Here is a 144179-nt window from a genome sequence, read left to right as displayed (position 1 = left end):
AGGAAACATGTGAGTGGTAGGGGTAGGCTTTTTAAATTGCAGGGAAGGCCCAGAGCAACTCTATACTGATTGAATTGTGATGTGTTCTAAGTCTGCAATACAAAATGTCGCAATGGTTAGGTATACTGTCGAGGATTCGTTTATTGATCTTTTTGTCTTGTTTTTGTTCAGTATCACTGCACTCTCTCTTTCTACCTTTCTTGAGGGGGTTATAGCTATATCATTTGAGCATTGGTAGCGCAAGAGGATGAACAGTAGCGAAAGGTCAAGGTGGAAGGGAGTCCTTCATACTGAATCGACTGGAGGTGTGACTTTGGGAAGGAAGCGAAGGGTTGCTCACCTGTAAGCACATGTCAGTTCACAGACAAGCCTTGCTCTCTGAGACAGTACATAACTGGGCCTGTGATGGCTTCTTTGAGGCTGAATACAAGGACTATGGACAAACACTAATCTAATGTCAATGATCTGGGAAGGATCAGAAAGCTGATTTGGGGGTGGTAGATACTCTTATGAATTGTTAATGAGCTTTGAATTGTAATGGTTTTTATGAATTTCAATACAAATTATAATGAGAAAAAAAGAATTAATGTATACCAATTATTGTCATTACCACACACTTTGAGGGTGCTGACTATACTGGAGCAGATAGGGGACCTACCAATGATGGTAGTTGGGTCCCCCCTGTGCCCTGGGCTTCCGTCGGCCACCAGTGCAACTCACAGTGCTTTGGTGGTATCAGCTTAAAGAAGCTGCCATGTTGAGTCCTACGCACATACATAGGGGACCTCTGGCTCGGTTCGCTGCATGCGTGCATCGCCATGCTCAAATTAAATGCCAAACTCCAGCAAAGTGCGTTGCAACCTTTTCAGCTGCATTAAGAAGAGGTGACGCTGTCCACCTTTCCTATTTCTCCTTCTTGCCTCTTTGCCCTCAGTTCTGCCTCACTCTGGCCTGTTATTCCATCCTGATCACATATTGCCACGGTCACCTTCCTTTCCTTTTGCCTTGCTCCCCTTTGGATATGGGACTCCTTGGCTTTTTCATCCTTGGTGCCTCTCTTATCAACAACAGCCAACCACGGTCAGTGCCTGCACTGTCCTTACACAATGTAAATCGCGGGTGGACTCTGTTCCGTGGTGTTGAGGGACACTATATCACCTGTGTGATGGGGGTTATCTACTATTCGCCGGTCCAGGGTAAAAGGGCCCTCCACGCTTCCTGCCTGCAATCCACTGGTGCTGTTGTTCTCCAGTGAAGACCCTGGACTGCACCCAAAACCACCTAGCAGGAGCGTGAAGCACAATTTGACAATTGTTGATCATACATGATCAAAGTAGGACCATTCATTGGGGAAACACCTTTTCCCTTATTGACAAGATCCCTCTACCTGAACCCACTTCTCCACCATTGGTTCAGTGTTGCAATGTTTTAAGAATTGTTTAGGAGCAAAGTTAAGGTGGTTCACTGCAGTTTGTTAATACAGTGTTTAGTGGGATTATCCAAGGGTGTACTCCAAGAAACATATCCAGAGGGGATCTTGAAATAGAAAAGGATACAATTATAGCAAGATTGTCCATTTCTTCTGACCAAAAAGGGCAAATCTCATCACGGTACTATGGCATATAAGTCACCAAACCCCTGTCCTTCTGAAATGGCCATCATATATCAGAATCCAGCATGCTAATGCCATTCATTCTGACTGAGGCCCAGTGGTGGTGGAAAATAGTACGCTGCTCTATGAATCCCAAGGCAATGACAGTTGTCATAACTACAGGATTAGAGCAGATTTGTTTGCCAGGTTGACTCACTTAGCACTATTTACAGCCCTCGCTGCCACCTTATTTGTATATGGCAAAAAGTAGCATAGAGGGGCGGCGGGCATGGTAATAAGCAATGAGAGGGGAAACAGGAAAGCTTTAGGATCTCGACAAAACTTCCAGTGCTAATGGATCATGTTGGCAAAACCCACAAACCCCTTTCATAATTTCAAAGATCTGCCAGGAGGTTGTATGTGAAACTGTTTCCTTTTACATTTTTATATGTCAATTCCAGATCGATACGAAGGAACCTAATTCCACACATCTTACAAAGTTCAAATCCCATGGGACCACCATCACGTCCAATTTAGAGTTATGTTATGTATCTGTAATGCCAGATTTTTCCAATGAGGTTCCTCTATATGGCGCCAATAGTTAATTGGAACACTGCAGACATGTGCAACACTGGCTATTTTCAAAGGGATTTTCTGGTACTTTGGAGTTTATAATCAGAGTTGAGAAAATATTCAAAGCTTGCAAAGGAGACGTATGACCCTCTAACCAGTTCAGAATCCGGGGAAGGGGCACTGAGTTGTGAAGGGCACTCAGAGTAAGCACTTGATGGTAAATGCTTCATGTTGGGCAGACAAAAACTACCCGACGCGCCTTTCTTTCTTCAAGATATGCAGTGGGATTTGTGGCAGTTTGGCTTGGGATCACAGGTAATGGAAGCCTTCTGGATAAGAGGGCTATCTTTACTCATGAACTGGAGTGACAGTACGTTAAAGATGCAAAGAAACATTTGCAGGATGACACTTTTTATCATACTTGATTGCATGCCTAAAGCGTGGCTCAGTTTAGCTCACCACCCAACATTTAATGTGCATTAGTTATCCATTTCTAATGTATGTTAGTTATCTGCTTCTTTATACTGTGTGCTAGTACATGATAAACATCCCTAATGATTTCTGGACCTAGATAGGTTGTTATGTTATGTTAAGTGGATTTATACCGCGCACTGCTACCATTTACCTGGTCTCCAGGCACTCACGTGGCTCTGTAAGCAAGTGGGTGGGATAGGTTAGTGAGGCAAAACCATGTTTGGCCAAGCCAACATGCCAATGGCTATGCGCTGCCTTTTTCCATGCCATGGATATGGAGGAGAAAATGATCTTAGAGAAACTAACCTCAAAATACAATCAATTAACACGTTCCACAAATAAGAAACATAAGTTGGGGACGTAGACTTAAAGTTTCACTGGTGGACCAATAGATTGCTGGCATTTAGAAGGACATTTTACTAATAAGGGCCCTGTATGTATACCATGAATACCCTCATGATCTCTTACTGCAGTTTCCAGGGGCTCAATCATACATACATTGAACAGGAAGAGGGCAAAGGGCAAACTTTTCCCTTACCTTTATACAAGGGAAATGTCCCCCAACTTAGACCATTACCCAGACAAATGTATTATCATATAATGCAATGATAAGCCTAAGAATGTTGGCCCCAAAATCAAACACCTAAAATGCTTAAGTCAGGCCATTCCAACTCATCCTGAAAAATGCTTTTATGGTTTAGACACTAATTGCGGCATTGTGCGCAGGGGAGTGGTTTAGTTAAAGAATCGCATTTAGGCGGTTACTCGAGGTATCAGACCCATTTCGACCCTTAGTAAAGACAACCTCATTTTGGTTAGCCACCAGGGGGTTATGCTTTGAAATTGAGTCACAAAACATTATAATTTCTAGGTTTTGTTATTAGAATAAGGATTATTGCATTCAGTGAGTTTAGTGCTGTTCTAGATAGGATTATACAATTGATAACTCCAGCTGCAATGTTATCAGTTGGAAACAAGCCATGATGTTGTAAATAAATCATAGCCACCACTCAGAAGCAGTGAATTATGGGATTTTTAGGATCGAAACAGGGGGATTTAAAATGTTTCAATTTAGTTGGTTTAGGTTAATCTTGCTTGTTTGTAGCAGAAGGAATAAACCAAAACACTGCACGAATGTTAGCTCAAAAAGAGAAGCTAGACAGAAAAGAGTTTTGCTTCGCTAACGCGCTTGCTCCAGAAATAGTGAGCAAATTAATATTCTAATCTCTGGTGACTCAAGCAAATAAATTCGAATGGTTAAGACTACAAATACAATAGTTTTATTCCCAGAAGACTGATTTAAATCCTCATTCAAACTGAAGGTTGCAGCTGATTTCAAAGTAGTCTTGAAATGACTACAGACTTCAAAATTGTCTTGAAATTAAGCATTGCAGCAAACACATGTTTTGACACTAGGTCTTTCTCAAGGCATTGACCAATCAGATTATATCCTGGATAATTGATTCAAATTTTAAATTGCATGCGGGTGATTTGGCACCCCAAAATAGATACCTGATGGCTCCTGATTGGAATGATGCATTCACTGCAAATTAGAGATAGGATATATGCTCCATATACAGCATTCAGTGTTCTGGTCTGACCAGGGCAGTTGCCGAACAGGACACCCACAGATCTTATGCTAATCACCCGCATGCGATTTACAATTTGACTCAAATATCCAGGATTTAATCCAATTAGTTGATGCCTTGGGAAAGATCCTGCATCGCCTCTAGGCTGTAAAATATCTTCACCCGGCCCCTTTTCCACATCCTAGATTCTCTCGGCATAGCATACACTAACTATGCCGATGACGCTCAAATCTTGATCCCACTCTCAGGCAACTACCTAGAAGATTCCAACAACTTGAACTCAATCTACTCCACAATTCAGACTTGGATGGCTGCCAATCACCTCTGTCTCAACAGCGACAAAACAGAAATCCTGATTGTTGGCCCACCAAGTGCCCTACAGAACCTCAGCAATTAATATTTTGCCTTCATGTTCAAAGTCCAAGTCTAAGAATGTGGCATCCTTGTCTTGGGCTCATGGTAATGCAAGAATAAACCCAATGGCACGAAAAAAGGAAGATGTTTCTTAAGGGCGAGATGCATATTTAACTGTGCAGAGGAGGAAGAGGAGAGAGCATCCTGATGCGAAGGTGAAGCCCCCTGACATCATTACACTTGCAGGTGGCGGAGTGCAAGCTAGTCGCTGAGCCTGTGACTTTAGGAGAGCGAGAGGTCGCGAAGACGAGATGTGGGAAACTGCCGTGTGCAGATGCAGGAAGAGTCTTGGGTTGACTGAGAGAGAAGCATGTAACCTGGTGGTGGCGTGACCACCAGCTGGACCAGGTGGGCAGGAAGCCCCAAGAACAACGCTGATACCGCCTGTGAAGAAAGTGAGGCTTGCTTCCAACCAGCAGCACCAGTGCGGAGCAGGAGTCCAGCGTAGACACAAGAACATGAAGGTGAGAAGCTGACAGAGAGCGAGAACACCCCGAGTGAGAGCCAAGCCCAAACACCGGTTTCTAAAAAGTTAGAGGAAACTGGGAGAAGTGGGAGGGCCGCAGGATATCGCTGTCACTCTGAGAAAACTCATTCCAGTCACCCGAACGAGAAAGCAGGGCTAAAGTTATGCGACGGGAGTTAGAGACAAATAACCAGTGACTTAGACAGGCAAGAGACTTATTATATGAAGCTGTTGCCTCATCCCAAGACAAAGGATGAGTTATAAAATACAGAAAAAAGCCAAGTAAGACGTGAAAAGCCTAGAAGAGAATGGCTGAGTGTTGAATGACCAATAAGCAATGAGATATTCAACCCAGAGGTGAAAAGCCTAGAAGAGAGGCACTTAACCAACACGGCAGGGATATAACCAGTCAGATCGGAGACATTATAAAACTGAGGATTGATGAGAACAGAAGCTTAGAAAGGGACAGAGGAAAACCCAGATTAAGTACTCCCAGATGGAAGGTCTGGGAATAAACTACAAATAATACGCTGAGTATCAAGAAAGGTTATCTTGTAGGACATTCTAAAAAAGGAGACCACAGAAAGCATGACAAAGAAAAGTGTTCTTGAGGAGCTACAAGAGTTGATCGTAGAGACTACCTGTTCTACAAAGATGGCGTATAATTCAAGACAACATTGAATGAACTGGAGGAGAGACCAGGGAAAGGCAAATCATTCCTTTGGTCAATTTAAGTTAGTAAACATTAGTGGCAGGGCCGGATAGGATAAATAGGCTGCAGGACATATTTTCTTTTGGACTTTATGACAAATGACGAGCACCTTTAGTTTCTCTAGCTAGGTAGATCACCCTTTAGTGATAAGGAAAGTTAAGCCTTCTACTTATAATTTTCATCAAACGAGATTGAAATATGTCTTCTGAGTGTTCGACTTCATCTTCTGACCCGCCACAATGCACAGAATCTTAGTTTTACAGACTTCTCACGGTATTCTTGTGATTCCAGTGGAATTAGTACATGGTGGAGAACTGCAATCATTGTTTTATGCTCAAAAGATCCAGGTATGATATGGAAAATAAAAACATCCAAGTCTGGATAGAGATCCCACATACACGCAGCAGCAGCACTTCATCCTGCCTAGAATAGGCGGTTGAAGGCTTTTTCTAGTCAAAGATGTTTGATTTAAACCTCGCTGTGACTGCCAGCCACATAAAGGTGCATTTCGGTTCTTACAAAATGTGGTCTGATCTACTAGATATCTTGGGTGGTCACTTTCAGGTCAGATCTTATTCAGCGGGAGTGGGTGGTATCGGCTTAGGGCAGGCAGCTCCATACCAAATCCAGCTGATTCATTCCAACACAAATACTTAAGAAAATTCCCTTTGGAATTGTGGACAACGTTTTCTACCAGGTGATCAACAAGAAGAACTAAAGATGCAATGCTTATGCAAATTACTACACAAAAACCATCATGGAAGCATCAACAAGAGAAGGGCGCTCTTCGAAAGCCCTGAAGCACTGCAGTAACCCGCTGCCAGATCATGCAATTCCACAATCCACTGACAAATGCAATGCCCTCAACAGCATCAGACAAGATAAGTCTACACATTGACAGCTCCAAACACCCCACTTACATCCCAACCCACAAAATATCAAGTTTCAGGATGATTACTCCACAAGAGCTGAACAACATGCTTGCAGCACTCAAACCAATCAATTACAAAGAAAACGTGGTTGCCTCCATCATTGTGAAGGTCATCAAGGGCTAATCACCCACATTATGAATGCATCCCGCACACAAGGCCCCTTCCCACATGCATTGAAAATGAGACAGATCCTCCCACGGTTGAAGAAACCCACAATTAACCCAGATGATTTGGCCAACTATCGGCTTATTACGGATCAACCGTTTCTTGGCAAAGTGATTGGGAATATGGTCGTCATTCAGTTTCACAAAAGGGACACTCAGCACAATCTCCTGCATTATTACTAATTTGATTTCTGACTATGGTGCAACTCAGAGACTACTACCATCTAAGTTATCAGTGACTCGCTACACTTCCTGGACAAAGGGGACCCCAGTACTCATCCTCCTCAACCTCTCTGCTGCCTCCAATACAGTTCACCATGAAGCCCACCACATGCATTGCCCTTCAAAGGAACAGTCCTTCAGTGGTTCACCTTGTACCTTTCCAACATGGACCCAATCAACCAGATAGTATCAAACAAATCCAAATGCCACCCAGTAACATACTGAGTTCCACAAGGCTCTTTCCTAGCCTGTGTCATCGTCAGCCTCTTCATAGAACCTCTTGTGGAACTCCTCGCCAACGTTGACACCAGGATACACCACTAAGCAGATGGCACACAGCTCTACCTAAAGATAAATTGCATCAACTAGATCCATTGAGTCAAGCACTGTCTGTCCTACATCCAAGCCTGGATGTCAACTGCTTTACTGAAGCTCAGCACTACAAAGACCTTAATCATTCTCTTAGAAACCTCCGCCAAACCTGTCCAAATTCGTAATATGCTGACTGGCATGAAGCTCTGCACTTTCATGCCTCAACTCTCACTCAGTGCAGAATCTCTTGGCTTTACTATCGACTGTGACCTGTCATTCACAACACACATCACCAAGAAGACACAAGGACCATGGTACCAGCTTGCAGTCAACAACAAATCAAACCTTTCTTCCCTGCCCCAAGTTTCAGACCAGTTGTTGAAGCTCTGGTCATCTGCCACCTGGATGTTAGCTATGCCCTATGCCATACTAGGCAGGAGTCCAATTTGCCACCTTAACCCATCTAAAAGGCACCCAGCATGCTGCAGTAGGCCTCATCAAAGCACTAAGAAGATTTAACCAAACCAACCCAGCCTCCAAGAAGTGGCACTGCCCCCTCTCAAACATCTTTCATGTTCAAGATTTACTGCATCACCCAGAAAGCAGTCAGAACCAAACCACCACTATACTTGGCCGAGAAACTCAGCTTCAAGTGATTTCAATCGGTACACACCCAAGTCAAAGCCCAGCATGTAGTGCACAACTGAAACCCTTATTTATTTTTGTCTATAAGTTCAATATTCTGAATGATATACCACTCATATCACACCCTTCTGCTGGACCCCTCCCCACCCCGTCACACTGAACCAGGAATCAGGCTAGTTTGCAAAGGTAAATATTTATTTATGTATTTAAAATGTAATCACAATATGTTTAATTGATAAACAACAATCACCAGTGGGGTGACAGAACACAGAATATCTTTAATACACGAGGAGTAAGTAAGGAGCAAAACAAATACAGCACAGAAATAATACTTTTGTGTTGATTCAGATCAGATAGCACTATGGTTAGAGGTTCCCTGTGCAATACCTCCCAACCCCCAATGGGCAATGTAAAGAGATAGGAGGAGAGAGCAGGTATTCAGGAATAGCACAAATCAAACCGAATATCAGTCCCACCTTCCCCCCATAAACCACAAGAGAAAAATGGAATTTACTTTTCAGCTGTCAGGATGGCTTTAAAATTGTCTTTAGAAATGACTGAGCAAAAACACCAAAATGGTCAAAAAAACTCAAATTGTTCTAAATTCTTATGGGAGCCGCTTTGAACAGTTGCACACAATCACAAGCAATGACTTAGTCCAAAGAAAACATTTGAAATCTTAAAATCTAATTTGGAAGCAGTTTAGGGCTATTTCACACGTGTAAATCTTTCAGATTTTTAAAATCGTGGCAAACTTTTCATTGCACGATATTCGCGATAACGGGAGAATCGCAACTGGACTTGAGGGGTCAGCCTGGGGGTATTGGCGGAGATGAAGGGGGCTAATGAGTGGTGTCTGGACTTGAGGGGGCTGCCTGGGGGTATTGGCAGAGGTGGTGGGGGCTGGTGGGTGGTATCCTGGCTTGAGGGGGCTGCCTGGGGTGGTGTCATAGGTGAGGGGGGCGGGTGGGTGTTGATTTGATTTTGTGTTCTATGGATAGCTACAGATGTTAGGTACAAGTAGGAGTTGAAATTTCTATCACAAAAACTGAGGGAGTTATCGAGGTTTTAGTAAAGGTCATTTTTGTAAAATAGGCGCGAGGATGGAAAACAGAAATGCACTTTTTAAAATGACAAATGGGTTTGCTTACACTAGAGGATGACTATGAAAAAGCGAATACCACACAGGGATCTTACAGTCACTTGATCAGGGTGACCCGCCTGCTAAGGAAACTCGACTTCTTCAGATGAGAAAAGGGTCAGTGCACAGATAGTTCTAACAATACTGGTTCTGAAGGAAAAGATAGGATGGGTTTGAGATAGGGATAAGACAATGCAAAGATATTCCTAACAATACTGGTTCTGAATGAAAGATAGGATGGGTTTGAGATAGGGATAAGGCACAGTAAATATACTATGGACCACCGTTCTTCCTATTAATACTCACAGGATATGTTTTTTAATGGGACCGTCAGCTCTGGTCATAGGATTGGGTCTGGTCTAGGAAAGACAGCACATCAGGCACGGTACTGGATCAGCTATGCCGGTCACCGGATTTGCACCGGATCTGCCCTCCTAGTCTCTGGGTATTTGAAGCATCTGGATGGCGAGTTCCTCAGGCAAGCCTAGTGGTGGCAAGCCAGAGAATTTCAGGATACTGGTTCAAAAGGCCTTCTCACACCACCCGGCGCTTTACTGGGTAGAGAGAATAAAGTTGAGGATTTGGGCCTTGCTGGAAATCAATGGTTCTCTATTGCTGGCAAGAGTTTTGGCATCTGGATCTGGAAGAATATTAAAGCTGGATGTAGAATGCTGGATCAGAGTGCTTCGCCGGAATCAGGAAAGTGAGTGGATCTGTGAGTCCCTATGTGTTGTCAGCTGTCTCTATTTATGCTATAGATGACATCACAAAGGGGGTGTGTGGGCTGGCTTAGCTAGGCTTGCTCCTGTGGCTGGAATAGGACCACACTTCGTCTCCGCCTTGCAATTTGAGTGATTGGATCAAGGCCGGATGATGTCACATTTTATGATTTGCTTTACAGTCCTCAGAGACCTCCGTTTAGCCACTGGTCTCAAAATCAGATTTGATAGTACATGTACATTTCTACATTGGTCACCTTTATGCAAATCACACACAAAGATGCAATATTTTACGTAGCAGCTATTCCTCAAAACCCTGCAGCGGTGGGATCTTGTCTCAACTTTCTACAGAATTTTGCCCTTTTCGCTATGAACCCAATTTCCAAATTTTATACAAATTTCCACAAATGTGCGTGTTTAACATAGGGAAATGCGTGTAACTTTTCACAATCCTAATAGTAATACATTTTGCATAAAACCACATATATTGCCATTCCTGTCCAGAACATGTCACACAGTTCTACTGCCTCTTCACACGTGCAGCCAGCAATTAAATTAACAACTCTGTCCTTTTTATATTTTTCAACAAACAAACCCAAAAGGTGGGAACTTCATCAAACACTGGCACCTTGAGGTAAGGCAATATAATGAAACAAAAGTGGTACCAGGGTTGCGAGAGAGACTGGTGAGAACAAGGCAGAAGTAAGTATTAAATCATTCTTTTTATTTTATTCTGATTTAAGTATAAAAATATATCAAAATCACTAAACATTTTTAATTAATTCTTTTTAAAAAACACATCTTAACGTCATGCATTCATACATTCATTCAGGCTAATTTAATTCCTAAAACATTTAATAATTTTAAGATTTTTGGAAAAAATTCCAATTAATTTCCACTGTGTTTATAACAGTTGTTCACTCCAAACAAAGTATCGACTATCGGTGCCCAAGCATATAGATCTTCTTTAGAAAAAGGGGCTCCCAGTTGGCAAATAGTTTCGACTTGACAGATTGTGTGTGTCTTCATCAGGATAGGTGAACGTTAACAAAGTTATGCAAACCCAAATCGGTTCGCCGTATGACTTTTGATCCAGTAGTCGCTGGTATTGATCTGTAGTAATAGTTGCCCAGGCTAAGGCTTCAATCTGAAGGCTTTCAATTCCATGTAGGAAATACGTGAACTGTATTTCCAAAGTGTTTATGGCAATACTTCTCTAGCTTAATCACCTCTTCACTATAGCAACCACCTCCTATTCGCTGTAGTATAGAGAGGAAGCAAAAGTGTTTTCTCTTCCAAGGCCATAGCGAAAGCTCGCTTTGAATCTCAGATGGAGCTAGGATCCCGAACGGAACACGGGACGAATTGGCATCCTGAAAAATGTTTAGTGATTTATATATATTTTTATACTTAAATCAGAATAAAATAAAAATAATCTTTTTATATTTTCACCATTTTGAATAACAAGTTATGAGTCTTTTAAACATTTGTTCTTTGTGCATGTTTAGCAACAGATGGTCCACCCCTTTTTGCCTCCCTGCAGTCCAGGGCATCCCCCTCCTTGCTTGTTCCTTTCAGAGGACATTTACGACCCCCTTCACACTTCCAGTTTCCTGGATTTCCTGCGCTGAAGCTTTGTCATTGTTCCTTTGCTTTCTGTAGACAAGATTCTGTTCTAACCCACAATTAACACCTCCCAGTGAGTTTCTGCTGAGAGGAAGGCCCTCCTTCTGGGAGAAAACCTTGCTCTTCCAGTTCTTGCAGCTTCAGCCAGGCTAATTAACTTCTTAAATCCAGCAAAACCCAAATTTGTTACATCAAACATAAATACATTTCTTTCTTGGCCTTAAAATCTTTGGGAAAAAACACAACTAAAATCTGTATTCCTTTTTGGCAACAATCCTGTTTATGTTTGCTAATCCAGCAGACTTTTTAGTTTTAGGTCACTTTTAAAGTATCATCAGTACTCATCTGACAGCTGTCATTCAGGTATCCCTGGGTACTGCACCCAGATTTTGGCATAGGCTGTCAGTTCACAGACTTTGTATGTTTCACAATGCTTCATTTGATACATGCATTTTAGCACCAGGCAATATTGTGAATGTTGAAAAGTGTTGTGTTATGGGCATTTTGGAGTGCTGCTTTTCTCTCTGCACTCTGCTGGTCATGCAGTCCACTGGCATATTTCTTCAGGGTGTGCTCTATTCTACCGCACATGTACCATGGGTGGCAGGTTGTGCATCCCTCTTTTTGTGTGCTGAAGCACACAGTTTTTGTTGGTTTTTGTAGGTTTTTGGCACGTACAAGGGTTTTGACGCCTTTGTTGCTGTTTCTTTCCCTATAACTGGCAGGGTGATGCCGCATAGTATAGCGGAGTGGGTGAATACATCCCACACACCGCCTTGGAATAAAAGCTCACCACTGGAAGCCACAACATTGCGAGGCTAGAAACAAAGAACTGCCAGAAGAACAAATAGAAACAGACCATTTCATGCTCTGCACACTGTCTCTAACAAGTTACTGACGCAGATAAAACTGGCCTACTGCACCCTCAACTTCAGGAAGGACCTGAAGACCCTACTCTAAAAAGAACATCTCGTAATCACTGATTCCTCCACTCAACCCTATTGTCCTCTTGTGGGGTTCCCCGCACCCCCTTCTCCTCCACCCTATCTCCTCTGCTACTCTTGCTCCCTACTTATAAACCTGGGATACCCATTGGCGCAGTGTTACATGTCTTCCCAGCTAGATTTGCGCTTAATAAATCTCAAACATACAACCCATGCGGCAGTGTATTGAGACTGAGCCATGCCTTGATCATCTTCTTTTAGGATGTAGCTCCAAATATACTAGTGAGAACATTGGCTGAAAAAGTCCTCTGTTCAGAATGTAGAGGTGGCAAATATAAGGTACGAGGGTCTGGGCAGCTTAGACAGTACCCGGGGTGGCGGGGGCTAGATGTTGCATTTCTCTTAGTGACAAATTCTACTTTAATGATTCCATGTAGTAATGGTTCTGCAGTATTGCTCCAACCGCAGTGTGCAGTTTGATTCTTATGAAATGTTTATATGTACAAACCCTCCTTTACAGGTCTTCCAGGAACCCAGCTTGATAAGAATGTCACAAAGCCAAGTGGTCTGCAGAAAGGTCACAACACAAACGTGTAGTTTAAAAGGATTTATTAGGTATTTTCACAAAACTGAGTCTAATTGAAAAGGTCAAGCTAACTTAAAACAATGGACGGGATGTCTTTTGATTCAGGTTTCAACAAAGCAAAATCTCTCCAAGCAAGTCTCTTCGGAAACTTGTGATCACACTCTAAATCACAGTCTCCTCAATGCTCGATGTTCAGCATAACCTTCCTGCTTTTGTTGATGGGTTTTGGGCAGTTTCAGTAGGGAGCAGGAGATTGGCTACTCTTCTAGAATCTGGAAGGGTAAATGCCTAGTGCAATTATAAAGGATGTTGGCCTTTATCCGGTCTTTCACAAATGGCCACAATTTCAAGCAAGCATGGGGTTATCTCTGGCTTTCACTGGCTTCCTCCTAGGGCTCTTGCCACCTCCCTGCTTCAGGGTCCTTGCACTGTTACCCACCAGCTCACTTTCTCTCTCATCAATGTTTCGCAACCTGCTTGTTCTGAAGGGAGCCTCTCATATTCCATCTGCTTCTACGTGTCCTACTCCTGCACCTCCTTGATGCTTCACCACCTCCTTGTTCAACCCTTACGTCCGGGTTCATCACTTCTGTATTCCGGGCTGCCTCTTTCTGTACCTTAACCTTCTGAGGTCTGGACACAACCCTCTGTCCAACCTCCTCTCTCTTCTTGGCATCTCCTCCTTCCACCTTTCTGATAATTCTCCACTCCTCATCGCACCGACAACCTCCCTCATATCAGCAATAGATGTTCCTCTCCTCTCATCCTTGCATCCTCTCTGTTATTTCCTCCTTCTAAATACAGCTGTTCTTCTTATTCTCCTCTCTGCTCTTACAATTTCGCTCCTTTCTAAGAATATTCTTCCCATATTCGCTGCTTACATCCCCCTTTCTCCTCAATTATATATAAATCCCTATTTTTGGAGTCATAGGACTCCTTTGGGGATGTAGGAAGAATTTCAGTAACTCTGCAGATTTGTGGTGTTAAAGTGGAGGCTACATATCTCATCATCAATAACTTTATTCGGCCATAAGGCCATCAAAGTGCATCCTAACAAATACATTTACTAAGCATACAAATTCAAATTTCAGCAAAACATCAAACGGAGAGAAATCAAATCGAAAGAAGCCAGCCCAAAACAAAATTGCACTGGAACAAAAGGTTCAATGTCAATTAATCCCAGTTCTCTTTAACCCAAAGGGATTAGATTTGCACCAGTTAGAGGGGTATTAACTGTAGCATACCCCAAACGGCCATCAGTAATTTGTAGGGGACAGTAGCTGGATGTGATCCCACCTTGTTTCACCCACCATCCCATCTAGTTCTTTCCAAGATCCCTTTGGCCACTCTGCCATGCCAGAGGACCAACTTCACAGTATCTTGGGAGTTCAAGCCTTTGCCTCGGATTCTAAAGCATTCCACCATCGAATATGTGAACACAAACGTGCAGCCTCTCATAGACCGCAACCAATCCAGGCACTTATCCAATAAAGCGTCTCTAGGTTCAGGCTTAGACTCTAACAGTTTTGGTACCCTGTGCAGGTAGAGAGTGACATGTCCGGCCCCGCCCTTGGCAAGTAGCCCTGATGTGTTCCCTTTGTGGTGCCAAATGTGTGGTCCGGGAGCATTTGTACTTTGGCCTGATGGGGGTCGTCGTGGGACTTGCTTCACAGCTGAAGAAGGCAATGGCTTGGTGGTAGATGCGGTAATACAGTTCTGGGGCTTGTTTCTGGTATCCACAGTAGCTGGGGTAGAGGGAAATCTGTTGGTAGCCCTACGTGAGGGGCAGTATGAGCATTTGTAGATGCTGGATTCGAGGGGACCTGAGCGTTGAGAAACTCCGGGAGTGGGTTTGTCGGACCCTTCGCCATTTGGGGAGTAGTGACAGAGTCCTCCTGTGCCCTTTTGCCTCCATTCCCCTGGTTGTTTGCTAAAACCAGGAGTAAATTATTAATGGCTGTCAGCTCGGCCAACACCTCAGTGAGCACCAGATTGCACTTACACCTCCCGATTTAGCAGGCGTCATCAGTTGACCGGTCGGGACTATGATCTGCCGCCTGGCATATAAGGTTATGTGCTCTGAGTGAAGATAGACAAAGAAAAGAGTTTCCACCGGGGTCTAATAGAGGGGAATTGCTGCCTCCAAACACAGCTTGATGAGCCTGGTGCCCTCTAAGAGCTGGGAGCAGAATTAGCAACACCAGGTGGCACAAATCTCTAAGTCCATACAGGTTGAGGCTTCAGTACACATAGGGTGGTCGGCCAGTGTGCCAGTGGGAGGTCAGGGACCGTGGTATGGGGCTCTGAGGTGGGATCAGGTAGTTGGGTGCGCCCCACAAGGCTCTCCAGAGGCAAATTCCCCAACACTGAGGCTAGCGATTTTGCAAGTCCAAGGCAAACAGAGTCAAGGGGCAAGTTCAATGTGGGCACAACCAGAGGAATGAATTTACAATAGAATCTAGTTTTGCCTCCTTCAATAGTCCGGCCTGGAGGCATTGCCTCTTCTTGCGCTGAGATTTTGGAACAGAGGGGGACTGTGCATCCAGGAGGGCAGGGCAAAACAGGAGTGGGGTTTCACCGCTGCAGTGTGGGGGCCAGTGCTATTAGTCCCAAGGGGGGGCGTGACCAGAAGAGCAGCAAGTGTGGAAATACCCAGGAGGGGTCTGAATGCCGGAAACACTGCGCCCTTGCCCCGCCATAGGCTTCACAGGCTGGGGGCCTGTGTATTAGTCCCAGGGGGGCGTGGCCAGAAGAGCAGCAAGTGTGGAAACTCTGAGGTGGGGTCTGAACGCTGGAAAACTCTGCGCCCTTGCCCTGCCGCAGGCTTCAGTGCTGCGGGGTGGGGGCCGGTGCTATTAGTCCCAGGGGGGCGTGGCCAGAAGAACAGCAAGTGTGGAAAGACCCAGGAGGGGTCTGAAGGCTGGCAAACACCACGCCCTTGCCCCGCCGCATGATGCCAAACTCAGGATTTGATGAAGGGTTAGAAAAGGATGGTAATTCTGTTACCACCTAAAAAAGTGGCAGTAACAGAATTACCACCACTTTTTTAATACTGTGTCAAACTCAGAATGAGTCCCTATATTGATTCTAGAAGGACTATAAATGATGTCAATGTTTCCTGTCCCCTGCATACTTCCAGCGGATGCCCCAGGCCCCCTACTTCCGACTCACCTCCCCTCTCCTGAGGTGGGTACAAGGGGTCAGGGACGTCATTTCACCAAAATGCCTGAGGTAGCGGAAGTGACATCACACAACCTTTGGCCTCTGATGACATAACAGGAAGTAATGTCATTTGAACCTCCGCCCGGAGTGACATCACAGGAAACAGTGAAACACGACCTTTTACCCTTTGACAAAACAGGAAGTGGCATCACATAGCATTGTTCGTAAGTACACTACGAAAAATATGGTTAAGATCTCACTATAGTGTGATATACATGTCATCCAACAATGGATCACCATATGTATCATTAATATAAGTGTGCATAGGACCACATTACCAAATTACTGTGAATGCAAGCAGACGTTCAAAGCCAAATAATGATGTGTTATTACATAGCACTTACGCTTAAGTGCTTTATATAGAAAAAGAAATACATACAATATCACCCAATCTGTGTTGATACTCATTTATCGACCTCAGAAGGATGAAAGGCTGAGTTGAGGTGTAAATCAGTGACTCAACCCCTGAAGTGTGCATCAAATAAACCTTTAATGAGTCTAGCAATTATTGTATAGATTGCCAGAAAGACACATTATTTGTTATTCTTTTTCTTTCTTATCTAAGGTCACTGCTCAAAGTTTTGTACTTGCGGAACCCCGTTTTTTTAAGAGGCCTGAACAAGAAAGCCAGCCACTCCAGAAACAAAGAGCCACATGGCACTGGCCACAGCACAGGAGCTTCCATCTTTTTAGAGGTAGCAAGGGAGACCTCAGGGGCCGCAACTGCAACCCCTGGTGACCCCCAAATGAACATCCCTGCAAGGGGTGTATTTGTGTGGCCTAAGCAGGGCTAGGACTGCTGCTTAGGATGACTCCAATAAAGTGATCATGTTTTTCCAATCAAAAGTTGTGTATCTCAAAGTTATTATTTCAAGGGCCAATTTGCGATAAGATGTGACGTATTCCAATGTTTTGGGGAGCTTCAGTAGGGGTTAGCCCCATTATGTGCTTACGGTTGTCTGGTGCTCGCCACGGCAAGGCACATCTGCCCCTCCTCGCAGCCCGGCCTGCTCGTAAATACCGATAAGAGCTAGCAGCGGTGACGGGTCTCTCTGCCCCCACGACTCGTAAACTGCTCACAGCCCCAGTGAGAGCTCATAAAGCAGGCCTGTTAGGATAATAAAGTGATCCAGTAATTAAAACAAGACCATAACTGCTCAGCCAGATTGGATGGGCCAAGAGGATGGAGAGTGATGCTGATGGATGGAAGGGAGGTCGTGGGAAGGGGTGGGGAGAGAGAGAGCAGGCACGGCTGTGCTGATGGGGCGTGGATTACTGCAATAGAAAAATAGAGACTGGATGAGATATCTCCAGAGAGAGGCCAGGGATTGAATGGGGGAGGACGTATTGAAAACCAGAGCAGAATTTACAGTAATGGGTCAGGCAGTGCATGGGTGCAGCAGCACACAGCACTAGCGCAGGGTTGCAACACATGCATGCAGATGAGTTGGGCTATAACTCCGATCAGCCGCAGGCAGCACGGTGAACGAGGAGGCCTCACGGGAGCCATAGTCCAAACACATCTGTGGAGCCGGAGTTTGCAGACTACTGCACTAGAGTGAGGCCAAAGAAGGGATGGTCAGGGAAAGTCAAAGAAGCCACGAGGCACACAAATGGGCAAGCCCTTCCATGAGCCCATCACATGGTGGGCTGTTGGGTTATGCTTCCCCGATGCCAGCCATTCCCATAATGGCATCCAGTATTAAGGCCGGTGATCTCTCGACCCCTGTGCCAATTCCCGAGATCTAGAGTTGATAATGTCAGAGCCCATATTCTGGGGCAAAGCTCCTAGCCCAATGAAGTCTCAGAGAAATAGGTCTTACTCCTCGTTTAATTCCCCGTGACCATCATTGGACGTATCCATTACTTGAGGTGAATGACTTTGTTTACCTTCTCCAATCCCTTGAGAGCCTGCAGCACTGCTGGTTAAAATGCTCTGCCCCCTGGGCTAGTCACTCCAGCCCTTCCTTCCCTCGAGGGGGGGGGCCTTTGCATCCCTGTGACAGTACCTCAGACCACCCAGCAATAGGAGTTGATAAGCTCTTTACCTCAGTGCTGTTTCCAAGCATCTTAGCTGGTGTTCTGCCACTAGATTCAAAATAGTGATAATAGAATATTTTTATATAACGCCTCATGCCGGTTGTGTCTCGCTTGTAAGCGCTGTGATAACAGGTGTTCTTATTACCTAATTTAATGGTACTTAATTTATAGAGCATGGCTGGATTAGGGCAAATACAAATGCTTGATGTGAGCGCACGACTCCCCAAGCTATCTTCCCTGCTTAATGACCAGAACCTAACCAATCTGCATGTAACAGGTTCTGTTTCTCTGACTGACCCCTCAGAATACATATTTTCTGCCGCCAGATTCCTCTGCATCTGCAGACACGCCTCCGGCCCATCCTTTTTGCAGATGGCAGGTTCTCTATACTTTTGTGAACCCCCCATTCTTAGAAGCAGCCTCTGCGGCCGTGTGAAGCCACAGCACTCACCTTTGCTACAGTTGATCTGATGTGTACCCCCAGGAGGGTCAGGGCTCCCCTGGCTCATTCAGTGAAGTAAAGTCTTGAGCTTGACCTGTGATATCTAGATGCTTTGAGGAGGCTCTGGGCCTGCCCCTGTTCACACGAGACTGCATAGGTTGGTGGGGGAGCTCCCCTGCAGGCAATAGGTCTGCACTCTCCAAGCTTGCCCCTCGCAGGCTCTCGAATGAGCCCAACCTGCCCACAGGTGGCCAGTGTCTCTGCCTACGGTCAATCCCAAAAACCTATTCTTTCCACAAGTGGCCAGTTGGTTGTTGTGGGGCCATCAACAGAACCAATCCTTCCCCCAAGTGTCAGATGTGCACCCTCTTGGATCATTTCCAGAACCCGTCTGCACTTACCCTTGCACTTGCCACCAGCTGGCCGCACTTTACAAATTGCTTTTATTTATTCTATTTATTTTTACTGTCGATCCCATGTACTGCACTGCCCCCTACCCATTTCCCCCGCACTTTTCCCCTTCCCCTGCACTTGCGCGATCTCAATGTCACCTGGCCTAGTAAGATCCCTGCCTCCGTCTTCCCTCGGTTCCCCCTCCTTGCCTCTCTGAGCCTTCAAACACTTATTTATAGGCGCATTATAAATGCCATATCATATCATTTCATAACCCGTCATTCTTAACAATAACGTAACGCGTTTGTATAGTGCGTATAGGCACAGTTTTGCATTTTCATGACAGGTTCCCATCCTTATGCTGATCCCCAGAACACATCCTTACTTCAGGAAGTAGGTTATTTGCTCCTGGGTGAAGCCCCCTAAAACCACCCCAAGACACTGCCCAGAGCCTTGCAGGTGAAATGTGGTGTTTTGTCCCAGGGACAATGGGCAGAATCCATCCACCCTATTGATGAGCAGATATCTAGGCCATATCCTTAATACACGTGGCAGATTCTCTGTCTCGTGGGTCAATCACTTGCGCCTAGAAGTCTTTCAAGTGATAGTGCCTCGGAAAGGAAAATTATTCGAAAAGCGAATGCTTCCTTTCAGTGAATAGTAGTTGTTTTCCCCCAACCCTCTGAATCTGTCCTTCAGTTCTGACAGGTGCTTTTTTCCCCCTACAGGTGGAACCCCGTTTCTGAATCTTGGCCTGTAGCCATGTCCCCCTCCCATATCCGCATTGTACGTGCCTGGAACAGCCTCCTCAGAGACGCGGAACACGCAGTGCCAGTAATTTGCCGTCGCTGATAATGACATATGCAAATATGGCTTCCAGCCCTCCCCAGGGGAGGCCGTGCGTCAGGCTCGCGCGTGCCGGCGCAACTCGGGCGTAATTGTTCGGGAAAGGAGGGGCGGCCGGGGGGTGGGAGTAGGGAGGTCAGCGAGCGCGGGCCTCCCGCCTGATGAAATATTCACAGGAGGAGGCAGGGGAAGCGCCAATTCCCCGCCAGCTGCTGACCCGGCGAATTATCTCCACCCGGCATGCAGGCAAACGCCGCCCAGTGCAGACCACGCTCGCGTGGGCTTTGGGTTCCGCCAGGCCCGGCAGCTGGAAGCTTTAATGCACGGCGCTGCGCGGAGGAACACACGGAATTTCTGGTTGCATCTACTCACTGATAAAAATCCACCTCAGTGTTCCCCCACCCGCCCTCAAAATGCTAGGGTTTCGTTGCCTGCCTTCTAAAACGCCGCGTTCGGTGAGGGTCGACCCTAAGATTTGCTGGCCCCCTCTGCAGCAAAATATGACAGGGAGCCCTAGTTTGTAGTGTTTGTGGACATCACACAAAACGACTTTACATAATAAGTCCTGAATACTGGAGGAGGCAATGGGAAGTTACATCAAAGACGATGATGCTCAAAATAGGAGTTGCAAAAGTCATCCCCCTCTTAACAAAAGGTCTTCCACTTACAATTGTCATATCTTACCTCTGTGTGAAATATCAGTTGTGCAACATATTGTTGTCCAGGTCCTCCTCGTGAATTTCTGAAAAAGAAACCCTTTAGTTAACGTGTAATGTTTTTGTATTCTGCTGGTATAGAAGTGAAGCTCTGCTCTCCAACCCATCACATGCAAAATGTAACCTGTTTCTATTTAACTGGAGAGTAAAGGCCTTCCTGAGACTAAATACAGTGATTTAAAGGTAAATGGTGGGCAGGTCAATATGAAAACATTTGGAGCAGTAAAGGTGTCGCCCTCCTGTCCTGCACCACAATAGAAACGCACAGTGAAATGTAATACAAGCACATGTATGACAAATGCATGTGTTAGTTCTCGCAGAGGGGCGCCTATGACCACATTTTGATTATTTCAAGGGCCTTAGGTCTAGTCACCCTAGGTTTCCCAGGGTCATGCAGACGTGCACCCCTTGCTCACTGTGCTCAGAGGGACACAGCTCCACTTCACTGGTGATGCCAAACAAGGCTGAAACACGTGCATGGCGTTTCTGTTGGTACACTTGTTCAGAAGGCAATTGCCATAGCATTTCTGTGCTGAACTGTCCATGTGGGCGGGACAAAGACTGATATGCAAATGGTATTTCCCATCTGTGAAAGGTACAGTGAGCTAAAGTGTGGCTTGGACTCTCGAGTGGGTACCTTCCCCAAGAACAGGTCAATGGGCCGTGTTTGTTCTCGCAGAGGGGCGCCTATGACCACATTTTGATTATTTCAAGGGCCTTAGGTCTAGTCACCTTAAGTTTCCCAGGGTCATGCAGACGTGCACCCCTTGCTCACTGTGCTCAGAGAGGCACAGCTCCACCTCACTGATGATGCCCAACAAGGCTGAAACATGTGCATGGCGTTGCTGTTGGTATTCTTGTTCAGAAGGGAATTACCATAGCATTTCGGTGATGGACTGGCAATGTGGGCGGGACAAAGACTCAATATGCAAATGAATATTTCCCTTCTGTGAAAGGTACTGTGAGCTAAATTGTGGCTGCAGACTCTCAAGTGGGTACCTTCCCAAAGAACATGTCAATGGGCTGTGTTCGTTCTCACAGAGGGGCGCCTATGACCACATTTTGATTTTAATATGCACTGTGGGTTGGCTAATTCTTTTAGGTCCATAGGTCCATACCATATATTTTTGAGCGCAGTGCTGGAAATGGGAAAAAAATACCGGGGGAGCCGTCTCCTCCTGGTGGGTGGGGTGGAGGGGCAGGATTGTGGAGTCAAAGGGGCAGAAATGTGTCCCCAGGCCTGGTCACACAACACAGTGGACCTCATTATAAGTTTCGCGGAACGGGTTAACGGGCTCTGCTAATGGAAGCGGACCCGTTAAACCCGTCCCGTGAAATTACGAGGTCCCCTCGCGGGACCCGGTAAGGACGCCTGGTAAAACCAGGCATCGTTACTGGGTCCCGCGAGGAGAAGAGGGAACTAATAACGGGCCGGTCGTAATCGGCCCATTGTTATCTCCCTCTTCCATTCCCATTGAGCCCTATGGGGGCTTAGATGGGAATGGGGAAGGTCCGGGCCCGGGTTCCCAGTGGGAGGAATTACAGGGCCCTCCGAACTCGGAATGGGTCAGTAATTCCCCATTCTGGGAACCCGGGAAAGGAGCCCGGTTTGGCGGCAGCCGCCGAAATCGTAATGATGCCCAGTATCTCTTCATAGAACCCAAGCCCGACCATTAGCATGAAAGCAAAAAGCATTATGGGAAAATAAGAATGCCAGAATTTTAAATTTGAAACATGTTTGATAGTGATTCAGCAAGAAATGCTTTTGAGCGAGTAATGGAAGTTGCACTTTGCTCTTTTCATTAGTTTTAATACTCACCCGAGCATATCTGCAAATAGCAAGGCATATTTACCAGTGTGAATAGCTGATAAGCAGTATGCGGGGCTGTGGCTGTTTCTGCATTCAATGTCCAGCACCAATTTCCTGAAGCGAGAGCTTGTCCCTGGACCTTAGGATGCTCCTGTAAGACAAACTTTGCCGGCCCATTTGCTACATTGTTTGTGCTGGAACATGTTTGAGTGGCTTGAGAGAGTTTTTGTTTCTGTGTCTATGCATATAATTGTCTTTGCGTGACTGTTAAATTCCTATCTTATCAGTACAGGTCACATCTCCACTTTACCACAAGCTAACCCTAACCTTTTCAGTGATTACCAATTTATTTTTTCTATTTGCCAGAACCATAAAACGTTGTTATTAATATCCAAGCAGAAGAACGATGGGTCATTAAAAAATACATCTGTCTAATGCTCAAATGTTTTCACTATCTCAGAAAAGATTGGCCTCCTTCCTGCCTCTGGGAGAGTCTGTGACTGCATCCAGCTGTGCACACACTCACCCCACCTCTGCCAGGACACTGACCGTAATAAGCATTTTAAGGAAAGTAAAGCAATGCCTGTTTTCCTACCCTTGGGAAAAAGAAAGCCGCATTTCTCAAAAGACGCCTGGCTTCACAGATGGAAAATTAACCTGTCCTTCTTTCCTTCCGCTTGCTCCAGAAAGTGGGGTGTTTGTGGAAGGTAGGGCATACCTTATATTGTACCCACCTCCTTACAATTGTGAGGGGAATTTACAACCTCTATCTGTCCATCCAGTTTCCTACGCCCACTCTGTGTGGTAGGGTGACCAGATTTTTAAAATGAAAAACTGGGACAGGCCACCGACATAGAAGTAGGACTACTAGACCAGGCTTGTCCAAACTTTTTGAATGTAGGGACGAAGCATTCACTTTTTGTCACCCGGTGGGCTGGCGAGCCAAAAGTCAACAGCCTCACACAAAGCAGTATATTAAAAAGCGATGGTGTGTGACCTTTGACACAATAGCATCCCAGACAGTGATAGCCATGCAGTCCCAAAGATAGCTTTTGGGCCAGGGGCAGCGATCAAAGGTTAGTTTCTTGTGATTTTTTCCAGTGTGTGTTGATATTTTCCTGAAATAGTGGGGGCGATCGAGCTTAGCTTTGAGGAGGGTTTGGGGGTATCCCCCCAAATATTTCTTTTCCAAATATGGGGCTGAAACAGTGTCTTTTACAACAGGAAAAGTGAGCAAAAAGCCATAAGGTTACAATCAGTTATAAAGGGGAACATGTACATTCCATGTCACCAACAGCAGACAAGAACATTGTTGAACACATTTTAATGATCACTGTGTCCACAGTGTAAGACAGCACTGACACTGATGTAACACATTGGCATGCTGGTTGTGCCCAAAATATGCCTCTGTAAAATGTCTATGCTGGCTGTTCCCAATTTAGGCCAGCATTGTCCTGTACAAAGCATGATAGATGCTGCCTGAGCATGTGCAGTGTGCCCAACACATATGCCAGCTTATCTATGTAATACACATTCATTACTTCTGTGTTAATGGGGTCGTCACTGCTGCCACAACCCGGTTAATGTATTTATTTCTGCAATGTTGGTTGGGTACCTGTATCCGGCCGACATTGCAGAAATAAATTAATCGGTTGGGCCTCCCCACAGGGACCTTGGCTGAACAGAATTGCTCAAGCCTGCCCTTCAAAGCACATTCGGCCTGTAGTGCTGGTGAAAGGGCGAAAAGGTCTGAAGGTAAAACCTGGCAGAGGCAACTGTGGATCCTCCACATTTCCCAACTCCAGAAGATGTGGCCAGCACCCGGTAATGCAAGACTCCACGTGGCCGGCCTACCGCCACATGCCCCGTAAGAGGTACGGGCAGCCTTTGCTTACCCGACAACATTTAGGGCCAGGGTCCAAATTGCCCAGCCTCATCGTGGCCAGGAAAGGACAAGGGTAAGTTTGCAGCAAACCGTGTTCACAGTGTTCCCTCTTGGGATCTTTACCTGTGGCCAGGCTTCCATTCGGCCAAACCACAACAGGCCATCTCCTTCCTCTACCCATGTAACGTGGAGTGGCAAACTGGGCATAGTGTGTGGGTCATGATGGCTCCTCTCAGCCGACACGTGGGAGTCAGGCACAAGACACGGGCCCGACAAACATTGTCCAAATAAATAAATAAACAGCCGGGGCTGAGGCCTGTAACTGCCTCTGGTGCCCCCTTCCAGGTTTACAAGAGGCAGTAACAGTTATCCGCCACGTCCCGTTCCTCTGCCACGACCCGGTTTATTTATTTCTGCAATGTTGGTTGGTCTAGGTCTAGGGTGACCAGACGTCCCAGTTTTCCCGGGACAGTTCGGGGACATCACCCTCCATCCTGGGGTCCCAGGAGTTTTTTGATTTGATAAACCCATCCTGGGTTTCCAAGGGTGGGTGGCTATGGTCCCGGTTTTTGCCAGGACCCAATTTCGAAATCCCGAAATCGGGTTCCGGCGCAACTCTTCCTGCGCGAATGCGGCGTGAAATGCTTTTCATGCAGCCATTGCTTCCCCCTTCCCCTTCCAGTGTGGGAGTGTGCATGTGAGGACAACCCCTCCCCACAGCCCTGCAACAGACCAGCGACATAGAAGTAGGACTAACGTTTTATTTGTATTTACTTTTGTTCTACCTCTATTTCTATGCCCTGTCCCAGTTTTTTTTTTTTTTTTTATCTGGTCACCCTACAGCTATCCCCAAATCCCAGTACGGGGTTTCAAAACTCCAAAAAGTCCTGGGACTCCGGGACCAAGGGCAAAATACCAGGAGGTTCCCGGCAAAACCGGGCCGTCTGACCACCCTAGTGTGTGGACAGTGGGCCACTAGGGAAGGAGTTGGTCCAGCTTCCACCTCATGTGTCTCCCCAAGGGTGGGTGGGAAAGGATCTCGCAGGCCGACTAATTCCGCACAGACACACCCAGAATCACTGGGTCAAAGACCATTTTGTGGGGAGCCCAGGAAAAATTGCATCTCCCAGAAAGCCTATGTGGAAAACACTTACACTTCAGGGAATGGATTGAGAACTGACTCGTAGATATCCGCACTCAACCCGTGGGGTTTGCAAAACTTAAATAGGGGCAGATAAGCTGTTACATGAGCGAGGATGATGCAGAGTGAGGACTGCATGTCATATCCAAATTAGCCCAATAGACCTACATTCTGTGAACTGGTACAGACCACACGTGAATCCATACCGGAAGCCCCTGCACATGCCCCTGACAAGGCCCCACTCAGCACCATGCCACAAGTAGGTTACTTGTCATAAGGATATACTGTTTCCTTGCCTACTAGCCAACCCACCGGGACGACATACTAGCAGAGTCTTGGTGGTGCACCGATAACACGGTTACATCAAGAGTACAGGCCATGCCAGACTGGTGTCTTGCAAAGGCGTTTGCTGACAGCAGAGCCGGCAGGGGGCTAATGGCGCCCCGGGCGGTTGCCCGGTCTGCCCTGCCCTAAGGCCGGCCCTGGCAGTCAGCATACAGTGACAAGTACAATGTCCATGGAGCACGTAAAGGCGTGCAGGGCATTCTTCAGCCATGGCTTAAGTGCCACAGCTTTGGGACGCGTTGCCAGTAAAGAGGGCAACACAGATGGCAACATCGAGGCACCTTTTCCAGCAGGCCAGCGGGAACGCTGATAGGTCAGGTCATGCTGTGCTCAAGTAAGTGTGTCCAGCCCTAGGATGCACATCGTGGGGCCTGACCTGTGCTGACTAATGCTAACGTTAATGATGTGCTTTCTCCAAAGCGCTTTACAGAGACCCTATCTACATACAAATGTACAACGATATCACCCAGCCTGAGCAAGGTGGCTACTCACAGAGAGAGGGGTGTGGCTGGCGAGGGCACCGGTGGCATTTGGGAGCAGTGAGTGCAGAACTCAGCCTGGTTTGCGCGGCATTGGGCCCTGGCAGTGGAAGGGGTCTGCAGCAAGAGACATTTGCAGAGCCTGCCTTCTGTAAAAGGGTTCCAGGCGACACAGTATGTGATGTGCGATTATGGTGTTACGCATTAACAGACAAACACAAAACCTACATACAAACACATAACTATCAAGCGACTGTCGTTTGGTGGGTCAAAGAAAAAAGAAGAAGTTTAAATAAAAGAAATCATGGAATTTTGGCTGGACTTGGGGCAAGGGGGCAAGATCAGGGGATTCAAAACAACGCAATGTCCTTTTGGTTGAACCATCCATTGTCAAAAACAGATCCTGTGTGACAGCTGCTCACTGGGAGGCAGGGCTATCTCTCAATGATGCTAAACATCACTGACATGTTCCCCGACGAGGAGTCATCGCAAGCGCAATACTTCCACTGATTAGGGGTTGTCGAAAGCACAATGTAACATTGAATTATCTGTATTCATTGCATACAGGGGGTGTCATTTCTAACAGAAATGGCGTAGATAGGTATCAAGAGAGATGACAGGGGCAGTGCCTGGGTGGGAGCAGAAGCGTAGCCAGGATTGTCTAACAAGTGGGGCCTGAAGGCAATGCAGTTGTGCCCACCGCAGTGACGTTAACATCCGTAAATGCCCACGCCGTGCTGCTGAATGGGTATTTGCAAATCTTGGGTGGGCCTTTTCCATTCAGACCCTACCTCTGGGTAGGATCCCTTTGTAATAGGGGTGGGTGATTGAATGTGCATGTAAAAGGACATACACATGAGACATAGACCAGAGCCAATGGCTGAGGAGCAGGCACACACAAGACGTGTCATAGGGTCCTAGTGCCATACTGTTAAGGAAAAATACATATTTGCATTTGTATATACATGTGAGATTTTACCAGGAGGGGTTGACTAGATTCAGCTGGAGCTTGGAGGTGGGAGGCACCCCTTCCCTGGCTTGTAGGTGGAGTGTATGGTTAGCCTTGAAAACATCGACTGATGGACTCGCTTAAGTGGCTGGGAGTAGGACATTCCAGTGGAGGGGGCAAGAAGGAGCAAAAGTGGGAGGAAACACAGGGCAGGAGGATGAAGAACAGAGAGGTTGAGGAGAGAGGGAAATTGATTCATTTGAGATGCAGAGTAGAGGCAGAGCAGTCAGCCAGGTAAAAGGGCGCAAGACGATGGGAAAATTGGTACAGAATGTAGAGCGATTTTGGAGAGCCACCCCGCATGATGTTGGTGAGTAGAGGTAGAGGGAGATCTGTTAAGGTTGTAGAGGCTGCGTGTCGTGAAGGTTAGACGAGAGGAGGACTATGGCGGGCCCAAGGGGTCTGCTGAAACTGTTGTCCAGTTTAGTGAGTGCAAAGGTAGAGGCAGGTTTTGGCTGAGTAGTGGGTTAGGTGGGGGCAGGTTTCCATTTTATTGAGCCAGTTAATCCTGACAGCAGTGGCAGTTGCTATGATGAACTGCTAGAGTCTTGTGGCCCTATCAAAGAGGAGGACCCCAAGCTTGTGAGCCTCGGAGGATGGAGTGTAGTTTCAGGATGGAAGCAGATGGGAGATGGACGAGCGGGGCTAGCATTAGAGGTAGGGAGAAAGATGACTACTATCTTATGGGAGGGTAGCATCAGACAGCGTAGAGCCTTCCAGTGGTGGATGGTCCAGGAGGCAGTTGGTGATGCATTCAGAGATAGCAGGAGTAAAGGAAGGAAAGGAGAAGAAGATGACATCAACATGGTGGTGATGGCCAAAGGGTTCAATGCATTTACCTAGCAAGGTGGTCGTACAGAGAAAAGAGCAGTGGGTCAAGGACTTAGCCATGGAGGACTCTGATGGGAAGGGGCATGGTGTAGGAGGTGTAAAGTTCCACTCGATAGAGAAGGAGCATTTGGACAGATACGCTGCCACCCAGTCATGCACAGTATCCATGAAGTCAAGGTAGGGGAGGATGGAGGGATGATCCGGAGCACCAAAGGCAGAAAAGAGATGAAGTAGAATGAGGATGGAGGGGAAGGGGCGTGGGGAGCAGCGGATTGAACATTGGAGACCTGGGTTAGAGCAGTTCCCATTAGGTTTTTTGCTCTGGAAGCCTGATTGGTGGGGATCAGAGTTATCCACAAGATACCCGAGGATGCTTTCAAAGACCACCTTCTTGAAGATGTCAAAGTGATAGGGGAGGAGTGCCTCAGATCAGCCGAAAGGGAGGGTGTTACGGTAAGCAGTGCTTTTTTATGAATGGCAATTTCTCTAGCTATTTTATAGCAGGTAGTGAAGATGCATATAGAGAAGAAGAAACTGCACAGGGAGGAGAGGTAAGAGGAGGCAACATATGTGAGTTCTAAACACACTCAGCCTGAGGTGCTATTGCAGATCTATGTGCAATTTACGAAGTTGTGTTTCACAAATTCAGTTTCATAAACTACTGTTTTCTTCCTGACTTTTAAAATAGGTTCTGCTCAACATCACCAGTTGTGTTCATTTACCTACACCCTGCCCCCAACACAACACAATTCCAACTCTCCCCTGTGGATCAATACATTTCCCTTTTGTTACCAAATTGCATTTTTCTGAACATTTGTTCTAAAAATGCAAATGTTTAATATAAAATTGTCAAACCTGGGAATGTCAATTTTGCATCCAGTCATGCCCCAGTCCTCATTTACTTCAATGGTATTTCTCTGGATCCCAGTAAGGCAACGTTTTCACCTTGAAAGCCACAGGTTCCAGTAGAGTAGGTCAGGGGGTTTATGAGCCACTCAGATTTGTGTGTGACCTCGAGGTCACAAGTTGCCCGAGGTCAGTTAAGCAAGCGAATTACTGATTCTGGCACTTGTAACTGGAGGACTAACAGAACATAGTATTTAGTGTGAGATGAGGAAGGGTGCCTGGCAGCTTTAGCAGACATAAAAAATATATAAATAAATACCTTGGTAAGTCTTCCTGCCAATGCCTCATTTAACGCCGAAGGAGAATGTAACAAAACAATGCTTTTACTAGCTATGTGTTCAGGGACGGGGTTGGATCAAACACCTCTAGTATCTAGAGATGCGCCTATACACAGTAAGGATATTCCTAAATCAAACGGCGTTAGGGATGGGTCAACTCAAAGCAGAGTTCTCTTGAGTTGTCAACACTGTGTGGGGGCAGTAAAGTGAGGTGAACAATTGCTTGCAGATTTCTCAAAATGTATCATTTTATTATAATATACATTTGAAAACAAAGCCTTACTAGCCCCATTCTATTGAGGGATTCCCTGCCTAGTCTATAATTAAGGAGACATTCTCTAACATGGGAACTGGTCCTCACACTGAACGACAAACAAAAAAAGAAACTATACAGCAACACAATATAATAAACAACAAACATGCTATCTGAATGTCATTCTCCTTGCCTGGGTAAGATCCCTACATCAGGGTGCAAAACTCTGAATGTTCATCAAAGGAAAAGAAAACTATTGAACCAGCTCTTAATCGTTCCAAGTCAAAGAAAAAGTTAATCAAACCAAAAACCCACTGGTAACACATCTTTGTTCCTGGATGAAAGGTGTCCTTCCAGCTTCTAGAAAAGCAATAGCAACAATGATAATCCTGGTTACGGTAGATTGTCACAGTTCAAAAGACAGTGTAATATGCTTCAATGTCAATAAAACGCAATTCATTGGGACATCTTTAGTTACAACTTTACATTAGTATATTTGTCGAGATTTTGTTTTGTGGTGCTGCTCCTATTTTCAACAACCACAAGTTTACTGTTGGTACTATGAGAACAGCCACCTTGTCTCACAGTACGTTACTGCTTCCAACCACTTCAAAGTGACATCTGCTGACAACTTAGTAAACCACCATGGTTGAAGTACTACAACCACTGTCCATACTTTAAATTGTTATATAGGCTTCCACAAGATACACCTTAACCTCTTCAGGTAGGCAAGGCACTATTCGTTTTAATGACTTGCTCAAAAGGGACAGCCTCTTTGTCTATCCTGTTGTCCACCACAAGAACAACTTGCTTGTGCCCATAAGACTCCCTTCTTTCTAGCTTCAGCAGTCTTTAGCACCACAGGTTGTATTTTGCTTCAGAATATTCTTCACAAGCCATTGGTTCCCCTTCCCCATCTTCACTCACACCCTTCTGCCAGTTATCAGCCCAAAGATATTCCAGTATTGCGGGGACCCACACCCTTCTCCAGAATGGGTGTCTTCGGTCTGGCCACTTGATTTGGGAGTTCCCTTTTCTCCCAAGCCCCTCGACTTGCCTTCTGCCTCTGACCTTAGTCTCCTGCACATTTACATATCTGCAATCATGGCAACCAAGCTCACATGGGGAAAACTCAGCCTTTTGCACATCTTCCGCTGCGCAGGCTATGCACTTCAGGGTTTGGGAAGACAGGACTCTCTCAGAACTTGCAGGTGAAATCTGCTGTCTCCACGTTCCGGTGTCCCTTTGTGCTCCCACTTCCTCGTGGCTTGCCAGCCTTGTGCTTCTCTACTTCTCCTGCTACAGTCAACCTTCCAGCTCCTTCTACTCCTCCTTTCCTGATGGGCCCTTGTATGGCTCACAGGTTCAATTATTGTCTTCAGTTGTGGGTTATTAGCCTTAATTGCCTGACTAGTGCAATGGCTACTAGACTCAATTGCCTGACATATGCATGCCTCTTCAGCCCTCTTCCTCGTCTCAGTACCTCGAGGATTCTGGGACTTGTAGTTTCTTCCAACAAAGTTAGGGTTTTCAACTTCTGTATTATTTGTAAGGGTAGATTTAATATCCATAAGGTTTTTAACAGAGGGACTGTGAGCATTAGTTATTTCAGAGGAAGATGGTTTAGAGAAGACAACATTTCCATACTCCCTTGGGATTGAGGAAGATATTTAGTTTGTGAAACCCAAAAGGATCTTTCTTTTGGTGCAGTTTGCTTTAGATCTTACATAAGGTTTAGAGACAATAAAATGGCAGCAGGCCATGACCTCTTTAGGTACATTGGGAAGAATCTTCTTATCAGAGGAAAAATACCATGTCTCATCCCACGGAATCTCCACAACACACTGGGCCCTGTCTCCTCCCAGGTGATCCTCCCACAGTACACTACCCCCAGCGCTGGGATTAGGATGCGTCTGCCTTCCCCTGGCTACCTGAGAGGAGACTTTAGGTAGGGGGTTAGTGAGGGATTTGCAGGATTCTTCCTAACACCTTTAAAGATGATTGTCTAAATCATAAAGTTTATTAACCTATTTTTAAGAGTTTTTTCTCCCCCCCGGAACATCCTCTATGAAATAATGATGCCAAAACGTGTGGCCTAGGCAGCATTCAATATCCTAGTTTTAACAAGCCTTTTAGCTCACTGGCTACCCTAAACTTTCAACACAAATGCTCTAAAGTTTGGCAAAGAATAGTTCACTAATCCTAATCTCACGATGTCCAGCCATAATCTGGCAAAACAAACAGTTTCTCCAGGAAATGCTCCCCTATTGTTTACTGACAGTCTGGATCCATCTCCAATCTTCCTGCTTCCACTGTGTCTCTCGCCTTTCCCGTTTATCAGGTTTCTCTGCTTCCTTTTCTCAGACTCTACTTTTTTCATTGTGTTATGGTTAAAAATATAAACCTTTCACAACAATTAGTCAATAGTTACATTTTAACATTCATTATATAAAACATATTTTCTAAAACATCAAGAAAGCAACATTGCTATTGATATTGATATTTTGTTTCTATCGCGCTCGTACACAAGTGTTTCAGAGCATGACAAGGCAAGGGAGGCTACAGGGGAGAACAAAACAACGATCTTACTAGGCCCAGTGACATTGAGAACGCGCAAGTGCATGGGTGAGGGGGAGGGGAAAAGTGCATGGAAGGGGGGAGAAGTGGAAAGTGTGCAGCAAAGGAGAAACAGATAAATAATAATAAATAAATACATAATAAAGGCAACAACAAGTGGTAGTGCAGCCAACAAGTGGCAAGTGCTGGGTTTAAGGCAGTAGACAGGGTAGATCTGATAAGTGCAGGAAGAAAAAGGGGAGGGACTGTATGAGTACAGATACATACCCCAGTGCAAGAGGTGGCCCAGAGGCTGTACAGGAGGGTGGCAGGGTGGGCAGGTAACAGTGCCAAGAGAGAACAGATCAGCAGGGGAAGGGGGGGGGCGAAGACAGAAGCAAAGAGGAAGGGCTTGAGGTGCTTCCGGAAACGGAGATGGTTCTCCTCAAGTTTTAGAGTGACAGGGAGGCTGTTCCAGAGGGAGGCACCAGCCGAAGACAAAGATCTACCCTAGCTTGTTTCTTTGAAAAATGACTGACCCTGGGGGAGTTAGAGGTAGAGGAGCAAAGAGCTCGAGAGGGGAGGCATTTGCGTAGGGATAGCTGAAGGTATTTTGGACCCATGCCCCAGAAAGCCGTGTGGACAATGCAGAGGGTTTTGAATTTAATCCTTGCATCCACTGGGAGCCAATGGAGAGAATTCAGAGCTGGAGAGATATAATCCCAGGGCTTGAGGCCCAGGACAAGTCTTGCAGCCCTGTTCTGGATTGGTTGCAGAGGGCGGAGAGTAGAGGCAGATAGATTTAAAAAGAGGCTGTTACAATAGTCCAACCTACAGAGAACCAGAGCTTGGGAGACAGTGAGCTTCTGGGGGGGAAGGAGAGGAAAGGCAGAGTATCTCTGAGGAGGTGCAGTAGGAAGTTTGACTTTTTAGAGGCATCAGAGATGTGGACGGAGAAGGAAAATGTGGAGTCAAAGATGACCCTGAGGTTCTTAGCCTCGCAGGTGGGGTTAGGAGGAGGGGCAGGGAGGCTGGACAGAGAGTGAGGGGAAAGAATGATGAAGGTGTGCCGATGAGGAGGATCTCCGTCTTGCTGGCATTCAGACAAAGATCATTGGCTGCACACCAATCTTGAATGGCAGTTAGGCAATCAGAGATGAGAGAGGGAGAGGAGATGGCAGAGGGCAGCCTGAAAATTAGTTGAGTGTTGTCAGCGTAGCACTTGAAATTTGAGCAGGAAATGGCAATGCAGTGGGCGAGAGTTGCGAGGTATTGGTTGAAAAGCCAAGGCGAGAGATTAGACCCCCGTAGAAAATGCTCCATAAACTGTGTTCATGTCATCATCAGGTAATGTAGAGACAAGAAAATAGTCAGTTCATAAAAGCAACTTCCATTCCTGTAAAACTTCTGCATGCACCTTAACCTTCCATCTGTTGAGGCCAGAATTAAGAACTATTACTAAATTCATCAAAGCAGCATTTAGTAAATAATTTATCTTGGTTAACCAAACCAAGAGTTCATAAATCACATTTCATTGAGAAATATTGCACACAATTATAATGATAAAAATAGCATACATTTCAAGGACAATCTCACGTTACTCCTTTCTAAATTAAAATAACTTGTTTATTGCATCTTAGAATGTACTCCTAATTCATGGTTATCTCCAGTATCTATTTAGAGACAGCCGATTTATATAATTGGATCAGATTGAACTGATTCAGGAACCTTAGGGAGGCCAATATAATGGCGATAGATGACCCCAAATGGATCATACGCCGTATTCACTCCCCATCGAGTATTCAAGGGTCCCTCAGAGCCTTTCCAAAAAACTGCTGCCTCATGGTCTTTAACTCGACACAATCACATAAGCTATGACCTAATTTTTCCACCGAGCCAGCCAATTTGATAAATCTACACTCTGCTGTGGGATGCTCGTTCTTCTTGATCTTCTCCATTCCTTCAACTTGAGACGAAGAAATTCTTGATGCCAGTACATGTTAGGGAATGTCTTTAAATATGGCAGGAGGGAACCCCATTTCCTATGCTCTAAAAGCAGATCCTTATACAGCCTATACGTTTCGATTTTATGACGCGTCAAAATCCTGTCGAGCTCCCATAACTTCGTTTTTTCCAAGTGCTGGAACGTGTGGGAACAGCCCAGGGCCCGAGCTAAAGGCCCGAGCGAAGCAAGGGTTTTTACCGAGGACTTGGGATGCCCGTGGAACAGGTGGTTACAGCTATTAGCACCCGTCCCATGGGCTGGGACGGGGCTAATTCAAAGTATTTTCTTTTCATGAATGGGCCACCTCGCGGCGTACCCTTCACAGAAATAAAAGACTGTTTCAAGATGGGCACCATGGAATGGGAAGGCGGGGCCCCATACAGAACCCCTCTTCCCTTTCCATGGCCGCAATCTGGGGCAGAGCGGAAAGAGCGGCAGCAGCTGCAGCAGCAACACTCACGCAATCAGATAAGTGGGGAGGGGGGTTGTTAAAGAAAAAGGGAATTATGGGTGGAGGGAAGATGGCAAGTGGGTGAACCGGCCATCAGGCGGCTTAGAACGTGGGCTGAGATCACCATTTTCCCCCTGCGTTCCTGTCCTCCTGATTGCCTGGCTCGCAACCACAGGGTGCTATTTTTGTCATTATTATGGTCATAGGTCTTTGAAATTCATTTCACCTCGTACAGCACAAATGAAAGTAATTGTCCTTTTTGCTTAGGTAAAACGCGTTCAACTTTGGAAATAAGGAATCACAAGGGGTGATAACCTTTTTCTAAAATGAAGCAAGGTGCACCAGAGTAATCATGCATTTAGTGAGATCAGTCCCAACTCAGATCTAATGACTGCCCTTGGAACACTATGGGGCAAATGTAGGACATCTCCCCATAGCGAGGCCTCAAAACCAGGAGACCTTCCAATCCAGCCATAGGACTGTTTCAAGGCCATAGATAAATGTGGGTATTATTTTCGCAGTATAATATTTTATGATAGGGTCTACAGAGAACCGACCAGACTTGTAGAACATTTTTCACATTTTGGGGCGCATTACTTCAATCTTGGTTTTGCAGTGGGTATACAGGGCCTTCTTGTTTGGAAAAGTAAAACTAGGAATTCCCAAGTATGAGAAATGATCAACAGTGTCCAGCTTTATATTCTCAAGCTAGGTACCACGTACATTTTAAGGGTTTTAGAAAATGGGAACAATTTAGAATGTTTTGTTTCTTTTTAAGGTCGTTTCGCGTGGCATACCTCTCAAGGCCTTTCAGAAGCCATTGAACGCCCACTTGGTGAAGTCCATCAGAAGGACTACATCCACATAAGCGAGCCACTTTAAGAGTTGCTCACTCAAATTAGGGGATGCTACAAAGCAGATCTGAATACTCTCCCCAATGTCTGATATATATGTTAAACAGACAGACGCCAATATGCATCCTTGCTGAAGGCCCCTAGAAGTATGAATTGCTTTACAAATGCCCCATTAAGATCTGGACAAACCCTCAGTTTTGTGTTTTAGAGTTGGAATGCAGATTCACCAAGATCCTCAAAAGACCCCCGGGGAGATTCCACTTCTCTAAACTTAGCCTCAATTTGTAGCAATAGATTTCCAGAAGCCTGACTAAAACTTGTTCGTGTGACCAGTCTCAATAGCCATTTTTTCAAGATCCCTTGATATTAAGGTATAGAAAATGTTATCCTCCAGCATGGGGTCTGGCATGGATTCCCATGCTCATGAATATTCCCCGTCGTCAGGCCGGGAATCCTCGGTAAAGAAAAAATCAGTGTCAGTTTCGTTTCTGATCTGTCTTTCTTAGTAGTAACCAATCACTGGTCTCTGGGTCATACTGCCCCCAGCCAATGATTGCCCTCTCCCTAAGCCCCGTCTCTGGCAGCCATCCTCAGATTTTTACCGCACGCTCAAGTGTTGGGAGTCCTCGTGTTTAGCTCTCGAGCTTTTGCTGCGTTTTCCTGCTTTTTCAAACAGATTTTCTCATTTTTCGGTCAAATAGAGCCTCAAGCTCCACCGTGTCTACATCCGATCAACGGGGACCTGTTTCAGATTTTCTAAGCCCCTCAAGGGTGACGTTTTCGTCGAGTTACACTTCTTGGAGTCCAGAGGTTTCTGCGGCCTACCCGGACATGGCCCAGGAGAAAGGAAGCTCGAGGCCCGGAAAGCTGTTGAGGGTTTGCCCTCCATGCCAGCTGCAGAATGTGTTCAAGGAGGACGAGCACTCGAAATGTCTCTACTGCCTTCATGAGGACAAAACGCAGGTGGAGATGGACTGTGCGTTTTGCGGGAACATGTCGGAACGACCATCAGGGACCGACACCTTCGTCTCTCCAGCTGGCTGGAAGGAAAGAGCCTGTCAGGTGAGAAGAAGAAGAATTCCGAGTGGTCTTCTAAGTCCTGTGAGGACGCCCCGGCGACGGGGGCCCAACAGAAGGAAAAGCACTGCGAGACCGCGGGCACCGGGAGTGCCGAATGGTCAGGCTCCTCGGGTGCCAGGCAGGGGGCATCCTCTCCAGCGCCATCAACCACGAGCCAACACTCTGGTTCAGGGAAGAGGAAGGCCGAGAACCCGGCGAAGCTTCTGGAGAGGCGGAAACCCTCCCCCCAAGGTGAAGGCCACAGGCCCGCAGAAGGTGGCGAAGGCCTTCATTCACCCAGCCAAGGCCTCTATCGAGGAAATTGCGGCGTCCCGGGCGCAGCCTGAGGAGGTTACACCAGTGGAGACGACCTCGGGGCCCAGAGTTTCCCTGCCACCGCGAAGGGAAGCCTCTTTCAGGCCCATTGAGAAGACCCCCGTGAAGACCCCGGCGGAAAAAAGGGGGGGAGCCGGTGGCCATTGTGGACACGGACGCAACCTCCGAGGAGGATCTGGTTGATGTCTTGGAGGGCCTCGAAGAGGGTGTCGAAGAGGCCCGGTCCCACGGGAGGGATCCCGATGAAGGGGAAGATGAGAGCGATGTCGGCGTCGGCGAGGTTCCTAGTCAACCGTCGCGCTTGTCGCTTCCGGAGCCGCAGGACAACTCGGCGGCCATTTTGTTGGCAATACAATCCTTATGTTCGGAGATAAGTACGAGATTGCCCCTACCACCGATGGAGGAGGCGGAACCAGGCCCGACGGAGGAGCCAGAGCCAGGCCCGTCGGGAAGTCCCCCAAACAAGAGAATACAGACCCATCCAGCCCCGCCTCTGCCCACATCCCCCGTACCTGGGGATGACACGGGAACGGACCCGGCCACGACAGGTACGGATGACGACGGTGGCGACGAAGGGACGGAGCTCCCATCGCCTCCAACCCCGGCTTCCCTTCCCGATGAGATTGGGTCTTTCCACGCTATGATCGCCAGGGCATCTGAGCTTTTTCAGCTCTGCCCCGAAGAGAAGAAGAAGGAAGGTTTCCTTTACCAAAGGCGCGAGGCCAAGAGGAAGACAGTCCTCGCCATGCCTCTGCTGGATGACATCTGGGACGAGCGTCTCACCCTTCTCAAGAACCCGTCTACCACGCCTGCCAAGAGGGATCGGTATGAGAAGAAGTACCAGGTCCCCGATGCGGCACTTTTGTGCCTTAGGGCGCAACTGACCCCTGACTCGGTTGTCTCAGTGGCGGCCAAGAAGAAAGCGCGGGGGGGGCATCGGCCTCAACGTCAACTTCCCTGCCGGACAGCGAAGGAAAGAAGCTGGATGCAATGGGACGACGATTTATCTCATCGGCGGCAACAACGATTAAGGCGGCCAACGCCCTCGCGATCGTGGCCCACTACGACAGGGAGTTATGGTACAAGATCGCCCCCCTGTTGGACTTCCCACCGGACGACAAGAGGGCTGAGGCCCTGGAGATCCTGCAAGAAGGTGAGGTGGCGTCGGACCATGCCATTACAGTGGCAACGGACATTGCCGACACCGGTTTCCACCAGCTAGGCAACAGCGTTTGCCTCAGACGACGAGGGTGGCTCAAGGCGACGGATTTCCGCCAGGACGTACAAGCCAAGGTTTTGGACATGCCGTTCGACGGGAACAACCTGTTTGGGAAAACAGTGGATGAGTCCCTCCAAGCCATCAAGGCTGACACAGAGACAGCTAAGGCCCTGGGAGTTCTCCAGCAACGAAGGCCGTCCTTTCGGAGCTCCGAGGGCAAGCAGGGTGCCTCCAAGGGATTTGGCGGTGGCTCCTCTACGTACTACCAAGCGGCCCGCTCCTCATCGCAGGAAGCCTATAGAGGACGAGGCAAGTCGGGTGGATCCCGCCGTCGTCGCCAGGGAGGCCAAGGCGGCAAGGCGTCCTCCAAGCAAGATTGAACCGACCATGGCGTCGGGCCCCCACCGAAGCACCCCAGTGGGAGGCCAGCTAGCGAAGTTCGTCAGCGTGTGGGAGTCCATCTCCACCGACCGCTGGGTGCTGGACGCCCTGGCCCAGGGGCACGCCCTCGAATTTCTAAAAAAGTGCCCCCGCATTCCTCCTGTGGCCAGGAAAGAAAACCCTGTCCCTCAACTGCTGTTGGAGGTAAGGGCAATGCTCAAGAAAGGTGCCATCGAGCTTGTCCCAAAGAGGCTCCGGGGCTCCGGAGTAAACTCAAGGTACTTCCTTGTGAAAAAGAAGACAGGAGGGTGGCGACCAATCCTAGACCTGCGACGACTGAACAAGTACATCAAGACACAGAAGTTCTGGATGGTCACCCTCCAGCATGTGCTGGGACAGCTGGAGGAGGGCGATTTCCTGTCGTTGGATTTGGAGGATGCATACTTTCACATTCCCATTCTAAAAGGACACCGGAAGTTGCTCAGGTTCGTGTTCCTAGGGCGACACTACCAGTTCAAGGCCCTCCCGTTCGGATTGAAGTCGGCACCAAGGGTTTTCACCAAGTGCCTCGCTCCAGTGGTGGCACGGCTGCGCCTGCAGGGGATCCACATCTACCCCTACCTGGACGATTGGCTCATCCGCGCAAGGACAAGGGAGCTCGCCGTAGAACACGCGGCGAAGACCGGCGAGCTGCTCACGGACCTGGGGTTCTCCATCAACTTCCCCAAGTCCCACCTGGTCACCTCTCAAGTCGCACTGTTTCTGGGAGCCAAGCTCGACACAGTGGAGCGTCTGGCCTCACCGTCGGAGGAAAGAACAAACGCCATCTTAGGCAAGGTGCAGCATTTGCTGGCCACTGACGTGGCCAGAGTGAGGTCCATCAAGTCCCTCCTCGGGAAGATGTCCTCTTGAATTTATCTCATGCGCCTGTGCAGACTTCGGATGCACCCTCCACAGGAGTTCCTCGATGACCGCTGGATTCAAGCGACGGGCAGCTTCGAGGACAGGATCCCTCTCAACGAGACCTTCCGATGAGCGATCCGGGGGTGGGGCACCTGCGCTCATCTAGCGGCGGGGACAGACTTTCAGACCCCGGCCCACCAGGCGACGGTGACGACGGATGCCTCACGGGAGGGGTGGGGAGCCCACACCGGAGATCTTCACGCAAGAGGCCTTTGGCTCCCGGAGGAGAAGCAACTCCACATCAACATCCTGGAGCTTCGGGCAGTGTTCTGGGCCCTCAGGTCCTTTCTCCCGTCTCTCAAGGGCAAGGTGGTGAGGATCTTCACCGACAACACCACCACAATGTTCTACATCCAGAAGCAGGGCGAACCAGATCCCCGGCCCTATCCAAGGAAGCCAAGGATCTGTGGCATTGGGCTGTTGCTCAAGGGATGTTTCTGGTGCTGTTTCATCTGGCAGGGATAAAAAACACCATCGCCGACTCACTCAGCAGAGAGCTGCGCTTGTGCCACGAGTGGGAACTACACCAGGATCAAGTGGACCGACTCTTTCAGCGATGGGGCAAACCCCAGATCGACCTGTTTGCCACGGCGACAAACTCCAAGTGCCAGAGGTTCGCCAGCAGGTTTCCCCAACAGAGGAGCATGGGCGATGCTTTCTCGTTCCCCTGGGACGGCTGTTTGCTATATGCATTTCCTCCGTTGCCGTTGCTGCTCTGACTCATCAACCAGCTCAAGAGGTCCCGGTTCAGAATGATCCTCGTCGCACCGGCGTGGCCGAGACAGATCAGCGTCCCCACCAGTCAAGCTGTCGACAGACGCAGATCTTCTCTCCAGAGAAGGAGGCGCGATTCTTTATCACGACCCGGAGTCGCTGAATTTGCAGGCCTGGCTCCTGCAGCACTAGAGTTCGGAGGATACCATATCCCGGCCGACTGCAGAGAGGTTCTTGCGAAGGCCAGGGCGTCCTCAACTCTCAAGTGCTACGGACATAAGTGGAAGAGGTTCTCGATCTGGTGCCGTGCACAGAAGATTAACCCTCTGCGGATTAGGGCCCCTCAAGTATTGCCGTACCTTCTTTTGCTAGCCAAAACTGGATTATCTCATGCTTCAATCAAGATACACCTGACAGCGATTTCCCGATACACCAGGACTACAGGGCGGTCATCCCTGTTGTCTCATCGCCTGATTAAGGAATTTATGAAGGGACTGTTTCGATCATTCGTGTCGGTGAAGGCGCCATCCCCGGCGTGGGAGCTCAAGGTGGTGCTGACCGGGCTCATGGGTCTGCCATTCCAGCCATTGCATTCGGCCCGTTGAAGATTCTGTCATGGAAATCAGCATTCCTGGTGGCCATCACCTCCGTACGACGCGTGGGAGAGATCCAGGCACTATCCTGCAAGCCTCAATACCTGACTTTTCACGATACAAGGGTAGTGCTGAGGACGCACCCCTCCTTCATGCACAAGGTGCCATCGGACCTCCATCTCAATGAGCCCTTGGTGTTACCAGTCTTTTTCCCGTCGCCTTTATCGTCGGCCTAGAGGACTTTGCACTCGCTGGATGTAGATAGAGCACTGAAGTTCTACATGGACCGAACGAAGAGTTTTCGGAGGACATCACAGCTGTTTGTGAACTTTGGGCCTGTGAACCAAGGGAAGGCTCTCTCGAAGGCTTCCATTTCCAGATGGCTCTCCGGCTGCATCATGCATTGTCATCGGTTGGCGAACCGACCGTTGCCTGGCCGTCCGAGAGCCCTTTCGACCAGAGCGGTTGCTGCTACCACGGCGTTCTTGTCTGGTGTGCCCCTGCTGGACATCTGCAGGGCTGCTACCTGGAGGTCGACGCATACCTTCACGAGATTCTACTGCGTCGACCGGGATTCCAGGGAGGAGTCCAGGGTTGGCCAAGCAGTGCTGCGCAACCTGTTCGCTGAAGGTGAGCCTGGTGAGGAGGTAAGAAATGCTTAATGTTGAGTTTTATGTAATGCTTAATGTTGAGCCTTGCCACCTCCCGTGGTTGTGCATATGTGTACTGCTATGTATTCTTATATTCATGAGCATGTGAATCCATGCCAGACCCCATGCTGGAGAAGGAACAAGTTACCCCAGCATGGGTCTGGCATGGATTCACATGCGAACCCTCCCTCATACCCCTCTGCGGCTCTTCACTTGGTCATACTGCCACTTTACATGCTACCAAATCTGAGGATGGCTGCCAGAGGCGGGGCTTAGGGAGAGGGCAGTCATTGGCTGGGGGCAGTATGACCCATAGACCAGTGATTGGTTACTACTAAGAAAGACAGATCAGAAACGAAACTGATACATATTTTTTCTTTACCGACGGGGAATATTCATGAGCATGTAAATCCATGCCAGACACATGCTTGAGTACAACAGTTACAGGTAAGTAACGTGTTCCTTGTCTACATCCAAGAGGATGATTGGCCTTTAATTCATCGGTTCCTTTCTGTTGCCTTTTTTGAATTTTGTTAGTATGTATGAGAGGCACCAGGTCAGAGGAGTTTTTCTTTATTGGATGATATTTGTGAAGAGGGCAGAAAGGAACTTTCCCCATAGTTCCTGATCCCTTTTAAGAATGGCATTCAAGAGGCCATTTAGACCCATTCCATGGGAGTTGCTTGCCTTTTTAATTGCCCCCAGCCCATCAACTTAATCGAAATGAAGGACCCATCGTGTGCCGTCCTCCATGTAGGCCTTTCCATCTGCTGTCCCCTTGTCATCATAAAGGGTTCACCCCCGAGCTGAAAATACTCTGCACTAGTAAACCCGCAGCTGAGACCACCTGGAAAAATTCCCCTTCCGCATCCAACAAAGCTCTACTCACCTCCCTAGCCAAGACCTACAAACAATCTGCACTTTTAGCAAAAAGTTCTACATATAACGTTAGAAATGCCAAATCTAACTCAAGTGCGAAGGAGCTTTTTACCATTCTGCGGGAGCTTGAATCTCCTGTAATCTCTAAAACCAACTGCATCTAAGATAGAACCTGATGCTCTTCAAACTGCCATGCCCGATAAAATCACTCTGCTCCAGAACAAACAGTGCAGAAAAAGAAAAAGAACATCCTGCTCAGCAAAGCCCCTACGAACACTGCCCCGAAGACCCCAACTGCGCATCTGAAACCAACCGACATTCTTCTTTAAACCTGTCACTGAGGCAGAGGTTATGCCGATTATTAAAGGTCTTAAACCTTCTAGACGTCAAGGAGATGTCTGCCCGCACACAGTCATTAAGGACTGTGCTGAAGCTCTCACTTCCTTCATCGCCACCCTTTTTAACTTCTCTTTCACCTCAGGCCTAGTACCAACCAACCTAAAAGACGCTTAGATTCTAAGACTACTAAAAAACCTACTCTAGACCCAGCCATCCCCACTAATTACTCACCAGTCACTACTGTCTCATTCCTCCTAAAAATTAGACTGTACTGCCTACCTTCAAATCCAGGCACATCTCAAAGCTGATAACTTGCTCAGCCTCCGCCAATCAGGATTTCGACCTGACAATGGCACAGAAACGGCCCTCCTAGATCTAAAAAACAAATCAGCTGGACGACTTCAAAGAATCCGGCAAGATTGCCTTCCTACTCCTCCAGGACCTATCTGCGACCTTTGATCTTGTAGACCACCAAATCCTCTGCCAACACCTCCAATCTACTGCACACTTCTCCGCCGAAGCTAGTGCCTGGATTTTTCCTTCCTTTCGAACAGATTAATGAGAGTTTTCTCCGCCACTGCCTCTCCTGCTCCAGTCACATGCAGCGTCCGTCACTCTGCTCAGCTTGCCAGCCTCCTTTGGGTCGGTCCTCTTGTTTACATCTCTTTAGAGCAACTGCTGGAGGCTGGCCAACATGTATTCTACCTTGCCGCAGCTAGAAAGTCTCTCTTGCATCCTGGGTTGGAGTGGAAGCATAACGGCATCCTTCTAAGCTTCTGCCAAAGCTTATTCCACTTTTTCCACTTTCTTTCCACTTCTTAAATAGCTTTTTCAGTGTTTTATTTGGTCCCTGGCATTGACTCACTCCCGTTATGGGGTTGCTTTGAGATTGTAGGTTGGTTCTTTGTTGGTATTGTCTCAAAAGGATGGCCATTTCTCTTTACCTGGCCATCCGGAAATGAGGTGATTTCTCCCACTTGTACATTACGCATCTTTACATGCATTATGTTGTGTCACCACCATCTTGGAATTCTGCTGGTGCATGAACAGGCTCTGCAACATTCAGCAGTTGCTGATCTACAGTGTCTCATTGCCTTTCTGCCCAAACGTGAGGTCCGCGGCTATCAGAATCTTGTGTTCGCTAAGTTTGGAAAGTCTCTGCATCACATGTACTTTGCTCTCCGCTTTCCAAACTAAGTGCCGGCGGGCCTGGCTGTGCTCTCTCATTGCGAGTAAGGGGTTTAATGTGGGGAATGCACCATGAATTATGTTCCAGCTATGCTCCGGATATTAAAGGTGTATTGTGCAAGGTTATATAAGAGTCCTGTACTAGGCTTTGATTCAAAGCCTTGATATCATCTGCTTGGGTATTTTGGAAGCGAGCATCTGGGAGACCTCTGTGGGTGAAATGATGCGCCTTGGTTGGGGTGGCTAGCATGCAGGATCCCACTCCTTCCAACCTCTTGGAGGCACATTCAGTAGCGGATGGACCAATCCAGTCCCTATTGGCTCGTCCCCCTTCATGTAGCAAGATGGAGAGTTCTGTCTAGTCACCTCAAAACCTACACATGGCTCTCATGTGAACCTTTTTTGGAGGTTCTGACCACCATTTTACCCTCATTTTGAGTCTTAAAAATTACCAATTATCCACAACAACTCTTCAAGATAATCCTCTATCCAATGCCTTTCATGGGCTATCTAGAGTTAGAATCGCATGTTAGTGCCAGAAGACTCTAATTGCAAGTATGAAAGACTGAGGGGGTATGTGATGAAGTCTTTGGAGGATGTACTGCGATGAGCCTGGGGGCCAGAAAGAGCCCCCCGCTCCGAGATGCAGCTCTCCTTTCCCATCCCTAGCCTTCTCCGCAAGCCATGGTTTAGCCCCAAACATGCTAACGGTTCAGGAGGCGGTCATGAGATGGCATGGCTGCAAAGAGAGTTCATTGCAGAGCATGGCAACCGAATGGTAGGACTACACAGTATTGTGTGTGAAAATAGGAGGGGTGCCTGTTGGCTTTAGCAGACATACAAACATCAAAATAAATGCATGTAGATAGCTCCCATGTGACCATCATTTCGAGATTCAGGCCATCGTTGTATCTCTTTCTCTGTCTACAGATTAACAATCCAATGGCCTACAGTGACCAGTCAAGATAATACTCGCTCCCAATGACTTTCAGTTTACAGTTGAAGGTAGAACAGCATTTTAATGCCAGAGGACACTCAGTATAATTGAGAGCTAAGTATGACAAAGTAACCAGGTAGAGGTTATAGCAGGGATCTGCGCCATGTGCCTCTCCATATGTTTTGCACAACAATTCCCATGATCCCACACCGTTGCCTATACTAGCTCAGCCTGATGGGAGTTGTAGTCCAAAACACCTGGTGAGCCAACGGTTGCAGACCCCTGGGCTAGAGGAACCATGATGCGGGCTTTAGAGGCAGGTATACAGGTAATTCACCATGTTCCCCATCTCATGGCTAGCTTCTGCAAGCCATCTTATATCCAGAGTCTGACAGTAGGAGATGTTTAGGAGAACTGCTGGCAAAGCATGCCTCCTTCCCCATGCTCACCCATTCATTGGAAGCTAGAACCGTTACGGAGCAGTCGGAAGTTGTGCTTCACAGAGAAGGCACAATGACTTCCCAGGAGCCTTCATGGTCGTTTTCAGGAGTTTACATTGTGATGAGACTCATTTTGAAATGCCAGGAAGCAGAGCCGACAGTGTGGTTTGCTTCCCAATCGAAACCACCTGATGATGGGATAGTCCGCTCAGCCACAAACAGATCAAACACACCTGTATGCAATCATGCAGCCTGACCCGAGCTCAGCTGTCCTAGTTGAATGGTCAGGTAGACTTTGGGCGAGTGTTAGGAGCTCGAGTGTAAAGCTATTGCTGCGGAGGACAGCGCAGGAGGATAGAGCATGCCGGGTGGTAGGAAGGTGGATAGTAGAGCGAAAGGATGAGTAAATGAGTTGAAAGAGAAAAGGAGATCGTGGCTGAGTGGCTAGGAGTTGTAGGAGAAAGGGAAGAGAAGGGGAGATGAGATAAGGAAAAAGCATGCAGTGAGGAGGTGAACAGAAGAAAGTGGAGGGGGGATGGAAGGAAGGAGCACGAGGAAACGAGAGGAGAGGGGTTGAAAGAGCAGAGGATAGCAGGCAAAAGAGAGTGGAAGGGCAGAAAGTAAAAGAAGGGATGGTAGGATGAAGAGGTATACCAGAGGATGGGAAGAAAGGAGGAAAAGAAGAGAAGAGGTGAAGGGGAGGACGACAGAGGAATTTTCACAGTAAAGATCAGAGAGTGGTGAACACACCTAAGGTTACAGGCAACCCGCCTTGGGGGGAGGGACGGGGAGGGCAGGTTTATATGTAAAATACCACCAGCAGGAGAAGCTAGAGAAATCAAAGCAGGTATCCGTGGGCATTCAGCCACACAAACAAACCATTGGGAGGCCTAAGGGTATACGGGTGTGCTGTAGGTGTGCCCAATGGGACCACCAATGGCAGCCATAGCAAACACAACCAAATGTCAAGGAAGAAAGAGAAGGGCTCTATAAATCCCAGAGACAGTGAGTGGCTCCCGGTTTGCACAGCACATTGAACCCTGGAGGTTTCCGAGTCTCTGAGTGGGGTACGTTTCCCTACTGAGCTATCCTGGGGGCACTGTGTTTGATTTGTGCAGTAGGCAGTGCTGTGCCCTCAGGGTAAATACCCCTGATTTCTATAGACATAGAAGTGCATCTCCTGAGCAGAACCTGACGTCAGGGTTGGCAGCTAATCATGGCATTGAGGAGGGAGTTGGTGACATAGACAAAGATTACAAGAGGGTAGTTATGGTGTTGCTCATCAACCGTGTCACGGCTCATTTCCACGCCCAACAGTGCGTCCACTAGCACAAGATGTACGTAAAGTTACATTTATCCCAGAAGATAAGGAGATAAAGAGGCTGCGGCCTTTAGTGCCACCCGCCAACCTCTGTGCATTCTGATGAAGGTTCCCCCATTTCCCCGGACTCCAGTGGAGGAAGGGGCTACAAAAGCCAGGATTCTTTTTCATGGCAGGGCGATGACTCTTTCTTATACAGGGTTGAGAATAAAGTGAGGGATGATGAGACAACGGGTTACCAACTCTTGGCCCCCGCCCCTTTCTGACCGGCCATACCAAAGCTGGAAAGTTCCCAATTGTTTTTTTTTTGTGTGTCTCTAAATAGTGGGGTACAACAGGAGATTTTCCATGCGCACATTACTTAGCTTGGAAACTTAGCATTCTGGGACTTGGAAACTTAGCATTCTGGCACTTGGAAACTTAGCATTCTGGCACTTGGAAACATAGCATTCTGGCACTTGGAAACTTAGCATTCTGGCACTTGGAAACTATAGATACTATCTGTTGGCTCAACAAGTTTTTGTCAGATTGCTTTCCTCTGTGAGTTGTGTACTTAACAATTCATCTACATTAGACTTTTGCATAGTTCTTGAAAGCCATTTCTTATATGTTTGTTGCAGCTTGAGCTCAGATGGTATCTGGTCAAGTGCTTAAATTACATAGTGGGTTAAAATCCTGGCTTCCCTTCTTAACGAAATTGAGCAAACAATTTAAACTCACTCATAAGTATGGCGGTACAGTAACAACAGCGCTGATATTTCTACCGGCACCGTTGATACCGTACCGCCATATTATGAGCTGTGCTCGCGGGTGCCTGTCAGCCCGGGCAGAGCGGCACCCGCGAGCACAGCAAGTCGGATGCACCAGCACTGCTGTAAACGGTGCCGGTGCATCCGACGTCCCCGTTCCCCTTGAGCCCTATGGAGCTCAAATGGGAATGGCGATGTACCGGTTCCAGCGCCCGCGAAAGGGCAATTACAGGGTCCGGCAAGGCTACCTCCAGCCTACTAATGAGGCCCACGTGTCTTATGTGCAAGAATTGGGAGTCCCTAGAAGTGATTCGTTACACGTTATTCATAAAAGCCCCCCGTACAAAGAGGCAGGCTTGTGTATAGGGACAAAGACTGACAGTAGCAGAACCAGATCAATCTCAGGAAGGCGGTCCCAGCCAACATTGTGTAAGCCTGCCCCCCTTTGAGCGCAGCCTGATTTGAAATAAAAGAGAAGTGCTGGGTTGGCTGTTGGCATCACCGCCTGCATCTCTTTCCAGAAGCCTGCATAAATTACCCACAGCCTTGAAGCCCATGCTGGCAGCCCATGGCAAGGGCACCTTTCCCTTCTGCTCCTATACAAAAAGAATGGTTGTGGTGGCACCACCTGAAATGCCCAATGCCCCCCTCTATCAGCATACCATATTGCAGGACTTTCTTTTTTTTTTCAAACTTGGGGCAAAGCCGCCTTTGGCCTACATATTGACAGCGCCCTCTGCCCCTCTTTGCCACCTTGCCAATGTTCCCTTTACCAGTATGGGGGATGGATGGTACAATATATATGCATATACACACACACACACACACACAAACACACACACGTTCATGCCTAACACACAAAAAAGTATGGAGGAATCTGAAAAAATAAAGGTAGCGATTCTAGCTTAGTATAAACACTTTACATTGATTTTCTTCTGGGTAAACAAAGAAAAGGCGCAGTGAGATAAAATGATTTCCCCATCATCACACACTTGAGTTAAAGTGGTAAAGCTGGGATTTAAGATCAGTCTTCAAAATGAGCACCAGACCACATATCTTGGGTCTAGTTGGTAGAATGACGTCTTCATGTTTGGTTTTGAAGAGTGTTGTTTTCTGGATATGACTTGAAGTGCACAAATCATAATAATACCACTTGATAAATAAGTACTAGTCATTTCAGGAACAAAAATTCGAATTTCAGCCTTATTTTCCCCTCTTGAAAGGGAGACTACACATATCAGAATGCAAAAAAATGAGAGCCTGAAACATGCCCTGTGTTTTTTCCAAATATACTTTCTAGGGTTAGACACACACCAGAAGACACTGGGTGATAAGGTCTCTTGTGAATAGTCAATGTGCAACACACACAAACAAACACTTTTATTATATAGCCTGAAGACAAATTGAAGCACCAAAAAAAGCCAACCTATTTCTGTTTGTGTCAGATAAGCATAGTTTATGAAAATTATAGATAGTTTAAAACTTTTTTGTTTGACACGATTTGCTGTCTTCAAATAATGCACAGTTTCGGGTTAGTAACTACTTTACAGCTTTATGGCTTTCAGAATCAAATGCACCCATCACTTCTTCACTTCACTTCATTAACACCTGTAAATAGGGGCAGATAAAATTATTGCAGGCAAAACAAGATTATCGAAATTCACCTCCAATTTCCCTTCCCTGACGGAGATTTTTCCAATTTTGTTTTCCCCCAAAATCCTATTCTTTTAATTTTCTTTTAAATTAGGGGACTGACATTTTCTGCAGTCCTAAAAGGCTGAAATTTCAGGATAGAAAATGAAATTTCGCACAAATATTTCTTTGTTTGAAGAATTTGCCAATTTGTAGTTAGTAAAAGTGGCTGATAGACTCCTTATTTGCAGGGTTGCTTCTGCTTGCCTGCCACTCCACACGAGACAAAGTTCATAACTTAGCCACCTGCCCCCTGCACTATCTTCCCCGCTCTTCTCCCACTTTCTCCAGAATACTTCCTCCATGCCCACTGACTTTCCATGAAAAATGCTGCCTCTTTATACTTCTTGTGCTTGTTTGGAAATCCCTGCATATGGGCTTGCTCCCCCCCTACTTAGCGGGCTCTAGCTCCTGTTATTCTCAGACCACGTCCTCCGCTGTAGTATACTTCCCCATCTCTCCATTCCCCAAACACCGTGTGCTTTCATCTACCACCCGCTCATTGTCCCTCCTTGCCCTGCAGCATTGGAACCTATTCCCTCTTCGTGTCATAACACCACTACCGGCCACTTATTCAAATCTACACTGAAGCTTCACCTTGATGTGGAGGAAGCACCCCCCTCTTGCTCCGACATTGCCCCCACCTATATGTACCTGTTTGTCTCTCTTAACAAATGTCTGTCCTGTCACCAGTCTGTGTTCCGTGTATCCACCACCATGCTCCAGTCTGATCACTGCCTCTCCCACTTGCTTACGGTGCCTGACTCCGGATTGACCTGTTGCACATTGTCTTTTCTGTAAATGTTCTGCTTGATATATGCTATGCCCTCAATACATTTTGAAATTCCACACCTTGGGTAGTGCAGACTTATCTGGAAACAGCGAGTAGTTCAAGGAATGGGGAACCCACCTTTATCTTCGCTGCATCCTCTAATTCAGTGGCCTGCCAGGTGTTTCAGACCAACGCCCAACATCCCTGGCTGGCATGGTCAATGGTAGGATATCATGGAAGTTTTAGTCCAAAACACGTGGCGCGCCATGGGTTACAGATTCCTGTTCTAAGTGAATAGAAATGCGGACCAGTGTGAAGAACCATCTTGAGCCTCCACACTATAGCCAGCATGCCACGATATAGGCATTCCTCGCGTTGGAAAAACACTGCAAGGCCTTGCATGTTTTCTCAGAAGCAAAAGGGTCCAATCTTGGAGCGACAATGGTTTAACAAATAACCAGAAAGTGAGGAATCTTATCCTGAAGGCATGGAAGAAAATCGGTAAGACTTTTCTTTGGTCCTTTAAGCACTCTCCTTTCTAGAGAGTTTAGATGACCTGCAATCTCGCACCCTAAACCTTTGCGCCGTTAGAGGATGTATCAACAGTGTTAATCGAAGATTTAATCCATCCAACATCTCCCTTTTACACTCATGTGGTGGATCTAAACTGTTAAAGTTCAGATCCTCTTTCTAGGTTGGATCTGAATTGTTGTATATAAACTGTTCAGTCCTTGGATGGGGAACTTAATTGAAGTGTTCATCTCAGGATAGGAAGACGATATCCCAGTACTTAACCTACCCGTAGATTTTTTGCTACTGGAACCCTGAGCAGGGTAAACGTCCCCTTGTGTGAAAGATCATGAAGCTAAAGAGGAGGTAGTCATTCTCTTGTTACTGCTGTCCTAGCTCCTGCAAAGTTATGACTAACCAGGCATTGTGTGGATTGGCACCCATACACCTATTCATTTTTCAGTCCGTAGCAGGAATTGCCCACTGATCAGTGGATACGCCATCTATGAAAAGCTCTGCAGGACTAAATCTAACTATGCTTCAGTCTTTCTTCACCAGACACTCGTGAACTGCACGCCAGGGAATACAGCTGCGTCCCTACCAGGGGCTCGATACGCACAGCCACAAACATTCTGCAAAACACACTGTTTGATTACACGCACACTAAGCATACATCACCCAGGGCCCAAGTCGATCCTTCAATAGAATACAAGTGAGTCCCACGCAAAATTCGGTCCAGTCGTTCACATAGCCTGACTCTGACTCTTATGAACCCAATGACTCTTTGACAATTTGTCACAGCATCCGTCCTCTCACCTTATAATGATGGGCTGCTGTTAGGGACTAAGCCACACCCTACCTACCTTCGTTATAGCTATAAATGCACACAAACATTTTACAACTTCTTTTATCACTTCTCAATCCCCTGACTATGGTCTTCCAAAGGGCGTTCACCCTCACTGTGCTTCATACCAATGGCAGTAGGCGCTATACAAATATCAAATGACATAATATTGCAGAACATAAGATAACAAATAGCAGCATTTCAGAAAAAAACTACATTTTTGGTGGACAAATGTTTGAAATGGACAATTTCGCCCCACAAGCTAAATTGGCGAATCGGACAGCTTTTGCCAAGACTTCACCAATTTCTCTGCGGAGTGAATTGCGGCCATTTCGCCTACCCCTAGATGTAAGCACCTATAAACGCTTTCCGGATTAGGTGTGCAGCTCACTTTAGCCCCTCCCAAGAGCTGTAGGTCACTCCCTAATTTCTTGACTCCACCTTAATGCTGCACTTTTTCAAATACTTAAGAACTCAGGGCTAAAGGGGAGAATTCCATCGCTCTATGCAACATCTGCAAAATACCCTCCAACCAAACGCTGAAACATCTACTGATGGAGTGTGAGGGGACCTGGTCTGTGAGACTTTCCTTCTTTACAAGATTCAGAGTCGTCAGTGGGGATCACATTGCTGAATCGTTCGGGGATAGATTAATTTCTGGACACTCGAGTGTTTTGACAGGCAGTGGTAAAAGCCCTTGAGAAATATGATATCGTGATGAACAAGAAGAGGTCAAAGGTTCCCCCCTGCAAATTCCCTCTCCACGAAAATGACTGCCTCAGTGAAGATGGAAATGAGAAGGAACCTTACCTCCATGTGCTTGTCAGTTAATGTGATTTGCATAGGCCCTCTCTCTTCTTTTTTCCCTTTTGTCCTTTCTCTTCTCTCTTTTTTTCTTTTTTGTTTGGTTTGCTTTCTTTTCGTCTGGTTATTGTTTTAATGGACTATTTCGCCCCTGATTATGCTGTTGTTAGTGAATATAAATTTTAAAATTTAGATTCTTCTCTTCTCTTCTCTTGCTCCTTTTAGCTTGTTTAGTTATGCTGAGCGGACTAGAGAAGCAAGATTGTGTTTTGATAGTTCTTGTAATACTGTGAATGTAAATAGAAGATTTTGTAAAAGGTTTTTGCATAACCAAATATAAATAAATAAATAAATAAATAAACTTGAGAACTCTGTGGCTAATAAGGTCAGATATTCTGTTGCCCTCTTAGGCAGTAAAGGGTCTGAACAGGTTACATGTTCCACACGCTCAATAAGCTCTTATCTTCCCTGTTGACCTCATCTAAAACAAACTTTCGCCAGCAGTGTATACCTATGTATTACTCCTGTGACACCAGAGCACCGGCCCAACGATTACAAATAGCCTGACCTATAATGGAGACAAAATTAAAAAATATATATATTCTAGAACTGCAGGGACCGGCAGGACGGTGAAAAGAAAGCATGATAGGCGGGCAGACAGAAGGGCACCATCCAGTTTCATTTATATGACCTGTTTGAAGCCCTTCACAGTCCCCTCTGCTGCATTTCCTAAACATATGGACGCATCTCATGCGATCCATAGAAATTTCACTGCATCCATTCCCCACCTCAATGCAGCTGCTCAGAACAGCAAGAGCGTTTATGAGCTCACATGCATAAAATAAAAAAACGCTCCAGGTCTCCGGCTGCAGTCAGTCCACCATCTGCTGCGAGTCTGCTGGGAAAGGCTGAAAGTTTTCTTATTTTCCTGCTCCCGGAGTGACAGCTGGCAGGTCAACTTGTCACCAGAACTCTATCCTCTCCATGGGATCCTTTAAGCACACATCAGTGCACAAGTATATCGAGATGCATAAAGAGTGACAGAATTTATTCTAAATGAACTTAATATACCTTTTAATTTCTGCGTAAAATCATGTATTTTTTTATTTTTTCCTTTGTCTAAAGCCAATAGGTAATCTTATTGAATTCAAATGATCATTTTTAGGGTATTTTTTGAGCGTGGACGTTGCTTAGGGAAGCAAGGGAGTGCTTTACAAATCACGGGAAAGAACATGGTGAGGTAAGCAGAGATAAAAGGGAGTGGGGAGCTAACAGTAGGCAAGAGGGAGGGAAGGCAATTTGGCAGCCAGTGATCTACAAGCAGGGAATAGGGCAGAGCAGATCACCCAGTCTCAGGTTGGGTGGTGTGAGAAACCAAAAGGTGAATCTGTCATCCAAGTGACCAGGACACGGCCATCGCTTTTGTATCCAGTTCTTGGGGGTAGACCATTGCGGTAGGATCACCTGGGTGAGGGGTCTTCGGGGAGTGGGACACCGGATGGTGAGATGCGGTATGCCCTTCCTTGTAACACCTATACCCCATCCTACCAGGTAGGATATTTAGGAACTCTGAGCGAGGCAAAGCACACGAGGAAACAGCAGTTTCGAGACATCAGCTGAGCAAGAGAGGAAAGATAAGGGATAGCAAGGTGGGAAATTCCTTTGAACCTTTCGACAAGGAGCCATTACTTTCCGGAGACCACGAAGATAGAAAGTGTAAGAGCAGAAAACTAGGCTGAAGAATCCGGCATTGTGTGTCACAGATACCCTGGCTATCCCACGTTAACAGTCAAGGAGGGGAGACTCATCAGCTGCCATGGTACCGTCCTTGGCTCCAAGAACAAAGCAGCTTCAGTGAAATCAACACAGCCGGTGAGTTGGGCAGACCGATATAAGACCGGTCTGTGTTGAAGCGAAGGTTGCAAGCAACAACATTGTATGGCTAACGCTGGAACGAACATTATTTAAACACGTGTGATAAGAGACGCAGGTGAAGTTGAACTGCTGATGAGTGATTGAACTTTACGGTAAGCTACAATACCTTTGACAGGGTGGTCCAGCACCACATAGGTGCTCAACCAAAGGTCTCTGTGATGTATCAAGCTGAGAAGTGACAAAAGTAGATATATTTGGACCGTGCCCGAAAAATGGAGACCAATTGAAAAAGAACAAATACATATGAATCGTAGTGGTCCTCCAATAATGGGTCAAGCAAAATCCTGCACACAATCAAAAGTCTTCGATTTTGACGAAGTAGAGAAACTTTGGAAAAGTACATGAATTTGGTCCGAGCCCAGCAGAGGGAGACCAATTGAAGGTTTTGTGTTAAAGTGGGTCTGAACCTGGCGCAGAGGTACCCCAAATGAACAGTAAATCACCTGAGAAGTTGTATAAGTGAAAATCCTGAGAAGAAAGGAACTTTAATGTTTTGTCGTGTTGCATCAGGCCCTCTGAAATAAGAGACTTTGAATGGTAAAGAGACTTTGGCACAGAAGGCCCTGATGTTGAAGTCTTGAACGGCATCCTCATGCTAGAGAAGCCAGAGAGTGTGCTAAGCTCGAGTGTCCTGCCTTGTCTTGTGCTGAAAACGTAGGGCAGGGAAGCCAATGGCTCGAATATCCTGACATATCCGTTCGTGAACACTTTTCTTTTGTGCAACATTGTTTCCCACACTATTTGTATTTAGAAGTAAGGATTTGCAATATGTTTATTAGTATAGGCCCTTTTTATTTTGACAGACTCGACTAGGACTGCATTATTAATATTTGATGGTCGTAACTTGCTCCCATCTTTAGATTTCGGATTCGATAGATGTTTTTCAAACCCAATTGAAGTTCAATAAACACCCTTGAACTGCGATAACTTGTATCTGTTTTAATGTTTGATACCATGCCTTCGTTACAATTGGGAGTGGAGAGTGTGTGGGCCTAGGTGTTAGGGAGGAGCCATTCCTTGAACAGGAGAGTCTTGAGCACATTCCTGAAATGTAGAAGCGAGGGGGCAATCTGGTGTGGACTGGCAGGTGGTTCCAGAGTCTTGGTGCATAGACTGAGAAGGCCTGTCTTTTTGTTCTTTCCTTCCTGCACCGGCAGAGATCAAGCCTGCGCTATGGCGCAACAAACCACACACACTTCACTACACCAGAACGACGAACCAAACCACAAATAGCCTCACCCAACAGCACATGGTGGCTACCAACCGAAAAAACCACCTACGCACAGTAAACAGAATCAACCGAACTGAAGCTGTCAAAGGCACATCACAGCTTTCTTGCTCTTTTCTTTTGTTAAGTCCCACTAACTAACCCCTCCACCCCCTTGGTTTACAGATCCACTAGAGCATCAAGAAACCATGCAGGTGGCAACAGTGTGCGGTATAAGAACCTTTAACATAGCATAACATAATATTTCCTTCTGGTAGATTGTAGGCTTCAGAGATGCAGAGTTTCTCAATGAGATAGCTTTGGGACTTCAGGGCAACAGCCTTATAGGTGATGCAGCAGGATTTGAAGATGATAAGTGCTTGCAAAAGGAGCTAATGCAGTCCAGTGAGGGTTGGGGTAATGTTGTTTGCAGAGTACTTTGACGACTTGTACTGTATAATGAAGGATACATCTCAGGGGTTCCAGGGTAGTTGCTGGAAGTCCTTGCACAAGGGCATTACCACCATCCAGGTTGGGTAGGACCAAGGCTTGGACAGCAGATCTGAAGTTGTTTTTGGGATGAAGATCTTGATTATCCACAGAAGAGAAACTTTGTACTAAGCTGTTTGTGTTCTTCCTTTCTATGTGCTGTTTGAAGGAAAGGTGTTTGTTTATGTTGAACCAAAGTGACTTGGCGCAGGTGGTCAGCTGAGTTGTGAAGCTCTGGAGGTTCATAACAGAGGGCCAGGTCTGGAAGTCATTGTGTGCGGTGCTGTTGGTCAGCAGTAGAAAATCAGTCTTGGAAGGGTTGAGCGTCAGTCGAGCTGTGGACATCCATGTCTGGATTCATATAAGCAGACCATGAGCCTGTGGATGCCTTCGATGGAGGATATCTTGTGGCAGAGATGTGTGTCATCTGCGCATTTGTGGATGTGGATGTTGTGTGAAGCCAGGAGGGTTCTGAGCAGTTCCATGTAAAGATTGAAGTTCATGGCAGAGAGGTTGGATCCTTGAGGGACTTCACAGGTGACGAGTAGATTTGATGATCTCGATGAATCCATTTGGACAAACTGGTGGTGGTTAACAAGGTAGAATCTGAACCAGCTCAGGATGATCTCACTGATCTCCATGCTCTGATGTAGAATGTTTGTGAGTGTCTGGTGGTCTATTGTGTTGAATGCTGCTGAGAGGTCAATGAGAACCAGGATACAAGGATGGCCTTTATCGAGGATTTTAAGGGCACTTTTTGTGCTGCATCTGGGTCTGATGCCAGATTTGTTGGAATGAAGGAGGTTGTAGGATGTTCTTGCCGGTTCTTCGTGATTTCGCCGACCTATTTTTGGTCGTGGTACTTTTCATCGCCGGATTTTACATCGCCAGAAACCCTGTTTTAGTTTTTTTTTAGTTCAGGAGGGGGTACCCCCCCAGACACCCCTTATTATTATAATAATACCCCAACCCCAACAAAACACCACCCAAAATATTTTTTTTTTTTTTAAAAAAACGGGATTTCTGGCGATGTAAAATCCGGCGATGAAAAGTACCACGACCAAAAATAGGTCGGCGAAATGCGTGTATACCGTTCTTGCCTACTGCTTTCTCAGGGATCTTACCTAGAAATGAAAGATGGGTGATGGGGCGATAGTCGCTTAGGCTATCAGGGTCCAGTGTTGATTTCTTGAAAAGCAGGAGGATTTGTCCAATCTTGAGGGTCAAAGGGAATGTGCCTTGAATTAAGGTGCTGTTGATGATTCTCTGGTAAAGGAGGAGTGCTTCATTTTGAAGGTTTGTGAGTACAGATGCAGGGAATTTGCCGTATGTGTATGTTATAGCCTTGAGGGATGCTAGGGTGTCAGTGCGGTCTTCCGTAGTGAGTGTCTTGAAAGTTGTCCAGGTAGTTGTGGTTTTGCGAGATGGGGTGTGTTGTGTGCCGCTAGTTGTGGCATTGTTGTCTATATTTTGGCAGATCATATTGATCTTGTTGATGAAGAAAGACTTGATGGCAGTGTATTTCTAGATGAAGTGCAGTGCAGGGGAGTTGGCAGATGGTTGATGTAATGCTTGATGGTTTTGAAGTGGGCTCTGCTTTCATTGTTTGCCTTGGTTATGGTGATTTCATAGTAGTTGGCTTTGGCAGTGGTGATCAGTCATCTAAGTGAGCAAAGAGTTCCTTGAGCACTGTGAGGTTGGATGCTTTGCAGGATTTTCACCAAGTATTTTCTTGTTTTGTAATGTTTCACCTATTGAAGCTGAGTTCTAGATTTTACCACGGTGCAGACAGTTACAGCTTGAGAGTGTGTTGTTTCACTGGGGCATGGTGGTCGATGTTGGTTGTGCGGGTGGTTGTGAATTCTTGGAGAAGCGAGCTGCAGTGCTGGTTCATCTGAAGTCGATAGGTCTGTTTGCAGTGGAGGTTGGTGAGGTCTTCCATGAGAGCCTCTGCTGGGAAGTTCTTGAATGATCTGAAGCCCTGTTCACTGGATTTCTGCCGGGTGTGCTTCACTCAGGTGGTGTGACTAATGTCAAAGGAGACTGCCAGATGGTCCGACCAGTTGAGCAGGATTAGAGAGCTGTGATGGAGGGTGTGCAGAACAGTGATGATGAGGTCAAGGATGTTACCTTTCTTGTGAGTTGGGTCTTTCATGTGCTATGTGAGGTTCAGCCTGTCGATTAGGCAGTGGAGATCTTCCTTCATTCATTTGGTTGCTGGGTTGCCAGGGATGTTGAAGTTGAAGAGGAAGATGTTGTTGGCATGCCTGAGACATGGTGATTGTCAAGTCTGTTAGGTCTTTGATGATTGAAGTGTTTAACACTTTTAATTTTGTACATATTAAACAGCTACATATCTCCTCATACTTCTGTTTTATTACGTTGTCTGTTCACCACTTCTTGAAGAGACTGTTTATTAGTCTTCTTTCCTCCTAAGCATACCCCCAAAATCAAGTCACCCAAAATGTTCAATGTCACAAAATTTGGCATATCAACTATTTTACCTCATGGATTTTTGTTTGCACTTTCTCTTCAGAATCTAAGTCTTTAACTTGCATCAAAAGAGTCTTGATTCAATTTGTAAGGATGCATAAAGATTTTGAAAGGGAATCTGGCATTCATCATTTATCCCTAAAGGAATATGAAAGTAAATGGCATTGCTTTTGTCCTAAATTGATGAGCCCAAGCCCCCTGTCTGCCTCTGAAGACAACTTGTGCAGTTACTCAGGTGGCTGGGTCCCCAGGCCAGTGAATGATCAGTGCCGGAACAGGGTGGATCCACAAGACACTCTTCAAGGGTCTGCATCGCTTGGCAGGTGTCAGTCACAGTATCTCAGTTTAGGGGCCAGTCCTGGGACTCTGGACCCTCCCTGATACATAATTCCACCACAGCAGCTTAATTCTAAAAACCCATTCACCTGCCCAGATGCACAGGGAAACCATTCAGGGTAATTAGAAGGCACCAGGAGAAAAGGAAGTGCTGGTAGTGACAGCCATGGATAAAGGGGTGACAACTAAGGGGTGGTAAAGAAAGAGGTAGTGAAAGGATGGTTTGAAGAGGATGACAAGCACAATGACACCTCGAAGTGGTAGAGAAATGTTGCAGCAAGGAAGAACAGAGGAAGTTGGTACAGAGGAGGTTGTGGCAAGAAGAGCAGAGCTAGGTGCTAGAGACATGGTGGTGGTGAGAAGAGTAGTTCACGGCAGTGGAGAGGAAGTGGTAGAGAGAAGAACTGGCCAAAGTGCTAGCGAGGAGATGGTGAAGGGCGAAGAGGGAGGAGGAGATGATTTCAGACACATGGGAGGTTTGGAATAAAGCCTATCAGAGTGAGAACAAAGACTATTATAGTGAGGAAGATATGTCTTTCAGTGATGAGAGGTGGAGGAGGACAAAGTGAGCCTTTGATGTGAGAGACAGGATCTTTATCGAACAACTGCTCTTTGCAGCAAATACCTCAGAAGAGGATATTTATTTAAAGCAGGAAGGTCCCAGATGTCCAGGTCAGCCCGAGGCAGGCCAAGGGGGCGGGAGTAGGTTTCCTGCTGGGACGAGGGAGTTTACACATAGATCAGAGATGGACTAGGAAGGGACAAAAGGTTCCCCCCCGGGCGCAGTAGGGAATGACCCTTCTGCATCTGTCCTGGCACACCCATCTGCCATCTGACAGGAGACCTGGAACGGCATACAGAACATCAGAGACTTGGTTAGCCATGAGTAGAGGTTTTGGATACTTTTGAGCCCACAAAGCCCAAGAGTTGTAACGTAACCCTTCTGGAAACTGGACGTAAACATCTGCGGAATTGTAAAGACCAGAACTTTTGCTGTTGTTGCTTGAAGGCATAACTACTCACATTGAGACTGAGAAAGAGAGAGTGCAAGATATTTTGAGAAGGTCATCCTGGTTTTGTAATTTTCTTTATGAAAAATCTCAGAGCTTACCTTTACGTTGGCCCATCCCTTTACATAACCATAACTAAAACTATTGAACTTAGAAAGCTTGGTCTTGGCATACGTCTTGATCGCAGGTCTACGCCAGGTGGTACTTGACAAAATGAAATTCATCACAAGATAAAATTATATACATCAAGACTCAAAACTCAAAGCACATGTGAATCTGCAGACGGGTTACTCGGTAAACCATTGGAAAATAGAGATTGCATGTGATGTCAAAGTCCTCTTCCTAAGCCAGACAACAGAGACCAGTGTCTAACCAGATTGAGGAACTCAACTTCCCAACCCAGACCAGACAACAACACCTGAGAACCGTCTCCGGAGTGACTGAATATTATGAGTGAGTGATACTGGGGAGAGTCCTCGGAACCTGCAAGAATATTTAGTTTGGGAGCATTCTTCTCTTGTGAAGAACCTTCAGTGAAGAGACCGTGATCTAGCACTATTCTGTTCAGACATTCTATTGAGAACATTTCTTTTGGGAGGTCATCTGTTTGGTACATTTATTTTGAGAGACATGTTAGTTCAACACACACATGGCTGTTCTCGCCGACAAGAAAGGATAACTGAGCCAGAACCTTTAGAGCAAGTGGGGTGATTCTTGGTGAAGCAGAAAAGTTGCCTCTTTCTCTAGCCGAATACTGAGATTCAAAGTGTTCCCATTTGTAAGAGATAAAAATAAGAGTGCTTAACCAAATATTAGTGTCAAGCTAGTTTCTGATCCATAATGATAATGATGAGTTATTTATATAGCGCCTTAATCCAAAGCGCTATGCAGAGCACATATTTACATACAATATCACCGAACCGAAATTACCCAGCTTATGAAAAAACTCCTTGGAAGATGATGTTAATGAGGCTGACAGACAGCGTAAAAAGGGGTGGCATTGACGCAATGGACAGCAATGTTGCGCTGCACAGTCTAACACTATGTGGCGAGAGTCTGACCCGACAAAAGATACAGGCACTGCAATCATACATGCAATTTGTCTCAGAATTCTCTGATACAGCATGTGGGAGCCACAGGCGAGAGGCCATCGTTCCTCACTTCAGAGTTAGGTCCATTGTCAGTGTTGAGGCACATGAAAGACATTTATTTTCGAGCCACCCTTACAAAATGCAGAATGATCAAACCTAAATGATGGCCTCGAATGCATAATTTAGAGAGAGGAATAAGGGTGTGATGAATGTCACACAACAATAAGAGGTCGAGGCAGGCTTCACTACAGAGTGTAGAGACCCTTGGGGTGCAGTGTCTCAAAGCAAGGGTAGACTGCATAGGCACTCGTTATCAGATTGAACCGAATAGATGGTAAGTCAAAGTCATAGTAGATATTCTGCCCACGAGACAAGTATCCCTTTGTTCCAGCCATCAGAACCAAAACGGTGATTTGCATGATGAGAGAAATCTCCAGAAGAGCAGCCTTTTCCAAAAAGGTAATTACTATTAATAGTGTCCAGATGGTTTTGCACAAATTTGTGCTGGCCCTGGAAGAGCGCAATATCAGGCAAGTCAAGGCGTCCCTATATGTTAAAGCACACTGGAAGGTACCATTTTCCAACCTCACAACGTTGGAAGTGGTAGCTGTTCAAAGGCAGATGCTCAACACATTCACTGGAGTGCTGTTTTCTCAGTCACCTGCCTTCATGCTGCTACCCTCTCCTTTGCCCAGTTCTTCTCTCGGTCCGCAGCATTCTACACTCTATCAGCGCCATCCACACCAGTGTCGGCACCGTCCTTACATCATGTTCATTGCTGATGGTACCAGTTTTGTGGTGTGGGGAGACTGTTCCATTTTGGGTTTGGTCTTTATGCACCATCATTGGTGAAGTAGGCACCATGCATTGATGGTTCATCAACCAAGGACCATCAGTCGACCATAGTTCAGCCCTTGGAGCACCCAAGATCCCAGAGAACTGGTACACCACAGAGCATGTGCACCTGCACACTACATTGACCACAAGACAACGGGCAGTACGACAAGGTGCTCAATAACCCTGTGACAGCAGATATTTAGTTTCATCATTTTGTTTCTCAAAAATATAGCTGCACTGTAATTGGGGTTCTCAGTCTAGGGGTGTTCTCTGCACCCTCTTCTCAGCCTTACAGTGGGCTCCCACCTCCCTAGCCCAGGCTCGCTATTCTGTCACAGCGTTTCTGTAAGATTAGTTAACTATTGTCAGGGTGCCCCTACTATCTGGTTTTATCCCTCAGCCTGTGGTAGACAAAAGGTCCTAGCCTAGTGTGACAAACTCCCTCAGGGACATTGTAAGGGATCTAACTGAATAGCCTGCATGTTGTGTCGCTTTTCCTGATGGCCAACTACTCAACTTCTCACTCAACTGTCTCCTCTCTTCTCTCACCCACCCTCCTTGGCTCTCTCTCCACACTCTACCCGCTGGTCTTAATGTTCTTTCCTTTCTCTGTGCGTCATCTGTTTTCTCCCCTCTCCCGCTACTCTGCTTCTTGACCTTACCCTATATCTCTTATCTCTCTCCTCACTCCGTCCCACAGGCTCATCGCTCTCTGCTCTCCTATTTCCACCCTCCAACTCCCTTCTTATCGTCTGTTCCCTAAACCCCCCAGCATCTGTCCTCCTCTATCCACCCGCCTCTTGCAACCCTTTGTTTCACTCACTTACACAAGCACACACACTTACAGCCTTTTCTCACAACTACTCTCAAACGCCCCCATTTCTATTCTCAGCCTTCAAATCAATCTCTCATTCACTCACTCACTCACTCACTCACTCACTCACTCACTCACTCACTCAGAGCTGAATTGGTATCACCCCCACAACCCCAAAATCTTATCTTCACTCTTTCAATGCACTCGAATAGTCTCCTCAGACTATTTCCCCAACTGCCACACACTCCTTGTTGTTCTCTCTGATTCCTTTGGCTCCAGACCACGTTTTGGTTGGCTTCTGCCAGCCTCATTCTTGTAGTTCCCCGTGTCCTGGTATTTATCCCCATGACCTGTGATTCCTGTTGGGCTTCTGAGGACTCTGGTGCTTGCAGGATCTTCTTTGTTTTGTAAAAAAAAGAAGGAAAAGAGACCAAGCAGGACAGAGCTTGGCTGATAGGTATTGAGACATGGATATTGGTACTGATAGCCCTGCATATATTCACAAGTACATCATAGGGAACTCTGTATCATTCACAATGTAGGAGAGTAGTGCTCAATAGTCTCAGAGTCCAGGAACTGTACTTTCTTTTTTGTTAAGTACATATTGTCAGATATTAACTCTATACGAAATACACACAATAAAATATGCATAAAAGCAGAACGTACAGATAGCAACATATTGCCATTTCTAAGTAGTTAGATCATTTAGAATCTTCAATAAATAATCACAGAATTTAACACCGTAATGCATTAAATTAAAATCATGACCACTCATAAAACAATCCAATAATACTTGTGCAGATATTCCATTAACATAATTTCTATATTTATTTAGATATTGCCACTTAGTAGCCTTCAGACTAACACAATCAACAAATAAGTGCTTAATAGTTTCTGAAACACATTCTCCACATAATCTGCAAGGCTGCTCATTGTGTGGTACATCCATATGGGTCTCTACAATTTCATAAGATAGAACTGTGTTATATTTGACAATCATGTATTGTCTAACTATGTTCCAATCAGGGTAAGCATATATATACACCGAGGTTTGCTCTTGCGCTCTCTCGTATATTTAAAAAAATTACTACTGTTTACTTTAGTCGCCAAGTTAACCCATGCGTGTTCTTTATCAATAGATTTTTAAATTGTCTTCATAAACTTTTTTATACCTGATATTCGTAAATTGTGCATTATATAATCTCAGGAAAGGTCTCCAATGCTCATAATACATAAGTAATCATTGCATGCAGCCGTTTTTAATCTGAAAAATTAGTACATTTACCTCCATTTAATGAATCTTTCTATACAGCATTAACATCTTAGATGTAATGACAGTTTCAATGCCTATATATATATATATATATATATATATATATATATATATATATATATATATATATATATATATATATATATATATATATATATTCAGTAAAAAAAGGTTGTTAAAGGGACGTCATGGTTAAGTTACGCTACTAAAAACCTATGAAATCCAGTAAAAAATCTTTGTTAAAGCGACGTTATGGTTCCAAGTAAAACCGAAAACCCCCTGAAATTCGCCAGTTATGGTAAGCTAAGCAACCATAACTCGCACCACCACGGTGCACTGCTAAGACTAACACCCAGGACATCAAAGATGACATATTTATTCCAATGATCCTTGACACTACTTTTAACATTACAATAAGAATCCCATGTACAGACTTCATGAAATTTAAATGCACATGTGATGTCATCAGTGATGTCATCAATGACATTTGTGATGTCATCTTTGATATCCTGGGTGTTAGTCTTAGCAATGCACCGTGGTGGCGCGAGTTATGGTTGCTTAGCTTACCATAACTGGTGAATTTCAGAGGTTTTTCGGTTTTACTTGGAACCATAACGTCCCTTTAACAAAATTTTTTTACTGAATTTCATAGGTTTTTAGTAGCGCAACTTAACCATAACGTCCCTTTAACAAAGTGTTTTACTGAATTTCATAGGTTTTTAGTAGCAGAGCTTAACAATAATATCTCTGACTTTATGTCCATGTAACATGGAACATATTGAACCACTTCTACTGAATTTGATGTCCGCGAACTCTTCTAATGTCCGCGGACATGTGCGGACAACAGCAACACTATCCAAAAAGTCTGGGGGGTATGTTTAATTGTTATATCATAACATATGAACATTGCACAAATTCACAAACCAGCACACATACACATTATATGTAGTAATAAATAAAAAGTGTAACCCATATATATAACACATCAACCATTCATTTAAATACAATATGTTCAAAAATGGAATATACCAAAAGAAGAAACATAGGCTTCCAACACAATTACCTCACATAAACTCCACAACTAAGAGCAACAGCAGATCTACAGACCAGTAAGAACACACCTTACCAGAAGCTGCATTTTACTAATATATTTCTAAACTTTCTGTATTAGATACTAAAAAAGTGATATTATATTTTTTTTCTCACAGAAATGCCTAGTATTCTGGAGTGGCTAGAGGAGCATTTCCCACATGAGGAAATGTCTGAAGATAGTGAACCTAATGGTAGACACTTTTCTATATAAACCAATTAATAAATATTATTTTATATACATTTAACATATACATTTTCTTTTGTACAGACCATACACACATTGCAAATAGTAAACAAAAAGAAATTTTGGATAAGACTCTCCAGCACATGGAAGAAAAAATGGACCTACTCATGGAAAATTTCAACAATTTAGAAAACTTTGTGGAGGATCACTTGAAACAAAAAACTAGATACCATTGTCCCACGTGTACCTGTCCCCCCTCACCATATCCCAGTCAATTATCCCCAAACACTCTCTATGAACCAAAACGTTTTGTTGAGACTTCCATCCCTTCTTCACCTCACCTCATATGAATCCTCTTGAAAGCCCCAATTCTCCTGTGTTTGTCTCAGTTTCTGCTTCACCTTCTCTGTCATAAATTTAACATCCATATATAATAAAGTAAAATGATTATATTGTGTCCTAATTCATTTCGTTTTTTTTTTTTAAAAAAGCAGTTGAGATGTCAGCGGAAAGCGCGGGTATCTGGAATGTCCGTAAAGAAACGGAAATGGGGGCGTCCTAAGGAAACTATACTTGTTTGTACTGTTCGCATGCAAGTTGAAACTGTTCTAAGAAAACACCTGGTATTCGGGATGTCCGCCATTAATCAAAATGGAGGTGTTCTAAGGACACTTTACCTGTCCGTACTGTTGGCAGGCAAGTTGAAACTGTTCTAAGAACACATTCGGTGTCTGAGATGTCCGTAATCAAACTCACACACACGGTGTCCTGAAAAGTTTGTAAATAAACAAAATGGGGTTGTCCTGAGGACGCTAGACCTGTCCGTGCTGTTCATAGGCAGGTTGAAACTGTTCTAAGAACACATCAAGTGTTCCGGGATGTTCGTAAATAAACAAAAAGGTGGGTGTCCTCCGGACACTATGTCTGTCCGTATTGTTTGCAGGCGAGTTGAAACTGTTCTAAGAACACAGGCAATATCCTGAAATGTTCGTAAATAAACAAAATGGGGGTGTCCTGAGGACGCTGTCCGTATTGGTCGCAGGCGAGTTGAAACTGTTCTAAGAACACAGGCAATATCCTGAAATGTTTGTAAATAAACAAAATGGGGGTGTCCTGAGGACGCTGTCCGTATTGGTCGCAGGCGAGTTGAAACTGTTCTAAGAACACAAGCAATATCCAATGGGGGTGTCCTGAGGACGCTGTCCGTATTGGTCGCAGGCGAGTTGAAACTGTTCTAAGAACACAAGCAATATCCTGAAATGTTCGTAAATAAACAAAATGGGGGTGTCCTGAGGACGCTGTCCGTATTGTTCGCAGGCGAGTTGAAACTGTTCTAAGAACACAGGCAATATCCTGAAATGTTCGTAAATAAACAAAATGGGTGTGTCTTGAGGACGCTGCCCATATTGTTCGCAGGTGAGTTGAAACTGTTCTAAGAACAGAGTCAATATCCTGAAATGTTCGTAAATAATCAAAATGGGGGGGTCCTGAGGACGCTGTCCGTATTGTTCGCAAGCGAGTTGAAACTATTCTAAGAACACACGCGGTGTCCTGACATGTTCGTAAATAAACAAAATGGGGGTGTCCTCAGGACACTATGTCTGTCCGTATTGTTTGCAGGCGAGTTGAAACTGTTCTAAGAACACAGGCAATATCCTGAAATGTTCGTAAATAAACAAAATGGGGGTGTCCTGAGGACGCTGTCCGTATTGGTCGCAGGCGAGTTGAAACTGTTCTAAGAACACAGGCAATATCCTGAAATGTTTGTAAATAAACAAAATGGGGGTGTCCTGAGGACGCTGTCCGTATTGGTCGCAGGCGAGTTGAAACTGTTCTAAGAACACAAGCAATATCCAATGGGGGTGTCCTGAGGACGCTGTCCGTATTGGTCGCAGGCGAGTTGAAACTGTTCTAAGAACACAAGCAATATCCTGAAATGTTCGTAAATAAACAAAATGGGGGTGTCCTGAGGACGCTGTCCGTATTGTTCGCAGGCGAGTTGAAACTGTTTTAAGAACACAGGCAATATCCTGAAATGTTCGTAAATAAACAAAATGGGTGTGTCTTGAGGACGCTGCCCATATTGTTCGCAGGTGAGTTGAAACTGTTCTAAGAACAGAGTCAATATCCTGAAATGTTCGTAAATAATCAAAATGGGGGGGTCCTGAGGACGCTGTCCGTATTGTTCGCAAGCGAGTTGAAACTATTCTAAGAACACACGCGGTGTCCTGACATGTTCGTAAATAAACAAAATGGGGGTGTCCTGAGGACGCTATGCTTGTCCGTAATGTTCGCAAGCGGATTAAAACTGTTCTAAGATCAAACACCTCTTCGTAACTGTTCGTTTCGCTTGTGTCACACTTTTAATTAGTTTCAGGACCCGAACAGTGTCCGTAGAACACCAATGCGCAAGTGCAAAACAGTTCCTGTGCATTTGGTGTCCTGCGGACACCTGTTCCCTTCGCGGACATGTTCGTGAAGCTATCATGTGACCGTGCCCACGCTGAGCGTGTGTTCTGACTGCGGACACTGTTCGTGTCCCTGAACAATTTAAAATGACCTTTTCAGGCAATCCACAATATTTTTCAATAATAAATCACCACCGCACAAGTCCCAGACAGTATTCCTGACTTTCTACATACTTTTTGGGACTTATTGAACCTTTTTTTGGGGTTCGATCTGTCCGCGGACAGCGCAGGTGTCCGTGAACCGAGCACAAGCACCCCTGTAAAAGGCCACACCCCAGAGCTCATCCTAATTGTGTTTCTGGCTATCTTACAAAACACAGTGCCTTTCTGCTGCCAATTTTCCAGATTTATTTCTGAAAGCTGATGGCATCCATGGCTGCACTGCTGCCACCTCGTGCTACATCTGCCTCAGCACCACCCACACCCCCTCCACCACCACCACCTCCCCAAGGGCCTGAAGAGGGGAACAGGAGAGAGGATGCAAAGGAGGATGAAGAGGATGACGAGAATGAGGTAGTGGAAGTCCCTACTACCAGCACTCGACGTGAGTCTTGGGTGTGGCGGTTATTTACCATTCATGGTAATGGGCCTAAGGCGCGTGCGAACTAAGTCACCTGCAAAGAGTGCAAAATAGTGCTCAGTCGCAGGAGGCCTGGTTCGTACAGATTTGGTACAACTACTATGAAGCGACACCTAAGGTCGTTCCACTCTGGGGCCATTCACAAAGTTGTACCTTGCGAAGAGCATAGTTGGTTGACTTCCTCTACTACATTCTCCGTTTCCGATCCTGTCACCACAAGGAACACTCCTGTGGGACAGCATATTCCTCCAGCTGCCTCACAGGCCATTTGCAATGCTGATGACCCTTACCTTTCGAGGGTCACAGTTGTGTGTATGTACTGTGACGCAGTACTCTGCAGTGAGGAGAGACTTCGAAGTGCTTTTGAGACTCTGGTCTCAGAGCACGAGAAGATCTGCTCACTACCCAAGTAAGACCCACCCTACATCTTCCTCTCTCCACCCGCCCTTTCTTATCCCCGTTGTTGGTTTCCCCCCTTACCCTCCTTTTCCCTCCTCTCCTAGTGTGTCATGTGTAAAAAACCAAAATAAATATAAAAAAGCAACAACAAAAAAGGCTCTTTTCAGTGCCGCCTTTCACAGTTTAAAAATAGAAGTCGAAAATAAATGGAGCAGGGCCTTGTGTATTTTTTAGAAGTCCGCGGACAGTCCGCGAACATCTAAAATGTTGGGGTGCTGCCATATCATAACCATTGCAGTTTTGTCTGGGAGGAAGTGGTGGCTCTGAAAAGAGCCTTTTGGTGGTGTTTGTTTGTGTTTGAAAAACTTGAAATGGTTAACACCTACTAAAAAATGGATGCTGCAATTCCAAAAAAGGTTGCAAAGCATTTTGTACACTTCTCAAAAAAATCTGATTGCCAGCATAAGTAAGTTGGACTCCATCTCTGCGAAAAATGTATGTGCTACGAAACATAATATTTTCATTGTGAAAAGAGGACATGCCAACATCTCTTAGAAAGGCACAAACAGCCGTATTGACATTGTGCCTTGCTTTCTCCATTTGTGGACCAAATGAAGAAGAATGTAGCCAAGATCTACAGCTACTCCACAGCTTTCTGCATGCACCTTCAACCAATGTATCCATGAGTCTCCCAAAATCCAAACAATCTGTTTTCTGAAACACACAGCCATAGCTATCTGTTCTTCTCTCAGGAAAAAGAGTATCAGAAAAACTCTCTCCTGGCACAACACACCCACTAAACTTTACTGACCAATCCCTTGCCCTGCTCATTCTCATTTGCATGCCTCCCCACCCCAAAATCCCCGGATGTAACACACGATGTCCACGGACTACCGCCATGTCCGCGGACATATCGTAACATGGACAGTCCTTCTAGCATTTCCATTTCACTTTCTGTTCCATTCCCTCATTGGATATAGCTAAGCAGTCACACGATCATCCACCAATCAAATCCAAGACCTCTACATCTAACTCCATCATCATAGATCAGCACTTCAAATGTACTGTTAATCACTCTGAGTACAAGTGTCATATCATTGGAAAGCACCTTCTACAAGAAATACTGTACAAGTCTCCAAGATTTCTACTTGCAGCTGCATGCATATCCATATGCATGAACATAAACTACAGGTATGCATATTTTCTGTATATTACATGTACAATTTTTATACATTCATATAAACAGATTAACTGACTTTTAGCTTGTATAACCTATAAAATGAACTCACTGTGATTTTCCCCATCTTCTATAACCAACTGTCACTTCCAAACCTATCTACTATTTAATTTCTTTTTACACACACATTTGCAAAGCATGTTGAACTAAGATATGTAAAGTAAAATATAAAGAGTGCACATAGTCAAACAAAATTGCATGCACACACTATGTTCAAATATCAAACAACAATACTTGTACAAAAACATAAAAATCAATGTCTAAATTAACATCAGTGCTATTTACAAACAAAATTAATAATTTGTTTCCTTTACAATTGCAGTGAAGACCACTCTCCTGAAAAGCAGTAGCAGAATTTGAAGTACAAACAACAACTAAGAAGAAACCTGCTCATTCCACGAAAAAAGTAAGTTAAAAACCACCATAATATTTGTACTATTACTCAACCACACTGTAGGGTTAATCCATCCTATTTCTGCGCCTAAAACAGAGATTGTGCACCATTCTATCCACAAATCCCCATTTGTTAAACAGCGATTTACAGGCAAAATGGTGCACAAATTCCCATTTTTCGGTGCACAAATGACATAACTCAGCCCCTAGAATTTTAATATTATAGAACAAACAACTGTTTTGATTGTATACCATCAGATTTTCTATTTGTGCTTCTACTCACCGCTAGCTTACTTTCTACTGTCATCTGAACCCCAGTTTAGTAGCACATACATTCAAGAATACCCATCCCAACTAGTTGTAGTTGCCCAATGCACAATCGCACACCATCACATACATCTTTATCATCATACTCAGACACGCATGCACACAGCATACATACATTGCAGAACACCCCAACCCATACCTTCATTTTTTTCAACAGACCCTAAAGAATGCCTACCAAAAATCAAGTCTGTAGAAAGCAACGCAGAAGTAGAGCAAATGAAAATAGAAGTGTCCTAAATAAGCATCCATCTCTAGCAGAATTTGTAAAAAAAAGTTCTAACAAAACAGCTAATATAGTCATTTAGCAAAACAAAACAAGCTTCAAGTACAGAAACTTTGACTCCTCTATCAAAATGTAAAACGAAACAAAACAATTAACAAGAATTCAGCTACCACTACTGATAAAACTGCTCCTATAAATCTTGATATAGTGCCAAGTAAGCATATCAAGAAAAAGTATTTTAGCAAAAATTTTCAACCACAGAGTCCTTCAAAATCTTATAAAAACAGGAGAGAAATCATGCACAACCCTTAAAACCTACCGTAGGAAATTAATCTTAGAAGCTTTGATAGATAGTGCAATACTTCTCAAAAGAAAGTTATTTATTTTAGTGTTAAACAAAATGAAACCACTAACAAAACTAATGACTAAATTACAAAAAAAACTTCTCAATAAATGAAATGTCAACAAAAGTAACTTCTTAAATATCTGTGGAGCTGAATGGAGTCACACCACAAGCACAGAACCTTATTTTAATGAAGAATCATACAAACAAAAGCAAACACATACAATTGCCATACATAGCAGTGGACTAGATTATGAAACCATAATGGAACAAGAAATACTGCTTACAAAAATGTCCCCAGACAACTTTGAATTACCTCTCCATTCAACTGAATCAGAACGTCTAGTATACAAATGGCCATGCACGTCAATGTGTAACATTCCCAACAAATCTTTCAAGTCTTTATGCCAATTCCTCAATCAGTATGTGAAAGGCAAAGACAAAATCAAAATGAAACTACTGCAAAATTTGGATACCTGTCCAGTGCGCAAATACACAGGACTACAGGGACATTCATTGGCCTGCATTTCAGGACCTACTTGCAAAACCACCTTCCATCATATAAAAATGATATCATCATATCATTCAACTATACGAAATCTAGTCTATAAACTGTACTATGCTAAAAGTCCTGCTTTAGCACTAGCCAATTTAAATAACATTCTTCTACATGGTACAGCAAAAGACCAACTTTAAGAAATCCACTATATCCATAAAAAATATTTTCGAAGTGAAACCCACTTACAGAATGAAATAGCTATAAAACAAATTAGCAACAATTCTATGCATGGCAACCTTCTACTACACACATACAAAAAAGAAATACTGAAATTTAAAAGTACATCTGCTGAAGTACCAAACCATGTGTGTGTATGTTGCTGCAGAACTTTTTATAAAAGTAACACAAAAACTGTAGACCTACCATACAAAACAGAAGATAATGAAGATTCTAAATGGTTTGAATTGGTCTTGACCATGCACCCAACACTCTAGGCCCTGGCCACAACCACCACAGCATACCACACCCATAATAGCTTATAACTTCGGTGCTTATAAATTTGGTCTTGTCCATGCACCCAAGACTGGATAAGCCACTATGGGTGTGATATGCTGCAGTGATTAAGGCCAGGGCATAGAGTCTTGGGTGCATGGCCATATGGCCATGCACCCAAGACTCTATGACCTCGCCACAACCACCGCAGCATATCACACCCATAGAGTCAAACATTTTAACTATGCAATATGGGCACTTTTAATGTTAGAGAACATGACGATTGTTCTTAAAACAGTTTCAACTTGCCCAAGAATAGTATGGACAGGTATAGCGGGTATCAGGTAATATTATCCCCATATATATGGTCGCCGTACATAATATCGCCGGGAAAGGTTCATGGCTTGGGGTTGCGGGGGTGTCCCCCGCATGTTCCATGCAATAATGCAATAATGTCCCCACAAAAAATGGCAATTTTTCGGCAATATTTTTGCATGGCGATATTTTTGTGGGGACATTATTACATGGAACCGTATAGCGTCCTCAGAACACCCCCATTTCATTTACTTACGAACATTTCAGAACACCGCACGTGCATGTTCTTAGAAGTTTCAACTTGCCTGCGAACAGTACGAACAGGTATTGCGTCCTCAGGACACCCCCATTTTGTTTATTTACGAACATCCCAGGACACATAATGTGTTCTTAGAACAATTTCAACTTGCCTAACAACAATACGGACAGAGTCCTCAGGACAACCCCATTTCGTATATTTACGAACATTTCAGGACACTGCGTGTGTTCTTAGAACAGTTTCAACTTGCCTGCGAACAAAACAGACAGGCATACCATCCTCAGGACACACCCATTTCGTTTATTTACAAACATTTCAGGACACCACGTGTGTTCTTATGACGGTTTCAGCTTGCTTGCGAACAATTCGGACAGGTATAACATCCTCAGAACACCCCATTTTGTTTATTTACAAACATCCCAGAGCACTTGATGTCTTCTTAGAACAATTTCAACTTGTCTGCGAACAGTACGGACAGGCATAGCGTCCTCAAGACACCCCCATTTCGTTTATTTAGAACATCCCAGGACACTTGATGTGTTCTTAGAACAGTTTCAACTTGCCTACGAACCATACGGACAGGCCTAGTGTCCTCAGGACATCCCCATTTCGTTTATTTACGAACATTTCAGGACACCCGTATTGTCCGCGGTCAGAACGAACACAACAGGGCTGCCTGCCACCTAAATAAATACAACATTTAACCCATCTCCTACTCCCCCACCCTCCCCAAACAGTCTTACACACCAAAACACTTTACTAAATAGTATTTTTCCACCAAGTTTCACCACGCTGGTGAAAATCCATCGAGCGGTTTGGGCTGTAGGCGTGAGCAAAGTGTTTTCCCCATTCAGTATATGGGGAAAAAAGAAGTTTTGGGACCCCCTCCTATAACTTTGCCCCCCCTGGACCAAACCTCACCAAACTTTGCAAACAGTTTCAGAGTGACCCATATACTTTTTCTGAAAGGTTTGGTGAGGATTCGCCCAGGGAGAGCGGAGTTATAAGCTGGCCAAAAAGGGCGTGGAAACAGCAACTTAACCATAACTACACAGCCACTACCGTGGCTGTGTGTGTAATATATATATATATATATATATATATATATATATATATATATATATATATATATATATATATATAATACATATATATGAATTAGTAAATGTGTTCGAATATATTTGGCCGAATGGTACATTTGACTGAATTTGGCCTGTACCATTCTACCGAATATATTCAAACAAATTGGATAATACAGTGCCTGCTCCCCATGAGCGTTGTGTATTGGCCTTGGGGGGGTTGCAGAGGTGTCCCCTGCTTCTTCAATATTGGAGGCGGAGGATGGGAACAAAAAGAAAAAGGGACCCTGCAGCATCAGAGTCGACCCGCGTTAGAGAGACAGATCCGACGCTGCCGGGCTGAAGTGGACCAGCCGATGGGAATCAGGTAAGTGGGGAAAGGGGGTGGGGGGGTTGGTTTGAGTGTGTTTCAACCTCTGAGAACTGATCGCATGCGGCCTGTTTTTTTTCAGTCAGTTTGCTGTAATCAGTTCTCAGACGGCCAAGTGCACGAAAACCATATATATATATATATATATATGTCTATTGGTAGAGATTTCGGGAGTCGTAACAAACTTTTCAATGTCCTCCCTTCTATTTTCTTCAACTCATTAATGATATTACGTCCTGTAAGGGTGCAGAAAGTGGAAACTGGCACACAGGTGGCATGGTGATTACTATAGACTTTTATGAGTCAAGAAAATAAAGAGAAGACCTATCTTTCCCTAACTCTAAAAGGGGTTTCTCTGCCTCAACTAAAAAACTATGGGTTCTTTCAGAATGTCCTTAACAATAATCAAATGGACCTTCTTAGATTGTGACTCAATTTTTGCCCAACATCCACATTTGACTATGTCCAAACCCGCCTTGACTTTGATGCTTTCATTAGGAAAATCAAATTAAAGAAATTCTTTGTCAATAACCCGGCCAAACCCTCCCTTTCGATACCCCGCACAGGCCATATGAATTGCATATTTCTGACATTGAGACATTGATTGATTTGGCCACATTGGGGGATATTTCTTTTGATTCAACTGATACTGATTATGGAGAGTTCGATATCAACCCAGGTTGGTCCACTGGCTCCCGTTTGAAATCTAAAACCAAGTTCAATCCCCCATGCCACCAGGAGGATGCATGGAAGCATTTCATGATCTCTGCATCGCAGACTCTAGGAAAGTGCGCAAGTCTTCGATCAAATCAGTGCATCGCAATCTTGAAAGACATTGGGGTTCATTACGAGTTTGGAGGTAGCCATGGCTGCCTCCAAACCCGGTCCGGGTCCGGTCTGGCTGAATGGGGACTTACTGGGACATTCCGACCTATGCGGACCCGGTAAATCCCCATTCAGTTTACCATTCCCCATTCCCATTGAGCCCCCCTAGGGCTCAATGGGAATGGGGAAGGCGGTAATAACGGGCCTGCAAATTGCGGGCCAGTTATTAGCTCCAAGGTCCCTTAACGGTTCCCGCAGAGAATGGCTGGTCAGACCAGCCGTTCCTGCTGGGACCCGCTAAGGGACCTCGGAATTGGGCGGTAAGGGTTTACCGGCACGGCATCATTACCGGTAACCGTTAACCCTTAGCGCCCAACTCGTAATGACCCCCATTGTCATCAAACCCTCAGACAAGGCTTCCAACATTGTCTTATTAAATTCGTTGTGATTATGTTCATGAGGCTTCTCGGCAACTTCTGTATTAGTCTTCTTTGTACGTCAATCCATTTCCCGTGATCTAGGGAGAATTGAGGGTTCTGGTTGATAGGTGGGTTGAAATGGGCATTTTGGATGATGATTTCAGTACGTTTTTGGTCCTGTCCTGCTTCACCACCCCCACCATTTATTTTCTACCCAAAATCCACAAATCATTGGTGCATCCACCTGGGCGCCCTATTGTCACCTTGTCATGATCACTTTTGGAGAACATGTCACAGTTCATAGATGAGACTTTGATTTCTGCTGTTTCTGCATTACCCTCATTTTTACAGGGCACTAAGGATTTTCTTTCCCATTTCAATAAGGTCCCGTGGGAAGAGGGTTTGATTTTGGCCACCTTGGATGTTGTATCTCTTTACACTTCCAAAGATGAATCAGTTGGCATCAATGCTTGCAGATATTTTTTGCAAACACGTTCTTTGAATTTCTTTACTCACAGTATGATGATTATACATCTGTCTCAATAACAATGTGTTTCTTTTTGAAAATGTTTATTACCATTAGAGGCATGGCACCACCAACTTTTGCTCCCTCCTATGCCAAACTTATGATGGGTTGGTGGGAGGCCACTTTTCTGAGTGACATCATCGGTGCAGCTTTTGCAGAGCAAATCATTGCGTGCGGAGGTACATCGATGATGTGTTTGTGATATGGAAGGGTACTGAGTCAGAGTGGATTAATTTTGTAAAACGCATTAATGAAAACACAGTGAATTTAATGTTCACGGAAAGTCACAGTTGTAGTGAGATAGTTTATCTCGATGTAACTGTGACTTTTTACGCTCTTGGCATACCCACCTTTGTGTTAAAAATAAAACCACCCGTTCAGGTCTCCCCCTCCATGCTACTAGTGGCCATCCGTTATGCTGCAAAAGGAGTATACCCTATGGCGAATTTGTACGCTATTGCAGGAACTGCTCTGAAATTGAAGGGTTTGATCAATGCTGTTTGATAGCGTCCTATAATTTTCTTAAACGAGGCTACTCCAAGGGTGTTATTGAGAGTACTTCTGTTAAGGCAAGATCACTGCATCGTGGGGACCTACTGTCTACCAACAGTGTATAGGGGCAGATCGGGAGTCAGGATCCTCGTTTGATTATCACATATGGGAATGCTTCTCAGGGCTTGAGGAAAATTGTGCAGTGTCACTGGCATGTCTTCAAGACGGATAAGGATTTGTCCTCTTGGTTGGCTTCTCCAAGCACCCTCTCTGAAAGACCAACTATTTAACAGTTTTTTGTAGCCTCAGCCTAGGATTGCCACCAGTTCTGTTTGGGTGTCCTCTTTACCCGGAGACTTCAACAAATGCCGCAAGTGTAGGGTGTGCACTCATGCTATTGCGCAGAGATTCTAAGTGCACCCTGTCACTGCAGTGTTGTGTGCCATCAAGCAGCTTATTACATGCGATAACTCATTTGTGGTTTATGTGTTGTGTTGTCCATGGGGCAAGTGGTATGTTGGGAGTACCACATGCAGATCAGAATCCTCCAACATTTGAGGGCCATCGAGACATCAGATCCCTCTTATGGCTAAGCATTTCAAAGAACAGCATACCAACAATGCTCAGCTTTTAACCTAGGCAGATAGTGCCTATCTTTTAACAATCTGTATCAGAATGTCTTTACAACTTTAGTTACCAGGAGAATGGTATCTTAATTTAAGAGTTCACACAACTAGGGGGATTGACTCCCTTCCCCTGGTTTTGGTTATGAGGAGAATGACTCCTTTCTCCTGGTATCTTGGCGTCAGAGTCTGAATCAACCAGGGGAATGACTCCCTTCCCCTGGCCTCTCTTTCACTTTGGTAACACAGTTCAAGAACACCAGGCGGAATAACTCCCTTCCACTGTTTTATGTCTCAAGTAGCTTCAAAAATACATTTCTTGTGCCCACTTGACATACTCTTTCAAGTACTAACACAAGGAAGATGCCTCGCTTCTTGATTTGGGTCCGAGACTTTGGTTTCTCTCACTCTACAGTGTGGCCCACTTGGCTTATTCTCTTGCCAAGTACTGCCACAAGGTAGATGCCTTGCTTCTTGATTTGGGTCCCAGAGCCTTCTCTGGTGGTCAGTGGTTTTCGTTCAGCCACTGGGCCGAGGAAGCATTCCTCAGATGCAATACCCTCTTACTGCCTGCTTTGCATCCCTAGATGGCCTCTCTAAGTTCCCTGTACCTGCCTCTGGAATTGGGTAGCACTCCAGCTCTTCCTAGGATTGGGCATCTCGATGGCAGCACCAGTGTTCCTTCTCCCTTGGTTTGTCGGCTGCTTGGGTCTGCCCTCAGCTTCTCTACTTCGCAGACTCGATGCACTCACCAGAAAGTCTGGTCCACCTTGTCATGGCGCACCACCTCACTGTTTGTCAGGACCGGCGGGGAGGTTGCTTTTAGCTCAACCTGCTCTGGACTCCCACGACTGCTTGCCTGCGTCTGCCACTCCGCCTTGTTCTTCTCTGGACATGATTCGAAATTCCTGGGTTCGTCACAGACTGAATACAAGTAGTCCTTATTCTGTTTCCCTTTTATTGCACAGGCTCCACCATGTTGCAATGTCAACACATGTAGCTATAGTTGTCAAGTCAGTCCTTATTCCTCCTACGAGCCACCTCATCCCAGTACTTGTGTCAGGCACACCCTCAGGGTTCTCAAAGATCTTCTCTGTCCCAGCACATCTGGATATGTCAATCTCGCAAATGTTACAGAAGTACATGGGCCTACTCTCAATACAAGGGTTTGTGAATGAAGTGTGGCCGAAGAAGTGAATGTGTATAGGGCATGGGTGAAGGGTGGGTATCTGCAGATTACGGAGGAACCCCAGGTTTGCACTTGTTCAACAAATATTAGACTGCTGCCTCTATCTAGTCTCGGGTAGGTGTTAGCTATAGACAATAAGAAAGATAGAGGCCTGTTTGATAGGGTGGAACACTGCAAGTGGGATACCTTACAGTGCTAACAAAAACATTTAAATCAGTATATTAAACCATCTAAAGTTTCAACATCACACATGTCAAATGTTTATAAAGATATATAAAAAGAAACAGCACATACATTGTGATTCAGTAGACATATACATTTACAAAATACATTTACAAAGCGCCGTTTCCAGGGTACTTTTAACAAAACATGGATTGTTTTATCATGTTATCCTCTGGTTTTTAAAAAATATTAGTTCAGTAAACCCTTGAGTTTTCCACCTCTTTAGGTGGTTAATTGTGTCAGGTGTTCACTGCAGTGTTGTCTTACAGTGTAACAGTCTCAACATGTTTCAGTTCATGGGAACAAATTCAGAACTTTCTTCAGGAGTGGGACCCTGGTAGTAATATTGGCTTGCAGCATATGCTAATGTTGAGGATTTGGCAAAAGGTGGAGGGTGCGATCCGTTCCCTGTACAGGTGAATTTAAGAGGGTGATCCTGTTCCTGGGAAGTGGATAGGCGATAGCTTTTGTCCTTCCTTATACCTCACTTGAAGAGGATGTAGTGGTAGCAGTGCTATCGCCGGCTTGGTCTGTAGGTCTCGAATTGAGGCAAATGATCTAGTTCTTGTCAGTGCGTTAACTCTCTACTTGTAAATTGATGTCACACCTGTAGGCTGTAAAGATTTGGCATTTTCATCCATCGCCGTGGCAGTGAGCTGAAATGTCTCTGGTTAGTTCTCCTGTTGCGCGCTTTTGCAGGTATTCAGGCTGCTGTGACAATCCTCGGAAGCTGATTCTGTAATAAACTTCAGTGCGATCCTCGAAATAGTGTACTGTATCGCCTTAAGATCCTCAAAATGTTTTTCTTGTTGCTTATGGACTGTCCTGGTTAAGAGGTCTCGCCAGCCTCATCCATTTAAACTGTTCCTCGCCAATTACTCTTTTATGGGGGAATCCTCTTCGGTTGATCCTCTGTTCCTTCTCAAGACCACCTCTCTGATCCTCACAAACTTCAGCTACGAGAAAGGGTGAGTACACCATGTTCTCCTGAGATATTTTATTTTTGTCCCCAGAGGGGAGGACTCTTCCCATGAGATCCTCCCGCTGGGTACCAGCCCCAGAGGGTCTATCGGGTAGTGGCCTCACCAACCCGGCCTCATGAGAAGGGCCCCACCTGGCCAGAAGTGGCAACATCTCAGGATTCGTCACAGTCCCCATATTTGAACAAAATATAGCATATGTGGTCGAATTTTGGTTTGATATATAGTTAAGACAGATTCAATAGAATAGCCACAACTTTTACCAGCAAACCTACTTAGAGCACCAGATTGTTGCACAATCTTGTCCCCAACATGCTCCTACTGTGCCTGCCAATTTAATCCGTTATCAATAACGAACCTCAGATACTTGTAGGTTGAGGTCATTTCTACTTTTTTTCTGATTGATGGCCCAACATAAGGTACTCCTTTTACCCTTACAGTGTTTTAATTCCATAATTTGGGTTTTATCCACATTAATCTTGAAGTCATTAGCTCTTGCATAGTCTCCTATCGCATTCAATTTAACTTGCAAGCCTTTCCGAATGTAATCGAGGATGACTATGTAATCTGCATAGATGTACTAGTTACACCGTATTATATAATGTTGGCTTCTGGTGCACCAAGTGCAGCTTGCAGATCATTTAAATATAAATTGAATAAGGAAGGTGAGAATATACACCCCTGTTTGACCCCTCTACAGGTAGGAAACCATTCAGATACACATCCAGTGCCATCCAATCTAACGCAGACCCATGTGTTTGTGTGCAGCTTAATAATCATGGATAGAAGGGCTTTGGGTATCCCCAAATAATCTAATTTGTACCACAAACAATCCCTTTTTTATCAGTGTCAAAAGCCACGCTGAAGTCTGTACGCCACATAGACCGGCAGTTGCTGCCTTGCCCAGGAGTACTCAAAGATGTCAAAGTGAATAGATCCTTTTCTAAAGCCTGTATGATTCTGAGGAATAATATTATAATCAGTAATACATTTAGTTAATTCCTCAAGCAGCACATTTGCAAAAATGTTAGCTGGAATATCTAGCATTGCCAAAAGGCGGTAGTTGCTTGGGGAGCTCCTACTTCCTTTCATGTAGACCGGAGTAATGTTGTTGTCCTTCCCTGAATCCGGTACCATATGCGTCTCACTACTATACACAAAGAGGCCAAGAAGAGCCTGCACCCACAATTCCGGGTTAATTTGAAATAGGGCATTCCTTGTCCCATCAGGTCCTGCCGCACGTGAATGGTTCAGTTTCTTCATTATCATTAGCAAGTCATCGATGGTGGGTGGGGAAGTCCACCTTCTATTGTTGTGAATAGAATGAGGAGTATCCCCTATGTGCAGGCCCAATGTGCTAGCTATGTAATCCTTCCAATCCTTATTGAGGCGCCACTATTTAGAGGCATAGAGGAGTTCCTGGTATGGGTAACTCCCCAAAAGCCTCTAAAATCTCCATTCCTGGCATGTTCAGCAAGGGAAAGCCACAACTCTGTCATTTTCCTTTAAGTAGGCACGCAACCATTTGTAATAATCGTTTGCCTCTTTTTGGTCACTTTTAAGTGAAACTCATGGTTACTCATGCCCCTCCATCTCATGTGCCTGTATCAACCGTTTAATATCTACTCTCATCATTCTCTTTTCCTCCTGTAATTTCACATCGAATCAATGAACACCCTTAGTTCTTAAGTTACAAACATCATTACATTTCCTCGTCCGTCCGACATGTACATGTTCTTGTATGGTAAGCTGGCTCTTCTCAAATCCTGCAATGACATGCTCGTTTTCCATGCACGCAAGAGTGACATCACGCGCAGTGAAGCTTTTGAATTCAGCATCAACAATAACACTGGCCTTGGTCAGCTTGGGTTGATTCATTGTGCCCGCTACCGATGGAGATGACTCCATGGCTATCCTAGAGCTGCGCCGTTGTACCCGGTACCTAGAGCATGCACAAGGGAAAATGGTCCCTTCCTCTCTAATGAGAATACCCATATCAATCACTAACCTCAATGCTATCTGATTAACCAATACGTAGTCTATACTTGATGCACTATGGCTTTGCCATCAACTCTGGTGTACCCTCACCCTCCACGACTATCCCATCTGAGGTGCGGTGTGGAAACCCTCTCGTGTTCCAGGAGCAGACCACGAAGCCTTGGTTAGGTTTTTCTTTTAATGTGATCGGAAGATCCTCGGGAGCTATTGCCAGTATCCACCCGTTTCATCAGCATCTAGCTCCCTACCATTAGAGGTTATCTCCTGATTTGCCCTTCGGGAGTTCCCCAGAGGGTTACTCCTTGGCCTAGCAAGACACCTTTCCATCAAAGTGTCATGTTGTACAGAGCTAGTGTCGTGCGGCCTTTGATTGTATTGAATCCTGGCAATCTTGTCAACCTGGCATGCGTATCTTCTTTTAAAAAGATCATTCTCATACGTCAAAACGAAGTCTAATAATTCCTCAGTGTGGAACACTACATTCGCCACAGCCCTACCTTTACAATCAACTTGGCCAACAAGCAGTATATCATCGCTTGTTAACACCCTCAGCGGAATTATAAAGTGCAGAATTTTTATTACTATAGCCTGATTAATGGCCGGGTGCCTATCTAAAGTCGCCACACTAGTTAGCTGTAGGGCAATATAAGTATCAATTTCCCTTCGGTGTGCCACCAGTGTGCCTACTGTGATGCCTTTAGGGTTATTTGCAGGCTCACTGCCACCATTCACACCCACTGATGAGTGTCTACTGATATGTGTAACCCTAGAGGCAACAGCAGGTTATTCTTCGTGGAATAGTGCATCCAGACCATTCAATATTTCAATATCATCATCCTCCCTACTTGATTTCTTCCGCAATCTAGCTTGTCTTATTTGGATATGTGTAGGGCTCCTAACTTCCTTATTCAGTCATCTCCCATTCGGGTCCATTAAATAGGGTTTGATGTCACTTCCCTACATTCCATGCTTAGCCTTTCTCATAGGTGTATTTGTTTGTTTATTCCATGCTGATGTTTTCGCTGGATTGTTAGACTCCCCAGCATTTTTATTATTCTTTCTATCAGCTTTCTTTTGTGCAGCAGTTAAGTTGTATGTGCCATCTTCATTTTCTGTTAAATCTACAGTATCAGATACAGATGTTATAAAACACACTTTCTGTCTTTTCACTTTTTTACGCGGATGCGAGGAGTACAAAGCTCCTGACAATCGGTACAGGGATGATTATACCCATTAATTCAAGGTTGAATGAATGGTCAAGAAAACACCTATTACTGTTAAATTGGTATCTGTCTGGCTTGAAGAAGGCCTCAGGCCGAAACACGTGTCGCCTTACAGATGTTACCCATGTTTGATTAAATGGATCTGTAACTGGCACAATTTGTGTGTTGGCAATCAATTTCCTTCATACTTAGAAGGCAGTGGGAGCATTCTATGCCTGCACGTAATGCGACTGTAATCAACATTAGAACGATCAAATTGGTCTAGAATCAATATGCTAACCCTTGTCACGTGAGCAGTCCAACAGACAACCCCACAACCAAGATCAGTTTTTGGTGTGTTACTCTTTTATAACAACACCTCTCTATGCCTATTCCTTTTTTGCTGCTTCCCAAGTTTCTTTTGATCGTGTTTACCCTTTACACAGACTATTTGTTTACAAGACTCATCCTCAGCTGCAGGCCTATTAAATGACAAATCCCTCATTGCAGATACGTCACAATTTGGATCTTTCACTATAATCTGACAATCCTTCGGAGCCTTCCAGAAGTCCTTGCTATCAGACGGGCGATTCACTTCCGCTCTCTGCAATTCACCATCGGCTACACGTATATCCATACCCAGTGGCGGGTTATCCATTAGGCCATGTAGGCACCGGCCTATGGGCCCCGCTCCTTTTAGGACCCCGCAACAATGGATCAAAATAAAGTGGTGCAGAACATGTAAAACGTATTAGGAGATAATTTGTGGGGAGGGGCAGACATTTCGACTGCCATGGGGCTAGCACAGGGTTTTATCCGGCACTGTCCATACCTGGATCACATGCCTCGTTTGATCTGATAGTACCACATTTGTTCCTCTGCTGGATTTTGCCCAATAACACTGAGTCCATTCCCAATTTAGAATCGATCGCATCGTATTCATTGATTATCATACTAAGCATCTGTTCTAATGCCGTAAATAGCATTGTTGATGAAGTACTATCCCACCTATTGACGGACAATATGGAACTTTGGGAAGCATTCAGCTCTTACAGAAGTAACAGTAGCCAAAGGTTTAGAGTGTAGGAGCAGGGGAGTTCCTATCACATAGCTAACCAGAACATCATCAGTACCCAAAGTTCCCAAAGTCTCGGAAGGATAGCTCAGGGGCAACGTGCTCGCCTTGGAAGCATTACGACACGGAGCACCACAGGTTTGATCCCCGGGTCCGTGCTTAGAAACCTCTGAGTATTAAGCATGTTATAAATAACCTGTCATATCATATCATACTATTCGTTTTCAGTTGTGGGTCAGGAAACTCTATATTCATGCATACCTTCTCGCTGAGTCTATCCAAATGGAAGTCCTCTATTACATTATTGTCTGGCTCAGCATTTGAGGCTTTGCTAACATGTTGCGGCGCTCTCTATCCTTAGTGGGGGGTGTACAAGAAGCTTCCACCATCTCATCTGCCGAGTTGAACGGGAGCGCGGCAATGACACTTTCTGTCATTTTCAAGCCCGGACAAGCCAGAGATGTGGATAGTTCTCTCTCCAGGGGGTTTACATCCCCATTCACGCATATATCGCGAGAAGCAAAACATTGTGTATGTTTTTAGGACTGACTGCTACATTTGTCCGTACAGGATTTTGATGGTGCTTTTATAGTTTTCAGAGGACAAACATGAGGGTGATATAATTGTTAGCCACAGTTTCCGTTGGTACTAACACCATCTCCACTCACCGTAGGTGTCACATTCTGCATCGAAGATCTTGGTTCTCAAGTGCCATTCAGCAAGCCTCTCCTTCATCCCCGTAAACATCCTCTGGCTCCGTCATTGCCCTTATGAGTGACGGCAAGGTGCATTGCGCGCGACGCACACTGCGCGCCGCTTCGAGACAACTTTATCTTGCTGACAGTTTTGATCTGTCAGTGGGGGATGCTGGATACAGAGACTGTGCCTCATTACTCCAATTTCTCTGGCTGAGAGTTTACTTGCGGTTTGAAATGCTTCTTGATCTGTGTTCTTATCACAGTAGAGATGGTTTCACAGGGTCGGTGCTGTGACGGGCCGTGGATATCGGTCAAAAGATTTGCAGTAATCGTAGAAAGTTTCAGTGCAGCAACTCCATTCATATGTCTCCAGGCAGCTCAAAGAGTCATGTGACCCCGCCGTCGCCACCGAGCAGTACTGGTAAATAAAGTTCAATCACTGATTCTCACAGGTAACTTTCCCGTCAACACACGATAATCACAAGCACAGCTTCACCGCAGAAACTCCCTTTATATGTCTCCAGGCAGCTCAAAGAGTCAGGTGACCCTGCAGTCGCCACCGAGCAATACTGGTAAATGAAGTCCAATCACTGATTGTCACAAGTAACTCTCCCACCAGCACACGATAATTACAAGCCTAGGAACTGTATGTACTTTTTAAGTAGGGATGGGGCTCTCTGCTGCATGCCATACAGTGCTTCCGTGTTGCAAGCGACCAGATGGGGCACATAGGGCATGCAGCCATGGCAATGGGTGTGGGGGGCACATGAAAATATTGAACATTTTTGCTAATAGTGTACTGAGACGAGCTACTGCACCACTCTGCTCCATGGTGGCTTTCCACTTGGCCCTCTTAATTAAGAGTTAGAGCCTGTTCCAGAGGACAATTTTGTGTGGAAGGTGACTGCTCCCAAATAAGTTGTCCCAAGCCGAAGACCTCAGCCTCTAACAAGGGCAAAGGTCACCAAGCAGACAACAGAGCCCAATGGCACTAATGGTAGAGGTTCTAAAACTATTTAAACTGCTGCATGGAAAAAAGGGGAAGGCTCAGGTGGTGCATCTTGTGAAAAAGCGTGTCCATGTCCCCTTGCCCAGTGTGTACATACCAAGATGTGAAGCTTGGAATCCAGGCTTTTAAACATGGGTAGAACCTGCATTCCACGCTTGCTGAATGGCTAGAGAGCTTAACACAGTGAGAAGAACAGAAGAGAATCATGGAATGCAGGCTTCTACTGGAGGTTAGATCCTGCATTTGACACTATGATTGTTTAAAGTGAAGACAACATGCTTTCATATTCATTTCTAGTTTGATTAATTGATTGATTGATTTGGTATTTAGAATGCGCCTCTACATAAGCGTTTCAAGGGGCAACAAGACAACGCAGGGGAACAATGGGAGGACAGGACAAACAATCTTACTAGGCCTTGTGTTGGAGGGCGAAGGTGAGGGGTAAGTGCAACAGGGCACAAAGGCTCCGAGTTAAATGCGAGGAAGCAGGGACTTCAGTGCAGTCCCCGCCCGGAAGTGTAGGTTGGCCAAGAGTCAGTGCAGGGGGCCAGGCGGCAGCAGTGCTGGTGGACTGGACAGTTGGGTGCCCGGTGCCTTGGAGGACTCGAAAGGCACCGAGCTGCCAGTCAGGTGGAGTAGACTGATCAGGAGGACAGATTAGCAGGGGAGAGTGGGAGAGAAAGCAGAGGAGAAAAGGAAGGTCTTGAGAAGGTTCCGGAACTTAAGGAGGTCCTGGTCAAGTCTGAGAGGTCAAGGGGAGGCCATTCCAGAGGGAGGCACCTGCAGAGGAAAGAGATCTGCCTCCACTCTCTGCTTTTGGAAGCGTCTGACCTGCAGAGAGTTAGAGGTAGCCGAGCAGAGGGCTCTAGAAGGAAGGCATTTAGGAACAGAGAGTTGAATATAGTGTGAGGCATGGCCCCAGAAAGCCTTGTGGACAATGCAGAGGGTCTTAACTTGATCCTTGCAGCCACCGAGAGTCAGTGGAGGGATTTCAGGGCTGGAGAGATGTGGTCCCTGGGCTTAAGGCCAAGGACAAGTGTCACAGTCCTGTTCTGGATTAGCTGAAGTGGGCTGAGAGTAGTGTTAGTATGGTTGAGAAAGAGGCTGTTGAAGGAGTCCATCCTGGAGAGAACCAGAGCTCTGGAGACAGTGAGCTTCTCAGGGAAGGTGAGAAAGGGGAGAATACCTCAGAGGATGTGCTGTTGGAAGCAGGCCTTCTTGGCAAGGTCCGTGATGTGAGGGGAGAAGGAGAGACTGAGGTTGAAGGTGACACCAAGAGTTTTTGCTTCACAAGAGGGTAAGGGGAAAGGGCCCAAGGAGGGTGGCCATAGTGAGAGAGGAAAAGTGGGAGCAGGGGTCCCAATGAGAAGACACTCCGTGCCTTCTGGCATTAAGGCAGACATCATTGGAGGCGCACCATCCCTGAATTGTGGATAGAGAGTAAGGAATGAGCAAAGAAGGGGAAGAAGCAGAGGGTAGCCTGAAAGAGAGCTGTGTGTCATCTGCATACCACTGAACGTTAGAGGAAAATGTGGAGATCAGGAGGGCCAGAGGGGCGACATAGACACTAAAGAGCTAGGGTGAGAGGATAGAGCCCTGGAGTACACCACATGTGGGAGGGTCAGTCCAAGAGGAAGGAGGTTAGCCATGCTAGGGCCTGATCCGTGATGCCCAGGGTCTTGCAGAATCGATTAATCAGGATGGCATGATTGAACATGTCAAAAGCATAGGAAAGGTCCATGAGGAAGAGGACAGAGGGAAAGCTGGAGTCGAGGTTGGAAAGCAGATCTTCACAGGTGTTCAGGCGAGCAGTGTCCGTGCCTCTGGCAGCTCAGAAGCAGACTGATGGTCATGGAGACAACCAACAGATTCAGAGTGGAGGGTTAGCTGGGAGATAGCCAGCTTCTCAAGGAGTTTGCCCAGGAAAGGAGCGATAGAGATTGCGCAATAGTTTGCCGAATAGGAGGGGTAGGCAGAAGGCTTTTTTAGGAGAGGGTGCACAAGGGAGTGCTTGAGAAGAGTGTGAAACGATCCAGTGGCTAAGGAGTGATTACAGAAATCGGCCAAAACTGGAGTGAGAGAAACCATGTTGTGCTTAATGGTTCTGGAGGAGCAGGGAGGCACCTGTTTGGATGAAGCTTCCACAGATCTGACTTGTCTAGAAACATCATCAGGTGTTATAGTCAAGATGGAGGAGAAAAGGAGAGCAAGGGGACGCCCAAAGGGGGCCTGAGAGAGGTAGAGGGAGAGAGATGAGGGGAAGAGGAAAGTGAGGACAGAATGTCCTGGGTTTTAGTAGTGAAATGAGAAGCCATAGCAATGCAGAGGGACTGGGTGGGTATAGAAGAGGTGGAGACTGCAGCAGGATTGGCCAGCTCCTTGTAGATTTTCGACCATATTGTTAGTGGCCGCAGAGATGCAGGCTTGAATGTGGATCCTCTCAGAGAAAATGGAGATTCTGTGTTGCCTTTGGAGCAGTCTGCAAGTCAGTTTGTCAGAGAAAGTGCCCGAAGTCTCCCACTTCCGCTCAGCTACTCTGCACTTGTGTTTCAGAGCGGCCAGGTCAGAGTCGTACCCGTTTCAGTCAGATCCTCATGACAGGGGCAAGGTTATCCAGGGTGTTAGAAATAGAGAGATGAAGGTTGGAAAGGGCTGTGTCAGAGTGGGAGTCAGCCGCAGGAAGGGGGGGGCGAGAAGGTGGAGGCAAAGGTTGACGCTGACACTCGCTTCAAAGGTCGAATGGCCGCGAAGGAAGGTGGCAGTGCTGGGTGAGGCTTTGCCGGGGGGGGTGGGCAGAAAGCTTCACATGGGAGGCAAGGGTAAAGAGATCAGCCTAGGAGAGAGGAGTAGTAAGGGGGTTAGAGAGAAGGATGTCTGAGAAGATGAGAACATGGTCTTTGAACTTCTGCAATGAAGTAAGTTCCCTATTCATGTGTTCTCATACCACTTCATGCAGAGCATATCCCTGGTCACCAGTTCCATGTGCCAGTACGCCTCCTCTGCTGCCCACTTGGACAGGTTTTTTCAAGAGGAGAGTTGAGCTGAGAGTGATAATGTTGTCAGATTTTGCGGCACAACATAAACAAGTGTTTAACAGGGTCAAGCTGGCATATATTGTGGACCAAGGCATCATGAACCTGTAATTTAAAGTGGTTTTATATGGTGCTATTCTGCCAGTAACGTTGGCCTCACTGCACATGGCTACTGTAGGAAAGGAGGGCAGGGTTTTTAGTCAGATAGTCGGAAAGCAGATGCAGAAACCTTTGGTGTTGATGGATGCATGTCGGAAGTACCCGTTAACTGTGTGCCAATATGGAAATCTCTATATTTCTAGTTTGTACCGACTGGGCAGGTGAAGGCAAGCGTCCCCAGCCAGCACGATCCTCCCCGCAATGAGAGACAATGACGGACTCTCCTAAGTCGGGAATAAAGTCAAGACAGAGTGTGGGTGAGCTTAAATGGGAGTTTATCAATCAGAATAGGGCATGCAAAGAACTCTGCAAACTCCGAGAGTGCTCTGTCTGACAATAGCAAAGACAGGCGTATATATTTACAAAAAACGTCATCAGTGCCTACATACTATAAGGGGCACAAATTCAATGGGATTGGGTGGCGATGACTAACTATAGGTGCTGCTGCGATGTGGTTGGCCTTGGCTGGAGGACGTCACTGGTCAGCCTCGTGGTTTGGGCTGGGCCTGGCAGGTCAGCTGAGTTCATCCGGGCGGTGTTGTTGTGCCATTGTGGCCAGTGTCAGAGATGAATGTCTTTTCCTGACTTATTTGCCCTATGCCATGCACACCGCAGTCATTCAGTCATTGCAATGTTATCTTCTTTAGTAAATCTATCAATAGGTTAATCTACAGGTTAATGCAACACAGGAGGAATGCACCTTGTGAGGGGTTTGATGGTGATTTATCCGTGCATGGTTACCAGTGTCCTGTTTGCCCGGTACCATAGGTCGTGGGGCTAAGTCTCCGGGCATGGGACGGGCGGTACATGTCTTTCTGTCTCGTTAGAAGTTATTATGAATGGGCTGTTGTGTGTTGCCACAGTATTGGGTGTCTTCGTTGCACTGGGTCATAAGTCTGAGGTGTTCCACGGGGTTGTGGGGTTTACGAGGGGGCGCCTTGGATTTGTGTATTCAAGCGGAGGTTTACTGCTGGGCTGTAAATAATGCAGGTGGCAGGCCGTGGCCTTGGGTGCTGTAGCGGGGACTACAAATCTTTGAAGCGGCTCCAGCCTAGTTGGGGGAGGTGGAGCAGCGTGGCGCAGGCCTTAGCTCTCTTATTTGGCAGACTTTGCAGGGTGGGGGGGGAAATGGTCTTGCACCTATTCACAAAGGTATTTTTCTCGTGTGTTGCCGACTTTTGGTGAGAACATCATAAACATTTGAACATTCTTATAATACTCATTTGGATCACTTGAAAACATACATTCCAACTCACTACATGTCTCTCGAATATAACCAGTCGGAGCACCTTACTAGTACATTATGTTTTAACAACTACAGCATTTAGTAATATGCATATATATTTGCATTACGTGAGGTAGTAGTGTGGTTGGTGGAGCATAAAGAACGAGACCCGCCATTGTACGCGGCGGTACTGGCATATAAGGGCTGTAGATATGTACACATGACTGGCGCATTTGCCCGCGTCTTTTCACACTAGCCTTATGTATAGTTACAATCGTCCTCCCCTGCACTCTAGCAGCATTAGTTCAGTTATGGCGCGGGACCACGGGGTGTATGGGTTTTAATGATACATATAGAGAATAATCCCCCGGAATAATTTTTATCATTTGTACACCCCTGCAGGGGTGTGGGTCTTCATTGCTGGTGTCATGTAAACATGCGTGTCTTACAATAATTACACAATTTTACAGGTTTCTTTAGTAGAAGTAGTTTTATGGAAAGGAAACACGTATTACAAGTAGTTTTTGACATTCGTATTTGGGTATTTTTCTGCTTTCATCGGATGACCATTCTACAGTTCTCCCCATCACCCAGGCCTCGCTGACCGGGTCATGCTGGGAGCAGTGATACACTGTGGACGATGAAATGTTACAGTGTTAGTATCTTATGCTAGCTCATGTCCGTCTTGTTCGTGGGAACAGGCTCACAGCGGATCTGCCAGAGTGCTGCGGCGACAGGGATAATTGAAACTCTCCGAGGGTGGGGGCCGCGCTACAGTGCGCTGAGCTCAAACCATCTTTGATAGACAAAATGGTTTCTGGGCCTAGCTAAATTCAATACGTGTGGGCAATGTCTTCAGCAGGTGAACCCTCCACCACCTGGGCCCGGGTGGTCTGAGGGGACGCCCAATGAGCCATGGCCCTCACCTGGGGAGGGGATGTAGGCAAGGGGGGGGTCTTTTGGACCACTCCTCCCCTACATTTCCCCCCTTTCGTTACTTAAGTAACAAATTCTTTAACTCATTCAATCTCCTACACTCTTCTTCGTCCATAATTGCCTCATCCCATGCTGGTGTGCCTTTTATCGGCATCCAGGCTCTGCACACCCCCCTTAAACTCTCACCCCTCCTAGCATATTCATCTGGGGTACAGGTTAGGTATATACATCCGCTCTCTCCTTCCAAGTCTACCCACACCTCCTGATACCATTCTAGTATACGGGGCTCTCTGATGGTGGTGTGCCATAATTTGTCTATGATATCCTTGTCATGATACCTAGGCACTAGTTGATACCTTGGTGTATCATCAGTTCCGGTTTGTACCTGCACTTCCTGCATAGTTTGCATTGTCCCACGGGTGTTGCCCATTGTCACCATCATCATTGCACCATTAGGTACTGCGTTAGTACAACATCGAAGACCCACCTGGCACATGCAAAAAATTAAAAGGAGGAACACCACAGCTGGCATCAAAAATTTCACAGTCGTTCCGAGCCTTGAGGGGACCCAGGAGACGATGTTATCGAACCACGTACTGTCTTCTGCTCCACCTTCCATTTTCATTTTTTCTCCTAGGTTGTGTACTGCTTCGATCACATGGGACAGGGAGCCGTTTTCTGCGTCTTCGGAAGGTACGAAAGTGCAGCAGGCACTTCCAATTTTTCGGCAAACACCTCCATCCATCGCCGTCAACAGGTCCAAGACATACCTGTTTTGCATTGTCATCAGCCGTAAAGCCCTTAGTTCCACTTTTATTACGTTGAACCCTTCTTCAGTGTCATTTGCCAGCTGAATCAATTCCCAGCGTGTTATCTGGAGCCATTTTGCGTTTGCCCTTGCTTGGACACTTGAGATGAGGGAGGCAAAGAATGTTTCTGCTGAGCTGAATAATCGATATCTGTCTGGGATCTGAGCCAACAGTTCTGATGATGCCTTTGATATGTAGTTTGATGCTCGTCTGTTACGGGTCAGCACCTCTCCCTTGCTCCCGGAAGACAGGACATACATTTGTGACTCTGCAGTCGGCTGGGCTGCACTCTGTTGTATGCGTTCCTGTGTCTTTTTGCTCCCATCGATGTGGCTTTCTGGTATTACCATTAGGGCTGAGTGCAGAGTGGCCATTGAGCAGCTGCCACTCCATGACGGGGGAAGGTGCAGGTATGCCTGGTTGCCGCATACCCAGTACGTGTCCATCAGGGCCACTGTCCCTTTTCTCAGATCTGGGATGGTGAGGGTCTTGTTACAGTTCTTGTTTGTCCCCATGGAGGTTCTCCCCTCTCCTTTAAAACATAGTTCATAGTCTATTTCGTTCTGTAGTTTGAACGGTTTTTCAATGGCGGTTACCCAAGTTAGTTTTGAAATGTGTTCCTTCCATACTGGTGTGCATGTTTCTTCTATCCATCGCAATTTCTCTGGTGCCACACCTCTCAGTGCTTCAGCTTTACACATTACTTCTTCATCCTTCCACTTGTTGTCCGAAAAAAGTGTCCCTTGTATTACAAAAAATGGTTCCTCCAGACATACCACCCCTGCCGTCTTTGGATAGCAAGTTTTCTCGCTCTGCAGCATTCTAAAAGTAACTCCATGTGCCTGGAAGGTGTTCTTAATCCTGCATAACGTAAGATGAAGGAGACATTGGGCATCTATAATTGGCAACTCTTTGGGTAGCAATACTTTGGGTGTACCTGAAGCATGGGGAATGAGGGAGCAGACATAGCAGCTCTCGTTTGTTGTTTGTTTAGCTGTTGCACTCATATCCGCATACCATTTATTCGTCTGGTGGGGGTGTCGTGGGTCTTCCATTCTATCTAATCCTAACCCATAGTACTCATCATACTTCCTCCTTTCCGCTCCCCTTTTTCTTCTATTATTTCTTTTCCTAATGTACTTCCTGGCTTCAAGGGTGATAGACACAGTAGACCCCCCTTTCTCCTTTCCGCCCCCCTTCACCCAATCATCATATAATATTTCATGTGTTGCTTTCATTCTTCCATTTTCTTCCATTCTATTATTTGACAATGTGTCTATAGCTATGGGGGCAGGTCGGCTGGTAGGGGTGTTATACAACCAGGATATGGCGGAGGGGTTTCGGTCGTTTAGACTGTGAGCATTGTAATTAGATATCTTTGGCGGGGACACTGTTATTTTGCATTTCACCCTGTAGCTCTTCGTTTTTTATCATGACAGCATTGGATGGTGTTGTATAATAACCCCATACAAGTTTCGTCCCGTCCCATACCAAGAAGTCACCTTCCTTAGTGTTTACACTCGTGGTTGCATTACTTACAGTAGTGCTGTTAGTCCCTCCCCCCTCGTTTATCTCGATAGAGATGAACGCTATTAACCAGTATGTGACCAGGCCAAACATTAGTGTAAAAAACAATGTAATACACACTGATAGTCCACATTCATACAAATATCTGCATTTCTCAGTTAACCACACTCTAACTCTAGTAAATGTATCCGTTGCAGGCTGCCCGTTAGATGCCATGGTAGTTCCTGTTCGAGATATAAAAGTGCATTAAGTGCATGAATGTAAACATTTTGTGGGCACTACCAGTGCCAGTTATATATTGACGGGGAATGGAAGCGGGTAGGGTTGCAGGGAAGGGTATTCACAGACAAGGGTGTAAACACGTCATAATTTGATCACTTCATTAATTACATATAAGTCCACAAGATAAAAAGAAAAAAACGTTTTTTTTTTTTTTTCTTTTGAGCCTAAAAAGAATGCAAGTATACTTATCAGTCATTTTCCCATTCAGGTCCATTACTGTCACAAATACACAAGTTCATATTCAGACATTCTGCTCAGCTGCATTGTTTGCTGTTGTCTGTGCCTCCTCATCTACCTCCTCCTGCACATTACTATATGCTTTTCGTACATCTGTCAAGTGTACCCAGTATTTTAGGCCCTTTACTTTTACTGCCGTGGGCATGCAGAACACTACCTCGTATGGGCCATGGAACCGTGGTGCATTCCATCGACGCACAAAACTCCTGACATAAATGAATTCACCCGGGGTCAGCTGTAGCTGTTGCTCAGGCTCCGTGACAGACCCTGTTATGTTTCCCTCCTCTCTCGTGAAGGGTGGAGAGAGCTGTTTTGATATTGCGCGCGCTGCCCTTGTCAATTTCTTCAAATAGTCTGTGAACTCTTCTCCCAATATCGCGGCGCTCCTGTGTGTATCTGAGTGTTCGCGCAGTGGAGAGTGTGCTGTGTACGCTCCCAGTCACGATGTACACTCTGTGTACGCTCCCAGTCACGATCTCGTGCGGGGACAAATGGTGGTCTTTGCTTGGCTGATTTCTGAGCTCAAATAGCGCAAGGGGCAGACAGTAAATCCAATTTTTTTTCAATGAAAAGCATAGTTTTGATAACCTGCCCTTTAACAGTCCGTTCATCTTTTCCACTACGCCATTACTTTGAGGATGATAAATCGAACACAATTCATGTTTTATTCCCAATAATGTAGTAACTTCCTTGAAAAGCTCATTTACAATGTGAGTGCCATTATCTGAGCGAATAACGTCACAAATTCCCCAGCGCGGGAACACTTCCCTCACTAGGAACTTTGCAGCGCCTTTGGCATCAGGTCGTGCACATGGTCATGCTTCTACACACCTTGAGAATGTGCATACAACCACGATCATGTACCGTGCTCCATTACACCTTTCCCCCATGTCCGCGTAATCAATATGTAGCTCTCTGAATGGGCCAATGGGTTTTGGAATTGTTCCCCGGAGCGTGCGTAATGTCATTCCTGAATTGTATATTTGACATGTTGTGCATTCCATCGCTAATCGAGATACGTGCTCCTGGAGACAGGGCACAAACCATTCTTCCTGTATTTCTGCTGCGATGTGCTGTTTGGTATTGTGTGCAGGGAAGTGTAGTTGTTGAAACGCAATTTCCAATAAATTGATTGGCATTACCACTTTCCCTGAGTTGTTTTGCCGCCACAGTAAGTCTGTCGCCGACTTGCTGCACCCTCGTTTTGTCCACATTAATTTTTTGTCTGCACTAGCTCCTTCCTGTAATTCTAATATTTGTGATACAGGCATCATGTTGTACCCTTCTGGGAGCTCTTCGTTTGTCTTGTGCTGCAGCATGTACTCACCTGCTTCATATTTCTGAAAATTGGAAGCCTCCTTGGCGGCAGCGTCCGCTGCCGCGTTTCCCAAGGACACAACGTCTGTGTTGGATGTATGGGCTTGGCACTTCACTATTGCTACCGCAGTAGGGTTTTATAGGGCCTCAATTAACTCTTTCAACAATTCTGCATGCTGTACTGGTGTTCCGTCTGCCTGTCGAAATCCCCTCCGCCCCCATCTCGCTAGACCTCCATGTACTGTCGTCGTCATGTAAGCTGAGTCTGTATATATTGTCACTGCGCAACCCTTTGCTGCATGTAGTGCTTCTATGAGCGCAATCAGTTCTGCTGCTTGTGCGGAGTAATGTGATGGGAGGCGGTACTGTACTAGTGTTTCATACTCACCGTCTTCTAACCTCACCACTGCCATACCAACATGTTTTTCTCCCGTGTCCACATCAATCGATGCAGACCCATCCACGAAGTACACTTCCCCCTCGCTCAGAGCGTTCTCACACACCACTGTGTCCTCCCCTCGTTCTCCTGTGTAAGTTGCACAATCGTGGTCCTGCATGTCCTCTAGTGTGCATGCTTCTGTAATGAATGTTGCAGGGTTCACTGTCTTGCATCTCACCACATGGATATTGACGCTAGACAATATGATCTCATAGGCTGTTGCCCGCTGTGTCGTCATTGTGCTTTTTGACCTCTCAAGTATTGCAAATAGTGAATGTTCCACAAACAATGTCACAGGGCATCCCATTACTATTGTGGCACTTTTCTCAATCGCGAACGCGGCAGCAGCGAGTGATTGCTCGCACGCGAAATGGCCTTGCATCACGGCATCTAAAGTACCACTATAGTAAGCCAAAGGCTTGTGACCTAGGGACGTCTTTTGTGTCAGAACAGCTGTCATGAGTGTTCCCTTGCAGTGTGAGAATAGGTAAAATTTGCGTCCATAATCAGGATTTGCTAGCACTGGAGCGCTTGAAATTAACTCTTTTAATGATTTGAATGACGCGCTCATTTCTTCTGACCATTCTATTTTTTTATTTTCCTGTTGTGCTTCTTTGAGTGCTTGTAGTAGGGGTCTCGTGTATGCTGTATAGTCTAATATCCATGCTCGGCAATAGTTGCACATTCCCAAGAACTTCTGCATGTTTTTCACTGTTGTGGGTTCTCCTACTGATCTTATCGCTTCTACCCTGTCGGGGATTATTCTTTTTCCATCTTTTGATATCAGCTGTCCCAAGTATAAGACCTCTGTCAGGCAGTACTGTAGCTTTTCCTTGTCTACCTTGTACCCCTTATTGGCCAATAGAGTCAGGAGAGTTGTTGAATCCTTTCTACATGTTTCTTCATCTTGTGCACACACTAGTAAATCGTCTACGTACTGAATGATCGTACTCTCAACTGATAGGTTTCCCAAGTCTTCATGCAATATGCGGTTGAATATGCTTGGGCTCTCACAGTATCCCTGCGGTAATCTGCAGTGTTCATATCTCTTTCCCCCCAGTGTGAATGCTGTCAGGTATCTACTCTCTTCAGCCAGGGGGATTGAGAAAAATGCGTTTTTCAAGTTGACTACTGTGAAGTGTGATGCCGTTTTTGGGATGCTGCATAATATTGATGCAGGGTTCGGGACCAAAGGGAACTCTTTCTGAATTACATCATTTAGGGGGCGTAAATCCTGTATCATTCTCCAAGACCCTCCCTTTGCTTTTTTGATTGGATAAATACATGTGTTACATGGGGAGTTTGAAGGCACTATTATCCCTTGTACTAGTAGTGCATCTATTGTCTCTTTTATCCCTTGTTCAGCTTCACGGGACAATGGATACTGTTTCACTTGGGGTAGAATTGCTCCTTGCTTTAGTTTTATTATCACAGGTTGTACTCCATGCAACAGCCCTACATCATGGGGGCCTGTTGTCCACAAATTATTTGGTACGAGTCTCATGTCATCATCAAAGAATGACGGCGGTGCTCCTACCACTGCCATCAGTTGAGCGGGGATTTCCCTAGCTTGAATCAAAATGTCACAGGGCATCGCTATTTCCATTACAATTTCACCATCCCCCTCTGCGTCTGAAAAGAGATCCTCGTCTGTTAAGTCTCTTAGGGCGATGTTGGCATTCGTGCACAGTACTGTACGCCACTCACATCCTTCCATATCTATTCCAATCACCGCAATCCTTTTCGCTGATACCTGTACAGCGTGCAAGTCTAATGATACCACTGACCCTGGTGCTGTGTCGGGCACACTATGGGGCGGAAGAGGAACTCCGCTGGAATCCTCCAATCCATCTTCCTCAGCTCTGGAATTATGAGGGCCAATGTCTTTAGCCCTGCAATAAACATTTCCTCGTTTTCCGGCAAACCTTTTACTTCTTGTGTGGTCGTGTGGGCTTGTACTACCAACATTGCACGCAATGGGCATATTCCGGGTGTTGAACACACTATACCTCTCTCAGTGAATGATATGGTCATGTTGAGTTTACTCAGGAGATCCCTCCCTAATAAATTTATTGGTGAGTGTTCATAATACAGTAAGGGTGTCTTTACAGTCTTACCCCCCACTGTTACGTCCAATGCTTCTGTGTAAGGAACTTCAATTACAGCCCCAGAGAACCCCTGCGTCTCTAACTTCCGGTTAGATAACGGGAACCGGCCCTCCCTGATACATGATTTCTCCGCTCCCGAATCCACCATGAATATGAACTGCTTGTCTCCTATCTGCGCCCCTACCAATGGTTCCTCTGCTGCATCGTAGGTGGTAGATAGAACTGGACACGCAAGTGTTCTCTGTGGGCTGTCCTATGCGGGGTGTCTCATCGCCCCCCCTTCATTAAAGACACTTCCTGAAACTACTGACACGCCGTTGTAAGGTGCTGGTGCGGGGGCCCCGTTTGCTGTTGCCGCAAAAGGGTTGCCTGGCGTGTACTGCATGTTGTCATTGTTTTGTGGGTGGTTCTGTGTTCTATACTGGTGCCCCTGTTGCTCATTATTACCTTGGCCTGGGTTTCTCGGTTGTTGTTGTCCCATTGGAAGACCATATGGGCTCCCCGGGTGGGGATGGCCATACTGTTCTACCTCTTGGAACCCGTTGTTGGGTCTGGCTCTGCACTCCCTAGAGTAATGCCCCCATCCTCCGCAGTTCCAGCAACTCCCTTGTGCACCTCTAGGGCCCTGCCATCCATTTCCTCCCATTCCCCCGTACCCCGGTCCACCTCCTCTTCGGCCCCTGTACCCACCTCGTCCCCCTCGAGGGGTCCACACTTGCCACTGCAGACCTCCGCCTTGCTCCTGCTCGTTCCACTGCCGCTGTCCTGCTCCAGCCCAATTAGTTGCCATCCTACCTTGTATTGCTACCAGCCCCTCCTCCCCCTCATCTCCCTCCCTGCTGTGGGGGAGTGCGGCTACAGCCGCTGCGACCTTCACCAACTTTGTCTGCACTAGTTTTGCTTCGTCTGCCAATCTCTTCTGCGCCACCTCCTTCTCCCTTTCCTTTATTCTCTTACAATGGTGTACTATTATGCTCTGAATCTCAGGCCATCCCTTCGCTTCAATACCTGCTATCTTGTCGAGCGCCTTTTGCACTTCCTTTGGGAGCCCTCTTTTTATAATGAAGTAAAATAAAGATGTCGATTGATACCAGGGCGTACCCGTTTCTGCTCTCCACATCTCTTGGACCCAAAAAATGTAATCCATAGCCTCCTCCCCGTCATTCATTGTACACTGCATTACTGACTGTAAGTCTGGGGTATCTGGAAACGTTTCTCGCAAGGCATCCCACACCCTTGCACGCACTGTGGTAAAGGAGGCCCCGTCATGGCGGTCGCAGTCTAATGTTACTCCCGGGAAACCGGCCTTGACCCATACTCTATCAGCCTGATCCCCCACTGCTGATACAAGCAAGCTCTTCACATCTCCTATTGCTAGGGGTACCCCAGCAGTGTGTTTCTCAAAGGCGTATATCCACTTACTTGCCCCTCCCGATAACGGGGGCAATAGCTTTAATAAATTGGCTTTATCCATCTGAGCCCATGGGATATAATTCGGCCTCCCTCCTCCCCTATGTATCAATGGGAGCTGTAGCCTTCCTTTTGTCGTTGCATCTACACCCGTTTTGGCTGCTGAGGTTCCCAGTGATGCCATTTTCCCCACCCTGTTCCTTAATCGCCCCGTCCACTCATCATCCAGTGTTCTCATTGAACATGTACCATCCACCCCTTCACTTCCCCCTCCCATTGCCATGCTCAACCTGTCGCTTTCTCCTTATATCACATAGTAGTTCCTCTCTGTCCCCTATAGGCCTTTCTTCATTATCAATACCTCCCTCTCGTGTCCCTACTTCGATTATTCGTGTCAGTTCTTCCTCAATTCTGAACAGTATCTCACCTTTTTTCCACCCGTCTTCAAGTGTTCTATTCTCACTCGGCGCTCTAGACGTGCGCCCTGATCTTGCTGCATTAAGTGCTGTTTGTTCACATATGTCTTTTATCCTTGCGAGCTCATCTTTCGCTATTGAGAGTCTTGATTGTAAATCATCTGTTAGCTTTTCTATGTCCACCCTTTGTGTACATGCCTGGGCTCGCTCCCTTGTATTTTCATATGGCGGGGGTGCCGTTGGCCGGTGGGGTGTAGTAGTTGTCAGGGGAGGGACATAAGTGGGATCACTGTACCCTTCTGCGGGCACAGGCTTGTTTAATATCGGGTGCAAGCTTATTACCTCTATTTGTGGCTCTACATTTGACGATTCTTTAGCATCTTTCTGTATCATCAGTGGATTGTCAGTGGTGGATGGTAGGTCAGGATTTGATGCTGGTGCTTTAGGCGGTGGTATCTCTTCAAATAACCTCCAGAGATCTAATATTTCCCTCCTATTGTGCAACTGCTTCCCCTTGTATTTCAAACAAATGCATGTGGCCACCATATCCAGAACACTTTTATCAAATGACACCCCCTCGGGCCATATCTGGGGTAACCCCTCTCCTTTCAGCTCTGTTATCCATTGGTCATGATATTTCTTAATTCGCTCCGCGTACCCTGGTAGGTTCTTACAGATATGTGATAAGGGTGTTTCGGCCCCCATCTTTGTGTTTTCCTAGTACTTGTGTGTCTCTGTGTGTCCACAATTACAATGTAAACCTATTACCAATATGGGTTTCGTCTTCTACTTCACATTCAATAATGGGCTCCTTTGTGCTCTTCCCCCTGCCTGCGCAATACAAAACTGGCTGTACACAGTCTCTATTCTATTCTCTTTGGGGGGGGCACATACAAGAGCAAAACATCAGTGATTTTTACAATATTAACCCGGAAATCAAAAAGGTACACACTCACTTCACCTTGTCATTTTTGTCTTCAAGAAGCTTTATCCGGCCACACTCACCATGAGCATTCAATTACTATACATTTATAACCATTTTACACACCCACAGCACCAAATTGTCTTCTGACGCATACGAGGTGCACACACCTCTCTGTAACACTCTATTCACAATTCAAGCTGCCCTCCCTTTCCTCCCTAGCCGGCTGTCCCTGTCCGTCTTATTCAAATATATGGATGCGCATATATATATATATTGGTCTGCTCTTCCCTCTTCTAGTAGGACTCTCTCTCTCTTACTTTCTTCCTAACGTTTTGTACTGATCTCACTTTTATTTTTCCCCCCAACCCTAAAGAAAAGAATAGAAAGAAGAAATAGCAGTCACTAATATATTCTCTGTGTCCCCCTTTGCCAGACACTTTTATCTTATTATCCACTTCTTCATATATTCCCAGTACTAGTCAAGATAGCACTATGCGGCGCCGCCTTCCACCCCCTTTCGGAGCTAGGTTCCCGTCACTTTTATCTCTTATTCACCTCTTAATCCTAATGGCCATATGCAAAGAAAAAGCAAAGAAAGTTTAGGATGATCCTTAGTAGATCTGCGTACCCCCCTTTTCTACCCCTCTTCGTTCTCTGTCCTAAATTTCTTCCTCCACCCCCTTTACGATCGCTCGCACTCAATACTCACGTGCCCATCTTGAACCGATAGTCTCCGAAACTGGGTCCGTCCAGGCAGTGTTGCCGTCCGCTCAACAGTCAGCCCCGGCTCTGGCGAGCGGTACTCAAAGGGGATTTTTCAACCGGGATCCCATACCCTCTCTCTATTGAGTACGCACTTCTTAGTGTACCGGTCGCCGTTGGCGGGCAGCCTCCCGGAGCCGGCGCACCGTGCGTATCCCTTTACGACCGGAGATTCTCGTGCCAAAAGGGGACGGTAATGTTAGGTCGGGAAAAAATAATAATAATAATAATCACGCTTTCGGAGTCGCCACTGAAGGCAAGCGTCCCCAGCCAGCACGATCCTCCCCGCAATGAGAGACAATGACGGACTCTCCCAAGTCGGGAATAAAGCCAAGACAGAGTGCGGGTGAGCTTAAATGGGAGTTTATCAATCAGAATAGGGCATGCAAAGAACTCTGCAAACTCCGAGAGCGCTCTGTCTGACAATAGCAAAGACAGGCGTATATATTTACAAAAAACGTCATCAGTGCCTACATACTATAAGGGGCACAAATTCAATGGGATTGGGTGGCGATGACTAACTATAGGTGCTGCTGCGATGTGGTTGGCCTTGGCTGGAGGACGTCACTGGTCAGCCTCGTGGTTTGGGCTGGGCCTGGCAGGTCAGCTGAGTTCATCCGGGCGGTGTTGTTGTGCCATTGTGGCCAGTGTCAGAGATGAATGTCTTTTCCTGACTTATTTGCCCTATGCCACGCACACCGCAGTCATTCAGTCATTGCAATGTTATCTTCTTTAGTAAATCTATCAATAGGTTATTCTACAGGTTAATGCAACACAGGAGGAATGCACATTGTGAGGGGTTTGATGGTGATTTATCCGTGCATGGTTACCAGTGTTCTGTTTGCCCGGTACCATAGGTCGTGGGGCTAAGTCTCCGGGCATGGGACGGGCGGTACATGTCTTTCTGTCTCGTTAGAAGTTATTATGAATGGGCTGTTGTGTGTTGCCACAGTATTGGGTGTCTTCGTTGCACTGGGTCATAAGTCTGAGGTGTTCCGGGGGGGTTGTGGGGTTTACGAGGGGGCGCCTTGGATTTGTGTATTCAAGCGGAGGTTTACTGCTGGGCTGTAAATAATGCAGGTGGCAGGCCGTGGCCTTGGGTGCTGTAGCGGGGACTACAAATCTTTGAAGCGGCTCCAGCCTAGTTGGGGGAGGTGGAGCAGCGTGGCGCAGGCCTTAGCTCTCTTATTTGGCAGACTTTGCAGGGTGGGGGGGGGGGGAAATGGCCTTGCACCTATTCACAAAGGTATTTTTCTCGTGTGTTGCCGACTTTTGGTGAGAACATCATAAACATTTGAACATTCTTATAATACTCATTTGGATCACTTGAAAACATACATTCCAACTCACTACATGTCTCTCGAATATAACCAGTCTGAGCACCTTACTAGTACATTATGTTTTAACAACTACAGCATTTAGTAATATGCAGATATATTTGCATTACGTGAGGTAGTAGTGTGGTTGGTGGAGCATAGAGAACGAGACCCGCCATTGTACGCGGCGGTACTGGCATATAAGGGCTGTAGATATGTACACATGACTGGCGCATTTGCCCGCGTCTTTTCACACGAGCCTTATGTATAGTTACATTCGTCCTCCCCTGCACTCTAGCAGCATTAGTTCAGTTATGGCGCGGGACCGCGGGGTGTACGGGTTTTAATGATACATATAGAGAATAATCCCCCGGAATGCTTTTTATCATTTGCACACCCCTGCAGGGGTGTGGGTCCTTCATTGCTGGTGTCATGTAAACATGCGTGTCTTACAATAATTACACAATTTTACAGGTTTCTTTAGTAGAAGTAGTTTTATGGAAAGGATACACGTATTACAAGTAGTTTTTGACATTCATATTTGGGTATTTTTCTGCTTTCATCGGATGACCATTCTACAGTTCTCCCCATCACCCAGGCCTCGCTGACCGGGTCATGCTGGGAGCAGTGATACACTGTGGACGATGAAATATTACAGTGTTAGTATCTTATGCTAGCTCATGTCCGTCTTGTTCGTGGGAACGGGCTCACAGCGGATCTGCCAGAGTGCTGCGGCGACAGGGATAATTGAAACTCTCCGAGGGTGGGGGCCGCGCTACAGTGCGCTGAGCTCACACCATCTTTGATAGACAAAATGGTTTCTGGGCCTAGCTAAATTCAATACGTGTGGGCAATGTCTTCAGCAGGTGAACCCTCCACCACCTGGGCCCGGGTGGTCTGAGGGGACGCCCAATGAGCCATGGCCCTCACCTGGGGAGGGGATGTAGGCAAGGGGGGGTCTTTTGGACCACTCCTCCCCTACACAGGTTAGCCATATGGGAATCCCCGGATTGTGGAGTGCAAAAATTAACAGCATGATTGTTGATAAAAGATGGATAGGGTCTGAATTTGTTAAGTACACTAGACCTAGGAGGTCGTCTCTAGAAGTGTGGGCTATAAGTCTATAAGGAGCAAGATGTTTGTAGTGAGAAGTTAGTTGAGGGATGAAGGGGTGGAGAGTGGGGTCAGGGGTGTTGTCACTTCTATTGGTGGTAGATTTCACTGAGATTAACGGTGCAGACCAGTGCCACACAGGAGAGGTTCCATGAGTCATCTTGGTTTGCCACAGATGTTAGTGCTGAGAGGTTTGAAAAATGCTTGTCGTAAATTAGCACAAATGTTTCTGGTGCACACATTTTTGTCAGTTGCTATTATTTTTCATTTCTTTCAAAGTGGTTGGTTAGAAAGCCAAGTCATGAGCTGTTTCCTGAAAGTCAGGTGGTTCTCCTCTGGGCGGACAGGTTTGGGTAGGGTGTTACACAGTTTTGTGACTAGAAATGAAAAAGAGGATCATCCTTGCAGTTTCTTGTTGAAGTTGGGGAGTAGCAATAGTGCAGCATTGCTGGGCCTGAGTGTTCTGGAAGGAGTGCAGCGTTGAAAATAACTTCTGAAGGAGGAAGGGCCCATGTGTGCTTTGTTTTAAACATGTGTTGTACAGTGGCACTGCTGGCATATATTATAGAACGGGGCATCATTAACCTGTGCTTTAGGGTGGCTCTGCTGGCATGCGTTGTGGGGCATTATTATGAAATTGTCTTACATTGGCAATGCTGGTACATATTTGGGCACAGGCAGCGTGAACAATGTTTTAAAGATCCACAGTGGCCTATAATGTGGTCACAGGCATCATGACAATGTTGTGCAGTGCTCCTGTTTTCTGTTGGTGAACTTGCATCCACCTTTCCAGATGTTTTCACATGTTTCTCTGCAGAACAGATCATGAATGATATAGCGTTTTACCCAGTTTTTCAACAAAAACCTTGCCGACAAATGCACCATTCCAACCTATTATTTAAAACATGTTCTTGTTTTCTTGAGGAGAGAGCCCTCATGAACCCTTCTGAAGTGTGCATGCCCCTTGTAATGCTCAGTGGCTCGCGCTAATTTGGTGGGAAGATTGATCCATTCCACACACAATTAAAACATAAATAAACCACTGGAGCCGAGATGTATTATTTAGAATAGAGCTGCCCCTTAGAATTCAGTGCCTCTTCCACTGCTTGCTTGGCCAACCCACGGCCTGGTTAGATCTTTCCCCACACACGCAGAGCAGCCTCATTGTGTACCTCATTCTGGCTATCGAGTCCTTTTGACGACACCTGTTTTTCCGACAAGTGTTTTGCCGCTGAAGTTTTGGCCGAAAATTCCCATCTACATTTTTTGGGGGGGTGGAAGGGTAAATAAAGGTTTGGGGGGAAGGTACGTTTAAAAAAATTAAGGGGGGGGGCTTAATTAATCATTTTAAAAACAATTCGATGACGTTTTTCAGTAAAGCTCCCACTGCAAAACACCGTCGGAAAAAAGGGCGTCGGCGAAATGACATGGAACCCTAATTCTGTGTTCAATGTAATGTTAATGAGTCTTGTACTGCGCACTGTTGCCACTTGCGAGGTCTTTTGGCGCTCTCAATGTAAAAAAAGAAAGGTGTAATTCCGTGAAGGAGCGACACTTAACTTATTTGCTCCATATTCTGTATCTGTAGAAACCCAGGCACATAATAAAGAGCAAATTGGAAAACTGTCGTTCCATCCCGCAATGACACTTTTCTTATTTTGCATGGAGCTCAGAAGTAGGCCCTGTGTATTTATTGCGGATGAGTGGGAACAATCTGAAGAGTAACAGTGCTGACAGGCCCCCCAGAACATGAGCTCCAACTGTGGGTCTCAGCAGGAAAGAGGCGTGTGCTCACATAAGCATTCTTCAAATGTTTTTCATTGATGTTTGTCGACCAATTACTGCTAAACAAAGCGAGCCACAGGCGGAGAAACCCGAGGAATAGAGGCGCAGGGAGTTGACAAGAGACTCGGAAAGCATCGGGAATGCCGGAGAACGTTGGCGGGGGAGGCTAATGAACCTCCCTCCTGGGGGAGGGCCTGCCACTCACCCCCTTTCTTCTGCGCGCCTCGCCTGCGCAGAGCTGACGTGCCCCACGCACACTGTGTGCTAAATGGGCTAAGTGGGACCCGCTGCTCCCTCTCCGCACTGTTAGGGGACTAATGAGTCGGATACAAGGTGGGCTCACGTCAGAGGCACGCGGGCCCGTGAGCAGAGGCTGACAATACCTCTGTGGCCGCGAGAAGGGGCGAGGCTGCCAATTTGCATCGCGCAGCTGATGGCCCCAGCGAGCGGATTTAGCTCTTGCTAAAAATACTTCAACTGCTCGCCTTCGCTACCTGCCCGAGGAAACTAGCGCCTGAACCCCACAACGCCTGCCAGGCTTCCGTACTTCCGCACCGATAACCCACCTTTTTATGTATTGTGTATGTTGTTCTTCCTGTGCTCTTTTAAGCCCCCTGATATTCTAAATGTCTTCATTGGTTTAATATTCCCTTCACACCTTAATATGTGTGGGACATCTTAACCCCTTAACTGCCAGGCTATTATGCAAGTCTATGCAAAAAGGACAAGCATACTCCTCCTTAAGTGCCTCTAAGCTACATCCGCGCCATTTTCCAGGTTAAAGAAACACCAATACAGAGGAGTATTGTGGTGCACACCTGGGCCTAATGGTAGTGTGGGAGTCAATTCTTGACTTATTCAATTATTCCTATACCTTGGACTTTGGTCCCCCGAGGGCGTTCACGTACAGAGCTTTGAGGGCATACCAATGGAAAAAGGTGCTATACAAAAGACAAATTACATTACTTCTAAGTAATAATACATTGTTTTATTTCCCATATGCCTTGCTATTGCGTTGTTTGCCTTGTTATATCACTTCACCATTTAAATGTTCTCACTTTGACAACCTCTGAAGGATAAAAGACCTGGTCGACCCTGCTGGCGTTCCACCCTGCGCGCTACAGGCTAATCCCAAATCCTAGCAGAGAGAGGTTGACTCCCTTACCTGTGTAACCCCCAACAACTCCCCCAGAGTGTCTGCTGAGGTCTCACATACAGGCGGCCGATCTGGGAGGGGCAATGTTTGATTGTGGGCTACGTATACAGGCAGATCACTTGAGTAGGCCTGAGGGTAGATCCAAGCGTGATCATTTACGTTTTTTCGAGAAAATATGCTTTGAGAGAGAGGTTCACAAGCTACCTATGCGGCCAAGAAGATTGGTTTCAAGAAACGTAGCCCGTTTGATTGGTGTTTTTTTAATTAAGGTGTGATTTTGATCGAATATGGACGTCATTGTTATATCTGGGTGTGCTTGCGGACATGTGTCGCGTATCTGCATACTAGGTTCGTTTTACCAGTGCGGTGGCTGTAGGCTAGTTTTGCGATTGAAGACCATTTCTGTGAAGTCATTTTATGGTACAGTATACTATTTTGCGGTATTGTACTAGGCATTATTTTGTAGTATTGCATGTATATTCCACTCAAAAATTGAAAGCTATCCATCCATCGTTATCGGCTAATAATGTCCTCATACATAATGTCACTGGGAAATTATTCATGGGGATGGGTTGCAGGAATGTCCCCTGCTAAAATTATGAAAAAAAACAAAAATACAGGCGTGTCCCCCGCATGTTCAATGTAATAATGTCTTCTAAAAAAACTGTGGGCCTCATTACAACCCTGGCGCTAAACCATGGTGCTATTAGCACCGGGGTCCGCCATGGTGAATGGCGGAATTACCGCCCCATTCCAAGGTTGGCGGGGCGGTGATTCCCCATTCACCATGGGCCCTTCCCCATTCCCATTTTTGCCCCATAGGGCTCAATGGGAATGGGGAAGGTGCTAAGTACGGTGCCGCAAATACTTATCACCAAGGTCCCTTTGCGGCACCCTACTTTAACGGCTGGTGAAATCAGCCGTTAAGGTCGGGTCCCGCAAAGGGACCTCGTAATCAGGCGTTAAGGGTTTAACGGCGCCGACACCTTTTACGGCACCGTTAAACCCTTAACGCAAGGGTCGTAATAAGGCTTTTTGTCAAGGGCCATTTTTGCGGGGACATTATTACATGGAACCCATCCACCTGATGGAGAGAGAGTGGTGGGGGCCATTTCAAGTGCCCGGCAGCAGGCGGGACTCATTACGGTTTGTCGCCTGATTGCAGGGTGGGCCTAAAGGGATATGCCTGAAGGGCCAGCCCAACAGGACAATGACTCCGACAATGACCCAGACTTGCGGGCCACTATGATGACTTTTTGCACTTGACCAATGTAACTAGCACATTGCTCTTTAAAATAAACAATTTGTCACGCAGGGTTCCAACATTCACTAACTGGGGTCACTTTTGAGGTAGCCCTGAGGATATTTTTTGTCCCTGCATGTCCTGGTCTAATATAGGGTTGAGCAGAGAATGTTTTGCAAGGATCGAGGTCCCGGTCGCCAGCCATTGCCTGAGATGAAAGCAAATGAAGTGAGCCCCCTTTCTCATCTTCTAGAAGGTGCCCTACCCCAATCCTTCCTGGGTGAAGAAGTGCAAGTGGAGAAGGCCTTTGCAACATTGGCCGCCAAAGTGAAATCCTGTGGATAGTCCCTTGTTTCCCAGTTCTCCCCTAAACTGAGGGCTATACTGGGAGGAAACCCTGTGACAACAGAACTCTTTTGGTGGCAAGTAAAAAGCAAAAAATCTGTTAGTTGTGGACCCCGGTGCAGTAGGTCAGGGGCTATGCCTGGGCAGTCTGACACTACTACCTTTCTCTGCAGTGGCCTAGTGGCTGCATCCCTTCAACACTCTCAAGCTGCTCCTCAAGTTGCAGCGCCCCTCGGATCTAGACTCAGGGGGGTTCATCCTCTGGCCGCGGTCCTGGAGGTGTTTATTGGAAGAACCTCGATGCCAGAGCAAGATTCAGGCCGGCGTGTGCCCAGCCTCTGACTGACGTACATGCCTGAAAGGTTCCCACACATGCCCATTTGGATCAGTTCAATGATTTAGCAAACTGCGCCGCTTGACCTTTTCACCAGTTCACTTGCCGAAAACGCACAGAGAACTACAACTGAAACAGTTTGCGGCCAAAACTCACACATTAGAATGTGTGGATGTGTAGCACTTTTTGGCATTTCAGTAGCTATTCCTGGCAGGCACTGATTGCATTCATGACTTTTGAGGCCAATGTACCAAAATGTAAAAAAAAAAAAATGGGTCTTACTATGTGTTTTGCAGAATCAGCAGCAACAGTTTGAACCCCATTTCACACCATTGCATGTAAACTTAGCATAGAACAGTGCCATTGTAGTCACCATTTACATTGGAATTTCATGAATGCATCATTTATGTTTAAATGTACATATTTCTATTTTATTATTAAATAGACTTTCTGTGCATCCCTGTCCAGAAATATGACAAGAAATTTGGAAATGTCCACTGTGATGTGCATGAGGGCATGCCCCATGGGCAGGACATAACCCAACAATTTAGGAATGCCTCGACCAATTACCTTTCTGGTGAGTTGCGGTTGTTTCACCAGAACCTTTTGGAAGACTCGGTAAATAGCAGATGCAGTGATATTGTCTAAGGGTGGGCTTCTTTACAGGTGGCATGTGCTTGCCAATGTGAAATACGAGTGGCAAGATCACATCACACAGACTTGTTAAAGATATCCCCAACGAATGTGGGCAACCAGTGAGCACAACCCTGCATCACCCAGCCTGGCACTGGGTCTGATAGTGTCTCTGTGGATTTGGTGGCCAGCCACAGAAACATGATCACATCAGCAGAGGTGGGTGCAAAGGGAACATGCTTTGGCAATGGCAACAGTTTGGGCTTTTGTGTAGGCATGGGAAAGGCACTTGCCAGGCACTGCCATAGTTGTCTTAACTGGCAATTGATGGTAGCAGGTGTGAGTACATGGGCATCTAATATCAGTGCCTGTCAAATGCCTAATATTTATGTATAAGTCAAAACTGCTAGCTTTGCCAGTGCTTGTTTTTACAGGACTTAAGTGAAGGACATGCATGATGTTTATAAATCGAGTGGTGGAAGACAGACCTGGTTAAGACATTTTGTCACACCAGTAGTGGGTTTCCAGGAACAATTACGTCATTAACTCTGAGACGATTGCTTGGAAAAAACACTGGTAGTCACTTTGAGTGAAAAGCTTGATGGTAAGGCTTGATTAAAGCCAGCTCAAAGAGTTCCCAGGAGGACGTGATTTGGGTGGGGAGGGAGAGGAACTGGGTGGCAGTGGCCACAGGGATTAGCTAGGCCATGGGCAGTCAATGGGTGGGCAAATAAAAAACACCACCTACAAGCTGTGTGTCCTTCATCATATGCCGTTTCTCCCTATGTCTACTACAATGCAATAGTTTCAGCTTATAGTGGCAGTGCCGCCTGATAGCCCAAACTAAAACGGGCTACCTATCCAGGCTGTTGAGAATATAGCTGCTGAAGTAAGAAAAGCCCACTTACTGGAGGTAGTGAGGCATTGCATTTTGAAGGATTCTTTGCTTATTAGTCAGATTGATATCTCCCCCTTCAGTTGAAATTTGTGAAATCCAATTCACTGGCCAAGCACACTTTTTTTTTGTGAAAAAGGAGACCATTCCAGAACCATTAAAAGTTGTGCGTGTGCCAATAATTATGTGTCATTCGTATTTTGCCAGCGGTGCTCTATAGGCCATTCCATCAGAATCTAGGTACTGCTTTCTCAATTTCTTTGAGAATTTGGAGTTCAGGTTTGAACCAAGATGCTGGGTTGGCGTAATACTTCAATACAATTTGGTTGACTGGTCAATAGCGTTTTTAGAGAAGATGAGGCTGGCCGAGGAAGGCCAGTCTGTTCTAACATTCTACTAAGAGGTTAGGTGAACCCTCGTACTGCTAACCACCATGGGATGTTTAGATGTGGTAGTAGTCTTTGGGCAGGACATCATCAACTTTGGAAGCAGGTGATCGGACTCGACCTGGTGTATGAAGTCCAGGCAGTCTGTTTTTACAATTTTCGCTAAGACAAGGTCTAATGTGTGACATGGTGTGCTGTGATTTGATGAAAGAATTTAGAGTACATGTTCTTTAAAGTAAGGGTTAATTTTGTTCCCTGGTACCTCAACCCACAGCTTGAAATCTCCAGTATATATATATATATATATATATTGGCAAAAGAATATTTGCTTGTATTGTCAAACAAGTTGGGATTCAGGCAGAATTCCTGTCTTGGGGAATGGCAAAAGTGGAGGGATGGTTGTATTATAAACCTTTACTAATGTTTATACACAGTGTTGTGTTCTCTGAAAGATGCAACGGCAGAGCCATGCCTTCACAGAGTGGTTGTTGGAGGATAACCTCAGCAGCAATGCAGACATGAGTGCATACGTGCATGCCCACTCCAGAAACCCCACTTCATGCTCTGCTTTCAGAACGGAAAAGCTGATCGCAGGCAAATCACATGACGCATAGCTGCGTCTAACCAATCAGCTAGCCAAGATTCCAATAATCACTTAACATCAGGATGTAAATTTATCTGCAGATCTCATATTGCCAATGAATCTTTAACCGCTGGGTGTCCATCGATTGAGCCGCTATTCATGCGTGACATGGGCAGGTTCACATTACTGCTATTATTTACGGCCTTTAACTGTGGTATCTGGATATGAGCTATCCTTAGGTGCCTATGCATTTCATGATCAATTCTTAGTGCACGCCGGACACTGTGTCTTTCTGTTGTTGACCAGCGTCTGTGGTGCTGCGCCTTTGTTTTTGACCTACCGCAGTGGTAGCATGCAGCCTCATAGGCAGTAGCGGAGGCAGCTTGTGGTGCTGGGTGGGGCGGATAATAGGCCACCAGCAGGAGGCTGGGGGGCGCACTGGGCACACCCTCTTCCCCCGCCCTGGCTCCACCGCTGCTCTTATGTCTTTTGGAAGCAAGACTGTTGTTGCTCCTCCTAATCGGCATTAAATGCGCATAGTCGTACGGGTCTCGAGGGATGAGCGAGCTGCGCCTACTCTTATTGACCGACTGTGGCCGCGCATTGCTCCGCAGGTCTCCGCGAGACGTTCTCATTATTCTCCTAACAAGCTATTGAGATTCGCAGGCACGGAAGATATGACAGAAGGGACCATATCACTGCCTCTCCTCTGGCCCAGCCAATTTCCCTGGTTAGCTGCTGATGATTCTTCTGCCCCGCCGTAACCACAGGGTAAATTGATCGCTGGATATTCAATGAGAGCAAAGCAGCTGCTGACAAGCCTTTTCATGGTTGTATTCACGGAGGGGGCTCCACATGGCCAATTCTGTGCATATCTATGGCTAGAATCCACAGATTCCAATTGTGAGCTATTCCTGCTGGGCCACCGCTCAGGTTCAGTGACCTCCTGGCTTTTTCTGCTGATCTTTACATGCTTTCCTCTTCCGCATTTCAGTTATTTATTTTGAGCACCATGTGTACATTAAACGCCCTGTAGTTTATAAAAAGAATGGCGAATGCCCTTTATCATTCTACTCCAAGTGTTTTCTTTATACATTGCTACTGTTTTGTGAGTTGGTAGGCCGGAGGAAAATGGGTCCCACAGCTAAAAGTAACTTTTTTGTTTGAAGTCGTCTTTCATTTATATGGGCTAATATTGGAAAGTTAAACTAATACCATGCCTAAGAATGTGGATTATATGGGTGCAGTGGTAAGAAGGTTTAATTCAATATGTAGGCGAGATGCTAGGAATCCCCCTGCCCCCGCCCTTGTCTTCAGTTTTCCACCTCTGAGAAGGAAACATAAGACAGCGATCACTCCACTCAACTCTATTTCTGCCCCGCTGGAGTACCCATTCAAGCATCTCTACTACCCCTGTACCTACTTGTAACCACCTGTGTGGGTCCCGCTTCTATAGTGCTCAGTTGCTTTCCAGCCAGGCATGCTGTGACGAATCAACTTCCGGGGCACCAGTGTTCCGGGGATGAATATCGGTTTCTAAACCATCAATCAGCCCCACACCTCTAGTACACCAGAAGGGATCTAAACAGATTGGAAATTCAAGCAAATTATAAACCTCTGTGTCCAATTTTGGTAACCTGGACAGAATGGCAGGCTTATCTCTGCAAGGTCGTGGATCGTTGGTTACTTGCAACACAGCAAAAATACAATTATTACCCAATGATAAAAGGGACTGTCCAATCAAGTTTGTATACAAATATCTACTTTACTATTATTCAACAAACAGTTCTAGCAACAGTACAACATACAACCTACGCTCTAAGGGAATGCAGAGGACAGACAGTTTCAAGAAGGAAAAGGGATGCACTCTGGATACTGACAGGAGGGTAGTCGGCAAAGTAATTCATCGCAACAGTTAACGTATACTTGGTTTCACCACAAAGGTAGCAATTGGTCGCAAAACTTCACTAGAGGCCATCGGCGAAGGACCAGGGGGACAGAACCACAATGTGCCTTGTGCTTGTAGAAGTTCTTGGTGCTCGGCAGGGTCGAGTCAGTTTCAGGGCCCTTTACAGCCCCTGCTACAGAGTTCAAGATGGGAAACAGCTGCAGGAATCAGGCGGCAGGCAGTTCGGTGAGCAAGACTGGATGGACGGCTGCAGGCTGACCTACATAGCGGCTCAGGGTCAAGAATCGTCTCAGTGCTGGTTGGCGGGCCTGAAGCACTGGTCAAGGCGTCTTGGATGATATTAGCGACTGCAGCGTAACAGTAAGCTGTGCAGTCGGTTGCAGCTTGAGGGGCTGGACTGGCTTGAAAATGTCCTTTAAGGTGGACGCTGGTTGATGCTTGTCAATGCACCCCTCCTAGCTTCTTCACTGGGCTTGTGTCGTCCTTTAAGGCGGTCGCCCCAAAGCTAAGGAGAGTGTGGCAGGCAACGTCCTTGTCCTTGGTTTGGTTCAGATACTCTCTGGCACTTCCCACCTAGGAAGCTTGCTTGCAGAGCCTAGCAGGGCACGCTCCGTGGGTTATATGTTCATCCATCCCCAGATTTGTTTTGACTGAGTTTTTTGCTAAAATCTTTTTGCCGAAAAACATCAAATTTCTTTTTTTAAATGTGGGGGCTTACCCCCCAAACTCTTCCTTCCCTTTTATATATTCTCTATCCTCCCACCACCTCTACCCCTAATGTGCCCTTACCGACCCCCCCCCCGCCTCGCTATATTTTTCTATGAGTTTTTTCGGCCGAAGATTTTCAGCAAAAACTTTGCGAAAGCAAACAGGTAATGAATGTACATTGTACTGCTGCATACTGGATGAGTACCAGTTCTAGAGCTGCTGGAAGGTCCTCTGGATTCAGTATTTCCCTATGTTCCCTAGGAGACGTTTAGAGGAGGGAACTTGCATCCCTCTTTAGAAATCCTGGCCTTCCTTCACTGGTGTGCGCTGTAAGTCAGCCTGTACCTTCAGCCAGGGTCCAGATTAGTTCTTCTTGTTACTCCATGGGAAGTCTTCAGATGATCTGCCCAAAGGAGGGGCACAGCCCTCTTGTAAAGCCAAATTGGCCCCGGTGATTGGTGTAGGCTAAGTCTACCTTAATGAACCAATCCTGGGTCCCAGCCAACAATCTTCTGTATGCATGAGGTCATAACCAGAGTGCTTTGCAACATGGAAGGTAAAGGGGTGAAAGCACATACTTCTATGCCCCACCCATCTTCTTGTCTGTTGTGGATTAAAGGGTATTTCTGGTTAATTGAGCTCTCTATGGATCCTCATTAAAGCAGCAGGTGTACCTTGAAGCTGCGGCCAAACCAGACTTTTCGGTCCCCGCCAAGCCACATTCTCGTACCTCTTAAATGGGGTCTCCCTGCGGGAATGACTACTGTAAACAGCTTTTCCAGACATGACATTTCACTGTCCTTGATACTAAGAGGCAGTAGCTGGCTTCATTTTACAGAGATGCATATCAAATGGGTTGGGTTTTCCTGTCTTTTGTTAGCCCTGCGACCAAGCCTCTAGTGGGCCTGCTTGAATTAACTCTCATCAGTATGCATAGCTGCCACCAGCAGGGCAAACAAAGGACAGGGCGGATCCATGGAGCCTTTGTCATTTAATTAGGCTAGCCATGGCAGGAAGAAGGTTTTACCCTCCCCCTTTTGAGATGCCTTGATGTACTCCTGGCTGTCACATTCCAACTAAATGTGACGTAAGGGGGGGTGGCGCATGTAGGCTGTGACCACCCAGAGTACACAGGTCTATGTTTATGTCATGCAGTGAGCATAGGAAAATGTGTGCAGATTAGCCCTGTACATTTTCCAGAGGTTGATCTACCATCATTCAATTTCATTTAAAATTTAAAAAAAAACACAGGCGAGCGCACACCCACTTTGCGGATAGACAAATTCCTCACAATTCCTGCACAGCAGACACAAGCTGCAACTAGTGGAGGATGCACACCTGGAAACTTAATTTAAAGCACAGTACAATCTGTGGAAATCTTTTTTCATTTATGGCTCTCGTTTTTTGAAGTTTTGGGAGTAGTAAGAACACTTTTCTTTTTTCCCTGTGTACTTGGAAACCCTTGTCTCACTCATTATGAGGGGTGCTGAGTCTCAACACACTGTTCACTGCTTCCCATTATTTTCTATGGGGCATCTGGATTTTTGTTGTCTTTTCAGATTGACCTGCTCATGCACTCTTTCTCAAACTGCAGCTTGCACTCCGTGATGGTTTGGGCTGATTTGGGACTGGTCACTGCTGTATACCGGGGTAGTCAAACTCAATGTACAATGGAATTGTGCAAGGTGGGATTATTCTAGGATGATGTAAACTGGAAATATAATACTAGCATTTCATATCTGAGAATGTATTAGGTTTGTGCTACTTGAGAGCACACTTTATGTAAGTTTCCAATAGATTTATTTACTGCACACTTAGCTGTGTTTTACACAATGGAGCGCTGCACAGAGCGGGCACCCCTGGGGGTCATTGGTACAGTGTGGGCGTAGCTGAGGTTGCTGTGATGAGCAGGGCGAGTAAGGTAGAGGGGCCTGTGGAGGCCCAGAAGCAAAGTTGGCTTGAGTGGATGGACCAGCTATCCTCAGGATGTTAAAAATGTAGGGTCCTCATATACTTCCTGAAGTGTAGCTTAGAGATGGCCAGTCTTATTTGTCATAGTAACTTGCTCTAAAAATATTGGGCAAAGTAGGAGAATGTCTGTTTTTAGTTTTTTCTCCCTTGCATTTGTTTGTTTCCAGTCTGATGTTTGCTGGCTTCTTATGTTGTGGGTCTCCGGAGACGGAAAGTTTCTCTGCCTGACTGAGTTGTATTTTGATTGTGACTGTATTGTAGGCTGCTTTGAACATGAGAAAACGTGTCCAGTGTAGATGCTTGCACATGGGGTTGATGTGGTTGAAATGTCCTAATCCTGTGGTTAAGCATTCCGCCGTTTTTGCGTGGATTTCAGAGGGGCTAAGGTGGCATCTGGAACTCCTGCGAGAAGAGCACCGCCACCATACAAGTGGGAGAAGGCCAGGGCTTTGATGACCGTTCTGAAGCTGGGCTTGGGGTGGGGCTGAAGAGGTTAACTTTGTGGAGAAGTGCAAGCTTGTACTCTCCTGTTTGGGTCTTCTTGGTGATGAATGTTTTAAATGAGAGGTCACAGTCTATTTTTAAAGCAGAGATATTAGGTACTGACCATTGTCACTAAGGGCTGACACTCCCCCTCTCTCTCTCTTCTCCAGTGGGCTTTTAGTTCCCTATCCCAGGCATGGTCACCAGAGATCAGTAACCCCTAATACCCAACAACTAACTGGCTCGTTGTGATGGCCGAAAGACAAACGCCTCATCTACCTGTCTCTTTCTGAGATTTCCAAGGTGGATCCTATACAGGGGTCCCACTAGACTAACAGTGATCTTTACAATTGAAATAGGTGACTTCCAATTGCCCAGGCTCCACTTGTCCTTCCATTTTACGTTCTTGTATTCCTTGCCCTGGTCTTCTTTCTCCTTACCTTCTGCTCTCCTCCCTGCTTTTCCACCCACTGTCTCTCTCTTCTCTCTCTCTATCCCTCGCTTGACCCTCTGATTTTCCCTTTCCCTCTCTCCTCTACCTACTCCTTACTTCTATTGTCTGCTCTATTTTCTACTACTCCCTCTCCTTCCTGTACTCACCACTACAATCTTCTCCAACTACTCTTCACTACACTGTCTACTACCACCACACCCTACTAAACTACATTTCATCCACACCTTCTCCCAGAGTCACCCTCCTTTGCCTCTCTCAGTCACCTTTCACAGTCACTTTCACACTCTTACCCTCTCCCTTAGTCCTACTCACTCACCTTACACACACTCCTACATCCAAGTAGTGGTTGGTCTGTTACCTACCAATACTTCACCTTGCATAGACCCTCTGTAGTTTTCTTTCATTCTCTGCTGTGCCTTCCTTCTTCTGCCTGATCTCTTTGTCTGCCTTCTCCTCCCTTGACCTCACCCCAAACAACCCACACGGCCTTAATCTTTCAGCCCCTTTTTAACCCCCCTCTTTTCTTCCATTGTTTGTCCCTCAGCTGGTTCCCTGGGCCAACCTTTGGCTTCCTTTTCCCCTTGGCACTGCGTGGCAGGCATCATAGAATAGATAACAGGCTTTAAACCCCATCCCCTTTTCCTACGTGGGTCTACCAGCTTTGGGTAGTGGTAGCCTGCTAAAGGTATAGTCATTTTCACAGTTGTTATCTGGGTTAAGTGGATTTTCTGGATTGCCGGTTTGATGCGCGTGACGTCCCTCAGCCATTCTGCTTATTGTCGCCTCTCTCTCTTCGATGAGCTATCGGTTCCAGTCTCTACCTCTAGGTATCTTGGTACTCGTGGTACAAGGGAAAAAGCGAAATAACCCTGGCCAGCATGTTGCACAGCAGGTATGGGGGAAGTAAAAGTGGTACTTTGATCATTTAGCCAGTATCAGGTAGAAGGAACAGAGACTGATGCCCTCCCAAATCCCACACCATACCTCTGTATCAGGACTGGCCCTGGCAAAGGCTGTGGTCGGCATCCTGCCCCAGGTTGAGATGGGTCCACATCCTCTTATGACAGGGTCATATGCATGGCCCTGTCACACTGTGAGTTGATGCATGAATATATCAAGCTTCATTTCCATCAGCCAATTCTGGACGTTGGCATGCTTAGTTGAGTTCCTTGTAGATAGAATTCAGTCTTTGTCAGGATGAGCTTCGGGAAGGCACTTGAAATCCAGCATTGTCCGAAGGGACACCTGCTAACTCATGGTACTAGAGTTCTCTGCCACATTTGATACTGTTGACCATGAAGCCCATGTGAATTTCCTTACCACCCACATGGGGTCGCTAGAACAGGATGCAGTCATTTGCCTCCTACCTTGCCAACACCACCTTATCAAGACGGCCCCCATCAGATCCCTGTGCCATCCAGTAACTTGTGGAGTGTTCCACAATGTTCCAACATGTTCCAGGTCATCTTCAAACTCTACATGGAAACTCTGGGGAAACACATTGCCAACACTGATATCACGATACACCAAATACTCAGATGACACAAGCTGTACCCTGAACTCCATTGCATAAGGGACATTCATCAATTTAATGTTTTGGGGGGCGTCGTTGGTAACATGGATGGTGATAGTCTCTGTGCTAAATAATGGTTAGACTCCATATTCAGAATCCCATCAGGGATTGTACTCTGCAATCCTTTCATGTAGTTTGATGGCAATGCTCTTCCCGATCACGCAATCACTGCAATGGTGTAATGGTAAAGTCAGAGCCTACTGGAAACCTGCAGTTGTAAAATGGCTGCTAGAGTACTGTAACTCTGTATACTGGGATATTGTACCAAGCGGGATGCTATATTGATTGTAAAATGTGAACTATATTACATAGTGTAAACTGAGAATCTATTTAGGATTGCTAAATGGAAATAATTTGGGATTTTACAAACTATGAATTGTCACAGATGGATCAAAGAGCACTGCAACTCCTAGAGAATGTTTTGTTTTTTAATTGATTTATGAGGCAGGGTGCTAGGGCCACCCCCCACTCTCTCGGCTAGTTGCACCACTCCCGCCCTAACCCAGCCATCCCTACTCCCCAGGTAGGTATATACTGCTGGTTTCTCCCTACTGTCTGAGTTCTGACTTCTCAAGGAGGGTGGACCTAAAGCTCCCTCAGGGAATTCCTAAACAGACCATACACTATCTATGCTCTTAATTAGCTAACAAAGAGTATAGGGTGTGCCTTCCATACACGCTGCCCAACTCAACCTTCCTAGCACACCCTCTTGTTCCTCCCCCTCTTTCTATATGATGTCCTCTTTCAACTTTTCTTCTTCAACCAACTCTAGCTTACTTCTTCGCTTCTACTCCCTACGACGTCCTCTTTATCTCTCTGATGTCTGTCTTTCTCCTGCCTCCACTCTTCGATTTTACAGGTCCATCCTCCACACTACTACTCCCTCCTCCACACTACTACTAACTCCTCCATGCTACTACTACCTCCTCCACACTACTATTACTAATATTACACCTTCTACTGAGTCACCCTATGTTCACTCTTAGAAATGCTGCTGTATGTGCCGACGCTGGGGAGCCGTGCCAGGGAAAGCCACGCAAGACATCTGTTCTTTTAACTCTAGCTCGCTCTCTCTGTGTGGACTCTATAGCTCAGTTTACTGCATGCAGATTGTGTGGGGCACTGATGGGTTTTAGTGCTCCAGGTGATGTTGCCCTACTCTAACTGCCTCATTCGTAGTTCTGGGAAAGAAAGACATAGCTTGGCCAATACTTTCTTCCAGAGGTAGGGGATGATGCAAGCTGGTACTGGTCATATACAAACATGGACTTGTGGAGGGGACAGGAATTGGGGTTCTTCCAACTCCCACCATTCCCCTCTGGATTAGGACTGGCTCTGGATTGCACCTGGTAACCCTTCCACCCAAGGATGAGAGAGGTTCTTACCTCCTTGTTACAAGATCAGGTTACTGACCTTGGCACACACCTGCACCTTTTCCCCTAAGTCCTCCCCTTCTCCCTAACCACTAGCTCACTTACCCTCTCACACCCCCCACACCGTATCTGAAGGGATTCTGGATTTCTGAAGCGCTCAAAGGCACAGGTCGAATAGTGGGAAATCATTACCCAACAGAACCTCCTCCGGTAGTGCGGGCACTACGATCATGGGCATTGTGACCCCTTGTTGTAATACTTTGAGGGTGATGTTGGGTTGGGGGTACATAGCCATGCCGCCATGGCCATTGATGATTCGTGCTTGACTTCCTGGGCGTGGTTCTTCCAAGAAAATCATGTCAGTCTGGACATCGTTTCTTACTCCCTGAGTCTAAGAGAGCTTTATCAGGAAGAACTTGAACACCACTGGGAGATGACATGGTCGGTCTCTCTTGTCATACATACTGTTCTGCCTCTGACTCTGGTCCTTCCTTGTCCTCATGGAACATGTGTGCAAGATATTCTAGCTGAAATCTTCCCTTTGCCCATTTTGTTCAGTCCTCTATCTCTAGAAGGGGGAATGAAAAAGCCACATTTGCATCGGTTCCGGTTTGGCTTTCTTGGGGCAAACTCGGTCCAGGTGTCGCACATGCAAAATATCTTAAAACCCCAGGATGAGCTTGAACTCCTGGTTTCCTTCAGTCTGTTGGGTTGTCGGCTTTGGTGTGGATTCAGACCCAGGTGAAATGGGGCTTGTTTTTTTATGACTGTGCTCCCTTCTCTTTTCCCATAAGTAGATTTGTGGTCACAGGGTTTCATTTGCTTCCCTGGCATACATCACTCTCTGATGTTCTTTGGGTGTATGGATTGACTCTTCCAAGGTTGACTCATGTAGTTTCCAGATAACCATTGGTAGATGTGGTGGCCGGGAATCTTTGAATTGCTCCAGTACCAGCATGTCTCTCATCTCTTCATAATTTTTATCCGCCAATGATTTGTTGAGTAAATTCTTGACCCTATAGGACTACTGGGTTTCTTCTTGGTGTGGATGGAGGTATCGAAGATGAAAGCTGTAGCATTACCTCTCTTGTCCTATCTCAAGCATACCTCACATCAGTTTCTCATTTGGTGTTCTTACCGTTAACGGCCTGTTTCCCATGATCTAATGATCACAGGCACACAAGACAGTAATTGGAAGCCCCTAGGAGCTCTGAAGCTGCATCTACTGTACAAGAGTGTGTGCAGGGGCTGACAGGCCCAAACTCTGAGCAACCTATAAGAGGGAAGATGGCCAGTGTGGAAATAAGTTGCACACTGTGCTTGTGTGCATGTGTGTATGTATGTGTGTATTCTTGAGGTGAGTAGTAAGAAGGGTGCAGTGCAAAAGGGTGGTTCAACAGGGTGAACCCCTCTCATTAAAAGTAAATTCCATCAATGCATGTCACAGATGGCTTAAAGAACAGAAGGTTCAAAGATCTGTATTGACTCCTTAGGTAGCGCGTTAGGGCCGACCCTCACTCTCATGTCTAGTTGCATCACCCCCTCCCTAAATTAGGTGTGCCTATGCCCCAGATTAGTATATATTGCTGGAGCCATATTTCAGATAGAAGGAATTTCTGCCAACTCTTATTCAGAGAGTGGTCAGCATATCCATGTGACCCAGGAGGTGCACAGTAATTTTAGAGGCACCGCACTAGCCAACCAGGGTGTGGTTTTCAGATATGAAGTAGCTGGTAGATCATGGTCCAAATATGTTACATCCATCTTGGGACATGTTGTCACATCAGGGTGGACAGTCATTTAGCCTTCTCCAGTCTCTCGTGTTAGAGGCGTGTTTTCTGGGAAATTGACCCAGGCTCATCTAGGTCTGCTGCAAGAGAATTTCTGTCTTCACCAAGCCTAAAAAGACTCAATTCGCAATTTGTACATATGCAAATTGTCTCATTTTTCTAATTTTGGGGCTCAAAAAAAATGTGGATGCTCACCAAATGATGTGCTATACTTTTCTACCCACAGTGACGAATCATGGAATACCATCACTTCTTCCCAAGAGGGGGCCCTTACATGCGAGCCTAGGGAGGGGAGCCCACCACACGATACCCTCACTAGGGGTAAAGGAAAGCAGGACCTAACTGGGAGAGACTACCCTCTGGGGACAGGGATTAACGGTCTGATGAGGAACTCCCTAAACAACATTTCACCAGCCCATCTTCTAAAACATCTAATGTCAGAACATATGAAGAACAGACTAGAATCTGTTATTTCCAGCCAAGAAACACTTATATGGTACTGAGATGAAGAAGAATACTGGAGGAATACAGAGTCTAACTCAAACTCAAAAGAAGGATTTTGACACTATGCTGGGGAAGTCCCACGCAGCGTCATAAATCTCAGAGGCATAGACCTAAGGAGTGAGAGAGCCCGGGAAGTGTCAGATGGAAGGAGCACGTTGAGAGAAACTTGGATGCTCGGCGTCCAGAGAGATGGAGAAGCCAGAGTGCAGCCTCTAACATGTGCAGCTGGATGGGAGAGAGGACATGGAAGACTAAAGTGGTCACAGTGCATCCTGAACAAAAGAGATGGACAAAAGGTGGCGTGAATGCATCACAGTGGTCCCGGAGCTCCATGAACAACGCCAGTACCACTTTTAGGTATTGCGGAGTGAACAGACCGATGGTGAAACGAAGAAACTAGTAACCAACCTGGCAAGAAAAGAAGAGAGTCGCAGCCTGTCGGAAAGCCCGTTGACATTATCCCTTCATAATCCAGGTAATGGGGAGAACCGTAGACCTGGGAGGGCGACCGAAGATAATAATGGGAATACTTATACTCGTCCCATTAAAGACAAAGTGGCAAGAGTATATGATGAAAGTCAGAAACATTATTGTAACACTCATACCCATACCAGTAAAGACGAAGGATCAAGTATATATGAAGAGAGTGAGAATTATTATTGGAATTTTTATACTCGTCCCAGTAAAGACAAAGTCTCAAAAGTACATGAAGAGAGTAAGAAACATTACCGAAAAACACATACTCGTCCCAGTGAAGGACAGAGGAATCAAAATGTGAGTCCTCAAACTCATCCCAATCATGAAAAGAAGTCGACATTGAATAAAGAGAGAATCTTCAGTTGAAATAAAGCGAAAGGAAAATAGATATCTCCTGAATGGACAGGACAGTTGAGATTCTGAAGAACGCAAAATCTGAATTATATGAATTGATGGCTACAGTTACCAAGAACTATCTAATGATGTGCTATTGAACTGAACTGGGTGAAAACACTGTCACACAGGAGAAGGGAGTCATTCTCCTGTGCATTAGTTCTAATAGTGGTAGGATCTGGATAGCTTATTTTGGACAGTGGACTCTATTTTGATTTGGACTATCACCGACCAGTGACAAGCACCCTAGTTAGTTTTGTTAGACTTTGAATACCCTAGCTTAGGGAAAGTTAGGGGGTTTCACCCTTTCTTTACTAAACTAAAATAGTAACATGGAAAACCTGAGTCTGTATTCTTCTTCTGACCCACCACACCACCCAGACAGTCAGGAATATAGCTGGATACTAGATTTACTTACTTGGCAGCCTTTAGGGCGCCCAGGAATTTGGAATCTATGGTGTTTTCTTTGGCTAACCGAGTGTTGAAGAGACACCTTGAAGAGCTAGGCAGAACACCCCGCAACCCCGGCCTCATCACCATCTCTCTGAGTGGCAATGAAGCTTAGTAATTTCAGCTCTAGCTCTTAAGCCTGGACTGAAGGGTTTGATCAACATTAAGTTAGTCACCTGGAAGACAGTACTTTTGGTAGCCCTGACTTCGGCCAGAAGGGACAGCGAGATCGAGGCGTTGCAGCTTCTGAACAATACATATTTCTTTCACAAATATAAGTTTGTGCTTCACACACGTCCCTCATCTGCTGAAGATCATCTCTGCATTCCCCACATACCAGGAAATTGGCAACTTTTGTTCCTAGAGCCTCAGTGGGAAACTGACAGAGTCACACAACCTAGATATAAAAAAAGAGCTCAGAAATTCTGTCTCGGATGAAGTACCTTATGAGGTCAGACACCATGTTTGTTACCTTTTGATGGACATTCCCTAAAGCTCAGGCTTCCAAACTCTCTTTTGCCAAATGGATGGTAGTGGGCATTATTGAAGAGTACAGGAGCAGCTGTAGCCCCTTCCATTTATTAAGAGGAAAGGCCACTGCAGTCGCCTTTCAGTGTCATGCTTCTTGGGATGTATGTCATCAGTAAAGCAGCAATGTAGATATGATATGATATGATATGATATGGCATTTATAATGCGCCTATACACAATTGTTTCAGGGCACTACGAGGAAAGGGGAAAGGGAATAGAGGGAGGACAGAGACAACTATCTTACTAGGCCAAGTGACATTGAGATCGCGCAAACGGCAGAAGGTGTCCCCTTCTGCCTTTTGTAGGCATTACAGCATGGATGTAAGTTTTCAATTTGATGTGGCCTTCCGGAAGGTAGTAAGAGTTAGCGAGATTGCTCAAACCATCTGGGCCTAGTGCTTTGTATTAGCCCATACAGTATGGTGGAAAAAGGATGGGGCATAAGTGTACGAAAAAGTCACTCATAGTGAGTACTGTACTCCTATTTCATAGTCTGCTTTCCTCCACATGACCCCCTCAAAGCCCTCCAAAAGAAGTTGATTATGTGCCATCTACTTCACACGAAAAAAGGGGGACTGGCAGGTGGCACTGGAGGGTCGATCTTTTAGAGGGTGTGCACACCTGTCATGCACACCTATACTTTCTAAGGGGAAGAGCTCCAGTTGCAGTGCAAATGCCTCCGGTCCTGTTCCCTGGCGTAGGCGCACATACACTATGGAAGAAACAGGACTATGGATTAGGAGTACAGTAGTTACTACAGTTAGTAACATTTCCTTTTCCTGTCAGCCTTTGAGCCTATCTATTAAAACACATGCAATAGATTGGCATGAGTGGAAGCACAAAGAGGCAGAGACAAGGATGTTACTTTTACAAATTCAAGGTTGCACACAACCAAAGTAGGTCAGGATAATTCTCCAAACATGAATTGTGATCAAAAGAAAGAGTCTCTTACAGTGTTTGGGCTTGTCCTTTCCCCACTCCATTGCTCAATAGTTTATCCTTGTCTTTGGGTTGTATGTTTTGGGGGTTCAAGCCATTCGAGACTGCACCCTCCAGGGTGTTAACAGTTTGAAAGCCTTCTCAAAACATTCAAGGTACAGTAAATCTGTCTCCCATAGTGCTTTGCTCTCACAGGACTGGGGAAAAGGCTTGGGGAAGCTGCTCTCGCCTTCCTGCCGTAGGGTTCTGCTCTCTGGGTTACTCCTCGTGTCGATGGTCCCTAAGGTAAGCCTTCAGATCCTCAATGAGATTGCATCATCGGGTACCTCCTGTAAGCTTTGAAGCCTGCCCTGGATTGACCTTACCCGCAGAAACCTTCCTGTTCTTAATTTCTATGGGGTGCACATGTCCCCCTCCCACTTTCCCAGGTTGTGTGGTTTTATCTCCCCCTCTAGCTTTCTTCTGTCTTCCTCACCAGATGGTAATGGTTATATGTTCTTCCAATTTCCTTGCATCCTTCACAACAGATGACCCTTCCCCCTCAATATTCAACCTCCAACATTCTCCTCCAGATTACATCTCTTCTCCATCCTGCCCCCTTGATACTCTTCCTCCAACTCTCAGATTCAGCACTCCTCTCAAAAGGCATCTCAGTTGCCACCATCTTCCAAACACCTTCCTACAGCTCTTACTCAAGCGCTCCACACATTGATGGTGGAATGCAAGGAGCATAGGCAGCACATAGATAGTAACTGAAATGCAAAGTCTTGAGTTTCTTCCTGTACTGCAAGAGTATTGGTGCACTCTGTATTGCCACTGGGATGGGGTTCCAGTAGGCAGGGACATAGCAAGAGAAGGCCTGTTTCTTGTTTTTTACCTTGCACGCCAGTTTCCTCTTGAGCCTAGCGATCGTCTAGCTCCTGATTGAGTGTCCCCCACCTGAGCTACAATGGTATGCAGCTAGATAGACAGGCGCGCAAGTGGTTGTTGCTTTCGAAGGCAGGCAGGCAGTTTTACGCGATAGGATGAGAAGCCAGTGCAGCTCCCATCGGATGGGAGAAATGTGGTTGAATGTCTTGTTTGCTATTTTGAATCAACCACAGTTTCCCCATCCTAAGGGAACCAGCAAGAACCTCAGCAATCATCCCCTGGAGACCCATGAAAGTAAATCAGGCAGAATGGGGCTGCATGACAAGTTTGTGGCAACACACAGACCAACACAAATCCGACTTAACATTCCATAAAGAACAGCTAAGCACATTTTTGTAAAGTGTACCCAACCTTACCTAGACCTTTGGCGCACAAGAGGCCTTTACAGAATGATATGAACAAAGACTGGTGGAATTAAAGAAACCGAGCGACGAGCCAGTTAATTTCTGTGGAAGTGTTCTTTTTGCCATAACTTCCTACACAAGCATGTTGGACACTGGTAGTATAGCTCATTAGCAACCTGGCGGCCAGTGTTAGCCAGTCAGGTGGCTAGGAACGGAGGCTTGAACTGGTGGTGAAAGCCTGCGTTCCATGCCACCTGACAACCGCCCTCCCGCGCCATCTTCCCCCTACCCTTGGTTCACTTTTTTCCACACCCCTGACCCCTACTTAGCTTATTTTGGCGGTGGCAGGTGCCACCGCTGCATCCACTCCTTCCCCTTGCCTCCCACAGGCCGCCAAGAAAAGGGAAAAGGGGCTTCATACGGAGTCCCACCTTCCCTTTACATGGTGGCCATCTTTGTAAAGGATATTCCTTTGTTCATCAGGACGTGCTCTGCGTCCCGTTGAATGAAGGAAAATCCTTAATTTTTTTTAGCATTCCAGGTTGCCGCTTTGGTAGCACAGGGTGCTCCCTTAAGCCCCGGTTCCAAGGGATGCAACTGGGGTAACCATCCGCAGCCTGAGTTAACGGCCCGAGCGAGAGCAACACAGTTTCAAATACTGGGTCCGCTGTTAGAAACCTCTTCGGTATTAAGCACGTTATAAAAAGAATAAAACAATTATAATCGTGCTCGTTTTGTTTATCATGGTTCTGCACCAGTACCATTCTTTCAGTGAGTTCACTAACATTACCCCTTGAAACGGTTCTCTGTTCCAGTGGCTGTCCTGTACATATGTGGTGGCCTATGCTCCTCTGACAACGATGTTACGGATCCACGTTCCAGGTACTAGGAACTTATTGGTGGCAGTAGTCATTTGCACCGAGTTCTGTAATGGCTGTCCCAGTGGCCTAAAACATGATGGTGCTGTGGGGTTACCTGCAGTAATGCTAGTGGTTATGATTTATTCCAAATCTATCCTCGTGTTTTACTTTTAGTTTGTCACTCTTCAGTGAGATATGATCTACTCAGATGTATATCCTGCAATCACTGCGCCCTAAGGAACTTTGCCCTATCCCACCAATAAGGCCCAGCAGGGCGCGAAACATGTTTGGTTTGCTTGAGGTCTTGTGCAGATGGGAGGTGGGTTAGACGTTCGGTCTGAACTCCTCGTTGGTGGCAAGACCAAGAGTGAATTGCATATGGCTCTGACTCCTCTTTAATGGTGTGAGCAAGATTCCAAGTCGTTTATCTATAGCAGGAGAACTGTTGTGGCCTTGTCTGCATTAGATTACAGCGTACCCCCGTTTCCCTTTGTCGTTTCAAATCAATACGTTCGTGCTTTCTCATTACATTTGTTATTATCTTTCCACTCAGACGCAATATGCTGCCTGCTTTTCTTTTGAGCATGACAGAGATGCAGGAAGATACAATGAGTCAAACGAGGACCAGCGGCAACACCAATACCTTACAGCTTCTGGGGGGCACAGCTGGAAAGCAACTCCCATATTCAGCTCTGGGCATAAACCACTGAGCCAGTCAAGGCTCTGCAACTGGGCATGATGGAATGAAAAGGGAACAGATTCATGGGAGCAAGAAAATTAAATCTATGGTGGCTGTGAACGGGACAAGGGAGGACTCTTTACACTCCTCATGGCTTTGCCTGCCCATTGTTCTGGGGCTGGAAATTAAGCAAAGGTTTGAATGGGGACATTTAATTGTGCACGTCCCCATCCCCAACCCCTACCAAAATAATGAGATTACAGACCATGAATACAAAAATACAGGGCTGGGGGTCTGATGGAACCGCTGTCTGCCAGAAAACCGATCAGAGAAATGCAATTACTGCCTAACATTAATATTGCTCCCTGACAAGTGTACTGGCCACCCCCTGCCTCTGGGGACACAGGGGGAGATAGAGGTGGGGGAAATTATGTTTATCAGGGCCTGCATCCGCGTTGCACAATGAGTGGCAATCGACCAGCACGTTGCATTGAAATGTATTGGTCGCTGCAATAATTATAGTCGCCCAGGCCATTTATTACTGGGAGAATGGATGTGTCCAAGGGAAATGATATATATCTATGGGCTGTCCAGTTAAATAGTTAGAGCTTAGCTGGGCACTTTTCTGATAGATCTACTGTTTCACTTGCTGTATGACTATGATGCTGGAAATGCATCGGAGGGACATGGCCTCCGTATCCTTGTCCTTTACTGCTTTTTATCGTGTGTTCTGTCGTGTTTTCCGTGCAGGAGTTCATGTGGGACTCCTGGCGGTGCAGCTCTCTCTCTTTTGGTTTGGTGAACGGACCCGTGGGTTACCCTTATGGCACCCATGGGTGGGGGTACAACCCTGTGCCCCTAGTGTATGTTTTTGGGCACCTGTAGGTGGCTCGCAGAGCAGGGTATGGGCTTGTGGCAGCTCCATGCTGAAATTGACAGGTGCGCGGAGTATCCTCCATTTTGGGATACCCCGCCCCGGCCATTGGGATCAGTTGATTCCTGATGGAAAACAAGATGGCCCCTGTGGCCTCTTGCTTTCTATTACCCATTACCTTATTTTCCCAAAGTCCTGGGAAGCCCTGACTCTGTCCCCTCCCCCTGACTGGCTGTTGGGTGGAAATGCCATATATGGTGTTGTTGTGACGGCCCGGCCAGACTAGCTGGAGCCTTCCCGGTGATGTATGTTGTGGGTACCTCCTGTGGGTGGGACCTGGGTGAATAGAGTGTGTGACGAATATGCATTCTGTGTTGTGGGTTTCTAGTATCTGGTGGTTAACACAATGACTGAGACAACCCTGCCCGAAACCGGTATGAATGCAGCTTGGAGTGTTGAATGGCTCGGTACTTGTCCCAATACACATAACTTGTTGTGAGTGTTTGGAGAGAAGTGAATGGCCTGAATACCTCGTGTGCCTGATTGGCTGCCTGCCTGCATGAATGCCCGTAGTCGTGATTGGATGCTTGAGTGTGACCAAGCGGAATGAATGGGAGATCAACAGTATATCTGGGGACCTCTCACTGCTAGGAATCGTGTTCAGAAGCTGAAGTCCACTACGACGAGTAACTGGAGTAACTGACGCTTGACCTTGAAGCCCTGCTGGACGAGAAGAATTGCTGTTGCTCTCCTTCACAATCTGAAAGCTGCTGTGCCTCCAAGGAGCTTCCCGAGCTACGAGGGACCATCGTGCACAGCTGATCTTTGCCAAAGCTCCCTGGTAGACAGACCTTCGACAGGCTGCCAACCCGATACGGGGACTGCTGCGGAACTCCAAGGAAAAGCACTTGGACTGTTGTCCTCCACTGTCGACGACCGCTGTCGCCGACCGGAGCTGCCGTGCTCCCGTTTGCCTAAAAACATCAATTGATCATCGGATGCTCTCTCCTGCATCGTTATCCGCTTGTCTCCCGCTGGAGAAGGCCTGACCGTCGACGCGCTGAGGAGCATCCGCCGGTGGGTTTCCTGCCACCTAAAGACCACAGAGACGCCGACGACTCGACGCCCTTGCTGGGCCACAGTTCTTCATCATCTCTTTGCGGTCCAGAACTATCGTCAACGAGGTGCCCAGCACGCCTTTTCCTTGCAGGACGCCAATGCTCTGTCGTCGACGAGCACCACAAGGAATGCAGCTGCCACTTCACTGCCGTAGTTCAACCTGTTCACCGTCAGACATTCAACGACCCGTGACTCCCACCTTAAAGGGAGGGCACTCAAGAAGGGCCGTCGATTCACCGACACCGAACACCGAGGTCCTCGAGACCTCTCGACGATCCGTGGCTCCTGCCTGAAAGGGAGTCACTCAAGAAGGATCGGTTGACGCATCGTCGGAGACCTCTACTCCACCAGGTATATTGGGGGGGTAAAACCTTAATAGGAGGAAGTGAGACTATTGAACATATGGACTGGGCTTGTGCTATATATCTTTATTTACAGGTTGCCCAGGTGGGGGGATCTCCACACAGAACTGTGCCTCGTGGTAGGGGTCAGCATTCTGCCTACTGTTTCAACCATCTTGCGTCCCTTCCTATCTCTCTTGCTGGTTTCCTAGTTATTAATCTGTGTGACATTTTAACCGTACAGTTGATGCACTTTAATGAGATTTGATAACCTTAGTGGTACCACTTTAGAATTGTATATATTTATCATTATTGACTTCCGAGTACAAAGTGCGCTATTGTGATCGTGTACATACCCTTGAATATTAATTATATAAAGACTGTGTTTTCAGTAATACAATGTGTGGACATTCCTTTGTGGGGGTTCGGGGACTACACTGTACTTAAGAACCAGCCTGCATCACCTCCTGAGAAGCTAGGCCTTGATTGCTCGACCACCTACCAATAATAGAGAATCTTGGCTGGGGTCCTCTGTGCCTCTCCTCTACCATATAGAGAGCGGAAGTACAGACACCCCCTACCAGTCTTTACACTGGTGGCTGCAATGCGATGCCTACGGTTTTAAGGCTCAGTGTATAACCGTGCCACTTACAAAATATCTGCACTTTATTAGATTAAGGTTTGGGTGTGTACAAAATAACTGCATTACAAGCAATGGAGTCTATTGCGAATGGTAAACTGACTCGGATGAGTTTAGAGGATCTGCAGAGTGCTTGTGAAGCCAGGGAGTTAGACTTTGTGGATAAGTCTAGAGCTGAGCTGATAGCTGCCCTGGTGGACTACCAGACTGATGGTGAAACTCTTGATGAGGGGGGAATGCAACCAATGAGGACTCTGTTTCTGGGAATGCCACCATTCCTGCTGCCTCTGTTCCGAACACCAGCAATTCCTTGGAGCTTGAGTTATTAAGGATAAAATTGGCCTTTGAATATCGCAAGTTAGAAATCGATGCTGAGCTTAAGAAGGAGGAGTTGGCTCAACAAGTGGAGCTCAAGAATAGGGATCTTGAACTCAAGAATAGGAATCTTGAACTCAAAGACAAAGACACTGAATGTCAGAGAATCCAGCTAGAGAAAGCTTGAGTGGAGACATCAGTGAAACCCAGTGAGAGTGTCAGGTCCCCAGCAACTAAATTTATGAAGGATTTGGTTGGTGTGTTTTCGGAGGGTTCTGATATCCTCCAATGGATTGAAGCGTTTGAAATGGCTTGCGCAATTCATGATGTTGAGAAAAGAGATTGGGCTAAGTGTTTGCTAAGCAGAGTGCCTGAAACTGGATATGACTGTATTCTGAAGCTGAGTGTGGAAGAAAGGGGTCAGTATGAGTGTATGAAATCTGCTGTGATTACCAGGTTTGGCAAGACGCCTACCCAATACCTTAAAAGGTGCAGGGATTTTAAGAAAAGAGAGAATGTGTCTTGGGTTGACTGGGTGAGTGCTGCGCACATGAATATGATAGGGTGGATTGATGGTTACAAGGTGAAAACTTTTGTTGAATTGTCCCACCTGTTGTTTTTTGGGCATTTTTCAGAAGCCTGTTCACCAGAGCTGCATCAGTATTTTGCTGACCAGAACATTTTGGATCCCTTTAAGCTGGCTAGGTTGGCTGACAAGTGGGTCTCCCACCGGGTGTCCCCTAACGACTCCAGTGGGAAGGACAAGGACAAAGAAAAAGGAGCCTCTCAGAAAGCTGAGGAGTCCCAAAAGCAGTCACAGTCGAATAAACCTAAACCCTCCTCTACTAAGACCCAGAAATCTAGTGGGGATAAGTCATCTGTGGGTCGGAATAAGAGTAGTGGTCCACCTGCTGCAAAGCAGGCTCCCGGTGGTTCCAGTACCGTACCCCGCACTCCCGGCACTTGTTGGGACTGTGGGGCTCTGGATCACAAAAGGGGTGACTCCAAGTGTAAAGGTAAGGCACTCGGAGTACAGGCTGTCAGCCTGACCTACCCTTACCCCATGTCTGAGGTGGAGGCCACTGTCCTCCCCTCCTCTACAGGGATCACTTTTGGTGCTCCCGTAGAGATTTCCTTAGTGTCCCTTGGGGCCTCGGACCAGTACGCAGAAGTACTGGCGACTATCCCACAGAACACCTGTAGATTTTTGAGAAGTGTCCTCCTGAATGGCCAGCCTTCTATCGGTTTGAGAGACACTTTGGTAAGCATGACAGTGGTGGACAGGACCCTGCTCAAGCCAGAGGACTATGTAGATGCTCCTCTGAGAACCACCAGGTTAGCTGGTGGGCCTCCCAAATTATCGCCTGTAGTCACACTCGTAATTTGAGACAAGACAGCAAAGCTTCCTGTCCTGGTTCAGGACAATGTCCCTGCTAACATTCTGTTAGGTAACGATCTAATAGAGATGGGATTGATCGTGGATGGTCTCCCCATGACTGCTGCTGTGGTCACTAGATCACAGGTGACACCGGGTCTGGCTGTGAGTCAGGTACCCGAGCCGAAGGCGCGGCCTAAGGCAAGATGAAGGAAAAGCAATAAGACCACCTCTGTGGAGGGAGCTCCTTCTCTTCCTGCTGTTCCTACAGCACCCATTGGGATCCATGCTCCGGATGGGTTGGGTCCAGTGGTAAACCCCGTCTCAATTCCTGTGGGAGAAGAGCCAGAAGACTCTCCTGTGGGAGAGGTTCTCAACCCGGAGGATCACCCCGATCTTCAATGCTTGTTAGCTGAAGGGGGACCCTCCTGGGCAGACTTCTGTAAAGGACAGAGAGAGTGTCCCTCTCTCGAGGGTCTGAGGAAACAGGCCCTGTCCCAGGCACGAGGAGAAGTGCCTAGGACATTCCGGATTTATTGGGAGGGTGAGCTCCTTGTTAGTGAGCCCACTAAGCCTGAACCTGGTGCCCTCAAGAGGTTGGTGGTACCCCAGGTTTACAGGCCCTTCCTACTGCAGTTGGCACATGAGGTGCCCTTGGCTGGTCATCTTGGTACCAAGAAGGCTAAGCAGAGGCTCTCTGCCCATTTCTACTGGCCTCGGATGGGAGTAGAAGTGGAGTCCCACTGCAGGACCTGCCCAACTTGTCAGTTGTCTGGCAAAACTGGAGGCAGTGTCATCGCCCCACTGCAGCCATTGCCATTGGTTGACCCACCGTTTGAGAGGGTGGGCATCGACATTGTCAGTTCCCTTGACCATCCCACGTCAGGTGGACATCGGTTCATCCTGGTTCTAGTAGATCATGCCACCAGGTACCCTGAGGCTATACCCCTTCGGACTGTTACTGCCAAGGTGGTTGCCTGGGCCCTCCTGGGCATTTTCACCCATGTTGGATTCCCCAAGGAGGTTGTCTCTGACAGAGGATCCAACTTCATGTCTAGTTACATGAAAACCATGTGGAAAAAGTGCGGGGTAACCTACAAGTTCTCCACCTCTTACCACCCCCAGACCAATGGTCTGGTTGAGAGATTTAATAAAACTCTGAAGGGCATGCTAGGTGCTTTGGAAGAGCCCCTAAGGAGGAAATGGGATCCCCTCCTGCCATGCCTGCTGTTTGCTTACAGAGAGGTACCTCAAGAAGGTGTTGGTTTCAGCCCCTTTGAGTTACTCTTTGGACATCCCGTGAGGGGGCCCCTCGCCTTCATCAGAGAAGGTTTGGAAGCCAACCCTCCCGGTCCCGCCAAACAAGTCGGGGACTATGTGTTAGGCCTCAGACGGAGGATGACACAGATGATGGGTCAAGCAACGGCGAATCTCAAGGCCAGCCAGGAATTGAAAAAATACTGGCATGCCCTTAAAGCATTGCAAGTGGATTGGACTCCGGGACAGGAGGTCCTCGTGATGGAGCCTACCAAGCCTCGGGCATTGGCAGATAAATGGACTGGACCCTTCAGGATAATCTCCAAGATGGGTGAGGTCAACTATCTGGTTGACATGGGAGTCCCAGGGGTAGCCCCTCAGGTATTCCATGTCAATATGCTCAAGCCTTTCCACAGGCGAGCAGAAGTCTCATGTCTCTTGCTCGCTTCAGAGCAAGAAGAGGATGAGAGTGAGCCCCTTCCTGATTTGCTGCATAGCAACCCTCAGGATGGCTCAGTGGAGAGAGTGCATCTTTCTCCAGATTTGACAACCAAGCAGCAGATTTCCTGCAGGACGTTGCTCCAGCAGTATGCCTCTCTGTTTTCACTGATGCCAAGCCTTACACCGTGGTGTAAGCACAAGATTGACACTGGTGACAGCGTGCCTGTCAAGAGCAGGAGCTACCGAATGTCAGATACGGTTAAGAACCACATCCAGGCTGAGGTCGCCAAGATGTTGGATCTGGGTGTTATTGAACCCTCAACCAGTCCCTGGTCCAGTCCCGTTGTCCTTGTCCCCAAGGCAAGTTCCCAGGCAGGTACCAAGGATTGGAGGTTCTGTGTGGACTACCGAGGAGTCAATGCCATCACCAAAACGGACGCGCACCCATTGCCCAGGGCTGATGAGCTCGTGGACACCATCGGTGCTGCCAAATTTGTGAGCAGCTTTGACCTCACCTCAGGCTATTGGCAAATAGCTCTGACGGACCATGCCAAGGAAAAGACGGCGTTCTCAACACCAGAGGGACTCTACCAGTTTAGGGTCATGCCGTTTGGGCTGAAGAATGCCCCTGCCACCTTCCAGAGATTGGTCAATCATGCTCTCAGTGGGCTGGAAGCCATTTGTGTGGCTTATTTAGACGACATTGCCATCTACAGTTCCACTTGGGAAGAGCACTTGACACATCTGGGTAGAGTGTTGCAGGCCTTAAAGAGGGCTAACCTCACTATCAAGGCCACCAAGTGCCAGATAGCTCAGGGGAAAATCACGTATCTTGGTCATGAGGTAGGAGGGGGTCAAATCCAACCTCTCCCCAGTAAGGTACAGGATGTACAGGACTGGGAGACTCCCAATACTCAAACCCAGGTGAGAGCCTTTTTGGGCCTCACTGGGTATTATCGCAATTTCATGGCAGACTATGGAACCATAGCTCCACAACTGACATCCCTGAATTCACACAAGCAGCCTAGGAAGGTCAATTGGACTGAAGACTGTCAGAGGGCCTTTGATGGCTTGAAAGAAAGTCTGTGTCGGGTACCCGTGTTGTGTGCGCCTGACTACAGCCGACCCTTTATCGTCCAGACGGATGCCTGGGACACCGGAATTGGAACTGTCTTGTCCCAGTTAGATGACAAAGGGAGAGAACATCCTATCATATTCATCATTAGACCACTAAAGGGTAGAGAATTTCGGTGGGCTACTGTTGAAAAGGAATGTTTTAGTATAGTTTGGAGCCTTAGGCGTTTTAGGCCCTACCTAGTGGGGTCTACCTTCAAGGTCCAAACAGATCATAAGCCCCTGAAGTGGCTTATGCAGATGAAGGGTGAAAACCCAAAACTGCTCAGGTGGTCCGTTAGCCTGCAAAGGCTAGACTTCACCATAGAGCACAGACCAGGGAAGAGTCACGATAATGCAGATGGCCTTTCCAGAAGGTATGTTGACCGTCTGGATGAGGGTGTCTATCCCGTGGGAGATTAGGCACCCTCCACCTCAGTCTGGGGGGGGGGGGCAACTGTGATGCTGGAAATGCATCGGAGGGACAGGGCCTCCGTATCCTTGTCCTTTACTGCTTTTTATCGTATGTTCTGTCGTGTTTTCCGCGCAGGAGTTCATGTGGGACTTCTGGCGGTGCAGCTCTCTCTCTTTTGGTTTGGTGAACGGACCTGTGGGATACCCTTATGGCACCCATGGGTGGGGGTACAATCCTGTGCCCCTAGTGTATGTTTTTGGGCACCTGTGGGTGGCCCGCAGAGCAGGGGATGGGATGGTGGCAGCTCCATGCTGATATTGACAGGTGAGCGGAGTAACCTCCATTTTGGGATACCCCGACCCTGCCATTGGGATCAGTTGATTCCTGATGGAAAACAAGATGGCCCCTGCGGCCTCTTGCTTTCTATTACCCATTACCTTGTTTTCCCAAAGTCCTTGGAAGCCCTGACTCTGTCCCTTCCCCCTGACTGGCTGTTGGGTGGAAATAACATATATGGTGTTGTTGTGAAGGCTCGGCCAGACTAGCTGGAGCCTTCCCGGTGATGTATGTTGTGGGTACCTCATGTGGGTGGGACCTGGGTGAATAGAGTGTGTGACGAATATGCATTCTGTGTTGTGGGTGTCTAGAATCTGGTGGTTGACACAATGGCTGAGACAACCCTGCCCGAAACCGGTATGAATGCAGCTTGGAGTGTTGAATGGCTCGGTACTTGTCCCAATACACATAACTTGTTCTGAGTGTCTGGAGAGAAGTGAATGGCCTGAATACCTCGTGTGCCTGATTGGTTGCCTGCCTGCTTGAATGCCCGTAGTCGTGATTGGATGCTTGAGTGTGACCCAGCGGAATGAATGGGAGATCAACAGTATATCTGGGGACCTCTCACTGCTAGCAATCATGTTCAGAAGCTGAAGTCCACTACGACGAGTAACTGGAGTAACTGACGCTTGACCTTGAAGCCCTGCTGGACGAGAAGAATTGCTATTGCTCTCCTTCACAATCTGAAAGTTGCTGTGCCTCCAAGGACTGACCCAGAGAGGACCGGGTAAGGCACCCTCTTCCCAAGCTACGGGGACCATCTGCACAGCTGATCTTTGCCAAAGTTCCCTGGTAGACAGACCTTCGACAGGCTGCCGACCCAATGCGGGGACTGCTGCGGAACTCCAAGGAAAAGCACTCGGACTGTTGTCCGCCACTGTCGACGACCGCCGTCGCCGAGCGGAGCCGCCGTGCTCCAGTTTGCCTAAGAACTTCAATTGATCATTGGACGCTCTCGCCTGCATCGTCATCCGCTTGTCTCCTGCTGAAGAAGGCCTGCCCGTCGACGCGCTGAGGAGCATCTGCCATTGGGTTTCCCGCCACCTAAAGACCACAGAGACGCCGACGACTCGACGCCCTTGCTGGGCCACAGTTCTTCATCATCTCTTTGCGGTCCAGAACTATCGTCACTGAGGTGCCCCGCACGCCTCTTCCTTGCAGGACGCCAACGCTCTGTCGTCGACGAGCACCGCAAGGAACGCAGCTGCCACTTCACCGCCGTAGTTCAACCTGTTCACCGTCGGACGTTCGATGACCCGTGACTTCCGCCTTAAAGGGAGGGCACTCAAGAAGGGCCGTCGATTCCCTGACACCGAACGCCGAGGTCCTCGACACCTCTCGACGATCCGTGGCTCCTGCCTGAAAGGGAGTCACTCAAGAAGGATCGGTCGACGCATCGTCAGAGACCTCTACTCCACCAGGTACATTGGGGGGGTAAAACCTTAATAGGAGGAAGTGAGACTATTGAACATATGGACTGGGCTTGTGCTATATATCTGTATTTACAGGTTGCCCACGTGGGGGGATCTCCACACAGAACTGTGCCTCGTGGTAGGGATCAGCATTCTGCCTACTGTTTCAACCATCTTGCTTCCCTTCCTATCTCTATTGCTGGTTTCCTAGTTATTAATCTGTGTGACATTTTAACCGTACAGTTGATGCACTTTAATGAGATTTGATAACCTTAGTGGTACCACTTTAGAATTGTATATATTTATCATTATTGACTTCCGTGTACAAAGTGCGCTATTGTGATCATGTACATACCCTTGAATATTAATTATATAAAGACTGTGTTTTCAGTAATACAGTGTGTGGCCATTCCCTTGTGGGGGTTCGGTGACTACACTGTACTTAAGAACCAGCCTGCATCACCTCCTGAGAAGCTAGGCCTTGATTGCTCGACCACGTACCAATAATAGAGAATCTTGGCTGGGGTCCTCTGTGCCTCTCCTCTACCATATAGAGAGTGGAAGTACAGACACCCCCTACCAGTCTTTACAATGACCGATTGACCAATCATCTTGAAACTGGAAACGCATGGCCTTTCTGTATGCCAATGTGTATGAAGATTGTGTTAGCCCATCAAATGATTTGTGAAGGAAATGGATTGCATGTTTTTTTTTCTGAATGGTTAATGTTTTGCTCATAAGTAACACACACATGGGTAAATCTGTTCTCACGTGCACACAACATGCTTGCACACACACACACACACACTCACTCTTTGCCTGTCACTGTCTCTCCTTCATGTGCCAATACCTTTTGGTAATGAGTGTGAAAACTGCCAGGACATACGTATTTATTTATATATTTTTTGGGTAAAAACTGTTCCAAATAGATTTTCTTCCCATGTGATGCGACATTTTCCATTACTGCTGTGAAAACAAGGAAATAATATGAGGCAGGGTAACCAAAAAGGAAACACACCAAACACAGGTTACAAAGGAACATACAAAGTACTTTATTTTATACTGAATCCAGTTACAAAAGAACAGAACAAAATTCAGATAGCTATCGACCCTCAGTACAACACAGCGAACTCCGGCGTGGTTCGGTGTGCTCAGTGAGTGCAAATATTCATTGAAACAGTCAGGCTTTTATACATTTCTCCAGCCTGTTGTCCAGCCTTTCTGCAGGTTAACCATTCCATAAATAAGTTACTGCTCTAGGGTCCCTTGCCAGGTCAAATCTAGTTCATCTTAGGTTTATACATTAAAAAGAAGAAATGGTAATAATGTATGCTCTAGGCCTAACATTACAATGCAGGACATAATTTATACAATATAGTTAAGCAGGTGTTGTCATTCAATTATAGATCAGTTTCGGTGATACAGGTAATCCATTGCACACAGGTCAGCAGAAGGACAAGGGCTCAGCTCATGACCCTAACAAGTGGACTGCAGGCAAGTTATACATTAGCTGTACAGAGGTCATGACAATCGAGTTCTGTTCTGAATAACATAGGCTACCATTTTAGCTCACATGTTGACTTTATAGAGCAAGAAAACCTAAAATGGCGGCTTGACCCAAAATGACAGTTTACATGGTTTCTAAGGTCAGGACCTTGCAATGCGAGTTTATTCACATGTAGTTTATAAGAAGGTTGTTAGCAGCTTGGCGTAGGCCAATATACATATATTCATAGCAATAGGAGTCACGATATAATTTCTAGTTTGACAAACCCTCCTTTTGGCCTATGCCAAGTGCTAAACTACTTCTGATCTCCCTGCAAATAACTCCATGTGTCATCGTCCATACACCCTGAATAGCTGTCAGAAATATCTATCGCCATTAGATCTTTTACTAAGATCTCTTTCAGTACATACTCCTTAGAGGTTTTATCCGGGGCATACACTTTATATCCTATTGTACCTATCGCCTGAGCGCAACATCCCCCTAGCATTGAACATATACTTGGTAGACATTGGATACAACAACAAAGAAATAGCAGAATTCCCAAAATAATCAGCAAGACTGAAAGCACTTTCCAACCCCAAGACGCAAGAAGTCCCAGAACCAAGCGCTAAGATCCCAATTTCCCTCGGGAACATGCACTTCTGAACTAAGAATGTGCAGATTCTGTTTTGCCTTAAAAATAGTTGGGGAGGAATCCGGTACGAAAACACAGCAAGCGGACCCCACTAGTTTACATACTCCACCACGTTCAGCCAGAATGACATCTAATGCCATCCGGTTCTGAAGCGCTACCAATCTGATCCCTTTCTGCTCTAAAGTCATATAATTGAGTATATCTGTGGTCCGGTTGATGGTTCTCTCCAGTACTCTCGCTAGTTTCCTGATATCCTTGGAATTCGCTATCTGACCAAAGAATGGAAGGAATGATTTTGCTACATCTCCTAAAACCTGTGCTGGAGTGTCGCCATTCTCGTCCCGCCGTGGACGAGCCTTCGAAACCTCTACAGTACTTGCTATAAACACCCCAGGTAACAGGATTCCTAGATAACAAGTTCCCTGCCAATCCCTGGGCAACCATGGAAATGCTACATTACCGCAAACAAAATAGATAGGTTCGCCTACATACAAAGGTCTGTCTTCCCCAGTCAAATTTGCAACATTGGCACAACCTTTAAAATCTCCCATTGACCGGGTGCCATTCCTCTGTATGCAGAAAGAAACTGAATCGGGGCTATGGTTAACAGTATAAGAAGGAGGCACGGCATCCTTATTGCCTATCGGAGCCATTTTAAAGGAAATCAAAGATTGGAAAGGACGAGACAGTCTATCAGAAGGCCTAATAGAAGCAATATTGAGCTTACTCCTATTTGCGAAAAGCGAGCATCCCAGGGGAGTCAGAAGACGTTTCTCAAAACTATTCAAATTAGTGCCATCAAAGTTCCCCGAGATGCTATCATTCCATCGGCCAAAGAACAGTGCTCTAAGTGAAGCATAACAAGCAGTTGTCAAAGGTAAAGGGTGAATATACCAACCTAGCCCCTTATCCCCATGTTGCGGTAAATGCCAGCAGATCCAACAATTGGTTCTGTTAAAGATTGCATGGGTAGCATTCATAATTAGAAGTAGAGTGTTATTTTGATAATTCCGTTTATGCAAAAGATCTCTAGGTGACAAGGTATGTAGTTGCACAGAAGGAGTGGGAACAACAGTTATATTTTCAACAGGTAGGAAATCATTCAAAGGGTACATTCTCTCCAAATACCAAAACCCACAACAAACAGTTACTAAAAGTCCCGTGATTATCACCAGTAGACAACAAAACGTTTTCGGGGCCCCCATACATATCTGCTCATTGTCTCTCCTGGTCACATTTTTGTCCAAAAGTTCAGTATGAACGGTAGCGGATGCGGGCATTGTCGTCTTCAATCGGGAAACACCAATTGTTTGTTTGCTGGCGACTCCGGTCGCGCGTCTTCTTTATGTCTTTTCCCACAACCTTAGCCAGCAGAACCCTTTGTGCAATTGGGCCAAAAAAAGGGCAAGCCCTCAAATTCTTTCAATTGTACAGCAAGAGCCATATTGCAAACCTATCTCCTTGGGCGGAGATTATACTTCACAGTTTCCGGTGCAAATGAATCAGCAGACAGGATGTCGTTACTTCCCACAGGAGGTGGCGAGTGAACGGAAGTTGGATCAGAAGATGGATGATCCACAAACGATGCAGTGGGAGAGCAAGGAGGCAAGATGGCCGTTTTGTCGGGCCTTACAACTTCCGGAACGGCCTCCGATACTCTCTCTCCACCGTCTGCCGTTTCGGGTACGTTGGTTTCAATGTCGGAAAGGGGTTCTGCGTCTTCTGTATGGTATGGCACTGGGTGTGGGATCCGTTTGGTGTGGCTGCCGTGGATCCAGTGGCGACGTCCTCCTACCCGCACCGCAGTCTGAGTGACCAGGAGCACCTGGTAGGGGCCCCTCCAACGTGGTGCGAGGCAAGACGATCTATCGAAGGATTTAACGAGGATCCAATCCCCTGGTCGTAGACTGTGACCGGGGCCCTCGTACCTCACCGGCAATGCCTCTCGCACCTGGTGATAAATTGAAAACAGGTTTTTAGTCAATTGGTTACAATAGTCAGAGAGAAGTACATTTTCTACATCGCGCAATGCGCAGCTTTTAGGCAACCCCCAAATATTAGCATGTCTCCCCATTACCACCTCAAAGGGAGAGAGCCAGTCTTAGTTTGAGGGGTTGTCCGCATTGAAAGTAACACGATCAGTAAGGCGTCCGGCCATTTTAGTTTGGTGCCGGCACACGTCTTAGCAAGCTTGTTTTTTATGATACCATTGTGTCTTTCCACTAATCCGGCGCTCTGAGCATGTCTGGCCGAATGGAATCGTTTGTCAATTTGCAATGCCGTACATATCTGTAGAATTACAGCAGTGATAAAATGCGGACCATTATCCGACCAGATAACTCTCGGCAAACCGAACCGTGGGAAGAATTCCTTTAACATGGTCTTTGCAGTGGTCATGGCTGTAGCGTCTTTAACAGGGAAAGCCTCGACCCACTTACTAAAGGCGCAAATGACCACAAGGACATATTTTAGATTGTTACATCGCTCCATTTCAATAAAGTCAAAGTGAATCACTTCAAACGGGACAGAAGGAGGCCCAAAGCTACCTCTTGGAGTTGCTGCCCCCTTTCCCACATTGTGTTGTAGGCACATCATGCAATTTTGGACATAATGCTGGGCAATTTTTGAAATCTTATCATTTACCCAGACTTTCTCTAACATTCTCGTGATCTGTTGAGCGCACACATGTGTGGGACCGTGTGCGATGGTAACCATCATTACTATATAGGCATTAGGAAGCAACCATTTCCCTTCAACCATGTCCACCCAACACCCATCATCATCGAGTTTCCCCAAGCCCTCAGCCCACCTCTTGGATTCTTCTAATGTGGCATCGGCTTGGATATCCCGTACAAACCCGACACCCTCATCCACTGCATAGGCATCTACAGTCTCCCTTGAAACATACATCTCCGTGAAGAGATCAGAGGCAGTTTGTCTAGCTATTTGATCAGCGAAAGCATTCCCTTTCCCTACATCATCTATAATCTTGCGATGTGCTGCGCACTTAATGATTGCTAACTGACTAGGGAGCGCAAGCACTGAAAGCAATTGTACTATCAGGGAGCCATGTTGGATCTTGGTGCCATGCGAAGTTAAAAACCCTCTCTCTGACCAAAGTCTCCCAAAGTTGTGAGCCACTCCAAAGGCATACTGGCTATCAGTATATATGTTTACTGTTAGCCCTTCGGAAAGCTCACAAGCTCGAGTCAATGCTATAATCTCTGCGGCCTGCGCAGAGTTATGCATAATTCTCTTGGTCTCCACAACCGTACTCAATGTAGTGACTGCACAAGCAGCTGTGGATGTACCATCCAGTAGTTTGAAGCAGGAGCCATCACAAAACAGCTCCCCTTGTGGGTTATCCAAAGGAGTGTCCCTCAAATCAACTCTGCCTTTTGTTCATATCTTGTCAGTCGTGCGGAAGTGAGGTGTTGCGTTTGGGTTTTGTTCAATAGAATATCTACAGAGTGAGGCACCATCAGGGTTAAATCATGGCCTAGGACCATTCCCTCACTCTGTTTTACAGACGCAGCAGCAGCAGCGACAGCGCGCAAACATCTTGGCAAAGCGCATGCAACAGGATCAAGGGCGGAAGAGTAGTAACCGCATGGCCTATTCTTCCCTCCATGTTCCTGCGTTAATACAGCCAAAGCACATCCATCACATTCATGCACAAACAACACAAAGGGCCTTCTCATAGTTTGGTGTGCCCAAAACTGGCGCCGAACATAATGCAGTCTTGAGCAACTCGAATGAATGTTGATGCTCCGTATTCCATGGCAATGGCAAAGAAATACCCTTCTTCGTCAAGGCCAACATCGGTTTTATCACTAGTGAGAAGTTTGGGATCCATAACCTACAGTAAGAAGCCATACCTACCAAGGCTCTATCTTCCTTTTGTGTATTTGGGACAGACATGCCAGAAATGTGTTTTATTCTTTCAGGTGTCAATCTTCTTCCCTCCTTTGACAGGAGATAGCCTAAATAGGCGACCTCCTGGCAACAATATTGAAACTTTTTGAGCGAAGCTTTGTGACCATGCTTAGCTAGATGGATGAGCAACAACACAGTGCCCCCTTTACAAGAGCTCTCAGAGTCAGCGGCTAAAAGCAAATCATCAACATATTGAAGTTACGTACAAGTAGGGGGCAATCCAAGGGTATCAAGCTGCTCTTTCAAAGACCTACTATAAATACTAGGACTCTCAGTATAACCTTGAGGTGCACGAGTAAATGTGAATGAGCGTCCCCCTAAGGTGAACGCAAGCAAGTATCTACTATCCTCATGTATAGGAATACTGAAGAAAGCATTCTTTAGGTCCACAACACTGAAGTGAGTAGCCGTAGCTGGAATCATGGTTAATATTGTCGTCACATCAGGCACAATTGGAAATTGCGGAGCGACGACTTTATTAATGGCACGTAAATCAATTATAAAACGAAATGGAATTGCATTATCACCTTTTTTGTACACGGGTAAAATCGGACTATTGCACAAACTTCCTGCAATCTCCTCAATCACCCCACGATGCACAAAATTGGAAACAATGCTCTTCAAAGCTCGCTCGCCTTCAACTGAGATCATATACTGTGGAGTACGGGGCAACTTAATTCCATGTTTCAAAACTATTTTAACAGGCTCAATCTGCAAAACACTGACATCATTGTCATCAACTGCCCACAAACACTCTGGTACATTACTGAATTCTGGCGGCAAAGGTCTAGTCAAGAATTGTGAAACAGAACATTGCTGTGGTGAAATCGTCAAACGCACTCCATCAGAAGAACAATGAATTACCGCATTCAATTCCTTCAACAGATTCAACCCCATCAAATTCTCTCCACAATTCAAAGTCAAGAGAAATGGACAGTGGTCCGTAAAGGGACCCAAAGAAATAGGTACCGGTGAAGAAACCGGACAAACAACTGGTGTGCCAGAAAACCCTACAGAAACATTGGTTTGCCCTCTCAGTGGAATGTTTGGAACCCGAGAATGATCAATGGAGCACTTCTGTGCTCCAGTGTCTATCAAAAATTGATATTTCCTATTTCCCACTACCATTTCAACGTAGGGACCTTTCTGATTAACGGGAATAGGTGTAGGTTCCAAACCCTGCTTCGGGCAATCCTAACGAAACAAAATATCATCAAAAGGAAGCTCTTCAGATAGATATGCAGCAGAGGGATGATCAAATATGTTTCTAATATCCACACTCGAAGTCTGATTATCCTGTGGAAAAGGTTGTTGGGATCCTGCAAAAACTGGCCTCTACCAGGGCCCCCTACACCCGGGCGACCTCTGGATCATCTACCCATATTTCCAAATGTGTTATTCGACCTCTGTCGAAGGACGGGGCATTGTGCACGCCAATGACCCTCCTGGCGACAATAGGCACACTGGTTAATATTCACAGGATCCAAGGGCACATTCCCTTGTGGACCATACTGACCTCTAATCTGCGAACTACCCCCTCTGGGTCCTCTAACAATTTGCTGTAACAATACTTTAGTCTTCAAATCACCTTTTCTCTTCTCGACTCTATCTTTTTCATTATTGACACGGTTCTCGTAGTACTGAGCCATGTGCAGTACTTCTGATTGGGATTTCGCCTGCCAAGCGCTCTCAGAAGACATAATTTGTGACTGGATGTCAGGCAGCAATCCACGTACAAATTTGTCCACAAATAATCTT

The sequence above is a fragment of the Ambystoma mexicanum genome, chromosome 11 (assembly GCF_040938575.1).
Source record: "Ambystoma mexicanum isolate Mex_15411 chromosome 11, UKY_AmexF1_1, whole genome shotgun sequence".
Lineage (NCBI taxonomy): Eukaryota > Metazoa > Chordata > Amphibia > Caudata > Ambystomatidae > Ambystoma > Ambystoma mexicanum.
Note: the sequence above shows the minus strand (reverse complement) of the source record.